General features: G+C 40.6%; 3 protein-coding genes and 1 non-coding gene across 11 annotated transcripts; 2 read left to right on the top strand and 2 right to left on the bottom strand.

Moving 5' to 3' along the window:
* Nucleotides 1–14,080: 14,080 nt before the first annotated feature.
* cmpk2 (cytidine monophosphate (UMP-CMP) kinase 2, mitochondrial) lies at nt 14,081–36,289 on the bottom strand. The gene is made up of 5 exons (XM_043678418.2): nt 35,534–36,289; nt 27,842–27,956; nt 26,173–26,374; nt 21,899–22,132; nt 14,081–20,006 (listed from the first exon to the last, which is right to left on the bottom strand). Exons 1-5 carry the CDS (start codon nt 36,149–36,151, stop codon nt 19,877–19,879), a joined length of 1,299 nt encoding a protein of 432 aa, XP_043534353.1. The 5' UTR covers nt 36,152–36,289; the 3' UTR covers nt 14,081–19,876.
* Nucleotides 36,290–36,309: 20 nt separating this feature from the next.
* Nucleotides 36,310–58,597, top strand: rsad2 (radical S-adenosyl methionine domain containing 2). Its single transcript, XM_043678432.2, has 7 exons — nt 36,310–36,548; nt 46,387–46,727; nt 48,132–48,293; nt 49,317–49,546; nt 50,993–51,142; nt 53,958–53,990; nt 56,290–58,597. The coding sequence occupies exons 2-7, from the start codon at nt 46,424–46,426 to the stop codon at nt 56,452–56,454; spliced, it is 1,044 nt and encodes a 347-aa protein (XP_043534367.1). The 5' UTR covers nt 36,310–36,548; nt 46,387–46,423; the 3' UTR covers nt 56,455–58,597.
* Nucleotides 58,598–63,570: 4,973 nt separating this feature from the next.
* Nucleotides 63,571–137,923, top strand: LOC122541537 (putative E3 ubiquitin-protein ligase RNF144A-A). Of its 8 annotated transcripts, none has more exons than XM_087977919.1 (11): nt 63,573–63,923; nt 71,637–71,743; nt 78,807–78,934; nt 102,740–102,816; nt 105,619–105,765; nt 115,015–115,119; nt 115,422–115,482; nt 117,013–117,220; nt 119,414–119,564; nt 126,593–126,682; nt 131,114–137,923. In XM_087977919.1, the coding sequence occupies exons 5-11, from the start codon at nt 105,631–105,633 to the stop codon at nt 131,243–131,245; spliced, it is 882 nt and encodes a 293-aa protein (XP_087834045.1). In that variant the 5' UTR covers nt 63,573–63,923; nt 71,637–71,743; nt 78,807–78,934; nt 102,740–102,816; nt 105,619–105,630; the 3' UTR covers nt 131,246–137,923. The 8 variants fall into 8 exon arrangements, with proteins under 8 accessions (XP_043534334.1, XP_043534342.1, XP_087834045.1 ...); XM_087977915.1 differs by having other exon boundaries at nt 78,804–78,934; XM_043678376.2 differs by lacking the exon at nt 71,637–71,743.
* A 4,241-nt stretch (nt 137,924–142,164) lies between these two features.
* On the bottom strand, nt 142,165–142,273 carry LOC122548709 (U6 spliceosomal RNA). Its single transcript, XR_006311320.1, has one exon. It is a non-coding gene; the product is annotated as a U6 spliceosomal RNA (small nuclear RNA).
* Nucleotides 142,274–144,179: the final 1,906 nt, after the last annotated feature.

Below are 144,179 nucleotides of genomic sequence, written 5' to 3'. Positions count from 1 at the left end.
TCCTCCTTGATTGGTGCTCCATGAGCTAGTGAGGAAGGCCCTCTCTCGTGGCAATGGCCATCCTTGGAGCAATGATGCTACCAATGCACTGTGTCTCTTAACTCCATGCTCCCATATCACTGGGGCCTGCCCACTTTCAGCTTCCCTCAACCAATCTCCTCCTCTCCTTGAGGTCACATACCTTCCCGGAGCCTGCAACCTCAGCAATGGATACCACTGACTATGGCGCTGCTGAGTTGCCAATTGGTGCCATCCCCAACTGTGGCCTTTTAATTATGCCATTACCCTCCTCTGGGTTCTATTGCCTACCTTCTGTTACTGTTCGTTTTCAAAATAAGATTCAAAAACATTTAATGCAAACAATGGATAGTTCATAATTGCAAATTATGTTAATCAACATTCTATTATTTATTTTGTAACTAATTTATTAAGAAGTGTATATGGCTTTATGGTACTTTTATGCTCTAATACATATGCAGATAAAGGAAATTTGAAATAAAAACAGAATGTAATGGAAATACTCAGTGTGTCAGCACCATAGGGAATACAGAGGAACCTCAATTATCCAGCATTTGATTATCAAAATTTCGGATTATCTGGGCGAGATCGCAAGATCCCAGTGCTTGGCTAACTGTGTCATACAGCATTCAAGTATCCGAACATTGGATTATCTGAACAAAATATCCCCGCCCAAGGTGTTCAGATAATCAAAGTTCCTCTGTAATCGCAGAGAGTCAATTATTTAAAACTCATTTAAGACAAAACTGAGGAGGACTTTCTCCTCTCGGAGGGTAGGGAAGCCTGGGGATCCCTTATTGTAGAGGGCTGTCAAGGCTGCATTGTTAAGTGTATTCAAGGCTGGGACTGACAGAGTTTTGATCAGTAAGAGAATCAAGGGTAATGGGAATAAGGCACGAAAATAAACTGTGGTTCAGATATGCTGCTATTAAATATCAGAGCACATATGATGGGCCAAATGGCCTACATCTGCACTTTCATCTTATGATCTTATGGTCAGACAGAACTTTTGGAAAAAGAAACAGAGCTAACATCCGCGTCACACTGGAAACGTGTGAGATGTAACAAGTGTTGAGTAATTATAGAGGCACAGCAAAGTGGAGAATACCAGAAAAGAACTAAATGGAGGGCCTGTGAAAGGGTGGAAGGCAGGTGAGATAAAACAAAACAAGGTTTAAAGATGCAAGGCACAAGTGGACAGTGACAGGAAGAAAAGATGGGTCCAGAGGTAATGTCAAAGAAGACAATAAAATCATCACAACTTGCTGCCATCCCAAAAAAAGGAGCTGAGTTATGATTTGAAATTTGATCTCAATGTCTGAAAGAGAAGGTGTTGTTCCTTGAGTTTACATCCTAGCTTCATTTGAGACACTGAAGAAGGCCAAGGAAATGCAGCAGTGTATTGAAATAACAGGCAATGAAAGCTCTGAATCACATCTTTACAGAATAGAGATTTTCCGCAAAAGCATACACCCAATATGAATTTGGTCTCCCCACTGCAGAGAGAAGATCATATTGGGAGCAGTGAACATAATGCACAAAATGCAAAGAAGAACATTAATTCATTCCTTCATCTGGTAGAGGTGTTTGGTGCTCTGACAGCTGGAAAAAGTGATCAGCGGGTGTTGTATTTTTTCAGCTTGCAGTGGGAAGGGGTAAGGTATTGGGTTTAATTGGAGAGAGGAACATATTTTCATAAAGCTGAAAAGGGAAGACGGGGAGTGTGTTTATAAATGATACCATGGTGACTGGGGAGGTGGAAGGTGAGAAGAAGGGAAATCTTATCATGATTCTGAGAGCTCTGGGGAGAAATGAGATAGACACAGTCAAAGCTTCTATTAGCCACAGTGAAACAGAATTAAAAGTTGAGGAAATAGGGAGCCTTGAAAGATGCAAAGAAATGGAATCACTGCTTTAAGTATTAAGTTATCCATAGTTACTTTATTTTTGTTTATTTTTAATACATTCAACACTTTATGATTTTTTGTTTATTCCTTAATCTTATTCTTTGCTTGTATGAAATTTACTCATCTCATACTCCTAGTTGAAAAATAAGGTGCAAATGTCATCAACGTTCAAAGGTTAATGCAATATATCATGAAAAGGCTTGTGTTGTGCTGTTTAAAACACAATATTAATTTGCAATGTGATTAGAAGTATGCAGTGGTTAGGCTAAATAGCTACCAGGTACTAAGAAATGAGGCTGGACAAAGTTTTTGGGCTCAGGGTTAGAGAGATGGTAGTGAGGTGGTAATGTTGCTGGACTCGTAAGCCACAGCACAAGCTAATGCTCTGGATATAGGGGTTCAGTTGCCACAGAAGCAGCTAATAAAAAATCTGGAATGTAAAACAGTTCTTTGTAATGATGATAACTAGCATTGATTGATGTGAAGAAAAATCTAATTCGCAAGGAAGAACATCTGCCATCCCTACCTAGTCTAGCCTCCATATGAATCCAGATGTCTGTGGTTAATTCCAATCTGTTGCCTAGAAAACCACTAATTTCATAGGCAACTTTGGAAAACAAATGGAAAAAGAAATCATCTTCAAGCTTCTATGACATTATCTGAAGCAACATATATAGTTTCCCATTGAATAACCATTGAATATTCACCAATAGAATTCTATTTTTAATAATAAAATTGGTTATTCAGTCTGGATTGAACCTACATCAAATGGACAGTTTGGCTATCATTTTCACTGAACCCGTGTGAGGAACATAACATGACACAATTTTCCTAAATTCCACAGACTAGACCATAAAATCCCTTTCAAACTATAATCTCATCCAACAAAATTATCAGAAGGATTACTGTCTTATGATCACTCTTAGCTATCTATTGTTCCTTATATAATCTCAATTACTCCACTAGCAAAAGAATCACCATACTGCCTGATCAGCAAGTCTGAACAATGTTGTCCATTTTGAGTAAATATCTGGCTCTTTGCAATTTTTACAATTCAAGTAATTTATTCTGGATATTATTAGCATGTGCATTATCCAGACGGTCACCAGCATCCCCGCATAACTCTGATAGATGAATAATTTTAAAAACAACTTCTTCCAGTGTTTGGTGGAAATCAAAAGAAAATCCATTCAAAAATTTCTATTTAGCTTTTCAAGAAATCTAATCCATTGGATGTTTCTTTGAAATATATATTCATAACAGATGTCATAAGTACTGGAAGATATGGCAATTATTGCCTTTATAAAATAATTTAAGTACAATACTTGATGTATTTTAAAGTAATAGAGAGATAAAGTTACTATCGATCTTCTGCTTGCAACCATTACAGCACATGACATTTTTTGCAGACTTCCTTTCAGATCACTTCTTTCTTAATTTTTTCTCCTCTGTAATTGCTGGCTTGCAATATTATTGATATCTTATTAAGCTGTCCTAAAATATTACTACATTTAATTTGCAAAAATCTTCCTTATTTTTGGAAAAATTATTGTTGGAGTCATTGAGAGGGTGAAAGCTCAACAACAGTGAGCTTTTCTTAAGAAAATAAACTTAATGATCCTGATTTGAGTTTACAATGAGTAGATTTAACTATCAGGTTCCCTTACTTTATGGTGAGTTTAGAATTAAAGCCTTCCACAGAACTCCTAGAGTGGGATCGAATTCTCTCTGATTGCAACAGTCATGTATGTGCCATTAAATGTGCGTAACTCGCATCTTTTCTTTTTATTTTACAGAGCTATAAAAGAATTTAAATGGTGAACAAAACACGTTTCAATTTTATCAGATGACTCCTAGATATGAACAGGACGTGCTTGATATTGAAGTGGTTTGATGCACCATTACAGTCAACATTTTAGATTTTATCTGTCTAAAAGTCTTCTGTCTCTGCTCACTGTAGAAATCATGTCTGAAATAAACTTGGTTGCAACTCAGTTTGTGGTCGACTTCACGTAGGCATACATAAACTGCAATCAAGTTGACATGTCATCTAAAGGCCAGCATGCCCACTGTAGGACATATAACATTTACAATGGTGCCGTATCAAGTGTTACCCTGAGGTCAAGGATAATGGAACAGTGGAGATGAAGCAAATTTGCATATGGTTTAGACATCAACTCTAAACATTTGCGAACATGAAATTTGGCTTTACAATGAATGACAGAGGGGTGAATAAATTCCTCTCTTATCATTCCTGAAGTTGCTTAAACAATATCTGAATATTTTTAATGATTTGGCTTCTCAATTCATTATTGACCATATGATAAAGAGAAAGGTAGACAGATCTCAAGCTAATCAACATGAATGAAAATTATATTAATCGTCCTCTACAATCTTTGCTGGTTAGTCTGTCAGATCTAGTATCATATTTATACTCGTCGAGTCATGGAGTCATAGAGTATTAGAGTCCTACAGCATGGAGACAGGCCCTTGTGCCCAAATTGGTCCATGCCGACCAAAGCGTTGATCCATGCTAACCTCATTTCACTGCACTTGGATATCCTTCTAAAGTTTTCCTATCCATGTATTTGTCCAAATGCCTTTTAGATGTCATTAATGAACCCTCCAAACCAGGCAACATCCTGGTAAAACATTTTTGTACCCTCTTCAAAATCTCCACATCTTCTGGTCGCGTGACAACCGATGTGGCTGAACTAAAGTTCAACACAGCTGCAATATGACGCTAATTTTTATGCTCTATGCCCTGACGAATGAAGGCAAGCATGCCATATGCCTTCCTGATCACCATATCGACTTAGGTTGTCACTTTCAGGAACTGTGGACTTATAGGTATAGATCCATCTCTATGTTGATGCTACTAAGAGTTCTGCCATTTACTGTATACTTCCCCCTGTATTAGATTAGATTCCCTACAGTGTGGAAACAGGCCACAGACAGTCACCTGAGGCTGGACTCGAACCTGTGATCTGGGTGCTGTGAGTCATCATGCCACCCCATCTGCATTAGATCTTCCAAAACATATCCAGCCTATCTCTATCCTACTGTACCCTCTGGCAGTCCTCCTCATGATCCGCAGATCCCCCAATTTTTGCAAGTTTACTAATCAGGCCATCTACATCCTTCCTCCATATCATTTGTATATATTACAAACAACAGGGGTGCCAGCACTAATGCTTGTGGAACACCACGGGTCACAGATATCCAGTCAGAAAAATGCCCTTTTTCCACTACTCTCTGTCTTCTATGACTAACCCAGTTCTGTATCCATCTTACCAGCTCATCATGGATCTTATGTGACTTCACCTTTTGAATCAGCCTGGCAGGAGGGATCTTGTCAAAGGTCTTGCTAAAGTCCATATGGACAACATCTACCAACCTGCCCTCATCAATCATTTTTTTCACTTCCTTAAAAAAACTCAATCAAGTTTGTGAGATGTGACCTTCTCTACACAAAGGCATGCTGTTTATTGCTAATAAATCCTTCATTTTCCAAATGTCAGTAAATCCTATTCCTAAGAATCTTCTCAAATAATTTCCCAACCACTGACGTACGTTTCAACGGCCTGTGATTTCCTGGATTATCCCCATTGCTATTCTTAAACAAAGGGACAACATTGGCTATTCTCCAGTTCTCTAGGACCACTTTTGTACCGAAAGAGGATACAACGATTTCATACAAGGCTCCAGCAATTTCTTCACCTGCTCCTTCAGCATTCTGGGATAGATCCCCGAAGGGCTTGTCTACCTTTATGCTTTCTGAAACACTGAACGCTTCCTACTTTTTTATATTATCATTTGCTGGAATATCAACATACCCTCCTCTGACTCACCATCACCTTGTCCTTCTCCACCAATGCAAATATTCATTCAGGACCTCACCCATTTCCTCCAGTTCCATGCATAACTTGCATCCTTTGTCCTCAAGTTGACCTCCCCTTTCACCCACTACCCTCTTACTCCTTATGTATGTTTTAAAATGCCTTGATATTTTCTTTAATCCTGTTTGTCAAACACATTTCATGATCCATTTTAGCCCTTATAATTCCTTGTTTGAGTTCTCTTCTGCTATCGTTTTACTCTTTGAGAACTTTATCTGTCTTCTTTTTCCTAAACCTTACATGTGCCTTCTTTTTCTTTTTGATTAAGCTCTCAATTTCTTGTGCTATGCAAAGTTCCTGAATCTTGCCATCCTTATTCTTCACGCTGTTCCCAAAATCTAATCAACTGACCTTTAAAAGATTCCCATATGCCAGATGTGAATTTACCCTCAAACAACCACCCCCTATCTACATTTCCCAATTCCTGCCTAATATTGTGGTTGTTGCATTCACCCACTTTAGTACTTTCAATGAAGAACTGATCTTATCCTTATCTATAAGTTACTTAAAACTTACAGAATTCCCCTGTTGGATTATTTGCATATTGTTTCAAAAGACTGTCGTGGACACACCTAACAAATTCTTTCCCACCCAAGCCCTTGCAACTTAGGGAGTCTCCATCAATACAGGGAAAATTAAAATCACTCACCATAACAGCCCTTTTTCTTTGCATTTTTTCCATAATCTGTCATATATCTGTTCCCCAGTCACCCACTGGCTGTTGGGAGGTCTGGAGTACAATCCCATCAAAGTGACTGCCCGTTTCTATACCTGAGCTCTACCCATCTGATCTTGCTGGATTAGCCCACCAAGGTATCCTCCTTTAGGATAGCTGTGATATTCTCCCTTATTAGTTACCCAACTCTCCCACCTCTTTTAGACCACTCTTTATCTTGCCTGAAATGTTTAAACCTTGGAATGTTAAGCTGCCAGTCTTGTCCCTCTCTCAACCAAGTCTCTGTAATAGCACAACACCATAATTATCTGTCTTAATCCAACCTCTAAATTCATCTGCCTTACCTGTCACACTCCTGTCACCGTGTGCGCGGCACGGTGGCACAGTGGTTAGCACTGCTGCCTCACAGTGCCAGAGACCTGGGTTCAATTCCCGCCTCAGGCAACTGTCTGTGTGGAATTTGCACATTCTCCCTGTGTCTGCGTGGGTTTCCTCCAGGCGCTCCAGTTTCCTCCCACAGTCCAAAGATGTGCAAGTCAGGTGAATTGGCCATGCTAAATTGTCCGTAGTGTTAAGTAAGGGGTAAATGTAGGGGTGTGGGTGGTTTGCGGGTCGGTGTGGACTTGTTGGGCCGAAGGGCCTGTTTCCACACTGTAAATAATCTAATCTAATCCTCACATTAAAACAAGCGCACCTCGGTTGCTGGTCCTGTCATGTTCAGTAACCTCTCCCCGTCTATTTTTCCTCCCAGCCTTACTGACCTTTGTGTCTGACTCCTCCTCAGGCACTTTACTCGCTGAACTACTGCTCTGGCTCCTGCCTCCTGCCCTCTGGCTCCTGCCTCCTCCCCCACCCTGCGCCACCTCCCACATAGCACAAGCAAATCTCCCTGCCAGCATATTGATGCCTCTCCAATTTAGGCATAACCTGTTCCTCCTATCCTGGAAAATATCCCAATGATCCACAAACTCCCTCCTACACCAGCTCTTTAGCTGCACATTTAACTGTACTATCTTCCTATTCCTAGCCTCACTGGCACATAGCACAGAGCATAATCTCAAGAATACAGGTCGACAGTCCTGATTTTCAACTTCCTACTTAACCCCATGAACTCTCTTTGCAAGACCTCATCTCTCTTCCTGCTGATGGGAGCAAGCTATCCTAGATCTGGTCCTGTGTAATGAGACAGGAATAATTAATGGCCTCATAGTTAGGGATCCTCTTGGAAGGAGTGATCACAGTATGGTTGAATTTAGATTACCCATGGAGAGTGTGAAAATAAAATCCAATATCAGGGTCCTGTGCTTAAACAAGGGAGTCTACAATAGAATGAGGGAGGATTTGGCTAAAGTAGTCAGGAAACAAAGATTGTACGGTGGGACAGTTGAGCACTAGATGACTTTCAAAGCAATTTTTCAAAGTGCTCAGCAAAAGTGTATTCCATTGAAAAGGAAGGACTGTAAGAAAAGGGGGAATCTCCCATGGTTGTCTAAGGAAATAGGGAAGGGTATCAAATTGAAAGAGAAAGCATACAAAGTGGCCAAAAACAGCATGAAACGAGAAGATTGGGAAAACTTTAAAGGTGCACAGAAAGCCACAAAAAGAGCTATAAAGAAAAGTAAGAGACTCTATGACATGAGAAAAAAACTAGCACAGAATATAAAGACAGATAGCAAAAGTTTCTATAAATATATAAAATGAAAAAGAGTGGCTAAAGTAAACATTGGACCTTTAGAGGATGAAAAGGGACATTTAGCTATGGGATATGAGGAAATGGCCAATGCATTGAACAGGTATTTTATATTGGCCTTCACAGTGGAGGATACTAATAACACGCCAGTAATTGACAAAAGACAGAGGAAGGTGTCGACCTAGAAACAATCCTTATTATGGAAGACATAATGTTGGGCAAGCTAATGGAGCGAAGAATGGACAAGTCTCCTGGCCCTGATGGAATGCATCCCAGGGTATTAAAAAGGATGACGGGAGAAATAGCAAGTGCACTGGTGATAATTTTCCAAAATTCACTGGACTCTGGGGCAATCCCAGCAAATTGGAAAACAGCAAATGTGATGCCACTGCTTAAAAAGTGAGTTTGACAAAAGATGGGGAAGTATAGACTGGTTAGCTTAACCTCTGTAGTGGGGAAGATGCTTGAGTCTATTATCAAAGAAGAAGTAGCAAGGCATCTCAATAAAGATGATCCTGTTGGACAGATGCAGCATGGATTCATGAAGGGCAGGTCATGCTTAACAAATCTTTTGGAATTCTATGAAGGCATTACAAACAAGGTGAACAATGGGGACCCAGTGGATGTGGTGTACCTAGATTTCCAAAAGACCTTCGACAAGGTGCCACACAAGAGGCTGCTGCACAAGATAACCCGATGCATGGCAAAGTAATAGCATAAATAAGGGATTTTTTTCCTCTCCCGACATCCCCAACAGTATCCTTCCACCGACACTCTCAGTCGTTTGACTGAACTGGTCCTCACCCTTAACAAATTCTCCTTCGTATCCTCTCACTTCCTCCAGACCAGAGGGGTAGCCATGGGCACACGTATGGGCCCCAGTTATGCCTGTCTCTTTGTTGGCTACATAGAACAGTCGATCTTCCGTAATTACGCCGGCACCACTCCCCACCTCTTCCTCCGCTACATTGGCGCCACCTCATGCTCCCGCGAGAAGGTTGAGCAATTCATCAACTTCACCAACACATTTCCACCCTGACCTTAAATTTACCTGGACCATCCCTGACACCTCCCTCCCCTTCCTGGACCTCTCCACCTCCATTAATGATGACCTGCTTGACACTGACATTTTTTCCAAACCCACCGACACCCACAGCTACCTGGATTACACCTCTTCCCACCCTACCTCTTGCAAAAATGCCATCCCGTATTCCCAATTCCTCCGCCTCAGCCGTATCTGCTCCCAGGAGGACCAGTTCCACCACAGAACACACCAGATGGCCTCCTCCTTTAGAGACCGCAATTTCCCTTCCCACGTGGTTAAAGATGCCCTCCAATGCATCTCGTACACATCCCGCACCTCCGCCCTCAAACCCCACCCCTCCAACCGTAACAAGGACAGAACGCCCCTGGTGCTCACCTTCCACCCTACCAACCTTCGCATAAACCAAATCATCCGCCGACATTTCCGCCATCTCCAAAAAGACCCCACCACCAGGGATATATTTCCCTCCCCACCCCTTTCCGCCTTCCGCAAAGACCGTTCCCTCCGTGACTACCTGGTCAGGTCCACGCCCCCTACAACCCACCCTCCCATCCTGGCACCTTCCCCTGCCACCCCAGGAACTGCAAAACCTGCGCCCACACCTCCTCCCTCACCTCCATCCAAGGCCCTAAAGGAGCCTTCCACATCCATCAAAGTTTTACCTGCACATCCACTAATATCATTTATTGCATCCGTTGCTCCCGATGCGGTCTCCTCTACATTGGGGAGACTGGGCGCCTCCTAGCAGAGCGCTTTAGGGAACATCTCCGGGACACCCGCACCAATCAACCACACTGCCCTGTGGCCCCACATTTCAACTCCCCCTCCCACTCTGCCGAGGACATGGAGGTCCTGGGCCTCCTTCACCGCCGCTCCCTCACCACCAGACGCCTGGAGGAAGAACGCCTCATCTTCCGCTCGGAACACTTCAATCCCAGGGCATCAATGTGGACTTCAGTTTCCTCATTTTCCCTTCCCCACCTCACCCTAGATCCAAACTTCCAGCTCAGCACTGACCCCATGACTTGTCCTACCTGCCTATCTTCTTTTCCACCTATCCACTCCACCCTCCTCCCTGACCTATCACCTTCATCCCCTCCCCCACTCACCTATTGTACTCCCTGCTACTTTCTCCCCACCCCCACCCTCCTCTAGCTTATCTCTCCATGCTTCAGGCTCTCTGTCTTTATTCCTGATGAAGGTCTTTTGCCCGAAACGTCGATTTTGCTGCTCCTCGGATGCTGCCTGAACTGCTGTGCTCTTCCAGCACCACTAATCCAAAATCTGGTTTCCAGCATCTGCAGTCATTGTTTTTACCTAGATCAGGGATTGGTTGACTAGCAGGAAGCAAAGAGTGGGGATAAATGAGTGCTATTCTGGCTGGCAATCAGTGACTAGTGGAGTGCCTCAGGGATCAGTGTTGGGACCACAATTATTCACAATTTATACAGATGACTTGGAGTTGGGGACCATGCATAGTGTGTCAAAAGTGCAGATGACACTAAGATGACTGGCAGAGCAAAGTGTGCAGAGGACTGTGAAACTTTGCAGAGGAACATAGATACTTTGAATGAGTGGGCAAAGGTCTGGCAGATGGAATACAATGTTAATAAATGTGAAGTCATCTATTTTGGTAGGAGTAACAGTAAAAAGAATTATTACTTGAATGGTAAAAATTTGCAGCATGCTGCACTGCAGAAGGACCGAGGTGTCATTGTACATGAATCGCAGAGGGTTGGTCTGCAGGTACAAGTAATTTGGAAAGTAAATGGAATTTTGTCCTTCATTGCTCAGGGATTGAGTTAAATGCAGGGAGGTTATGTTGCAGCTGTATAGGGTGTTGGTGAGGCCACACCTGGAATACTGTGTGCAGATTTGAGAAAGGATGTTCTGGCACTGGAGGTGGTGCAAAGGAGGTTCACTAGGTTGATTCCGGAGTTGAGGGGTTTTATTTATGTGGAGAGACTGAGTAGACTGGGATCATTGGAATTCAGAAGAATGAGGGGGATCTTATAGGAATATATAAAACTGTAAAGGGAATAAATAAGAGAGAAGTAGAGAGGATGTTTCTTCTGGCAGGTGAAATTAGGACAAGAGGGCATGGCCTCAAGATTAGAGGGAACAAATTTAGGACTGAATTGAGAAGGAACTTCTTCACCCAGAGGGTTGTGAAGCTATGGAATTCCCTGCCCAGTGAAGTAGTTAACGCTACTTCAGTAAACGCTTTTAAAACTAAGAGATTGTTTTTGAACAATAAAGGAATTAAGGGTTAGAGTGAGAGCGCGGGTAAATGGATCTGAATCCATGAAAAGATCAGCCATGATCTTATTGAATGGCAGAGCAGGCTCGAGGAGCCAGACAGCCTACTCCTGCTCCTAGTTCTTAAGTTCTTATGTTCAAAATAGACCACCACCTCTGGCTTCTCATCCTCCCCTTCAGAATATCCTGCACTCTCTCGGTGAGATACTGGCACCAAGGAGGCAACACGCCATCCTGGAGTCTCACTTGAGGCCACAAAAGCACCCATCTGTGCCCCTGACCAAAGAGGCCCCTATCACTACTGCGTGCCTACACTTAATCCCTCCCCGCTGTCCAACAATGTTAATCATGGTGCCACTGACCTGGCTGCTGCTGCTGTATCCCCTGAGAGGCTATTCCTACTGACAATACACCTGTTTAAGAGGGAATAGCCATAGTTGCCACCCCATGCTCACCATCGTAATATTTAGGACATGTTATTGAAGACTCCAACAATCATGTATTATGACAGACTATTTTGCACAAACATTACAACAGAAACATTGAAGAACATACTCTCCAGTTGAATGTTATGCTCCAAGTGATGCCAGTGTAAGATAGAGAATGAGACCGTCAGGTCACATGTTATGAAACGGTGATGACATCATGAGCGTGTCTCTTGAAGACATACAGACACACTGACTGTGAGACTAAACACAATGGCCACCTTGTCACACAACAGAGGCACCTGTCATTTCACTGAGATCACTGTCAGCCTACAAGCTCACCCCCTCCTTTCTCCTGCTCATCCCCTGGCCTTATTTTGCATATTATGTAGAATGTAGCAGACCACTTCAAAGATCAAGGCCCTTACAGGGGTGTGCTAAAGGATGCCACCTGTCTGGTGCAGGCAACATGTCGAGTACCACTGCAATGTTGCTTCAGTTGGGAATCTTCTACATTATTCAGCCTTGATGAAGGAGGGATTTTATCACCTGGTCAATGCATTGGTTTGCAACTGCCTGTGAGGTATAGTGGAGATCTAATGAGGCACAAACATCTGTGCACACCAATCTAGAGAGTGGCTGTTGTGACCAGGTAACTCATCCTCTGCCTGTAGATCCTGTTCTCCTTCTCCTTTTGTCACCCTCCTGTGAGTCTTGGTGCCAAACTAATTAACTTTTTCTACTTTTAATGATTTATGAATGTTAAATTGTGGATCCTTTGTTCTTCAACCTCTCCTCAGTTGTTATCTCTTCAGGTGTAAGTACTCTCTGAGTCTTTTTGGGCAAAAATCACCACTTCTCATTTCTCTACATTAATTTAAATTAACTTTTACACTATAATTTGCAAGTTTGCAAACCTTATGAGTTTTGAAAAGTTGCTTAAATTATTTAGACAAGTCCAAATTGGTCAAGCTTGGCTAATTCAAAGTCTCAAATTAATCTCTTCCAGCAACAATGTGGACAACTGGCCGTAATGTCCAGGGCCAGCCACGACTGCCAGCAGTTGCTAAACAGCCTCTACATAAAAAGGTCACAGCAGAGGATCTTCTCAACAAGCAGAAGAGGTAAAGGAGACCCAGAATGTATTAACCCCAGGTTATTTTATCATTTCCTCCAAATGAGCAAGGTGTAGTGTTGCCACTGGATGAGGACACAGTTACAGAACTGGGTCATCTGCTGAAGTAGGATCTGCAACCTGAACCTATCCCAGAAGCCATCAAGATGTCACATTTAATTTTTTTTACATGATTGGCTACTTCTCAGGACCTGTGTGGGGTCTCCCAAAAATGTATCAATGGTGTGACCGATGGACAGATGTCTTACAAAGGATGGTTGTTGGAAGACAAGGGCTACCCTCTGCGACCATGATTGATGATTTCATTACGCAACCCCCAAATGAGGCACAGTATAGATACAATGCAGCCCATGTTTCAGTCAATGCCAGTGTGGAGTAGGTGATAGGTTTCCTGATGATGAAGTTCCAATGTTTAGAATAATTTGGCAGGGACTTACAGCACAGTCCAAACCAAATGTGCCACATAATCCTTGCATGCTACAATTGTAACAGGCATTGAGGGGATGTGATGGACACTGAAGAGTTGGCGAGAACAGCAGTGAGGATATTGAGCAGGAGGAACATCATCTCCATCGCAGTTTCAATCACAGTTGATCAGACCAGGTGATAAGTTAAAGTGGCAATATGTTTACAAATGTGATATTCTATTTATTGGTCTTACCGAGGGACCACGTTTGGATCTTTCCCACTCTATGTACTGTGAAGGATTATTCTTGGCTTTTGACCTGGTGAAAGCTGAGCTATAAATATCGTGCCAGTGGCAAAGAACCTGCAAGGACCTGGCAGAATTTCAATTGTTGATGAATGCAAGAAAGCACAAAAGCCGTGCCTTAGAGATATGGTGCATATGTAATGAGGTGAACGGTGCAGAACTGCATGAGATAACTCATTAGAGTTCATGGAAAGAAACCCTCCAGAAATCCATGAAATTGATACTTTGATGATTTTTGAGAAAATTCAGCCCTTTAATTTAGATACTTCACAAATTGAACAGAAGCATACTGTCAGGAAAAACTGAACACTGAATCAATGAACTGCATCAAGCTTTATTACCCATAATAAAGCCAAACAATGCACTTGTCAAATAACTAAAGACTATTTTAGCAACCAACAAAAATACACAAACATTAAACTTATAAGGAAAGCAAGGTAGACTTTAAATTGAATATCCCAAAACCCAGCTCACAGGCGGGAAATGTTTTCCTGGACAAAGCAAAGAATAAAGAAAATTTACAGCCCAGGAACAGGCCCTACGGCATCCAAGCCTGAGCCAATCCAAATCTACTGTCTAAACCTCTTGCCCAATTCCTAAGCATTTGTAACCCTTTGCTCCCCATCTACTCATGGATCTATCCAGATTCTTCTTAAATGAATCTACCATGCCTGCGTCTACCACCTCTGCTGGGAACGTGTTCCAAATGCCCAGCACCCTCTGTGTGAAGTATTTGCCACATGTATCCTCTTTAAACTTTCCACCTTTCACCATGAAAGCATGACCTCTCATTATTGAATCCTTCACCCTTGGAAAAAAGCTTGTCTCTATCCATCCTGTCTATACCCTTCATGATTTTGTAAACCTCAATCAGGTCCCCCCTCAATCTCCTTTTTTCTAATGAAAATAAACCTGACCTACTGAACCCCTCTTAATAGCTAGCACCTTCCATACCAGGCAACATCCTCGTAAACCTTCTCTGCACCCTCTCTAAAGCTTCCACATCCTTTTGGTAATGTGGCAACCAGAACTGTACACAGTATTCCAAATCTGGCCGAACCAATGTCTTGTACAATTTTAACATGTCTTGCCAGCTCTTATACTCAATACCCCATCCAATGAAGGCAAGCATACTATATGCCTTCCTGACCACTCTATCCACCTGTGCAGCAACCTTCAGGGTACAATGGACCTGCACTCCCAGATCTCTCTGCCCATCAACTTTTCCCAAGGCTCTTCCATTCATTGTATAATTCGTTCTAGAATTAGTCTTGCCTAAATGCATCCCCTCACATTTGTCTGGATTGAAATCCATCTGCCACTTTTCCACCCAACTCTCCAGTTTATCTATATCCTACTGTATTCTCTGACAGTCCTTTATGCTTTCTGCTACTCCACCAATCTTCATGTCATTTGCAAACTTGCTGATCATACCAACAGTGCCATCTTCCAGTTCTTTACCCACCTAGCTAGAACACCCTGCACACCATGTGACTTCACTTTTTCCATTAGTCTACCATGGGAAATCTTATCAAACGCCTTACTAAAGTCCATGTATATGACATCAACAGACCTTCCTTCATCTATCAACTGGTCACTTTCTCGAAGAACTCTATTAAGGTGGTAAGGCACGATCTCCCCCGCACAAAACCATGTTGCCGATCACTGATAAGCTCATTCTTTCCGAAGTATAAATAGATCCTATCCCTCAGTACCCTCTCCAGCAACTTCCCCATCACTGACGTCACGCTCACTGGTCTGTAGTTACCCAGAATATCCCTACTACCCTTCTTGTACAGTAAAAACACCTCCAGTTTTCATGTTATCAGTAATCCCTGCTAACTGCCCCCGGAAATTATCCTCATTTTGATCATTTTGAATCCCTGTGAGGCCGTCTCCAATCCGACGGCCATACTGTACCTAGAAAATATGACACTTGAGGCCCTCATTTTATATCTTCTTAGTTACAAGTTGGTGTTGAAATCTATTTTGTTCATAACGTGGTCATCTTCAATTAGATTGTATGTGTCCACGTGCATACATTGTTTTTTTTAACTTGAAGACAATGGAGTGTTTTAGAATGTTCACTTTATCTGAAACCTGAACAACCCTTTATTCATGAGTAGCCCTACTGTTTGAGTCTCAAGGGTAACGCCGTTGATGACACACTGGATGTGTTCTGCAGTCTGTTTTTACAATTTGATAAAAAAAAGTAAATGTAATCAGTAGAAATTAATTTTATAAAGGCAGTCTTTATTGGCTACTGATTACTAATTGCAGATCCTTCAATTACAGCATAATTAAGGTCCTTTTTCGAAACAATTGACTGTTGTTGGTCCTGTTGCTACATATAATTCTAGTTTGTTGGTGTTCCATATTCATTACTATGGCAGCACAAAATTATTTTTTGTTTTGTTAGCTAAGCAGAATGCATATGTTCATTAAAAAAAAATTTTAAATGTCCGAAATCAAGCAAAACAAATATTTAACTTAAAATTCCAAAATCCAAGATTACTTACACAATCTTAAATTTTGTAGCAGCTCTCAGCTGCATGGCCTATATCTCACAATTTGGTGATACCTATAAATTGTGACATTGTTCTTCTCAGTCCAAGTTGGTTTTCTAAAGATGGATAAGATTGGACCTAGACAATCCTTGTGAAACATCTCCTTACCATTTATCTGAGTGACTACCTTTAACCACTGCTCTCTGTTTTCTGGTTTGCACTTAGTTATGTGAAATATCTACTACTTTTCCCCTGACTCAACATTCTCTCGCCTTAGTCACAGTCCTAAAATGCAAAAGGTTGCCAAAGGAAATCAGCTGCCTCATTGCATGAGTTAATTTTGATTTCTAAGTTTTGCACCTCCAAACCGTGGAGTGAGTGTGCTGTTTTCCTGCATGAAATAAGCCAAATTGTATTTAAAGGGCAGTACCACAATGGAAATTGGGCATGTTCAGGAGCCTGATTTAATCATGATATGCTGGAATTACAGCAAGGTGCAGTCCAGGGCAAGAGGACTTAATTTTCTCCAACAATGGAAGAAGAAATCTGCCGTTCTCACTAAGATAGTATAGTTGGAGAAAGCTAAGGAAGGTGAGCAATAAAACAGCATTGTGTCCATGTCATAGATGCAATGTAGAAAGCAGTCTAATGGCTTAAGTAGGTGAGAAAAAAATGGTACACTTGTTGATTCACATAGATCGTATTCTCTAAGCTTGCCTTCCTTTTGGTTTGATTTGCAAAGTGTTCTCCATCACACAAATCTTCACACTCACTTAACTTGAGGAAGCATCCAGCCTTAGTTTTCTGCATGATTCAACACCTCCTCATTCTCCCAGACACCAGTGTCAGGCATCTCATTCCTTATGTAGTGTGATGCATGTACCTCATTGTCATCCTCACTGAATGTAATACATCCATTTAACATATGCTTCACCTTCATTCTGCTTTTTCACCCACTCCTTGTGGAGAGCTGCACAAAATGCACAGCAAGTGAAATGGAATTGTAGGTGGGGTGCCATAAACAAGACAGCTCACAGATGCAGAAGTGGACTCTATGGAAATAAATCACTTATCTGTATCCCTCTCAGTCAGAGTTCGAGAGTGGCAGACCTCCCAATTAAGCGTGTGCTGCCTCCATTTTAAAAATGACTAATCGATGAAAAGATTGAGTATGGTGATAATTAGAGTTGTTGACATTGCTTCAACTTAATCACCTCCCTATAAAGAAAATGAGAAAGGAAGAAATAGGAGACACTACCTCCTGAGTGTTATCCACTATTCAAGAGGATTTCTGCTGATCTTTGACCTCAATGCTATTTTCTCACGAAATTCCCAATGTCTTGTTTCCATTACAGTGTAAAATCTATCTATCTCAGCCTTGAGTACACTCTATATTGAACACTTGGGATAAAGAATTCTTGTTATAACTGAACAGAGCTTCGGTACTAAAACCAGTCTGACTCCAGGGTAAGAGACTGACAGACTCTAAACAAGGCCTCACACCTAAAATACATTGGCTGACCTGTAATGTCACCTCTTTTATATTGATAAAACCTTAAATTATCTCGGGGCAGTGATTTGAAAGAAATTTTAGGATTTACATATTAATGAATTGAAACTTGCATCTCCATTCTAACTGATTAAAGAATTAACAGTAATCCAGGTTTGCTCAATACATTTGCAGCAGTTGTGTGACCCTTTGATCTTTTACTTATAAGTTCTGTCTCCAATGCATCCTCTCTCACTAGCTACCTGAAGAAGGAGTGAGGCTTTGAAAGCTTGTGGTTTCAAATAAACCTGTTGGTCTATAATCCGGTGTCATGTGAATTTTGACATTGTCCACCCCAGTCCAACGTTGGCAATACAGCATTAAATGGTCTACAGCAAGCAGATGAGAATGAGATGGCCATCTTTTTCAGAAAGACTCTGTTGAAAAGGCAAGAAGGCAGTGTGTACTTTTGGAGGGAGGATGGTGTGCTCTGTGTGTATCGCCCACACAAGTTATTTCCTCTCCTTGATTCCCACCAGTCTTGCCTTCAAAAACTCATCCACGATTCCCCTCCCAATGTCCCCAATCTCTGTTGTGCCTGAAAAGGTTGGAATGTCCTTAAATCAATATCCATTGTTCTTTTTCCCAACCTAAAAATAACACCAGTGAGATTAGGCACTGTTTGCCTGTCTCTCGCCTGCTTTCGACTGACCACAGTGAATTATAATTTTAGGACAGCTGTGTTCCACACCACATGATGCAGCATTGAATTTTCCTTCTGGGGTTGGACAAGCAGTATACAGAGTCGAAGAGTGTGGCGCTGGAAAAGCACAGCCGGTCAGGCAGCATCCAAGGAGCAGCAGAACCGACATTTCGGGCATAAGCCCTTCATCAGGAGTGAGGGGATGGCTGATGAAGAACGTATGCTCGAAACGTCGATTCTCCTGCTCCTCGGATGCTGCCTGACCAGCTGTGCTTTTCCAGCACCACAGTCTTTGACTCTGATCTCCAGCATCTGCAGTCCTCACTTCCTCCAAGCAGCATGTAGTCATCCCTCCTGCAAATTTAAGCCCTGGTCTCTTCTAATGTCCTCAGAGAGGTAAGGCAAAGGTAAATCAAATATTGCCTTATCTAAAAGCATGTTTGCCTTGGAATAATATTTAAACTGCAGTTTGTGGATTTCTGTGTAAAATCAAACTCAAAATATCATATTTTTAAGGATGAGAAGAGAAGGCTTTAAAAAAGACATGGGGGCAATTTTATTTTACACAGGGAGTGGTTCAGGTGTGGAATGAACTACAAGAGGAAGTGGTGAACAGTTACGAAATTTGAAAGACATTTAGCTAAATACATGAAACAGAAATGTTTGGAGGGAGAAGGGCCAAGCGCAAGCAGGTGGGACTAGTTCAGTTTGAGGTTATGGTCAGCATGGACTGACTAGACTGATTGGTCTGTTTCTGTGCTGTCTGAATCTGTAACTCTATAACTTAGGTTGGCCAGTGCAAAGACAGCATAAAGCTAATAGCTAAACTTATCAGCTCCACAATAATTGCCCAATCAGTCTGGATGCTCAGCAACATCCACTTTTTTCTCCATTGATTGGAGTGAAATATTTTGCTGATTGTGCTGTGTGGCTGTTCAGATAAATGATTAGAAAAATCATTCTTTTGATTGGAAAGTGTCAAGATGTAATTTTCCATATTACTGTCTGGGCAGTAACTTAGTAGGACAGAGCACTAGCTGTTGTAAAACAGGAATGAATAGATTAGCACACGAGGAAGAAGTTGAAAATGACCCTAGTGTCTCAAGTGCTGAGAATCTACAATTGCGTCAGGGTGCAAAGGAAATAAGTATTAGGGCCCTGCATATCATTTTTTAGCATTTTAAAAATACACCGTTCAATGTTATGAATCATATCAGCTGAACATAACATTCTTTGCTTATTACTTCATTAGAGTGAAAACAGCACATGTCTCATCTACATATGCAAATAAAAAGGCATCGCATGAGCAATATAGTTTCATGAGAGTTTGGTGCCATGTTACAGTGCGCATTAAATAAAGGATTGATTTCTATAATGCATTTCAGCAGTTGGATTTCACCAATGTATGAAGTCAAGTTTGTTCAATGCCACAATATCTCTTAATTACATGAAGAGTATTCTTGAAGACTACTTCCTTCGAAGCACTGGCATCGACCACAACACATGCTGGATTCTCCATTCTTCTGTAAGTTGCTTCCACCCTATTGTGCAAGAGATTATAAATGTGGTAAAAAAGTTTCTTGGTATAAGCCACACAGTTTGTTTCTAGAGCTACATTTCTGTGACAAGTAAATAACCAGAAATGCTAGCCTTTGTTTCTACTTCCGTACTTGGAGTTAGTATCTAAGTGACTACAGCATGTGACACCTACTGAGTCTCAATAAAGATTGTTGGGGCTCTGAAGATCAGAGAGTCATCGAGATGTACAACATGGAAACAGACCTTTCAGTCCAACTCGTCCATGCCAACTAGATACCCCAACTAAATTAATCTCGCCCCTTTGCCAACACTTGGCTCATATCCCTCTAAACCCCTCCTATTCATTTACCCATCCAGATGCTTTTTAAATGCTGTAATTGTACCAGCCTCCACCACTTCCTCTGGCAGCTCAGTTCCATACATGTACCAAACTTTACGTGATAATATTCCCCCTTAGGTCCCTTTTAAATTTTTCCACTCTCACCCTAAACCTATGCCTTCTAATTCTGGACTCCTCCAACCCAGGGGAAAAGACTTTGTCTATTTACCCCATTCATGCACCTCATGATTTTAAAAACCTCTGTAAGGTCACCCCTCAGCCTCCAATGCTCCACGGAAAACAGCCCCAGTCTGTTCAGTCTCTCCCTATAGATCAAACCCTCCAACCCTGGCAACATCCTTGTAAATCTTTTCTCAACTCTTTCAAGTTTCACACCATCCTTCCTGTAGGAGGGACACCAAAATTACGCACTATATTCCAAAAATGGCCTAACCAATGTCCTGTACAGCCGCAATATGACCTCCCAACTCCAATACTCAATGCTCTGACCAATAAAGGAAAACATACCAAAGCTTCTTCACTATCCTATCTACCCGAGACCCTACTCTCAAGGAACTATGAACCTGCACTCCAAGGTGTCTTTAGCCAGCAACGCTCCCCAGGAACTTACCATTACATGTATAAGTCTTCCTGGGTTTAGCCCAGACCAGATATGCAGAGTGCATCTTGCCGAAAGGCATTGTATTTTTAATAAATCATTAGAAACAAAATTATTTGGCATAGGCGCAATGAACTGCTTCCTTCTCTGCTGTATAATTTTATGATTAGCTAGTCCATAGTTTTCAGTGTGAACTGTTCCTTTGTATATGCAATCTCCTATGGCACTGCTCACAGATGCCTGAAATCCAATTTTTCATTTTGTCCAGTAGAATAGATACAGTTTCCCACTGATATCCAGCTCCTACTGTTGGAGTTGAGGGTCCAGCACCAATCCATCATTTCAGGTTTTCCCATGCTGAGTTACTAGTCTACACAGCACTCCCAATTGTACAAACATTTCAATGAGGAAGCAAGCACACCAAAATGGATCTCCTTTCTCTGATCATTATTCTAAAAGGCTTTCTTTATACTAAATTAATATCCTGCTTTTTGGTTGACTGCATTGAGGTTAGTCAATAAATGGAATAGTGCTGTCAATTTAGACAGAAATATCTGTCAAAATATGTGTCAGTATATCTAATCTCTAAAATGTTATAATTATTACAATAAATATTTAACTTAACCTTGTCCTAACACTGTACAAAACTGGAAGATAAACAGGAACTAAAGGAACTGGGGCAGGAGAGAGTCAGAGAAGCAGAAGATGCAAACTTCTGGACAAGAAAATATGAAAGTGTTCAAAAACAAGAACACAAATCATGAAATACTGTAACTTCTTGTTGATCACTGATGAATTAAAACCCAAAGAGCAATTATGTTTCTTAGGGGGAAAAGTGATTAGGGTTTTAGGGAGGGATGTGAACAGCCAGATGAAGAATTTAGCTTTCAAGAAAATAAGTTAGAAGATGCTTCCCTGCCTCCTTATTCCTTATTTTCAAGTGAAAACTATCTTACTTTTGTCGAAATATACTGTTTGCTTCCAGCTCGATTTCTTCCCTTGTTCTCATCTCTCCTCTTTGTTCTAGACGACGGACTCTCTCCTCTGCATCAACTGTGAGCAACAGCACCAAATCCGGTCGAATTAGATCCTGGGGCCACTGGTATAATTCATGATGTGGTGGTGGCAGGTTCTCTAGTTTTCCACTGACTTCTGTTGCAATAGCATAGGCTGCAGTGCTATGCCAGAATCTAGAATATAACAAAATGTATTCAAAACCTTATGAAGACATACAGAATGTATAAACAGTGAATTAGGCTGTGATACCTCATGGAAACAAAACAATAATTTACGAATGTCTAAACATACCAAAACCAGTCTTGTTGCTCAAATCAAAATTCTAAAAGGCTTACTTTACACTAAGTTAAGGTCCAGCTTCCTTGTTGTCTTTCTTGAGGTTAGTCAGTAAAGGGAATAACTGCTGCCAAGTACACACAAAGAACGTAGGTTTCCACAGTAATATAGATTTTGTGGAGTCTGGGTAGCTCAGTTGGCTGCTTGGCTGATTCAGTGCCAACAGCACATGTTTGGTTCTCAATTTGCTTGGGGATAGATTCAGGACCTACCTCATTGAGCAAACTAAAGTCGAGTCTATGACGCTGTGAGTTGGATCCAATATTGGGCAGGGAACCGAAGAAGGATTCTTTAATTTAAGGGTCATTATAATTACAGAGATAATCAGAAGTGTGAGCACAATCCCCTGGGGGAACCAATAGTCACAGTCTGCTAGTTTGAGTCTGTGTACCCACTATTTTATTTTCAATCTCCTACCTATTAATCAATTCATTTACATAGGTCAGCAGGTTGTTTCCAATCCCACTTACTTGCAATTTTGTTAAACCTCTTAAGTGGAACCGTATTGATTTTTTTTCTAAAAGTGAGAATGTGGGCATCTGGGAGGTAGGACAAATGGCTGAAGAAGCTGTACAAAATGGCTTCTGCATTGTTAAACTGCACTGAACCATACAGAAATAAGAAACCACAGACTGATGTAGATCCGATTAATTGCAGAAGTAACGGCTTAACCCTAACCACTCGGCAGGACAAATACAATTTGTTTACAAGAAATCATGGTAGGCTAAAGCAAAAATGCATGAGGGCCTCGTGCAATTTGATTGATTGTTACTATGCGATCATGCTCCATGTCTGACTATGAACGGTGGATATAAACCCAAGCAAACTCTGCAAGTCGTCGCATTCTTTTGGTGGTCCAGGAGTACTCATACTTCTGGGATGATCAGAGGCTACCAACTCAGCCGTATCAAAGAATAAATGATTGCTCATTTGATTGACAAAGAGTCATTTGCAGGTGTACTTATTGACCAATTGCGGGATCGAGAGACCCCGGGGGTCCAGATCTTCAAAACACACATCAGTAACATCCACAAACACTCACTTCACCTCCAAGTTACTTACATCAGAAACTTCCATTCGAATCATTTGAGATGACTGATCATTCATACTGACTTCCTCTGATCAGTTCATGTTTATCTGTCATTCGGTCCTCCTTATAATACACTTCTGAAACTTCCCCACAACAGATGTTAGATTAATGGAATAAAACAGTTACAACAGAGAATGAGGGCATTGGGCCCACCAGGTCCATGCTAACTTGCTGCAAATGAAGTAGGTAATCACTCTTCCCTCACTTTGCCCCATAACCTTGCAATTTTTCTTAACTTTTGTGCACTTGAGCTAACTCCCTTCAGAAAGCAATGATTGAATCTACTCCCACCACCCACCATGCAGTGCAATGAGAATCAACACAACTTGCTGCATAAAACATTCCTCATGTTGCATTTGACTCTTTTGCCTTAAATCACCTTCAATTTTATTTTCTGATTCAAGATTCTTATGCCAATAGACACAGTTTGTCTCCAACTATGCTGTCATAATCCCTTGGTATTTTAAACATTTCTTAATAAAAGACAAGGCAACCATTTATGTTCTTACGTTCCTAAATTATTGAAAAATATTGGCAATTTTCCAAGGCGAGGGCCAAATTCTGGAATGAGAGTTCTGGAAGATCACAAATGGAGATCTTTCAATTTCCTCATTCATTCTTAATATCCTGTAATGGAAGTTATAAAAGCCTTGAGATTTGTCTGTCTTTCATCTCATTGGTTCCTCCATGATCGTGTTTCATATATTAATACAGTGATTTTCTCAGCTTGATTTATTATACTTTTCCTCATATCTCCTTTTATTTTCATCCTCTATTGTGAAGACTCATACAAAGTACTTTGCAATTGTATCCTGTCTTACTTTCAATTAAAGTATTCCCTGTGTGTGTCCTTAAAAGCTCCAGAGAGATCATTTATCGGTTTTCCTATGAAATAGTGTCATGGGAGCTTTCACGTCAGTGTTCCAAACATTTCCCACTGTAACCCTATTTCAAGGCTTGAAAATTGTCACAATCCCTCAGAGTAGTGAGAGGGAGCAGAAGAAGTCATATGAAAGGGAAGGAGGGGGAAATAGGCATTTCTACCTCAGTGCTCATGACTCCAAATGTGGAGTTCCCCACTTTGTGAAACTCTGGCTTATTTCTTTGGTAGGCAGAATATCTTTTCAGATAGATGGGTTTTATACAGTTCCACACAGTATAATATTGGCTTTATCGGAAACCTTTTGTAAATAGAGCAAAGCCATTTGCACACTGCGCAAGCTTGATGCCAAAATAATGTTCAGCCAAGCTATTCCATGTGATAATGGATCCCCAATCAGATCATTGCTTGCTGTGTATTGTGCTCACCACAAATAGTTCTAAGGCATTAATTTTTGAAATTCAAGTTACCCTGAAAAGGTAAAAGGTGTCTCAATAATGTAAGCAGCGGGTGAAGCTAGCCATTTCACACTGCTGCTGGGCAGTAACAACTGAAATGATATTTTACACTAACAAGAACTTACCATCAAGCCAAACAAATGTTCTGCCTACCACACAGAAGAGTAAAGTACAATGTGAATTTTGGTGTTTGTGCAATGTCGGCTACATAGGCTGCATGTCCCAATGAATGGCAAATCATCGTAAATAACGTGTCCTTCAATTCTTCCCAATAGGCAGACTACTGACTGAATTCAAACAGCCTGGACTTACAAAATTCAGAACACAGTATCTAAAATTAGAAGTGGTTCCTTGGTTTATAACTAATTTATGATTATCAGTCAGGTTTGCAATACAGCTCACACTTAGCAGAAGCTACATACATTTGTATATAGAGATCAGTACTCATAAGGAAATGTTCATTGAATTGCTCGAGAATTGCTCTTTTTTTGTAATTAAACAAAAGCATGGTGGAATGATAGTTGCATTCTTCATGGCAATGCTTCATCCAATCAGTTGCTTTACCAAATAAACTCATGCAATATAAATTCTGGCTTCCTGTGAAAATACATCCTTGTGCCTGCCCTGATAGAGCAAGGTGAAAAGTAGCAACAACAGAAACATGTTTCTTTTTCAGCAGTGCTCAAATTCTGTATCACCAAGTAACTACTTCATCACAGCTTGCTGAAGCAAGCACATTTCTTGATTGCAGTAATATATTACAGCAGTGATGTTCTAACAGAATGAGGTGTTTGAGTGGCTGTTCTCTTCTGTGACACAACATTAGGAATTTTGTAACCTTAATTGATGCGCCAGCTAAAATGCCAGGGCTAGTTAGCAAAAACGGAATGGTGAGCCCAAGTGTAGTTGGTCAATATGAAGAGGGGCTGCACTATCCATAACTAAATGTGGGAAATTGTGCAATTAGTTGCTGCCTCAAGGTTTGTTTTTCAATATGAAAGCAGCTTTAGGTTTGTGAATTTTAAGTAAAATCCCTTGGTTCCAGTTTACAGTAATTTATCATCCTCATTGATTTCTTAAAGTTGCAGCATTTGCATTTCTGCACTAACGTTGGAAAAGGGATTTCATTATAAACTGCCTTACTACTTACTACAGCTGTAAAAATATCGGGTCAGTCAATTGTGCTTCAGCACTCAAGGAATTTAATATTGAAAATTGTACATACATTAGTTTTTAATTGGAGAAAATATTATTAGACAGTGTTAGTTTTTCACTGGACACAACTGAAAGTTGCTTACCAGTCGGGCATCCATGTCATAAAAGAAAGTTACTTGCCACTGACCATTTTTGTCTACCAAAGAAAATTATATAACAACAGACCAAGTGAAGAAGCTGTGAATGTTATTCACCAATGACTGCTAACCAAGTACTTCTAAAGGCTACACCTACCGATCCACAATTACCGGAGACTTTTCAGATTCTCTTGCTATGATGGAGCCAGTAATGTAATTGCCCAATGCATAAAAAGCCCGTCGTATAAGAGGTGGCTTTGCATCAAATGTTTTTCTCAAGTGGCTAATGCAGTCTGGTGGGGATTTTAGAAGCGTTGCTTGGAGGGAGTCTCTTAAAGCTTCAGTCAATGTACTTTTACCTATAGATAAATACAAAGGACTAAAAATTATGCCGTAATGCGTTATATAACAGATCCTTTTCATTGCTTAATGTTCATGTAAAGTGTCCAGGATATGGATAACTAAAGTTTCACAGCAATAAGAAAAGGAAATATCCTACTGAACATTCTACTTGCTCTTAATCTAATGATTAAATGTTTTCTAGTTAACTACAATGTATAGGTCAGAGGCCCCAAGTCAGATTGTCAATGTGATGTTATAGTTGGTATATGATAGCTGTCACAACAAGTGGCTACAGAACGAAAACAGGTCAGCCTGGGTCCTCACTCTATCTCCTAATCCCAGAAAGGTCATATTTGCTTATCACCGTGTTACAGATATGCTACAACACATATCTGGAGAGAGTGAGACTTGAATTCAGACCTAGTGGCCCAGCAGTAGGGCTGTTCTCACTATGCCACAAAAGCCGCTAAAGGTAGTGGGTGAGGAGTGAATGACATTCACTTGTGATGCCCTCTACTTCAGGGCAAGGAGACCTGGGTTCAAGTCCCACCTACTCCAGAAATATGCAATAATATCTCTGAACAGATTGATTAGAAATTAAATATAAAAGTGACTCTTGAGTGAGGTTCCCTAAGAAAATTCAGTATATTTTGAAGAACAGACTAGAAACTTTTTCTGCCCTCACCTGTATATTATGAGGAACTGAATGGTCTCAGTGATCTGAAATGAATAACATTTCATCTACAATGTATTAATGATCTAACCTAAACAAAAAACATGATAAGGGCTCTGTTGTCCCTACCCCTGGACTGGGCAAACCCTGGGTTCAAGTCCCACCTGCTCCAATAGTGTGTAATAACATCTCTGAACAGGTTGACTTGAAAATAGATTAAACTTTTAAAAAGAATGATGACTTAATTTACTAATTTGTTATTCTTAAGGAAATTATTTAAATCTATTTTATTGATTTAATCACTCCACAACACTGCTAGGATAGTCAATATCAGTCTGATGAGATTTAAGACTTAAATTTCAGAAGGTTTAGTTACACTACATTAATGGAAGTAGCTCCTTAAATGGTTGACTGCCTGGTCTGCCCATTGGGTGCCTTGGGTGACTGTCTGTGGGGAGTTGGCACATTCTCCCCATGTCTGCGTGGGTTTCCTCCGGGTGCTCTGGTTTCCTCCCACAGTCCAAAGACGTGCAGGTCAAGTGAATTAGCCATGTTAAATTGCCCCATAGTGTTAGGCGCATTATTCGGAGGGAAAGGGGTCTGGGTGGGTTACTCTTCGGAGGGTCGGTATGGACGTGTTGGGCCGAAGGGCCTGTTTCCACACTGTAGGTAATCTAATCTAATAGTTTTAGGGATTTTAAGACAATACTAATTAACAAACTGAATCCACAGCATATATCACAATAAAAATAAATATGTGGTATTCCAGTATTCCAGTTGAGTAGAATATAAAAATCTTGATGTTTCTTACCTGTTGCATCGAGTCCTTCTATCACAATTACTGGATGTAGGCCCTTTCTAGGAGTCCTGTCATATTGATCCGCTAATTGCAGAATTTCCTTGGCTTTAGGAATTGTTTCAACACACTTTGGTGAATGAAAATGCAAACAAAACATTCAACTTAAGAGGAGTTTCAGAATAGTCGATAAATCATTGTTATTTTTCTCAACATTTGGTATCTGAATGTTAATGCCTAACCTCCATTATCATTTTCAATATAATGTTTAGCATAAAAATACGCATTAATCAATCATTTAAAAAATTATGCTTTTACCGAACCCTTTAAAGGAGCCCATTATCTTATGTTGGTGGAGTCCACAGTAAATCCTACTGCATGACACAGGGCTCAGAAAGCTAACTGTGTGACACTCCCCAAACTGCAGAGGTATTGCTAGCCAACAAGCCATCTGACCGTACCCATAGATTGATACTGGAGGCTGCCCTTGACTTACTGTACCGGGACCCTCTGGCTGAAAAATGCTTCCCCAGACTTGACTGTGTTCCCTTAGTCTTTGAAACATGGCCACTTGGTCAAAGCTCATTCACTGCACCTGCCACATATGCAGCAGGCACCTGGAGCAGATGTGAGATTGCAGTAGGATTGCGCCATTCAGTATCATGTCCATCTCTTTAACTGATGACTGCTGACTGGCTTTTTGTCTGCACTAAACTCCAAGGCAAGAGAAAAGTACTTTAAATCTTTAAGGTGCTGCTGACAATTCAAAGTACTAAAACCAAAGACAAGTAAAGGCATTGCACAGCATGGCAAGGGAGGGATGCTGTGAGCATCAAGTTAGCATCCAGGACCCAGGCACTTGTTAGCTCATAGCTCCAACAATTTACTCAGTAGAAATTCTATGGTGATTGTGATAAAAGAACTTCAGATGCTGAAGAATCTCAGCAAGTCTGGCAGTATCTCTGGAGAAAAGATGGAGTTAAGGTTTCGAGTCCAGTGACCTTCCTTCAGAACTCTGTTGACTGTATTTTCCTGAGTGTTTCTGGGATATTGATGGTATGCTCTATATTAAAGACAGATGCAAAATATTTGTTCACAGATCTTCCATTCCTTATTTTACATTACTAATTTTCCATGGTCTTTTCTTTTTAAAATATTTATAAAAATTCCTAATGTTCAGTTCCTATCTGAATTTATATTTCTGTCTAGCTTTTTCATACCTTAATTTTCCCCTCATTAATTTTTTTGTTATGCTTTCTTGTTTGTTATATTCTGTCCAATCTTACCTGCCACCAACCTTTGGAAAATGATATGCATTTCTTTTTAAGTTTAATACTGTTTTTAATATTTCTAGTTAACTGTGGTTGGTGGGTGTGTCCCTCTGAATTTTTCTTACTCTTTGAAATGTTACGATTCTGTATATTCTGAAATATTTCTTTAAGTGTCTGGCACTGCATATCCTTCGGCCTAGTTTGCCAATTCACTTTAGCCAGCTGTTTCCTATCTTAATAACTGCCCTATTTAATTATTTTTTAAAACATAGTCTCGGACCCATTCCTCTCTCCCCCAAAATGAATGTAAAATTCAAACATTTCATGGTTGCTGCTACACAGGAGCACCTTTACCTTCAATTAATTAATCCTATTTCATTGCACAATGCCAGGTGCAGTACAGCTTGCTGCCAGGTTAGCTCCAGAACATGTTGTTCTCAAAAACTAAATATGATGGAAATATTCCATGAACTCCTCATCGAGGCTACCTTTGCCCATTTGACTTTTTTTGATCAATATGTAGATTAAAATCTCTCATGAATTTAGTCATAACTTTCTGACAAACTCTAATGTTTTCTTCCTTTGTGTTCCACCCTCCATCCAGTTGCTGTTAACTGGTCTGTGCACTATTCTCACAAGCAACTTCTTGCCTTTATCAATTAGTATCTCTACCTAAACTGTTTTCTTGTTTTGAGTTCCTGAACTTAAGTCATCCCTCTCTACTGTGCCGGTACCATTATTAAGTAACATAACCACCCTTCCACTTTTTCCTTGCTTCCCTGTCCTTCCTAAATGTCCTGTAGCCTTCAAGTTTCAGATCCCAATCCATTCATTCACAGCTATTCCTCTATAATGGCTATAGGTTCATACTCACTTATTTCTATTTGCATTCTCAATTCATCTGTGCATTCAGAAACAGAGCCATCAGTTTTATCATTTAATTCTTTTCTATAAATTCTAGCTTTACTTGTTGATTTACCATAATAATTGTTTCTATATCCCTTCCTACCATGATCTGTTTATCACTTACCTTAATAATATCTTTCGCTTTGGCCTTGACTCCACTGTTTGATGTACCACATGTTCCCAAACTTGATCCCTTGACTCCCACCCCCATCCCCACCCCCACCCCCACTCACATGTTTTATTTAAAGTCCTCTCTATTTTCCTAGTTATACGGTTGGAGGTGTCGGAGTGGTTCAGGAGTAGGCCAGACTGCCTTGGAGGAAACGATCTTCATGCAGAGCTAACAGTGGAGGATTACAGAAGGTACTTCTGCTGGAGGCACTCTGCTGGAAGTGCCAGAAATGTGGGAGCATGAGGAAAGAATGCAAAGACTGCTAAGTGGAAAGTAAGGACAAGCAAAAACCCGATCATTGTTCTGGGTGGAAGGGGAATGGTTGAGGGTAGAATTGAGGCAGAAATAGGTTGGACTTGGCTGAGGGCCCTGTCAACTAAACTGGAAGGGAATACTCAGTTGATGAAAAAGGAGAACATGTCAGATGCTCCTCTGTGGCAGGTGGTAATATCACAGCAGGAATAGAATTGGAGGAACTAGTAAAATAGAATGTAATTGTTGCAGGAAGCAGGGTGTAAGCTTATTCCCAAAAAATGGAAACAACAAAATTGAGAAAGGAGAGGGAAGGATTAGAGATAAACCAAGTGAAGTTAAGAGAAGGATGGAAATTGAAAGCAAAACTGATTCAATTTCTTAATTTTGGATTACAGCAGGAAGCAGTACAACTGACATCATCAATGTCCAAACATCGACTGGGACTGCCATTGTGTTAAAGTTTTAGATGGAGAGGAATTTCTTAAGTGTGTACAAGACAATTTTCTGATTCAGTATGTGGATGTACCTACTAGATAAGGTGCAAAACTTGACCTACTCTTGGGAAATAAGGCAGGGCAGGTGACTGAGGTGTCAGTGGGGGAGCACTTTGGGACCAGCGACCATAATTCTATTTATTTTAAAATAGTGATGGAAAAGGATAGACCAGATCTAAAAGTTGAAGCTCTAAATTGGAGAAAGGCCAATTTTGATGGTATTAGGCAAGAACTTTCAAAAGCTGATTGGAGGCAGATGTTCGCAGGTAAAGGGACGGCTGGAAAATGGGAAGCCTTCAGAAATGAGATAACAAGAATCCAGAGAAAGTGAAAGGGAAGCCTGGTAGGTATAGGGAATGCTGGATGACTAAAGAAATTGAGGGTTTGGTTAAGAAAAAGAAGGAAGCATATGTCAGGTATGGACAGGATAGATCAAGTGAATTCTTAGAAGAGTATAAAGGAAGTAGGAGTATACTTAAGAGGGAAATCAGGAGGGCAAAAAGGGGACATGAGATAGCTTTGGCAAATAGAATTAAGGAGAATGCAAAGGGGTTTTACAAATATATTAAGGACAAAAGGGTAATTAGGGAGAGAATTGGGCCCCTCAAAGATCAGCAAGGCGGCCTTTGTGTGGAGCCACAGAAAATGGGGGAGATACTAAATGAATATTTTGCGTCATTATTTACTATGGAAAAGGATACGCAAGATTTAGACTGTAGGGAAATAGATGGTGACATCTTGCAAAATGTCCAGATTAAAGAGGAGGAACTGCTGGATGTCTTGAAATGGTTAAAGGTGGATAAATCCCCAGGACCTGATCAGGTGTACCCGAGAACTCTGTGGGAAGCTAGAGAAGTGATTGCTGGGCCTCTTGCTGAGATATTTGCATCATCGATGGTCACAGGTGAGGTGCCGGAAGATTGGAGGTTGGCCAACATGGTGCCACTGTTTAAGAAGGGTGGTAAAGACAAGCCAAGGAACTATAGACCGGTGAGTCTGACCTCGGTGGTGAGCAAGTTGTTGGAGGGAATCCGGAGGGACAGGATGTACATGTATTTGGAAAGGCAATGACTGATTCGGGATAGTCAACATGGCTTTGTGCGTGGGAAATCATGTCTCACAAAATTGATTAATTTTTTTTCAGAAGTGACAAAGAAGATTGATGAGGGCAGAGCAGTAGATGTGATTTCTTTAGTCATCCAGCATTCCCTATCCTACTAGCCTTTCCTTTCACCCTAACAGGAATATACTATCTCTGGACTCTCGTTATCTCATTTCTGAAGGCTTCCCATTTTCCAGCTGTTCCTTTACCTGCGAACATCTGTCCCCAATCAGCTTTTGAAAGTTCTTGCGTAATACCATCAAAATTGGCCTTTCTCCAATTTAAAACTTCAACTGTGTCATCAATCTACAGCTACAGCAATTCAGTATTTTCAAGAGCACATTCATGGACCTATTAAGATAATTAAGTTACCTTTTGATTACAAACGTTTGACCATGACAGTGGTTTATTTCTCTTTTTGTCTTCATATCTGCAAAGACTTGTTTACATGTGTGTTTGTATGTGGGATTAAATGGGATATAATTTTAATTATGGTTCATAGCTTAGATGTTAATGAGTAGCTGCTGTTTACTTTAAGATTAATTTTTGTTCATAATAAATGAATTATTTTGAGTTTGTTAAAGAAACCTGGTGATGTTCCAGTTATCTTTGATAACAGTTATATTAAAAAAAATTAGCTATTTTTATCATTGAGTCCCAAGTATTATGCTCCGGGTGAGACTGATGAGTCTTGGGGCTTGGTGATCAGCACATACTTTCTGTCACATTTCTGGTATTGTCTCTGTCTGTGCACACATGCATGTCTGACTGTGGGCAAGGGCATGTTTGTCTTTGTCCATGCATGCCTGACTCTCTATTGATTTGCCCTTTGCTGTACTTGTGGGTCTATATCTGGGTGCATGCGAGAGTCCTTGTGTGTATGTATGTGTGTTTCTGAGACAATGAGAATGCTTAGGATCAAGTAATGGGCAGAGTGAATTAAAAGCTGATGGGGATTTGCCTTTGCATGGCATTTAGCAGTTTTATCGTCTTTGAGTTTTTATCATTTTATGCGTTTTGTGTATTTATTTTATGGCTTTAGTTGCTTTAATAATTTTATTGCTTTTTTTTCTCACGCACGTACAGGGAAAGATTTTTGCAGTAAATGAAAAGTTAAAAAATTTGGATGTTACTTAAGCAAATAATTTTCTTGTTTTTTTTTAATGCATTGGGTTGCTGAATGTAATCCACATCTGTGAGCATATTCCAAGCCTCCCAGTGTGGTGTGAATGAAAGCAGTGTGGGTGCTTGTTTACAGCAGATGGGCAGTCAATTAATTGGACTTTTAGTGATAATTTTAACAAGCAGTTAGCAGCAGAATGTGCCAACTCAACATCACCACCAATTCTCCCATTTCCCACTTCAGCCCACAAACACCCACTTCCCGCTTCCAGGCAGGATTGTGAGCTGTGTCAGGAAAGCCGCCCTAGAACATAGAACTCATGGGCCAAGGAGGGACTCATCCAATGGGCAGTGAGTGGGCATCCAAATACTTCAATGACACCATCACTGGAGGATTCCCATTATAAATTCCCCAGGTGTTCTTCACTAAGGCACAAGGCAAAGGTTCTCTCTCCCTCTCCTTGCAGCCTTAGCAGCTGTCATTTGTCAGTCTCAATGAAACTGCAGCCCTTGTTTGGCCAGTGGGCCCACCAGTTTGTTCTGGTTTGTTCCACCAGTGCTGGTAAAATTAGTGACACGTTCCAGTGTCCACCTGCAGGGACAGCATGTTGCACATTGGCTGAATGAGGAGGCAATGGATGCAAAGTAGAATCACTCTGCATGAAATGAGTCAGAGACATAAGTTTGGGATTTGACACTGTTGAAAATGTGTTGCTGGAAAAGCGCAGCAGGTCAGGCAGCATCCAGGGAACCGGAGAATCGACGTTTCGGGCATAAGCCCTTCTTTAGGGCTTATGCCCGAAACATCGATTCTCCTGTTCCCTGGATGCTGCCTGACCTGCTGCGCTTTTCCAGCAACACATTTTCAGCTCTGATCTCCAGCATCTGCAGCCCTCACTTTCTCCTCATTTGACACTGTTGCCTGGCTTAATTAGAGTCATAGAGTCATAGAGATGTACAGCATGGAGACAGACCCTTCGGTCCAACTTGTCCATGCCAACCAGATATCCCAACCCAATCTAGTCCCACCTGCCAGCACGCGGCCCATATCCCTCCAAACCCTTCCTATTCATATACCCATCCAAATGCCTCTTAAATGTTGTAATTGTACCAGCCTCCACCACTTCCTCTGGCAGCTTACAATTTAGAAAGTAATGGAACTAATTAATCCCTGCATGCCGAGACTTCATCCTGGAGCCTTAAAGGAAAGTAGCAAACATAAAACCTCTATTCAAGAAGGGAGGTAGCTAGCAAAATAAAAATCTATAGGCAAGTGACCTTGAATTCTCTGATAGGAAAGTGTTAGAATCAATCATTGAGGAGGTTATAACTGGGTACTTGAATAGGTCTTGTAGCACAGCGGTAGTGTTCCTATCTCTGGTCCTGAAGACCTGATTCAAAGTCCCACCTGCTGCAGAGGTGTGTCATAGCACATCTGATTCCAAATATCTAATTGGACACTTGGAAAAACTCAAGGTGTTGTTTAGTGAAAGGAAAATCATGTTTCATCAGTTTATTGGAATTGTTTGAAGAAGTAAATGAAATATGGATAAGGAGGAGCCTTGGATTATCACAAGGCTTTTGACAAGGCTCTACATAAAAGAACTATTGAACGAAGCAGGAGCTTGTGGAGTAGGAGATAACATATTAGCATGAATAGAAGATTTCCTGGCTTACAGAAAACAGATTACATATAAGTAGGTCTTTTTCAGATTGGCCAGATATGACAATTGAGGTCCCATAAGGGTCTGTGCTAGGTCTTTAAAAATGTCGTGGGTGTGATACTGGAAAAGCACAGCAGGTCAGGCAGCATCCAAAGAGCAGGAGAATTGACGTTTTGGGCAAATTCCTTCATCAGGGCAAAAGCCGTTCATCACCCTTTACTGATGAAGGGCTTTTGCCCAAAACATTGATCCTCCTGCATCTCGGATGCTGCCTGACCTGCTGTGCTTTTCCAGCGCCACACTCCTGACTCTAATCTCCAACATCTGCAGTCCCCACTTTCGCCTTTTAAAATATGTATCAATAACTTAGATGAGGGGATTAAGGCATGGCAGTCAAATTTGAAAACTGCATTAAGATAGGTAGGAAAGTACATTGTGAAGGTGACATAACAAAGATGCAGACTGATACATAGGTTCAGTGACTGGGCAAATTCTGGCAAATGGAGCATCAGATGGGAAAATTTGAAGTTGGCAGGAAGAGAAAAAATATATTATCGATTGAGTTAATGAGCTGAATGGCCTACACTGGTCCTAATTTATGTGTTTCTAATGTAACCAATGTACAAGTTGCGTCTTAGTGTTCTCCAATGTATCTTGTTAAATACAGCTCCCCCCTTAAAGAATCATGGTGGGGAGTGGGGGGGGGTGCGGGTCGGCTTACCTCTTTCAAAACGCAGTAAGCATCTTCGTACTTGAAGAATATAACTGAGTTTTTGATGTTCAACACCGAGGGATGGAGCTCTGGTCTTGCGGCCAGAGAGAGACAGTTCCTGGAGATCTCCCTGTCCTGCCCATCAGTGAGGAGCCGGAGTCTCTGCCAGATTCTGCCAGCACCATCCCTGGTGTAGCTGCACAGAGTGGTCTGCCCGCTCTCACGGACCAGACGCTGCAGGAGACGCTCTGTGCCCTCGTGATGGCGATCGTCCTGCACCAGGAATCCCTTGATCAGAGATCCCTGTTTGCCGGGGGAGAACGCCATCAGCTCCATAACGCGGCACCTCGGGGGCAGCGCGGTGAGTTCAGCCCGCAGCCGGGCATAGGACTCGGCGCCTTCAACCCTGTTCTCGGAGGCGACGCAGAGCGAGTAGCTCTCGCCGCGGCTGAGCACCTGGTGCAGACGGGAGCTCTCGTCCCAGGGCCCCTCAGGGGACGGGCTCAGGGCGAAGTAAAGCGGCTCTGAGTTGTTGCAGCACTCGATCGCAAACAGCCTCTTGGCCCATTCCCTGTACAGCGCCGAGCCCAGTGCCTGAGCCATCTGAAAGCTGCAGCGAACATTCATGGTACCGCCCGCTCCCTGAGGGCACTTCTTCGGACCGAAACCGCCGCCTCTGCAGAAGCGAAACGCAGCCCTCAGTAAACAAAACGCCGCGTCGGGAAACTGAAAGCGAAGCCCGATCGGTACATCGCAAGGAAACGAAAACCAGCCCCCTTCGCGGGCTCTTTAGCTACTGCTTTCCAGGAATGGGGCGTGCTGCTTTCCAACTGTAAACAAACACCCCAGCAATCAGCTCAGGGTCATGTTTCTAAATTGTGTTCGTTCTGTTTTGTTTTTCTCCGGGGTCGCAGCAAACGTCACCCCCAAAAGAAAATCTAACGAGGAGCGTAAAGGTAGACAGTAAAAGCTTTCTACTGGGCATGTAACGGGATACAAAAGGATAGACGTGGACGCATGCCAGGTGGGTATGGGAGCCTTTATAGTGGAGATCAGGGAAACAGCAGAGAAACAAACGGTTACTTTGTGTGTGTGTGTGTGTTCACAAAAGATACAGCACATTTCCTGGAAACACCACTTATGGAGTCATAGATATGTATAGCATGGAATTAGACCCTTCGGTCCAACCCGTCCATGCCAACCAGATATCCCAACCCAATCTAGTCCCACCTGCCAGCACCCGGCCCATATCCCTCCAATCCCTTCCTATTCATATACCCATCCAAATGCCTCTTAAATGTTGCAATTGTACCAGCCTCCACCACTTCCTCCGGCAGCTCATTCCATACACGTACCACCCTCTGTGTGAAAAAGTTGCCCCTTAGGTCTCTTTTATATCTTTCCCCTCTCACCCTAAACCTATGCCCTTTAGTTCTGGACTCCCCGACCCCAGGGAAAAGACTTTGTCTATTTATCATATCCATGCCCCTCATAATTTTGTAACTCTCTATAAGGTCACCCCTCAGCCTCCGACGCTCCAGGGAAAACAGTCCGAGCCTGTTCAGCCTCTCCCTATAGCTCAGATCCTCCAACCTTGGCAACATCCTTGTAAATCTTTTCTGAACCCTTTCAAGTTTCACAACATCTTTGAAACTGGGGAACTAAAACAAAATTAGTATCAGTAAAGAATCAGGAGAACTTAGCAAGATTGTGGGTCGATGAATCTCTGGGGCAAGAGTGCTGAAGAAAGTAGCAATAAGAGGTAGTGGGTGATTTGGTGAATATTAACGATTCTGTATGTTCTGGAAAGGTTAGTGACAATTGGAAGGTAGCAAACATAATATTTAGGAAGGGAAGAAGATGATGAAGAAAAAGCAGTGAACGACAAAGCTGTTAGAATTACATCCAAATTTATTAGAATTTATTATAAAGAATGTGATAACCGGACATTGAGAAAAGAATGGCAAAATTGAGCAGAGTCCAGATGGATTTATGAAAAGGAGATCATGTTGGACAAACTTTATTTGATGGTGTTACATGTAGCATAGAAAAGGAGCATTAATAAATGCAGTGGGTTGGCACTTCAGAAGACCCATACTAGATAAGGTCCCACACAAAATGTTAATGAAGAAAATTGAAGCACATAGGATCAAGGTGGACATAATCTTCAGATAACGGACAGGGCATTAAAGACTGAGATTAGGATGGTTAGATGGCATTGAATATTTGGAACTCTCTGCCCCAGAGTGCTGTGGAAGATCAGTCATTGAGAAAGGTTCAAAAGAAAAATTGATAGGTTTCTGGAGACTAATGACATTAAGGGATATTAGATTAGATTACAGTGTGGAAACAGGCCCTTCGGCCCAACAAGTCCACACCGACGCGAAACCCACCCCATACCCCTACATTTACCCCTTACCTAACACTACGGGCAATTTAGTATGGCCAATTCACCTGACCGGCACATCTTTGTGACTGTGGGAGGAAACCGGAGCACCCGGAGGAAACCCACGCAGACACGGGGAGAATGTGCAAACTCCACACAGACAGACACCTGAGGCGGGAATTGAACCCGGGTCTCTGGCGCTGTGAGGCAGCAGTGCTAACCACTGTGGAAGATAGTGTGAGGAAAGGGCATTGAAGAAACAATCAGCCGTATCATCTAGAATGTTGGGGCAGACTTGCCATGCTGAAAAGCCTATTCATGTTTCTATTTTCCTCACAGACACTATGGTGGGGAGAAAATGGGGGAGTGACACTTCAGAGAGGCAGCATAGTTAGAAACAGGAAAGGAGAAGTCACCATGCTGGGAGTTTTCTATAGGCCTCCGAATAGTCCCAGAGATGTAGAGGAAAGGATAGCAAAGATGATTCTCGATAGGAGTGAGAGAGGCAGGGTAGTTGTCATGGGGGACTTCAACTATCCAAATATTGACTGGGATCACTACGAGTACTATAGATGGCTCAGTTTTTGTCCAGTGTTTGCAGGAGGGCTTCCTGACACAGTATGTAGACAGGCCTACAAGGGGTGAAGCCACTTTAGATTTAGTACTGGGTAACGAGCCTGGCCAGGTGTTAGATTTGGAAGTAGGTGAGCACTTTGGAGACAGCGATCATAATTCTGTCAGGTTTACTTTAGAAAGGGGTAGGTGTACTCCACCGAGCAAGAGTAACAGCTGGGGGCAGAGAGGAAGATGTAGAACACGTGAGCCGTGGTTTACTAAGGAAGTGGAATCCCTGGTCAAGAAGAAGAAGGCTTATGTTAGGACAAAATGTGAAAACTCAGTTAGAGCGCTTGAGGGTTACAAGGAAGTCAGGAAAGACCTAAAAAGAGAGCTCAGAAGAGCCAGGAGGAGACATGAGAAGTTGTTGGCGGATAGGATCAGGCGGATAGGATCAGGGTTAACCCTAAGGCTTTCCATAGGTATGTCAGGAATAAAAGAATGATGAGAGTTAAATTAGGGCTGAAAATGTGTTGCTGGAAAAGCGCAGCAGGTCAGGCAGCATCCAGGGAACAGGAGAATCGACATTTCGGGCATAAGCCCTTCTTCAGGAATCATTCCTGAAGAAGGGCTTATGCCCGAAACGTCGATTCTCCTGTTCCCTGGATGCTGCCTGACCTGCGCTTTTCCAGCAACACATTTTCAGCTCTGATCTCCAACATCTGCAGACCTCACTTTCTCCTCAAAGAGTTAAATTAGGGCCAATCAAGGATAATAGTGGGATGTTGTGTGTGGAGTCAGAGGAGATAGGGGAAGCACTAAATAAATATTTTTCGACAGTATTCACTATAGAAAATGAAAATATTGACGAGGAAGATACAGAGATACTTGCATCTAGACTCGAAGAGATTGAGGTTCACAAGAAATACTGCAGAATGTGAAAATAGACAAGTCCCCTGGGCCGGATGGGATCTATCCTAGGATCCTCTGGGAAGCAAGGGAAGAGACTGCCGAGCCTTTGGCATTGATCTTCAAATCATCATTGTCTACTGGAATAGTGCCGGAGGACTGGAGGATAGCAAATGTGGTTCCCTTGTTCAAAAAGGGTAGTAGAGACAATCCTGGTAATTACAGAGCAGTGAGTCTCACTTCAGTTGTTCGTAAAGTGTTGGAAAAGGTTATAAGAGATAGGATTTATAACCATCTAGAAAAGAATATTGTGATCAGGGACAGTCAGCACGGTTTTCTGAAGGGTAGGTCGTGCCTAACGAATCTTATTGAGTTTTTTGACAAAGTTACCAAACAGGTAGATGAGAGTAAACCGGTTGATGTGGTGTATATGGATTTCAGCAAGGTGTTCGATAAGGTTCCCCACAGTAGGCTATTATACAAAATGCGGAGGAATGAGATTGTGGGAGACATCGCAGTTTGGATCAGTAATTGGCTTGCTGAAAGAAAACAGAGGGTTGTAGTTGATGGAACATGTTCATCTTGGTGTCCAGTTACTAGCGGCGTACCGCGAGGATTGGTATTGGGTCTACTGTTGTTCGTCATTTTTATAAATGACCTGGATAAGGGCTCAGAAGGGTGGGTTAGTAAATTTGCGGACAACACTAAGGTCGGTGGAGTTGTGGTTAGTGACGAAGGATGTAGTAGGTTGCAGAGATACATAGATAGGATGCAGAGCTGGGCTGAAAGGAGGCAAATGGAGCTTAATGTGGACAAGTGTGAGGTGATACACTTTGGACAGAGTAATCAGAATGCAAAATACTGGGCTAATGGTAAGATTCTTGGGAGTGCAGATGAGCAGAGAGATCTCGGTGTCCATGTACACAGATCCGTGAAAGTTGCCACCCAGATTGACAGGGTTGTTAAGAAGGCATACAGTGTTTTGGCCTTTATTAATAGAGGGATTGAATTCCGGAACCAGGAGGTTATGCTGCAGCTGTACAAAGCTCTGGTACGGCCACACTTGGAGTATTGTGTACAGTTCTGGTCACCGCATTATAAGAAGGATGTGAAAGCTTTGGAAAGGTGCAGAGGAGATTTACTAGGATGTTGCCTGGTATGGAAGGAATGTCTTCCGAGGAAAGGCTGAGGGCCTTGAGGCTGTTCTCGTTAGAAGAAGGTTGAGAGGTGACTTAACAGAGACATATAAGATAATCAGAGGGTTAGATAGGGTGGACAAGGAGAGCCTTTTTCCAAGTATGGGGACGGCAAACACGAGGGGACACAACTTTAAAGTGAGGGGAGATAGGTATAAGACAGATGTCAGAGGTAGTTTCTTTACTCAGAGAGTAGTAAGGGTATGGAATGCTTTGCCTGCAACAGTAGTAGATTCGCCAAGTTTAAGTTCATTTAAGTCATCATTGGACAGACAAATGGACGTACATGGAATAGATGGGATGGGCTTCAGATTAGTATGACAGGGTGACGGCAACATCGAGGGCCAAAGGGCCTGTACTGCGCTGTAATGTTCTATGTTCTACGTTCTATGTAATATGCTGACTTGCCTCTTCTTTGCTGGAAGCACATTGTGACTTTTTTTAAGTTGACAAGACACTGCATTTATCGGGAAGGTTTATAGGGTTTTGAGGATATAGTAGTAAATTGACAGCTCTGGAGTCAACAGACACATACGCTGAATGGGCTCCTTCTGTACTGCATCAAATCATGATTCTACGGTGGGCTTCATCCAATAGCCAGTGCCCCTACCCCACTCCCAAAACTGAGAGTGGAAATCTGGATGCACAATTAGCCCACACTTGTAATGAAGGCAATGACCCACTGTTTTCAATTATTTCAGCTTCCATCCAACACTAACTGCCAACTGATGGCCTGAAAAGTTCAGCAGAGTTCATTATGATGGGCTGCAATTACAGCAAGCCTGCACAGCTGAAAGTTAGACTGGAGATTGTAGAGATACATTGCAGCTGAGGCATGTTCAAAGTTCAGTGGAAATTGAATCTCACCTGCAAAAGATAGTGGAATGTTACAAATGGAAGAAAGCGAGCTCCAGAGGTTTTGGACTGTGATCAAGGTGTGACAATGTAAACTTCAGAACCTTAATAACTGTTCATTGTTTGAATGAATCAGCAATAATCCTTTCTGAAATAAATTGTTTCCCAAAATAAAAGGAACAAGGATAAACTGTTGTACAGGAATTAAAAACACGTTGATGAACAAAGAGACCTTGGAGTTTCATAGCTCCTTGAAAGTAGAGTCACAGGTAGATAGGATAATGAAAAAGGCATTTGGCATGCTTTCTTTTATTGGTCAGAGTATTGAGTACAGGAGTTGGGAGGTCATGTTGTGGCTGTACAGGACATTGGTTAGGCCACTGTTGGAATATTGCATGCAATTCTGGTCTCCTTCCTATCGGAAAGATGTTGTGAAACTTGAAAGAGTTCAGAAAAGATTTATAAGGATGGTGCCAGGGTTGGAGGATTTGAGCTATAGGGAGAGGCTGACTCGGCTGGGGCTGTTTTCGCTGGAGTGTCGGAGGCTGAGAGGTGACCTTCTAGAGGTTTATAAAATGATGAGGGGTATGGATAGGATAAATAGATAAGGTCTTTTCCCTGACTTGGGGGGAGTCCAGAACTAGAGGGCATAGGTTTAGGGTGAGAGGGGAAAAATTTAAAAGGGACCTAAGAAGGAAAATGTTTCATGCAGACGGTGGTGCATGTATTGAATAAGCTGCCAGAGGAAGTGGTGGAGGCTAGTACAATTACAGCCTTTAAAAGGCATCTGGATGAGTATATGAATAGGAAGGGTTTAGAGGGACATGGGCCAAGTGTTGGTAAATGGGTCTCGATTAGGTTATGATATCTGGTTGGCATGGACTCATTGGACTGAAGGGTCTGTTTCCGTGCTGTACATCTCCATGAGTCTATGACTGTAATTAACTATACCTGGGAAGAAGGAGTCAAAGCAACATGAGCAAGCTTTCCTAGTAGAGAGGGGATAACACTGCTTAATATCAGCACAAACTACTGCATCGTGACAAAGGGGCATTTAAGATTGTCTGCAGAAGGAATGTCCTGAAGTAAAGGGGTTCATTGCAGGACTGGCTATTTCAAATAGAAGCTAACGCTGAATGTAACAAGCTACTTCTAATAACAATATAAGTTTCAGACTTGAGGTCTCCAGAAATGTAATCAATGTTGGGAATAAAAGAATCTAAAGGAACGTTAATAGTGTCACACCACAAACTCGAAAGAGAGAAAATTGTATAAGAATCCAACATCTGAACAACTCAGCAGCAGAACATTAGATTAGATTAGATTAGATTACTTACAGTGTGGAAACAGGCCCTTCGGCCCAACAAGTCCACACCGCCCCGCCAAAGCGCAACCCACCCATACCCCTACATTTACCCCTTACCTAACACTACGGGCAATTTAGCATGGCCAGTTCACCTCACCTGCACATCTTGGGACTGTGGGAGGAAACCCACGCAGACACGGGGAGAACGTGCAAACTCCACACAGTCAGTCGCCTGAGGCGAGAATTGAACCCGGGTCTCTGGCGCTGTGACCGTGCTGCCCACATGGAAAAACAATGCTGCAAAAGGATTGAACCCTGGACACGTATCATGGCAGACACTGTTGGTTGCGATCGTAGCTAAAGTCCATCATTAATGGGGTAGTAGCCAAGTTGCGCCATGAGGCCTAACTTGCTTACCATGAGAGGTCTTATTTTGATTGCTACATGCAATAAAGTTTAAATCATTGCTTCAGTACTTGATTGTGAGATTTCATAAAAAGTAACCTGAATTAAAGGTAACTTTTGATAATTTTCATACAACAAATGGGCTTTGGTACAGGGGATGGAAATGGGGAAAGATATCCTTGTACTCACATGAAGCTCTTCAGAACATGCCCAGAGGTCAGTGAGAGCAGACGGTCAAAGAGGGCAATGTCAGGAGTCAACTTCTAAGGATTTGGATGCATTTCGTCTCCCAATTTTGACATTGCTTCACTTTTTCATGCGCTTGTTGTGCCTGCCTCAATGCCTTTCTATTTTCTATGATCCCTTTTAATGCTGGAGAAAATGTGACACTTGTACTGAAACAGAGCAATTAGAAGGCAAACCAAAAGGAGAACACAAAAATACATAGTAGAACGCCAGCAAACTTACAGGATGAAAATCAGGAGTAGGTCATTGGCCCCTCTAGTCTGCTCTGTTATTCAATAAGATCTTGACGGATCTGACTGTGGCTTCAATTCGTACCTCCCTTCGACAAGAATGCTGGAGAAATCAGGGTTATGCAATCCCATGACAGAGAGGAGCAGAAGTCAAGTGTTTACTTACCTGACCTTCCTTAATATGTCTTACTATAAGCTAAAGTTGCAAACAATCACATGGAGAGGAATCCTGCAGGAGATTTACTATTCTAAAGAGAACCATGGAATGAATGGAAATAAACAGGAATATTAAAGCTGTGAGAGAACATTTTTTCTCACAGATACTGTGACTGACATCAGAATACAATCGACATTCCATTAGGGGTAACACTCACAGGCAAATTTGACAGACAAAACAAATATCAGCCAAACAGGGTCCAAAGGAGGTGGCCTTCACTCAAGACGTCAGTACAAGTATCGTCTCTGGCTAATGAAGTGAGGAATGGGCAAATACATCAATTATTGTGTCCTGCTAATGTGCTTTCAGCTATAGTAAATACCAACAGCATGCACTGGATTTTACGAGACCTTTGGGGATGGGCTGGCTGGTAAGAAGGTCAACAAAATGGGACAAAAACACATTGAGTGTAATGCCAGACACTTTCCTTTTGCAACTTCATTTCGCTGGCAGATGGAAAGATGATGGATAGGCTGGCAACTAAAGTGACCCACTTAAGTGGTAAATTAAAGGCCATTTGCTGCCTACATGGGCATTTTGTCCAAGTCCAGAAAGGCCTACCACTTCATTGTGCAGCCAAACTTAGTGGCCTTTCATAGTCTCTTGGCAGTAATGTGGAGGGACTTTAGTTTGGGAACTGTTTGGCCCATGGAATGCTGCACGGAATCAACTCACAAGTGACAATGATCGCCCCCATAGTAATAGTGCTTTCTGTCTTCAGTGACCCAATTTACCAGCCTTTGACGGCAAACAGCCCTCATTGCAACCTCATTCTCTATTTGCAGATCTGTGGGGCCGCTCTGTCTTATTCTGTGTGTGTGGTGGGGTGGGGGGGGGAACAGTTCTTGGAGAAAAGGTTCTATTCTTAAGCATTGCAGCCAACAAAGTAAGGCCCCTGCAGGTGTGGGTCTTCAGATTGCAGCAACAATCCCACAATTGAAATGTCTAGTGGGGCATTCATTTAAGGTTAGAAGGGGAAGATTCAAAGGAGATGTGAGGAGCAAGTTGTTTTACAAGAGAGTGGTAGTAGTCTGGAATGCACAGCCAGGGATAGTGGTGGAGACAGATACAATAGGGGCATTTAGGGACTTTTAGATAAGTACATGAATATGCAAGGAATGGAGAAATATGAACTAAGGGCAGGGAGAAGGGATTAGCTTAATTTGGTGTCATGTTCAGTACAACATCTTGGGCTGAAGGGCCTGTTCCTATGCTTTACTGTTCTATGTTCTATCAATGATGGAATTTCTGCCAACTCTGCAAAATTCTGGTTGTTGTCTCCAATCCCCTGCCATTTTCAGGCAATTATTAATATTGAAAAGAGAAAGTGCTGGAGAAACTCAGCAGGTCTTGCAGAATCAGTGGAGAGAAAACAGAGTTAAAGGTATGACTTAGAGTCATAGAGATGTACAGCAAAGAAACAGACCCTTCAGTCCAACTTGTCCATGCCAATCAGATATCCCAACCCAATCTAGTCCCACCTGGCAGCACCCGGCCCATATCCCGCCAAACCCTTCCTATTCATACACCCATCCAAATGCCTTTTAAATGTTGCAATTGTACCAGCCTACACCACTTCCTCTGGCAGCTCATTCCATACACGTACAACCCTCTGTGTGTAAAAGTTGCCCCATAGGTCTCTTTTATATCTTTCCCCTCTCACCCCAAACCTATGCCCTCTAGTTCTAGACTCCACCACCCCAGGGAAAAGACTTTGTCTATTTATCCTGTCCATGCCCCTCACGATTTTATAAGGTCACCCCTCAGCCTCCGACACTCTAGGGAAAACAGCCCCAGCCTGTTTAACCTCTCCCTATAGCTCAAATCCTCCAACCCTGGCAACATCCCTGTAAATCTTTTCTGAACCCTTTCAAGTTTCACAACATCTTTCTGATAGGAAGGAGGCCAGAATTGCACGCAATATTCCAACAGTGGCCTAACCAATGTCCTGTACAGCCGCAACATGACCTCCCAACACCCGTACTCAATACTCTGACCAATAAAGGAAAGCATACCAAACACCTTCTTCACTATCCTATCTACCTGCGACTCCACTTTCAAGAAGCTATGAACCTGTACTCCAAGGTCTCTCATGTTGAGTAACACTCCCTAAGAAATCAGGGAAATTCTTGTTGTTTACGTGTCATTGGCAGTTAGAAGTTTCTTTGAATAAACAGGGCCATAGGTTCTACCACACAGTGGATTGCATTTCTGTCTCTGAGCCAGAAGCTGAAGTCTCATCCAAAGACTGAATGGCCACAGAAAGTCAAAATGGGGCCAGACAGATTTACCACTTTGTAAAGACACAATACAATGTGGTAAGAGTGGGGAAGATTCTGGTTCAGCACTTCAGACGCTGAGTGAACTTTAAACAAAAAGGGACGCGTTGACAGGATACTCGAGGAAGCTATGATATGTTTTAGCTTTCGATTTCTCTTCTAATGAAATGAAACTTTGAACGAACCATGGTCTGAGTGATTACTTGTCATTCCGGTTACGTCAGAGACTATACATATATATACACCTAACCATCAACAATCTGTACCATCCTTGTTAGGAACACATTCCAAGTTCGCTGTGGTCAGGAGGAAAAAATGTACGTGGTGGTTATTTGCATTAAACTCCTGCTGCAAGCTTGCATCGACAAAGCGGGCGAAATCTCGCGCTGGTTGATGAGGCTGGTCGCCTTGAGGAAATGTGGGCTCATTGAGTGGAGACTGGGAAGAGTAACAAGCAGCGGTGGGACCCAGGAGCGGAGTGTGGTCCCCACCAGTGTCAATTACCATTTCACTCGCCAATGTAACTACAAGTGCGGCTTCTGTTTCCACACCGCCAAGTCATCATTTGTGTTGCCCCTGGAAGAAGCCAAAAGGGGACTAAAGCTACTAAAGGCAGCCGGTAAGCAAGCAGCGGAATTAGGTTTTGCAAGAGAAAGTTCAATTTCTCTTGGTTCAGAATGATGTTGTGGCTGCTCATTACCCGTTCAAAATTAATTGGGAGAGAATGCTCTTCTACTATAAGGGTTTTTAAAAATGATTTTAAAAATCCTAAATGACCTGCGGATGCTGGAAATCAGAAACAAAAACAGAAATTGCTGGAAAAGCTCAGCAAGTCCAGCAGCATCTGTGGAGAGAAACCAGAGTTAGCGTTTCGGGTCCAGTGACCCTCAAAATTGTTATTTACACCTTTTACAATCCACTTCTCTGGAGATGTTTTGGATACAAGTCACAGTTGTTTCTTTTGCATGATTATAGGGATCTTATTAAAGTCGCTTATTGACATGGAAGCGTGCAACAGGTACAATGGGCAAAAGTACAAAATACCATTGCTAATGACTGATATGCAATAGGGGGAGAAGAGATAGGGTGGAGAGTGTTCGACCAAATAGAGGAAACGATCGGTTGCAGCCAGCCATTGACACACAATGTAATGTTTGGGTCTGTGATATTATTACTACAATGTGGGTAGTGGTGCATTGTGGTAGAGATACCTCTGGACCAGGAGGCCCAAATTCAGGTCCTACCTGCACAAGAACTCTGACATTACAGTCTGAATAGCTTGATTAAAATATTCAGAAGTATTTCAGCTGTAGATGGACCATTGCTTCAAGAAATGTTAGTCTTTGCTCAGTGCTGAAGTTACAGGGAGCATCCACTCACCACACATTTGCAAAGTTTATTTTTCAAGTGTTTTAATATGGAAATGGAGTAATAGCGGTTCCAAACATTGCAGACACGGAATGTTGGGAATTCCATTAACATACAAAAAAGGAAGTGCTGGAGAAGATCAACAGGTCAAGTTGCATCAGTGGAGAGAAGACAGTGTTAGCGTTTGGAGTCCAATAGCCCTTAGGTCAAAACTTTAACTTTGTTTCTCTTTCCATGGATGCTGCCAAACCTGCTGAGTTTCTCCAGCAATTTCTGTTTTTATTTCAGATCTCCAGCAAAACTCAGTTCTTTTTGTTTTATTTTAAATTTCCATTTTGTTTTGTTTAGCTACTGAACTGGGAGGCTCACAAAAATGAATCTTTCCGACTATGTTAAGTATCTCATAGTTATGTAGACCAATTAATAATATTAATAAACCAAGTCAGTGATCTTACCACATTTCCAGAGGCAAATTGACAGAAATTCCTTCAGTGCCCATATACTTTAACCATATTGTTTATGTTCTGAAATCTGATTCCTATTTTCTAAATATGCTGTTCGACAAAAGCTTGGCAAGATTTTGTTAATTATCTATCTGTAACTGTTGGTATCTCATGATTCGATGCAAACCATTCCATTTGTCTTTCTTGCCTAGGTATGGAGAAAATTAATTTTTCGGGAGGAGAACCTTTTCTGGTCAATCGTGGAGAGTTTCTAGGGAAGCTGGTTCAGTACTGTAAGCGGGAGTTGAAACTGGCCAGTGTCAGCGTTGTGAGCAATGGGAGTCGGATCACCGAAAAGTGGTTTAAAAACTATGGTAATATACCAATACCCAGGGTCTGGGAATGGAGTGTGCCTATCCAAACATTCTAATTAATCACTGTTGAGAGGAGTTAAGCTAATATGTATGTATAGATGAAATATTGCGATATCGCACATTTCATAATTATTCGGTTTGATGTGTAATTAAGCCACAGACTAAGAAACTGGATGTAACATTCAATACCTAATATTTTCTTTGTTGAGTATTAAGGGCAACTCACAACAAAACCCAGCAGGATACTAGTTTGTTCAACACTGGAGAAAATGTATTCAGGTCGAATACTTGATAAGGATATGTTAACATAACTAGGGGCAAAATGTCTTTCTTGAATCCTTTCATTCAACAGTTTGAAAACTGAAATGTGTTTGAAAATGAATCCTTAATTTCATTATACTACATTTAGATTAGATTAAATTAGATTAGATTAGATTAGATTACTTAGAATGTGGAAACAGGCCCTTCGGCCCAATAAGTCCACACCGACCCACCGAAGCGCAACCCACCCAGACCCATTCCCCTTACATTTACCCCTTCACCAAAACCTATGGGCAATTTAGCATGGCCAATTCACCTAACCTGCACATTTTTGGACTGTGGGAGGAAACCGGAGCACCCGGAGGAAACCCACACAGACACGGGGAGAATGTGCAAACTCCACACAGTCAGTTACAACCCAATAAAAATATTCATTAATATCAGACCAAGTGCTCTGTTACATATTATACAATGAACTTTGAATCTATCTAAATGATTCCCCACTTAAGGGGGCTCATAGTTTTACTGAGATAGATAAAGAGCTGCCAACTATAGATGAGGAACCTTGTCTAAACTAAATAAAATTCCCAATCAGTTTGATGGCAGTGCAAAAATTGTACAGTCCAGAAGAATCTTTTTTGCAACATAATGCCAGGTAGTTTTTTTCTAAACAGTTATGCTGCACGCAAAATTTACAACTGTTATTAATCAGTTAAACTATAACTGGAGCTCACTATTTAACATAAAACATTAATGTTACAGGTAAGGATCTGGACATTTTGGCTATTTCATGTGACAGTTTTGAAGAGGACACCAATCGTCTCATTGGCCGTGGGCAGGGGACCAAAAATCACATCGAGAACCTCCTCAAAGTCAGAAATTGGTGCAAAGATTACCAAGTGGCTTTTAAAATCAACTCTGTCATCAACAGATTCAATGTTCATGAGGATATGAATGAACAAATCAGGATGATAAATCCAATAAGGTGGAAGGTAATTCAGTTACTTCACCTTCCCTCTTATTCTAAACTATAACCATTTGTAGGAACATGGAGGATAAGGGAAAGAACTCAAATGTGACTGTGCTGGAGAAAATTGCTATTTTGACTGGCCCAAAATCCTAAACTAGCAGACAAAGGCACTGTTTCTGCTCACTTGACATTTGGAAAAACTATTTGTATACATGTCTTGACAGTATATGTCTATCAGCTTTCTAGGGAGTTCTTAGCTGTTTAATCTGGTAGACTAAGTATAGAGCACCACCTGAGAGCAACAATGATCTCATTGCTGCCATCAGAACAATGGCTTACAAAAGTGCTGGAGAAACTCAGCAGGTCAAGCCACACTTTTGGAGAGACAAACTGAGTTAGCATTTCGAATTCTGTACACCTCATTTTCAAAACTGAAATTGTCTTTATTAGTCGCAGTAACAAACATGGCAGTTGGAAAGACCTTTTTTTAAAAATTAGCCTTCTTAAGTATTCATTTTGGTTACAACTGGTTATGATTTCTTCTTGTCTCAGCTGAAGACTGGGTGGAATTTTCAAACTAAATTAATATGCCTTTAATATAGGTAATGTGATTAGCTTAACTTTGGAGAATGGAGCTATTTATATCCATAGTATTCAGCGTGGATGTCTCCATTGTAGGTTTGAATATTAGTGGCTTTGTGAAAAACTAGTTACTTCAAGTCTTAGAATTTGAGCTGTGCTCTGTTTATTTAGTGGTGATCATTCTGGAGGTCTATTTTTGGGTAGTTTCCCCAATCGAGCAATGAGAATGTGTAAATATTTTATTAAAAGTAAAAAAAAACTCATGAAACCAGCAAGGGAAACAAGCTTTCACTTAGAATTAACGTTATTGTGCTTTTATGGAAATCTGCACCATATAATATATACATTTTGAACCAAAATGGCAAGGCATAGGTCATTTCAGAAGATTCTGCAGTCAGCTGTGGCGGGCGGGGCGGGGGGTGATCATGGAAACATCAAATGCTGAATGATAAGTACATCCTAGCCTCAATGTGCTCTGAATGATAATGCTGAATTGTGGTGATAATATTGTGGCGGATGGTTCACTGCATTCTCCTTCTGCTTCTGAGTCTTTTCAAGTCCTGCTGAAAATGATTGAATGCATTTCGGCATTTCTCTTTCTCTGTGGCTGTAAGGATGAAAGTGTGTGAAATTTGTTTTTTGTCAATTTTGGATTAAATCTTGGATTCAAGTGCACAGCGGCATACACTCATAATGTATCACTAACTGACAATATTAAGGTAGTTTTACTCAGTTCAGCCTCATGAAGAGCTGGCATGGGAAGTACGATTAAAAAATACATTATGCATAAATGCATGATCTCTCAGGTAACTGGACAACATGAGTAGGTATGATTGTGATAGCAAGTATAGTATTTTGAGTATTAAAATTATTTTCTTCAAAATAGGTATTCCAATGTTTGTTGATTGAAGGGGAAAATGCTGGAGAAGAAGCTCTGAGACATGCAGAAACATTTGTTATCAGCAGTAAAGACTTTCAGAGATTTTTGGATAGACATAAGGAGATCAAGTGCCTTGTGCCTGAATCTAATGAGAAGGTGAGATATGTGGGAATAGACACTGAATCATGTATATATATTTGTGAGTGGCACAGTGGCTAGCACTGCTGCCTCACAGCGCTAGAGACCCGGGTTCAATTCTTGCCCCAGGCAACTGTCTGTGTGGCGTTTGCACATTCTCCCTGTGTCTGCATGGGTTTCCTCCGGTTTCCTCCCACAGTCCAAAAATGTGCAGGTTAGGTGAATTGGCTGTGCTAAATTGCCCGTACTGTTAGGTGAAGGGGTAAATATAGGGGAATGGGTTTGGGTGGGTTCTGTTCGGAGTGTCTGTGTGGACTTGTTGGGCCGAAGGGCCTGTTTCCACACTGTAAGTAATGTAATCATATCACTTGAGCAGCAGACTTACATGAGGGAAGCTGCTTCGGTTTTCCTTTATGATCAGATTCCATTCTATGTGAAAATTATTCATTTCAACACATCTGCTGTCACAGATTTAGCTTTTGTCTTCACTACTGTCAGTTACCAGTCAGCATGTTGCAGGATGTGACAGCTGCAGTCACATCTGGGACCCAAGTCCATCACTATACTGTCAAGAAAAATGCATCTCTAAGTTTGAAGGTCTGACTGCATACTTCTGTGAATTCAAATAAACACAAAGAAACACATTAAGAACTTGTATCACCCTTAACATGATAAAGCACACCATACAGGTTCACAGCAGCAATGTAAACCATACATAACACAGGCATACAAAGGGTGAGATTGGGACAGATAACCATATACTTAGTCAAATAGATGGGTTTTAAGTGATGCTCCAAGAATGAAAGTAGAGTGACAGAGAAATTTCAGGGGCAAATTCCAGAGCTTAGTGCTTGTGTAGCTAAAGGTACAGTCATCAATGATATATTAAAATCATGGATGCTCAAGAGGTTAGAATTAAAGGTAAGCAGTTATGGTATGAGAGATGTTAGGTAGAGGTGGGTTACATGTTTTCTGCAGCAAACCTATGAATCGAGCTGCATTTCCTGCCCAGTGCTAGGGTTCAGGACATCTGCTTGAGACTGGACAAGAATTTGTAATTGGAGGAGGATCCAGTTGCAGTGCTCCATGTAAGTACCAATGACCTAGGCAGAACAAATAAGGAGTTTCTGCAAAGTCAGTATTAGAAGCTAGGTGCCATATTAAAAAGCAGAAACTCAAAACTCACCATGTCTTGACTATGACCTTAGCATTGTACAATTTAGGTGTTCTTTTAATTTTCTCAGAGGCTTGCGGTTTTATGAAAAAGGCAGTGGAAGCAGAGTCCTGGAAGATTTTTAAGGCACAACTAAATGGACTCCTTTTAAGTAAGGAGGTGAAAAGTTATCAGGACGGGTGACAGTGCAGAGTGGAGGTCAAAATCAGATTAGCCATTTTCTTATTGAATGACAGACCAAGCTTCAGGGGCTAAATTCCTTCTCAGAATTTCTTCTCTCATAAGCTAGTGAATCTTTGGAATTGTTTACTGCTGAAGACTGTCAAGGCTGGTTCAGTAATTATATTCATGGTTGAAATCAGCAGAGTTTTAATCAGTAAGGGAATCAAGGGTTATGGGGAAAAAAAGTACAAAAGTGAAGTGGGTTATCAGATCAGCCGTGATCTCATTGAGTAGTTGAGCTGACTTGATGGGCAGAATGGCCCACTTCTGCTTCTTTGGTCTTATGTGTGTGACAGCTATCCCAGAGTATCGCATGGTTAGAGATAGGAGCATGCTAAGTCATGGAGGAATGGGAAAATAAGAATTTCAAAATCAGACACTGTTTAACTGTGAGTCAGTGTAGGTCAGTGGATGGATTGTATTTTGTGCAAGTTATGAAGCTGACTGCACAGATTTTGATGACTGCTGACTTTCCAAGGCTGGAATATGAGATGCCAGATAATACATTGGAACAGGCAAGCCTGGGCAAAAGCATCAAGGGCTTCAGTAGAAGAAAATATGGGGCAAGGTCGAAGACTGGTGATGGCCCAGTGGTGGACCTGCTAATATAAATGAGGCACGGAAATATTTTGCCCAACTAGTCTATGCCGACACAAAAGCCTCCTCTCATCTGTCCTCTCCTAAATTTATTATCATACCTCCGTACTGGGATCATCCGAGTAAACCTTCTCTGAACTGCCTCCAATGATTCAATATCTTCCTTTAAGGGGACCAAAACTGCTCACTGTACTCCAAATGTGGTCTCACCAGTACCCCATGCAGTTGCAGTAAGACTTCCCAACTCTTATACTCCAACCTCCTTGAAATAAGGGCTAACATTCCATTAGCATTGCTGATTACTTGCTGCGCCTGTGTTCTAGTTTTCTCTGTTCTGTGCACAAGTACTCCAGTCTCTTTCTGTTGCAGCTTTCCAAGATTTTCTCCATTTACATAATATTGTTCATTGTTCTCTCTTCAAAAATGAATAACTTCACATTCTCCCAGATTTGCCAACTCTTTGCCAAATTACATAATCTTTCAATATCTCTCTGTAAACTGTTTGCATTTTTCTCGCAACTTGCTTTACCACCTATTTTTGTGTCATCTGCATACTTATGCTAAAGCTAAGAATTGTTGAAAAAGCTTGTCACTTTTTCTGTTGTTGATTTCTATTGATGGTTGTAGCTAACAACCTGTCCATACTGAGGACATACCCTATTGCTAATAATACTGATTAATATTGCTAATAATCCTGTTAGTTCTTTAGTTCTGTATTTGTTTCATTGGTGTGGTTTTGACTTTTGTACATAATCCTACATAATTTATTTTTAAAAACTGGTAATTCTTATCTTATGAACAACTAAAAGATTGTAATATATGCTTGCGATCTCTCTACAGATGCGAGATTCCTATCTCATCCTTGATGAATATGTAAGTACTGTACTATTAAACCTAATAGAATACAATGCTCTCTTGTTAAGTTTTCCTTGCTATGTATCATAATTTGCATTTTTTAAAATGCTAATATAAGTGGACACATTAATACGACACAAAGACGTTCACCCAACCTATACATTATGAGAAAACTAACTTAAAGTGGGTTCTGGAAGAAAATTCAAAGTAATATTCTGAAGAGAATTGGACATTCACTTAAAACATGACCACTACGTGGAAAGAGCAGAGAAATGGGACTAGCTGGATAGCTGTTTCAAAGAACCAGCACAAAAATTCGGGCAGCATGGGGACACAATGGTTAGCACTGCTGCCTCACAGTGCCAGAGACCCGGGTTCAACTCCTGCCTCAGGCAACTGTCTGTGTGGAGTTTGCATATTCTCCCCATATCTGCATGGATTTGCTCAGGATGTTCCGGTTTCCTCCCACGGTCCAAAAATGTGCAGGTTAGGTGAATTGGCCATGCTAAATTGCCTGTGCTGTTAGGTGAAGGGGTAAATGTAGGGGAATGGGTCTGGGTGGGTTGCTCTTCGGAGGATCGGTGTGGGCTTGTTGGGCCGAAGGGCCTGTTTCCACACTGTAAGTAATCTACTCTCTCTAAACAATTGTGTAGTAAATTATTTCCTTCTGTAATGCATGATTGTGTCGGATAATAGTTTCTAGAAATCTATTTAGAGGAAGAAAAAGGATGATCGCCAATTCCACATGCAAAAGTGTTGCGCGAACATCATTTATTTTAAATAGAGAAGATTACTTAATCCTCTACTGTAACATGTTTAATTTATGATGATTTCTGCATTTGACAAATGTGAGCAAATTAAGTGAGGGGACATGGTAACATTAGTGAAGAGAGAATGATAGGTGAATTGTTCCCAGAACTATATTCATTATTATACACATAACAAATCTATGAAACACAAATATTCACTAATACTTCAAATTCTGTTTGCACTAGAAAAATACTAAAACTGTTGAAATGGCAGAGATAAACTGAAGATCAAAATTGCATTCAGAATTGTAATGTTTGTATTGCCTTCTAAAGTTACATGGACACTGAAAAATTGAAATAGATCGCAGAATCTGTAGTACTGACATTTTATATGCACTACGTTTTGTCATGCAGTTACAGAATTTAGATGTCATTGACTAGGTATTTATTACTGTTCTGTAATTGCCCTTGAGGAAGTGGTAGTGAGGTGCCTGCCTGAACAGTTGTGGTTCATGCGTGCTTCAGCCATGCAATACTGTTTGCTTGACTTGCATTTTGGCTTGGTTAGCTCAATTGGCTGGAAGGCTGATTTGTGACGTAGAGTGACACTAATAGTGTGGCTTCAATTTCTGTACCAGCTGAGTTTACCATGATGCACCCACCTTCGCAAACGTGCTCTCCATCTAAAGTATCATAACCCTCAGGTTAAACCACCACCAGTTGTCTCTCACTCCTCTCTCTTTAGAGGGAGAAGCCATATGATGATGTTACCTTCATGACCCTTGTAGTGAAGTGGTAATGTTCTTATCTGTAGGCTAGGAGGCCAGGGTTCAGGTCCCACATACTCCAAGAGGCGTACAATAATAGTTAGGAAATAACCAGTGCTGTCTTCTAAAATGAATGACTTCACAGTTATCCAGGTCTTGCTGCATTTAGACTGGTTTAGTATCTGAGAACCAGAAGCATTGTAGTCCTAGATTCTTTGTATGCATTTGTGTTGTCACATTGCAATGAAATAATACTATCATGATCCTGTACATATGACATCACAATGAAGCTCAATTACTTTGCTTGTATATCAGTTTCCAGATATGCAAATAAAGACTCAATATTGCAAAATTTTACACCAATGTCCTTGTACAGACCATATCTGACTGGGTTTTCTGCCAACTCTCCAAATATAGAAACGTCTTGAAATTTATTCATATTTTCAGAACACAACAAATTCATTGAGAACCGGGCAAATAATGTATGCACACATACACAATTGAACAAATTGGGGCATCTTAAAATTTGATGTTGTTTCAAAATAAATTGTGAAAACTAATAATTTCACAGTTTTTACTTGTTGGAGGAACAAAAGCAGTGGCACCCATTCACTGGAACCTAGTTCAGCAGTGATATAAAACAGGCAATGTCCGAAATGCCCAGACTATCATCTCTGGAATGAACAATGCATGTACCTCAATGGTGAAGTAACCAACATACCTTAGAGATGATGTGTACTGTATAGTTTATTGAAGAATTTTATGATTCATCATTTTTATCTTCATGTAAATATTTTTCAGATGCGCTTCCTAGATTGTACCCAAGGCAGAAAAGATCCATCAAAATCTATTTTGGATGTAGGTGTCGAGAATGCAATTAAATTTAGTGGGTTTGATGAGAAAATGTTTTTTAAACGTGGAGGTAAATACACATGGAGCAAAGCAGATATGCGTTTGGAATGGTAACTGTTGCTCTATATTCTTGCCTGTCTCAATTATGAAATATTCAAGCAATACACATTTTATGGATTCAGAAAATGACTTTGAACCCTGTCAAAGTATTATTGTCCTCAGCTGTCAGCATTGTAATTCTTTTCTTAAAACAAACAGTGCAGTATTTAGGATGATATTAACAATTGAAAATAATCTGGCATTCAATGCGATGTCCATACAATTCACATACCTGAAAGATTTTTATCGGCTGAATTGTAACGTGAAGCTGCAACGCTAGAGTTTAAGAAAAGATTTGATGCACCCAGAAAATAAACATTGTTGACATGCATTACCGCATGTAAAAATAATTACCAGTTGCATTATGGACAGGTAAATTTTGGGAGGCTGGGTGTATTTTGAATGGTTGGTGTTTTTACTTGATTCAAACAGGTTACAATATGACCGATGAAAATATAACAGTAATGACTCAATTTCTTTGAAAAATGTTCAAAAGTCTCTCATTGACTTCTGCTTTCTGGAAGTTGCTGCTGTGGATGAACCTCAGAGGTTGCACACTGGCAGCAAAAATTAGAGGAACAGAGTTCTCCATTGGTTGAACTCATACTTGGCACAAAGGAATCGTGGTTCCTGGAGGTCAATCATTACAGACCCTGGCAATTGTTGCAGGAGCTCCTCAGTAGGCCCCAAGTACAGTGCACTCTGGTATAATGCATGATGGCTCTGAAGAAACTGTACCCACTTGTGAAATGATCAGGAAGAGAGCACAGATTTAAAATAATTGGCTAAAGAAATAGATATTAGGGAATTTTCTTTGGGGGAGGCGGTACAAACTGTGTGTAGGCAGACAGTATTACTTTAGAACAGCATCATGGTCAGTACAGACATGGTGGGCTAAAGGGCCTGTTCATGTGCTATACTGTTCAATATTCTATTTTTTGACACAAAAGATCAAATATTGATTTTTACTTTACATGATCAACATTGGATTTATGATTAACATGGAAAACTAATTTTTTACTTCACCGTTTTTAAAACGCTTTCATTAATGAATGTTTGAATTGTAATACATACACGACGTACAATACTTCAAAGTATTCATAGTCTGTTATGTCAGTTCGGAGTGAATATTCACTTTAATATTGTTTACTTTTTGAATAGAAATATCTCACTTGTCAGAATTTATCAGAATTTCATCTTCATTTATTTATGTCACAGAAGTTACTGTTTCAACAATGGTTTACATTTTTTGCTTAAGGCACTATACAGCCTCACAATTCCAGTTTCTACAAGATTCTATTTCCATTTCTGTGACATTCTGATAATAGGCAGCAATTGCAGAAAACATTTATGTGTTACAGCAAACACAGAAAACAGTGGTTTATTTCCAATCTTGGCAGTGCAAAATAAGAGGAGCTGATATTTAATTTATTACTAACCAACTTGATACGAAGCAAAATGTTTAACCAAAAAGACAATTAACAGAAGTTTATATCTTTCCTCTTATTTTCTTTTATATTCACCTGCCTTTGTCTCCTGTGGAGTACCATACAACTCCTCTCAAATTATCTCTAACTTTCAATGATGCACTTTCACTGACATTTTTATTTTAGGTTAGAACCAATCACACCCTGAAAGAATAAAACATTACCTTTTGGTCTTAGTTTCACTTACTCATTGGTTTGTTTGTCTTAGCTGTTGCTAATTTTTCTCTTCCTCCTTTTTTTAATGGTCATTTTGCCCCTTACAGTATTTGTTTACCCCTTTTCAATGCTCTCTAATCAAAATAGTTTACTTTGCTTTTCCATCCAACTCTTTCACTCTTTACTAAGCAACTTCTATTAATTTCCCCATCTGCCTCTATAATTATTCATTGTGACCACCTAGCCTTATACTGAAACTTGTCATCTATTTTACTACATTATTAAAACTAATCTCAGTCCAAATAGATTTCCTCACAAACACATGCTAAGCTCTGATGTTTAGTTAAGTGTAAGAGTTCGTAATTTTTAATTGTATATAACTTATGCAACATTCAGTGCAATACCATTTAAGTATATGTTATTTTGTGTAAATAATGCTGGCATCAACTTGCAATGTTTTGTATCAATTAATAACTTAAAAAGTTTGAATAAAGTGAAAAAGTGTGTAATGCCGACATTTGTATTCAATGTTGTTTTGCGTAAATTTATTTTCCAATAAGGCAACACTTGTCTTTTTATTTATTTAATATTAAGTACATTTCCAATGTATTATTGTAACGTGAGTCATAGAACTATACACTGAAAATAGTCTCAATGAAATCATGGCAAAGAAGCAAGAGAACATAAACTTACCTTAGAGCCAAGTGGTTCCAGCATTCTGCTTCCAATTTTAGCGTATGCTTTTATTTTAATGTTTCCTTCACCTTGCTAGATATACTGGGAATCCTAAGTAATCCTTGAGCAAGATAAGCTTGAATTTTCTCCACAGGTGTGCATTAGGCATAACATTAATTTAGAACTTTACAGTGCAATACAGGCCCTTCGGCCCTCGATGTTGCGCGACCTGCAGAATTTATCTGATCCCATCTAACCTGCACCATTCCATTATTAAGAACATGCATTTTGAGGAAACTATGCATCCTTTAATGTGAATTATACTAATGTGATTCAAAATGCATTCGTAGAAACAAAAAGTGCAGTGCAAATCTCAATATGTATTCAAAACTTCAATAAAACACCATAACAATAACTTGGGTTTCCTGCTGCACTTTGAAGACGTCCCCTAAGCAAGTGTAGTGTACTTTGTGAGTGGGACCTATAGAAAAGTGAAGGTTAAGGAGTGATCCTTAGGGTGATGTTGGATCACATGGAGTGTACACATTGGTATCGATGAGTTGAGCCAAATGACTTGTTTTATCAGAGTATTTAATGCTCAGAGTATGGTCAGAGGGATTGAGATTTTGGGGTATATTGTACTGGCACACAAGATCCTTAAGGCTAAATATTTATTTTGAATTCAGATTGCAAACGACTGGGGTGAAAACAGAGAAGTTGAAACTTTATTGCTGGAACAGCACAGCAGGTCAGGCAGCATCCAGGGAACAGGAGATTCGACGTTTCGGGCACAGGCCCTTCTTCAGGAAGGGCCTGTGCCCGAAACGTCGAATCTCCTGTTCCCTGGATGCTGCCTGACCTGCTGTGCTGTTCCAGCAATAAAGTTTCAACTTTGATCTCCAGCATCTGCAGACCTCACTTTCTCCTTGAAAACAGAGAAGAACTTCTAGTCTTTGATTTTTTTCATATCAACTCCTGTTAAGAGTCAACATCAAGACAGTTCCAAAACCACAAAGATCATCAATGTCTATCTGCTGTAGATAGCACTGTACCCTTTGCAATTCTGGAAAGAGCAAGGTTCCAAAGGAGAGTGATTGCCCTTGCCTACACATGTATTTGATTGATTTTGGCATCAAAGAATCCTAACAAATTCGAAGTCAATTTGACTTGAGGAAAACTCTCCACTGGTTGGTGTCATAGATCTCACAGTGATTATAAGTCTCAGTCTCATAAGCATAGATCATAACCCTAGATCATTTATGGACAAAGCAAACTTTTAATTCCAGCATATACCTTTTTAAAAGAGGACTACTACAGTCAAAGGACTACAGTTGTAAATTCAGTGGTTATCTGCAAAGCTCCTGGAATGTCACTCTTGGTCAAGTGTGAAAGCAGCTTCAAAAGAGATGGGAGAAAAGGGAGAAATGCATTACAAACTGAACCATAACATCCTGGAAATTGTCTCAAACTAATAATACCTGTAGACTGGGTGAAAGACATTTCAATTTCTCCCCTTTCAAAAATTAACAAGAACATGTGTGCTAGTGGAAAAAGGTATCCTTGTGGGCTGAGGTACTCTTGTGCAGGAGTCTGGTTTGAATGCTAGTGCACTGTGAAGGTCACATTTGAAAAACCACTCATTAGGCATCCCTCAATTGCAGGTAAGTCATTTTCCCTCTCAGACTCCTAGAAGTCTGTTGATTAACAAGCCAGTCAAAAGGAAACAGGACAAGAAATGGATTGTCTCACGCTAAGTGTAGCCACTATCAAAATGAAACAGGACAAAAGGGTTTCAACTAAACTGCAAAGCCAAGAATCCCAAAATTGACTACTTGACTATTAATGTTCCACGATAAATTCTTCACAAATGACACAGGGACTGATCTTTTAAGTGTCTGTTTTGGACTTACTCATCCATTCGAATCTGTGTGAATGGATGTTGCATTATGATTTTTTCTTGCATCTAGGAGGATCGAATAAACACAGTTTTTCAAATTTATGATTAATCTGGCTCCTTTTCAGTCTGGGAGAAAGGGCAGCCTTTGTAAATCAACCTTGTTACAGTCAACTGAGGAGACAGGTGAATAAAGAAGGGAAGCCAGTACATCACTCCTCACCCAAGAACTTAATAATTTGGGGTATCCCATCTAGAATAATGATAATTTGGGAAATTTCACCCAGGGTCTGATCATAACAAATTAGGGACTCATCTGGGATCTAGTAACAAGGATAGTCTCCCAAGCCCAAAAATCTTCAGCTTCATTAATGATCGTCTCTGCACCAAAAGATCAGAAATGGCAATGTTTGCTGATAATTGCAGAGTATTCAATACAGTTTGAAATTTTCCACATACTGAAACAGTTTGTGTTTCAAAGCAGCAAGACATGGACAACATTCAAATTTGGGCTAATAAACAGCAAGTAACGTTTCCACTGCTTACGTAGCAGGCAATAACCATCTCCAACTACATTTTTACTCCAACTGTTTTTACAAATACATCAAGGACAAAAGGGTAATTAGGGAGAGAATAGGGCCCCTGAAAGTTCAGCAAGGCGGCCTTTGTGTGGAGCCGCAGGAGGTAGGGGAGATACTAAACAAGTATTTTGCATCAGTATTTACTATGGAAAAGGACCTGGAAGATATAGAATGTTGGGAAATAGATGGTGACATCTTGCAAAATATCCATATTGCAGAGGAGGAAATGCTGGATGTCTTGAAACGGTTAAAGGTGGATAAATCCCCATGACCTGATCAGGTGTACCCTAGACCTCTGTTGGGAAGCTAGGGAAGTGATTGCTGGGTCTCTTGCTGAGATATTTGTATCATAGATAGTCACAGGTGAGGTGCTGGAAGACTGGAGGTTGGCTAACGTGGTGCCACTGTTGAAGAAAGGTGGTAAGGACAAGCCAGGGAACTATAGACCAGTGAGCCTGACATTGGTGGTGGGCAAGTTGTTGGAGGGAATCCTGAGGGACAGGATTTACATGTATTTGGAAAGACAAGGACTGATTAGGGATAGTCAACATGGCTTTGTGCGTGGGAAATCATGTTTCACAAACTTGATCGAGTTTTTTGAAGTAACAAAGAGGATTGATGAAGGCAAAGCGATAGACGTGATCTAAATGAACTTCAGTAAGGTGTTCGACAAGGTTCCCCATGGGAGACTGGTTAGCAAGGTTACATCACACGGAATACAGGGAGAAGTAGCTATTTGGATACAGAACTGGCTCAAAGGTAAAAGGCAGAGAGTGGTGGCGGAGAGTTATTTTTCAGACTGGAGGCCTGTGACCAGTGGAGTGCCACAAGGATCGGTGCTGGGTCTACTACATTTCATCATTTATATAAATTATTTGAATGTGAGCATAAGAGGTACAGTTAGTAAGTTTGCAGATGACACCAAATTGGAGGTGTAGTGGGGATGCAGTGGTAATGGAACCCTACAGAGTTGGATGATTTGAGCTAAAGGGCGTGGTGTAATAGGCTAGGGTTGTTTTCCCTGGAGCATTAGAAGCTGAGGGTTGACCTTATAGAGGTTTATAAAATCACGAGGGGCATGGATAGGATAAGTAGACAAAGTCTTTTCCCTGGGGTGGGGGAGTCCAGAACTAGAGGGCATTGGTTTAGGGTGAGGAGGGAAAGATATCAACAAGACCCAAGGGCAACTTTTTCATGCCAACGTTGGAACGTGTATAGAATGAGCTGCCAGAGGAAGTAGTGAAGGTTAGTACAATTGCAACATTTAAAAGGTATCTGGAAGGGTATATGAATAGGAAGGGTTTTGAGGGATATGGCCAGGTGCTGGCAAGTGGGACTAGATTGGGTTGGGATATCTGGTCGGCGTGGACAAGTTGGACCGAAGGGTCTGTTTTCCGTGCGATACCTCTCTATGACTCTGTAACTAGAACCAATCTAAACATCTACCCTCGACACTTAATGGTATTAACAGGGCTGAATCACCCAGTGGCCATAAACGCAAATACTTTGGCTACTTCAGAATTCTAATAATGGCACATGACAGTATTGTGTATATCCCTGCATCATTTGGATAAAGTAAAAGTGGCGGTCCCATAATCCATCTTCATTTCTGAAAGGCAGTTAGAGACGAGCAACGAAACGCTGCCTTTGCCAGAGCCGGTAATGTCCGATGAAAGAATAAAATTAAACTTTCCCTTTCACTCACTGCGTAAAAGAGCCCCAGTGGCGTTTCCTAAATATTGCAATGGATGTGTCCCTCTGTTTTAGTTTTTGCAACCGCATTAAAACCCGCGTGCAGTACTTAACCTCGCGGGGGAAGGGAATCAGTGCCAAGACTCTCATAGGGGTACAGATGGAACCAAGCCCTTCATCCCACCAATGCAACTTCGACAACAAGGCTATAAGGCCAGGTCGAGTCGCTATCACCTCAATACAAGAGGCATACGGCAACAAGGGGCTCGATATACCGGCCGCTGCTGAGCAACGGTTCACCCGGCGTTCCATTACCACTGTATCCCCACTTAGCAACGGTTCACCCGGAAATCCATTACTCCTGTATCCCCACTTAGCAACGGTTCACCTGGCGTTCCATTACCACTGTACCCCCCACTTAGCAACGGTTCACCCGGAGATCCATTACCACTGTATCCCCACTTAGCAACGGTTCACCTGACGTTCCATTACCACTGTACCCCCCACTTAGCAACGGTTCACCCGGCGTTCCATTACCACTGTACCCCCACTTAGCAACGGTTCACCCGGCGTTCCATTGTTACTGTCCCGCTGACCGGTTCACCCGGTCTTCCACTGCCATTGTACACATTGCTTCTCCCCCACCCTCCACACAGACAGACAGACAGATACACGTTCTCCCGATTCGATTGTGGCTGGGGTTTCATTGGCCGCTGGTGCAGCAAGCGCAGCCCAGGAGGTGGGCTGGCTGGCGATGCTGGCAGTGACGCAGCTAGCCGTCCATGGAGTGCAATCTGTGTCGCGTTTCTACTGCCGGGTGCAGCCGGTGCCACCTATGTAGACAATAGAGGAGCGAAGCAAACACACAGTCTCACGCACAAAAATACACAACACTCGAATTTGAGCAGAGTCTCCGGGAGCGGAGAAAGAACAGGGCTTTATTGAACAGCTTCTGTTTCGACAGGTTTTGCAACTGAACCCCCAACTAAAGAGACAAAGGTGGGTCTAGTGTGTGTATGTTTGTGCGCGGAGTGGAATCTGAAATGATCCACAACTCCGGATCCGCTCTCGTTACGGTTTATGCGTTTGCCAACTTTACCTCCGAAATGGTCAGGAATGTGGCAAGCTTTTATTTTGAAACCAGGCGGACAACGAAGGAGGTTCTGCACCCATTGCTTTGTCTCCCTGCACCGGGATCGCATCTCGCCAGTCAAAATCGCACATGTATCACATTAGTACCAATACAGTACATGTACTTAGTTAAGATGACAGTCGGACGGACGTAGGCGAATTTGGCACAAAGGAACTGCTTGCCGTGATTTTTTATTTTCTCTCTGGGTCCTTATTTGTCGCCCGACGTTGGCACTTAACCGTGTTCCCGTTGTAATGTTTGCCAAATCATAAGAGGTGGCGGTGCATCAGTGGTAACCAGATTGCTACTTCGTACATTTCTCTTAAGCCAAAGACTTCCATTTCGTCAGAATGCACAGAGTGCTTATTTACGGAAATGCCTAGACGTTGTAGAATTGATTCCATTTTTAGCTTTAATTTGCAGAGGTACTTAATGATCCAGGATGCCAGCTGCTAAATCCTTGCTAAAATCGGGCATATGTGGTAGATTTCATTCCTGTCTTTCTAAACATTACAGAAAATAGCATTGCTATTTTTGATATCATCCTGATTTTGTCACATGTTTCATTTTATACAAGTGATCAATTCATGGAAAATAACCAGACTTTAACGCCACTTGCTTCTTGTTTAGAGAGGTTCCTATATGGCTTGTGCATCATGATCCATATATGGAGTTGTCAGTATCTATGGGCTATGTTTTGACATGAACAAATGTATTTTCATGAAATGAGTGTACATTTAGATATATAGCTTGTTATGTAAAATCCTCTTCAGGGAGAGGTAATTAATTTTGAACATTGGATAGACTACAGTTAAATCTTTAGCATGAGTTTGAAGTTTAAAATGTATTCACACTGTTGAAAAGCAAACCTCTCTTTAAAAAAAATAAAATTCTCCCCTAAATATTCACAAGGGATGGTACTATCTTCAAGTAGCTTATATTTTATTCTGAAGGTGCAAGTCAGGGCAGGAAGTCAAAAGTGAAATCATGCATTTTTAAATGGATGTAGACAAGGACTCATGGAGGAGAAAGGTTAGAGTGAGTGCTTGGTTGGCGCAAAGAGTCTGTTTCCGTGCTGTATGATTCTATAAGATTTTTAAAGAAAGGGAATTCAATTTAGGAGTTTGTGACTAAGGTTGCTGTCAGTCTTGCCACTGATGTGATTGAAAAAGAGTCTGGAGTAAGAAGACAGAATGGGAAGAGATGTCATACTTCATGAGGCAAGTATAAGGTAAGGATGTGATTATGGGAGAATTTAGAAGATGAAGAGAATTTTATATTTAACACAATGTCAATAGATGACCAGAGTGTGAAGGTTTCAAAAAGGTTTAATTTTTTACAGGGAGAGACCTGATGATTTTCAATCTTGTAAATATTAACATTGTCTTGTTAGTGCTTGCTAGTATAACTACATTAAGTAACACATTCTCAATTTTGCCAGAGAAGGCTTGTGCGCTCCATATATAGACACATGGTCTGACTGATTTGAAAGCTCAAAGTACCACTGTGCATTAACTAATAAACGTGTCTTGCATCATTCATAACAGTGATGTTCTAAATCTTGGGGACAGTCTCTGCATCTCTGATAATGTGCTCATGGGAGTATATCCAGTGATTGTCCCAATATTCACTGTGATACTGAGGCTCAGAATTGTGCTGCTAGGAAAGTGTAAATGGCAGCTTCTATGAGCTTGGTTCGACATGACAGAGTTGAGTTAGACCGAGTTGATCTCAGTGCTCTTAGGTGGTTTACATATGGTGGTTTAATCAAAACACCTTTTAGAGTGTAAATGTTTATGAAAATCCTAATACATCAAGAATCTAATCTGGATTGTAAATAGTTTTTGTTTCTTTCATAAGTGGTGACTCAGGAGAGTGGCAATCAAATGGATCAATTAAGTAGGATGCTGTACTGTTTATGTTAGTTGCTGTTGCTCTTCAAATTAATCTTTGCAAAATTCCATCTTAAACAAAATTCTACTTACTGAAAGCCAATGAAAATGACCATCAAAAAGCAGGGAAAATCTAAGCACCTCCACCTGATATTTGGGGGCATGTTTAGCTCAGTTAGCCTGTTTGCATTGCAGAGTAATACCATCAGCACATGTTCAATTCCCACATTGGCTGAGATTAGAGTGAAGGATTTTTGATCTGAATCTCTATACTGGCCTGAAGTGAAGTGACCTTCAGATTAAATCACCACCAATCATTTATCTAATGTGAGAACAACCTTATGGTCTGGTAGGACTATGGTGATTTTACCTTTAGCCCCTGCCATTAACATCCCAGGTGCCACTCTGTCTTAACAGGAGCAATGACTTAAATATTGTGGCTACTCGAGCATTTCAGAGGTTCGGTGTTCTGAAGCATGACTCATCTCTTGACTCCCCAAAGTCTTCTCGACATCTTTAGGGTTAGAAGTCAGGGATGCTACTGAATGCATCCTATGTACCTAGATGGTACTGTTCCAAAAACATTAGAGGTTAAAAACTATCTAGTACAAAACAGCATCCCATCATGCACCTTAAAGCATTCATTCCCTCCTTCACATGCACAACTCTGATCTGTGTGTACCATCTACAAGACACACTATAGTAGCTCCTTCAACACCAGATCTAAACCCTTGACCCCAACCGCATGAAATACTAAAAATCTCTGCAACAGAAAAAAAACATTTGGCCCTTTGTGTTTGTGTAGCAGGAAAATAGCTATCTGGCCGAATTCCAATTTCTAAATCTTGTTCTGTGGCATTTCAAGTCCATATCCAAGTAAAAGGACAAGGACAGAAGACATCTCCATGTTCCTCTCCAAGTCACACACCATTCTTACTCAGAAATATTCCTTTATTGTGGCTGAATCCAAATTCAGGAACTTGTTGCTTAACTACACTGTAGGATTAACTTCACTGCCTAGACTGCAGCAGCAAATGAAGTTAGCCCACCACCACCTACCTGAGAACAATTACAGATGAACAATAAAAGCTCTCTTGCCAGTGATGTCTGGCACAAATAAATAAACTACAATATATCAAAAGCCTATGCCTTCCCAATGGCTGCAAGAAGGTATGGCAGTACACAACAATGGGATGGATTTTTCTTAAATGAGTGATATTAAGTTAATTTAGGTAGATAGCATTGACCAACATTTCAGTGATGATCTAACTGAGAAGATTCAAGGGCTTGAGCAATCTATTCCCATTCCCAGTGTTGTTCTTCTGTCAATAATATTTAAAAATTGAAAGTACAGGGTTCACCTTTGTAACATTTGCTCTAATATCAGATGTTAAACGAACACCCCACCTGGATACAAACATCCTGTAATTGAAGAACAGGAGAATATCCTTACTATTATTTATCCTTCAAGCAAAATCACAAAACAGATTGTCTGACCATTAACTCATTACTATTTATAGATATGTTGCTGATAGGGAAAATTTGCATATCATATATTACAATCATGACTACCCTTCCAAGTATTTCATTGTAATATTTTGAGGCAATGAAAGGCAATATATAAACAAAAGTCATTTTATTAACCTCATAATTTTTTCTGTCATTTTTTAAGAACATCTCACATTATTGTTAAACAGTATGCTTTCCAACTCGCTGTGAGTGATACCACAGGAGATTGATTAGTGTCATGTTCTACTGTTTTAAATAAAATTCAAGCCTGTGTGTGAACAGGTGGCGAGACAGCCGCGTGTCTAATACATGCATTATAATACAATTTTACGTCATGGCTCAGACATGTCACAGACTAAGGTCAGACTACTAGCAGCACATTCTGAGCCCCAGGAAAAGATGGATCTTTACTGGCATAAGATTTACAGAAGCAAGTAATTTATAATGCGAAGTGCATTTTATGAACAAAATGTGTGCTTCGGAGATGGCACCAGTGGTAGCACTGTAAATGTATTTCTAACTCTTGAATTGCCAACAGCCTGGCCTACGGAAAGCTGAAGCAGGATCTCTGTGGATACTGCAATCCAAACAAAATTCTGAAAGGCACTTCTGTGAGATTTTCTTCAGCACTTGTTTTTCTTTGCTTCTTCTATCTCTCTTTTGATGATCATAATCATAGAGTTATAGTCGGAAGTACAGTGAATTATTATTTCCCTTTTTGCTGAAATGCCAATTAGAAATAGCAGACATTAAGAATAACTTGGTACAACAGCAACCGTGGTGTCCATTGGAAAGTTTTCTTCAGGCATTATGCACAGGGAAAATTCCACTCCATGAACCAAAAATGTGTTGCTTGTCAAACATTAAATGTTTGTGCTTTGGCACTGTTAGAATTTCTGTAAAAATACCTAATTAGGGAATAATAAACGTTATGGTATGTTATTGGAGCTGTACTAAGGGGACTGACAAAGGTAACTGGTTATTTTGACAAAATCCAAAACAGAGTTCTCAGTACTCACAAGTCGCTGCTTGATATGATAGCCTTCATGTAAGCTTGCAATTGAGTTAATTATTGGAAATTGTAGGGTTTAAACATTATCCTTGTACAGTAATTTTAAACAAATACAAGTAACCCTGCAAATTTTCTCACTGACACAATAGCAACTTGTCTGAACTTTAAACTTAAAAGCTTTATTCAGGTCAGAGCTAGTGTACACAACTTGCATTGAAAGGAGGTGCTAGGTACTAAGACTGTCTAACAGAATATATTGAAGATAGTATTTAATGTTTGAGCTAATGTTAAACATGGAAATGGGTCATTTCATTTCTCTTCCAGTCTCTTGTCTTTGCTCTCCTTTTGTTCATTTGTTTAGCTAATTTTCTAGCTGATTTTCATTTCACACTGCTTTACTTGCTATCTCTATGTCTTTCTATTGCAAAGAGGAATTGGGAACTTTTAGTCTGGAACATTAGAAGTAACTCTTCCACTAGCACCAGAATTAAGTGAGTTAGATTGTTGAGTTTTGGATTTTCATGCTAAGACCCTAGCTGTTTGATATTTAAAGTCTATACCTACAGACACTGAAATATGATGAACATAAGATAATTTATTCTAGTTGAACTTTATGTCCATAGTAATGTGTGTACAATACTAAAAGTGTATGTGAAGATTGAGAAGCTATAATAGGTTTTATGCAGACAAAGCTAAAATTAAATTACAAATACACTTCTTGAAAGGAGTCACATAAATGGTATGCCATTTCATTGAAGCCACATACTTTATTATCATACTCCTTGGCACAAGATGTCAAATATGCTAGATCTTTAACTGAGATGCTTGCACACCTTAATCCTTACTCAGTCACATACCCTGATCACCTGTGATATCCTGGACCTACATTTTCTCCCTCACCAAACTTATTGCAACCCCCACACCCCACCTATCCCCAACTTTCAGTAAATTCGATGGCATGCAGTGTAATAGAGTGCTTGCACAAAATTGGTTTTGTTTTGAATACCCAAGAATAAATATTTCAATGAGTCCTTCCCTGAACAAACTAGATGCAAGTACTGCAGTAAAATAATGTGATATGTCGTATTGGTTCATTCTGCTTGAGAGGAATGGAATGGCTTGAAATTTGAGGTAGGCATTTAGAATTACTCTCCGGTTTCACATTAATCTGCATTTTAGGGACATTTCAGTGCCTAATTACAGACGTAACAGGTGTAGCCTTTGACAGACAGAAGTATTATTATGGTGTAACCCAATACTTGTGCTGATTATCATCTGATTATTAACCACTACCCTATTATGATTACCTTTCTCTCTTCATTTCACTGTATGAATGAAAATAGACACAAAGTGTGGACACTAAAATTTATTCTGTTTGCATGGAAGGAGAAATTTATATTTTGTTACAACTTATTGTTTATACGGCACATATTTCTGACCTCTTTCATGCTATCCTTAACAGTTGCATTTAAGTATCAATTTGCTGTTTTCTGTGCATTTTTTTATAACTGCTACTCCTTCCTTGCTGCTTTTTTTTTGTTTACCTTGATTTTACTTCTTGACTTCCTGTTTTGTGCAATCCCAAGGTAATTGCACCACAGTGAACTAATTAAGAGATTTTGTGACCATATACCCAGTCTTTTGTATGTAGTCTGAGAATCTTGAATCAGTTACCCTAGTTTTTTTTCAGAACATTAATTCTGTGTCAGTATTGCTACCAGGAATACAGTAAAGTACAAGGATTTAGATTGGCATGAAATTGTCATTATTTTAAAGGAGATGCTGAATTGGATCAGAACCAAAGATAAAGCCATTCAAGTAAAAACCGAAAAACTGCAAATGCTTTAAATCGGAAACAAAAGCAGAATTTGCTGGAAAAACTCAGCAGGTCTGGCAGCATCTGTGCAGAGAAATCAGAAGTAACGTTTCGGGTAGAGTAGCCCTTTCTTAGAACCATTCAACATGTTAGAAATACAAAATTTCATGTGCATAAATTGAAGTATTAACAGTCTGAATTCAAGGTTTCCAAATCAGGTGTTTCAGACATTTTCTTTCTAAGGGCCCTTTCTTGTTTTGAAAAGTTCCACTAATCTGCTATAGTACAACAGAAGTTTATGTAATGTTTTTTCTACATAAAATTTGGTATGCACATCAAATATGTATTATTTTGTTTTACTTATTAATGTGAAACATGTTGCTGGTGCTGTGTGATAATTCTGACAAGACCTATATTTGTCTTTGTCAAAACATGTTGAATTGTGGAAATCCAGTATTCTTTGAAGTTGCTGTTGATAATCTGAATGTTGAACAAGTCTTTGTGTACCTTCGTCGTGCACCCTACGCCTCATCTGGCAATGCCTGAGACACAATGACAGCCTCTGACCTGAGACCCCTATAAAACTGCACTGGTTGGACAGGTGATATAACCGAGTGGCAACATCAAGATCAAGTTATACAAAGATTATTGATCTGGAAGATGGCAGATTCAGACAACAATTAAAACATGCATTTCTTTGTGTATTTCTTTTAGCACTCCTCTTGAAACTTTCTCACAGGTCCTTACAGGCCATGATGGAGAACATCTATTCAAGATAATCTATTAATATGATCAGTCTGTGTTAAATGCCACTGCTGGAGTGTGGAAAGTAAAGCAACAGTTTTTGGAAAAGTGTGAAAAGAATGACAGGAAAGAGAATGCGCTAACTTAATGCTTTAGGACTGAAGTTTCGAATGTAATGCTAAAAGCATTTGTTTTAATTTTAAATGTGTCAGCGCTCATTACTTAAAAACAAATTGTGTAATTAACATGGAAAATTCTGGAAACAGCAGCAGGTCAAACATTATCTGTGGTTATAGTTTAGAGAGTCAATGTTACAGGTCAATTACCTGATTACAGCCTTGGTTGAAACATGGATACAAAATCTGAGTTCCACAGATGAAGTTAGAGTGACTCCCCTTGACATCAAGATCTTGACAGACTTTAAGTCAATGAGAATTAGTGGGGAATCTCTCCATTGGTTGTGGTCATACTGAAGACTGTGGATGGTAGTAATAGTTGGGGGCCAATCAGGTTAGTCTTAGGAACTCCTGCAGAGATATTCAGGGTAGTGTCCAAGATTCAGATATATCTTTAGCTGCTTCATCAATTGCCTTATCTCTATCATTAGATCAAAGTGAGGATGTTCCCTGAAGATTGCAGTGTTCAGTACCAATCACACCTGATGCAAACTGAAGCAAACCGTGCCTATCTGCAACAAGATCTGGACTACATCAGGCAAGTAGCATTTGTCCAACACAAATGCCAGGCAGTGATCATTTCCAACTGGAGAGAATTGAACTGCCTTTGAATTACCCCTGCCCACCCCCCACCCGACAACATCCCTAGGATATAATTGAGCAGGAACTGAATTGGGCCAGCTTTTTAAATACCTTGACCATAAAATCTTGTCAAAGGCTGGGAGCTCTGTAGGGATACTTTCCCTCCTGACCCTCAAAAGCCTGTCCATCATCAACAAAACACAATTCAATAGTGTGATGAAATGTATTTCATTTCCCTGGATGAGTGAATCTAGAAGCTCAACATAGTCTAGGAAGAAGTTGCCACTTAATTGATCAACTCCCCCTGTACCAATTCACTACCTTCTACTGTCATAGATCCGCCTTTGGTGAGTTGCTTTAGATCATCTTGTAAAAGTTTCATTTGACAGCACCTTCCAAATCCATGACCTATACCATCCAGAAGGATACGTGTAATAAACACACGGGGGCACCATCTGTAAGCTCCAGTCATTCGTATCATCAGAAGAACTATATTGTCATTCCTTCAATGTTAGCGGGTAAAATGTCCTGAAACTCTCTTCCAAATGGCATAATAGGTGAATGTAGACCAGATGAACTCCAAAAGTTCAAGATGTGTCTCACTTCCACCTTCTCAAGGGCAGTTGGGGATCAACATTTAATGCTGGCTTTATTGTTGATGTTCACAACCCATGGAAAGGATTTTTAAAAAAATCATAATTAGATGATTTTCACTTTCTGTGGAGCATCGAGATGGGAAAACAGCAAAAAAGGAATGTCTGTGATGAGATGGAGAGCTGGAGAAATCAACTGAGCAACATTATGATGGTGAAGGGAAAAGTGAGGCTATAACTCACAAAAGATGGGTCCAAAGAAGTTGTAAATTGTTGCAGGAAATATCTTGTATTTTGGGTTTCACTCTGACCCCACAATCAAACAGACCGAAAGTACCTCTTTTTAGGCATTTGCATTAAAGTAATGGATCACGTAGCTCCTACCATTCATGTACTATACTCCAGCATCAGGCATAAATAGTAAGAAAATTGATTACCTTAATACTTTATCATATCTCATTTGCCATCTTGCAGTAACGTTTAGTTTCCCGTTTGTGCCCCTTCAAGTGCAATGTTGTTCAAAAAGTACATTTTATTCCTGATTTGGAGATGCCGATTCAATGTCAGTCAATTGCCTTCTAAAACTATGAATCTTTCTTGATAAAGAGAATTGCTTTACCTGGGGAGTGAAACTGGTCTGAATTAAATGATACAGATTGCAAATTTGCATTGACTTATCCTAAGGGGCTCTTTTATTTTAATTTAAAAAGAGTTTTTCAAGGCTCCATTTTGCCTGTCTTTATCCGCTCTTCTCACACTTGCTGCAAGTCAAGTAAATTAGATGAAGTCCAGAAAATTGTATGTTGTGTATGTTGCCTGTTGAAGCAGAAAGGTTAGTAGGCCAAATGACAGTCTCATGTCTTCTTGAGCGTATTGAAATGCAGTACTTCAGGGTCACTGACACAGAGGGAAATTGTTATAGTTCAGCTGTCTGATCTCAAATGAGCCATTCAAGAAAACCCATTGATGGCTAATGGGAGAGGGAATGTAGGAAGAACAGTTACTGTAAAATATGTTGTAGAAATTCCTTCTTGGTCGTTTGCAGAAGTAAATAAGGTAATTTTCACTGGAATAGTAGGTTAAATAGGAGATTGTGAGGATGCGCAAGTGTATTTAGGTTTTAGTGCAGTTATGAATTTCTGTAAAGTCCCTAATTAGGAAAATTGCTGTGACTGAAAACTGTATGCAAGATTTCAGCCAATGCTGCAGCACTTCAGAATTTGAAAGGGGAGAAAAATCAACCCAGGCACAGGCTTAAGCTGAAGCCTACTGGCAAGTTCTGTATTTCAATAAGGACATTTCAAGATTCGCACATTTTGCAAGTTCAGAAGTGGAATTATGCAATTTCCCCTATTACAGCTACTCTGTTAATGGTGTCTTCATACAAAAGTGCTGGAGCTATCATGTGTGTAACAGAGAGCCTGAAAGATTTAAATTAGTTACATTTGCAAATGGCGTTGGTTTCTAAGAGAGTGAATTCAGCAGTAGGCCGAATTTGACACAATCCTAAATGTTCCTGATGCTAAAGATACTGCAGTTACCTTAAATTTATCCTGAAAGCAACAGTTTTAAAAACTCACTGATATAAATCTGAATTGCTCACCATATTGATCCTGGATGTCTAAAGTACATTTTATTCCTGATTTGGAGATGCCGATTCAATGTCAATCAAATGCCTTCTAAAACTATGAATCTTTCTTGATAAAGAGAATTGCTTTACCTGGGGAGTATTAAAGACAAGGTTCTCTCTACCCTGTAAGAAAAAAATAGAAATTGCCATTTTTTTTAATGTCTGCATTACTGTGAATGGACTGACAAGTCTGTCCTGGATTATCTTGTTTTACATAACTTCAAAAAATAAGCAATTGTTAGAAGCATAGAATCCCTACAGTGCGAAAGCAAGCCATTCAGCCCATCAAGTCCTTCCCAACCCTCTGAAGAGCATCCCATCCAGTCCCACCACATCCCCTACCCTATCCCTTGGATTTCGCACATTTCCTATGGCTACTGCACCTTGCCTGCACACTATGGGCAATTTAGCATTGTCAATCCACCTAACCTGGACATGTTTGCACTGAGGGAGGAGACCTACTTAGACACAGAATGTGTAAACTCCACACAGACAGTCACCCAAGGCTGGCTTTGAATCAGGTTCCCTGGGGCTGTAAGGTAGCAGTGCTTATCATGTAGCCACTGTGCTACCACCTGTCTAGCAGACACTTGACAAATGCAGATTATAATGTAGGGGAATATTTGAGGCTCAGGTGCTGACTGACCTCCAAAAATGCATAATATTTGTGTCATGCAGAGGCGTCCTCTGAAAACCCAAATCAATGTTATCTGAAGATACTCTGAATACTTCATTTAAAGTATTAATTCCAGACAATCAGGCTCCAATTCAAAATCTGTAAACTTCCTTGTTATATAGTGTCACAGTCTAAATGTTACTGTAAGGATAAAGGAGAAGCTAAGAGTGATCATTAGCATGTATACATAAAGTGAAAAACAACTTAATATGATCAGTTAAACATAGAGATCCTGAAGTTGCTGTCTGCGATGCTTCAAGAAATGATCATCTTTCTGTCTGACTTCCTATTCAAATGTATTGAAGAGTGTGAAGTCTGTGTACTAATAGTCAGTAGTCAGTACCTTTGCCTGTCAATTACAGTTCAGTCACATTTTTTAATGACATAATTAGTCTTAATTTGGAGGAGCCAGTGTTGGACTGGGGTGGACAAAGTTAAAAATCACACCACACCAGTGGTTTATTTGGAGACACTAGCTTTCAAAGCGCTGCTTGTACATCAGGTAGACAACCACCAAATAAACCAGTTGGACTATAACCTGGTGTGTAATTAGCCTTAGTTACTGCAAAACAATTAAAACTATTAAAACTGACGCAGAAATAACATGTGGGAATTTAATTTGCTGGAAGTGGATAGTAGGTTAAAATTGACATTAGGAATTTGGAATGAGTATGTTGGGAAGCCACATTTAGTCTGTTGATTTTCACATTGCAATGGAGCATGTAGATGCACCACTCCTTCAGGAGAGGTGGATTGTCAGAGCACCATTTCCATGCACCCCAGTTCAATGTTGGGTCTACAGCAGTTTTTCACATAAGAGTTTGAGGTTGTGCATGGCCAGTTTTTCACTGCACACTACCATTAAATTGTTGAGCCAGGCAGTGCACGCACAATATTTAACCTAAATTAAAGTCTGCATGGTACATTTCCAGCTGCTGTGCAGCCATGCATGCAAGCATCTTAACAATTATGTTTGTCCAAGGGTTTTCCAGACTTCCTGAAATTCTCCAGTGAACACAACATAAAGGCACTGTGGCCAACTAAGCAGCTTGGAATACATGCCAGTAAATTCCTGTGCTTACAGCTCCTTTATTATCTGCTAGTGGAAAAGAGTTTTGTCATATTTCTTTCACAGGGATGGGATATTTTCTGCATGTGGGAGTTTTTTGCAATCAAATTAGAATGATTCTTACATATGGAAGGATATGAAACCAAGGATAAAAATTCTAAAAGTTGTGGTATTGTGCATTCGGGGTCAGCAAAGGTTAGCAAGCGCACGTTTCCTTAAAACAGACCTTGGAAGAGAATCAAGGTGATCAACAGCTTCCTAGAAGGTCACCTAGAAGCTGTCTACCAACTCCACATTAGCAGTGGCTATCAAGGTCACCACTGCCCAAAATTCCAGAATGCTGCCAGAGATGTATTCAAGATTTGTCAGGCACAACACCAGTCAGAATGTGTAGAAAACACACAGTCTCACGGGGTTAGCTGGCTTTCTACAGATATAGGATGTCATTGACTGTACATTAAACTGTTTGAATATTGCCAGAACAACCAAGAATATTTATTGACTGCAGGGGCTTACATTCCATCAGTGTGCACCTCATACGCAACCATCAACAGCTCTTCATGCAGGCGTGTGCTATATTCGTGGGCAGCTGATCTGATGCTATCATACTGTGCAGTTCAAGCTCCATGACCTCCTCAAACCGCAAAACAAATGTGAGGGATGACAAGAGACGGTCGGAAAACTTTCCTCATTCCAACTGTCAGAAAGTACGGCACTAAAATCCAACCTTCAAATGGATGCAGCATATGTGTAATGAGACATGATATGTATAAGAGGAACATTGGACTTTGGATGTCTAACTCTCAAAGGTCTGCTCCATTGTGATCTTTCTAGCGTTATTTATGCGTTTGAAGACTATTTGGGGATTTATTATTGTTATGATATCATGCAACTACTAGGCTGGTTCTTGACCTTTTTTAGTTTGTACACACGTTACTTATGAGTAGTTATATCTTACACTGGATTATGTGAACTAGGAACAGGTTGTTCTTGTAACACTAGTATTCATCATCTTAGTGGCAATATAAATTTTTAAAATGCACATAAGGAATACAGCTGTAATGTATATAACCCCTTAAAGTTAGAATGGGTTTTATTCCAACATAAGTGTGTTAGTAAAACAATGAGACCTATGGATAATGGCAGAAATAGTTGTGTGGAGGAGAGATGGATGATAACAGCACTCTGTTTGGGGCGGCATAGTGGCTCAGTGGCTAGCACTGCAGCCTCACAGCGCCAGGGACTCACATTTGATTCCAGCCTCGGGTGACTGTCTGTGTAGAGTTTGCACGTTCTCCCCAAGTCTGTGTGGGTTTGCTCCGGGTGCTCCGGTTTCCTCCCACAATCCAAAGACGTGCAGGTTGAACTGGACATGCTAAATTGCCCGTAGCGTTAGGTGCATTAGTCAGGGGAAATGTAGAGAAATAAGGGAATGAGTCGGGTGGGTTACTTTTCAGAGGGTCAGTGTGGACTTGCTGGGCTGAAGGGCATGTTTCCACACTGTAGGGATTCTAAGTTCTCTGTCAGGAATGGTGGGTTACCTAGCAATCATAAAGTCATAACGTCCATAATTAGTTGCTGTGTGGGGATGCAAACCAGGAATGTTTGGGATATCAGTTGCTAATTTCTTCATCCATTTCATATTTATTTCGTATCTATCGGTGGATGATAGTGGTCTGTGTGCAGATTTTCCTTCAGCCTGTAATCATCAAAAAAGCTGTTGCCCATAATCTGATTTAAACCAGGTCCCATTCAGCAATCATCCTCCTTCAGCTTGCTAGCCTACATTGACTTCTGATTCAGCAACACTGCAGCTTGTCTTTGGTTTCATTATCCTTCCATGGCCATGACTTTCACTATTACTGTATCCTCCTGAGACTTTGGGATGGTTACTTTTTCCACCAATTCTGGCCTCTTGTGCATCCCTGAGTTCGTCGCTCCACCATTGCTGTCTATTCTTTCAGCTAGCTCGGGCTTGAACTCTGGAATTCCTTCCTGAATTCTCATTGCCTTTTGACCTCTCCCTCAGCCATCAGGGTTTTAAGGGGAGCCTAATTATTTCACCAAACGTAAAGGTCTCTGTCCCAATGTTTCTTAAGTGCTTTTATTTTAAAACTTTGTTTGACACTGCTTCCTATGAAATGGCTTGGGACTTTTTATTCTATTCAAGGCACTGCATAAACAAGTTTTTGAATGTTGACATTAGCAAACAGTAGAACAAAAGGATAAAGTATCTCTTATAGCATGATTCAAGAAGAATAAATTTACTTCGAAATTTGTGAGAACTTCTCAGGAAAGAGGTAACTGATAAATTGAGATGGAATGATGAATCTAAATAAACTTCTGTTAAAACGACTGCTGGATAATTGCTTAGTTTTAGGGTTTACATGCAGAAAAGGTGCAGAAATGATTGAGTAGAAATTCAGTGGAATCCTGCTTTGCATAAGGAAATGCAGTTACAATGTATGTCTGAACAGTTGATTTCTTTGTAAATGATAATCCACATATTTGAGCTATGTTTGAATATCTGATTAGTTCAAGGGACACTCATTCCATAATTGCTTGTGAAACAATTAAATGCTTGTTGCAATAATGTGGCAAAACAAAATATATTCTTAACTTGCAGGAACTCTGCACAATCTTGATGGGTTTTCTATACAGAATAATGGATTTGCAGAGCAATCACACTTTTATACTGTTTAATTAATTTAAAAATTGGAGAAATATTTGGATTAAAGTATTGATAAATGGTCAGAATACTATGGTGATGTAATATTGATGAAATGCAGTGATTCCTGGCATTCACTGTCAATTTAATTCAAAGGTTTGCCAATGGGTTAAAGAATGAAGATTGATAGCCCATTAATATGGCCTCTTTGATGGATTATTTTCGGAGAAATGTTTTTCATGTATTCTTGAAGGAATTTAACTAAGTGGGTTACCTTAGTATTTGGAGATAGTATGTGAGGTCAATGGAAGTATGGGCTTGATGGGCTGAATGGCCCTTCCTTCCCAAGATTTGTTCTTACATACATATTTCTCATGCAGCAGTGATGGAACAGTCCCTTTGATTAACTAAACAGTGCACAAAGGCTGTGTGGAATGGATCAACATCTCAACATCCTACTGTACACCTCTGTCATATATTGGAAAGAAGTTATTCAATAATGGACTAAGAGGTAATACTTCTCTTGGAAGCTATTTTTTTCACTTTTGACTGTGAGCAGTAGTTCCTTTCATTCAATGTAATCCACTTTAGATCCTGAGCCGGTTTAGGGTGTGACAGTATGATGGCTTCTTAAGTTTAAATCTTTTGCATGCATTCCCTTTACAGTTTTCTTGTTGTATACAGCAGTTCTGGTCTACTGAAAATTCAAAAATCTTACCTATATAATCTTTAGTCTCAATTTTCAGAATAGGGAAAAAAGTTAAACCTAACCTGTTTAGTTTGTTGCTGACAATTTTTGTTTTGTTTTCTTGCAAATTATTATTTGCATAAAACTGTTGATGACTTCATTTCTATTGTACACTTACAATTAAACCTTCTGCAATTAACTTCTGGCTATCGTGTACCTGAAAGTTGTAACTACATTATTGAAATTATACATAGATTTCAGTGGACTTTTCAAATGTTCAGTAATTTTAGATCTGATCTTTACAAGTCAATGCAAAATTGCTTTGTGCAGAACTGCTGCCAAAAAATTAGCCACTGGCTGATCAGTGGGCAAAAGTTACTTAAAATTGAGGATTTTTATGGAAAGAGGAGAGAGATATGGTTTAACCTGTTTTAATCTGAACACGAATGGCCATTTGTTTTTATTTTTCTGTTTTTTTAATTATGGATCAAAAACTGCTAAAGAATTCTTTTAAAAACTAAAGATTTCTGGGCAGCCCAATGATGCAGTGGTTAGCACTGCTGCCTCACAGCACCAGGGACTTAGCTCCACTTCCAGCTTTGGGTGACTGTCTGTGTGGTGTTTGCACATTCTCTCTGTGTCTGTGTCTTTCCACCCTGTGCTCTGGTTTCCTATCACAGTCCAAAGATGTGCAGGATGTCCATGCTAAAGTACCCCGCAGTTTCCAAGAATGTGCAGGCTAGCTGTGGTAAATGTGGGGTTATGAGGCTAGGTTGGGGTCTGGGTTTGGGTGGGAAGCTGTTTAGACAGTCTGACAGACTCGATGGGCTAAATTGCCTTTTTCTGCATGGTGGGAATTCTATGAATCCGAAAGATTACTGCAGTTTTTGAAAGCAAATAATCTGCCAGTCATTGTATGTACTGTTTACACAGCTACCAGTTCAAGCATCAGTAAATGGTTTTCCCAAAATGGAGAATCAGTCAGTAAAAAGTAGATAATTTGTCTGTGGACTAGTGACCAGTTATTGACTGGTTCCCAGGTAACTAAGTAGATCAGGGTTGTGAACAAGAGATGGAGAAACCATCAGATCTCCACAAACTCAGAGCAGATCTCCATACTCTACAATAAAAACAACTATGCCTGAGAAAAATCCATTTATTTTTCCTTCTGTTGCTGAAAGCTATGAATTTTAATTGATATATCAGACACTTTTTATATGTGTGAGTCAGTCATAATGTGTCTTCTAAAAACAAGTGAAAACATCTGGAGAAGGAAGATAGAGGAGCTGTGTTCTGATCAGCAAGCTGTGTGGACTAGGAACCACTGAATTGTCTTCCCAGTGTTTACCTCTAGCCATAACACCCATTTTACCCCTTCTGTTTCTTCCTCTGTGTGTGTGTGTAAGGGGGGCAGGGGGGTTTATAAGAGGCTAGAGCTTTATCTAGTCGAGTTATAGAGTCATAGAGATGTACAGCACGGAAACAGACCCTTCGGTCCAACTCTGTGCCAACAGCTCATAATTATTTACCTGTCGAATCTATTTCATAGAATTCCTATAGTCCGGAAGCAGGCCATTCGGCCCATCGGGTCCACACCAACCAAACAGCATCTCACACAGACCCATCCACCTGACCCAACCCTGTAACATTTCCTATGGCTAACCCACCTAGCCTACATATGCCTGGACAGCATGGTCAATCCACCTAACCCGCACATCTTTGACTTTGGGAGGACACCAGAGCACCTGGAAGAAACCTACACAGACATGTGGAGAATGTGCAAACTCCACACAGACAATTGCCCAAGGGTGGAATTGAACCCCGGTCCCTGATGCTGTGAGGCAGCAATGCTAACCATTGAACTACTGTGCCACCTAATTTATTTGCAATAAATAGTAATACTTGTTAAGTATACCAACCTGGTCCATGCTTTCTGTTCACCTGGATCTGAAAGTTAGCTAAATTGCGGAATTCTGCATATTTTAAAAAATCTTTTAACTTTTGTGACAAGCTTGATTTTCAGTGCGCTACCTCAAGTGAGGCATAATAAGACATGGAGGAGTTCTGGTTCTGTGCTGATAAACATAAATGAAAGGATATTAAGAGAAAGCATGTCTATTTATTTATTAACAAAACAAATCCATATGGACACCAGAAAATGCTTAATAGCCAATAGGTGATTTTCGAAGAACAGTCACTGTTGTGTACAAATTGCACTTATTGTGATCCTTTCTTGGTAAGTGAGTGCAAAGTGTTTGTTTCTTGTATTGTATTTCCAAAGGGGAGTGTATTAAGTCAGTATACATCTCCATTTTAATTAGAATATGGTAAGAATTTTGTTAGAAAAAATTACATAATGGAAAATAGAGCTGCTCTCTGCTGGTCAGTCTCTGCTCAGATTTGTGCCCGTTGGATATTCCCAAATAAAAATATAGTTTTGAAGAATAATTTGCCTGATGAGCAGAATGAAATAATGCAATGTGGCATGCTGCTTTAAAACAAAACACTTGTAAAATATGTGTATTTTACAAAATTAACTGTAAACATTTCATTATATTACTAGAGCTCAATATTCTAACATGATGTACAATGATATTAGTTGTTGTGGTTCTGTTCGCCGAGCTGGGAATTTGTGTTGCAGACGATTCATCCCCTGTCTAGGTGTCATCCTCAGTACTTGGGAGCCTCCTGTGAAGCACTTCTGTGATCTTTCCTCCGGCATTTGTAGTGGTTTGAATCTGCCGCTACAAATGCTGGAGGAAAGATCACAGAAGTGCTTCACAGGAGGCTCCCAAGCTCTGAGGATGTCACCTAGACAGGGGATGAAACGTCTGCAACACAAATTCCCAGCTCGGCGAACAGAACCACAACAACGAGCACCCGAGCTACAAATCTTCGCACAAACTTTGAATGATATTAGCATGTTGGAAGTCATGTTTAATACTGACAGCCTTCAGATGTGAGCCAAAATGTTACTTAACATATAACAAATATTGGGAGAAAGCAGAAATGTTGGAAATATCTGCAGAGCCTGTCAATATTTTAAGTTACTGGTATGCAGACCATTGAAGAGGCCATATCATAATGTCACAATTATATACTTTCCTCCTGAAGATCAAAACTATTATGTCACCTTATTAAATCTTCTTTCCCTTCAGGAAATGCTAGGGGACAGAGGCTCAAGCATGAAGGAGGAACTGAAGGAAATGGTATTGGGGAAATTATTGGGATTAAAACTCAGTAAGTCCCCAGGGCCTGGCGCTCTGCATCCCAGTGTACTTAAGGAAATAATTCTAGGAATAGCAGACACATTGGTGATCATTTTCTAGCATTCTGTAGACTCTTGAAGAGTTCCAATGGACTGGAAGGTACCTAATGTAACCCCACTCTTTAAAAGAAGGAGAGAGAAAATGGGGAGTTATAGACCCGTTCACCTAACATCAGTCATGGGGAAAATGCTGGAGTCAATTATTAAGAACGTAATAACTGAGCACTTGGAAAGCGGTGACAAAAGCAGTCCTAGTCAGCATGGATTCACTAAAGAGAAATCATGCTTGACAAATCTTCTGGAATTTTTTTTGAGGATATTTCCAGTAGAGTGAACAGGGATGAATCGGTAGATGTTGTGTACCTGGAGTTTCAAAACATTTTTGGCAAGGTTCCACACAAGAGATTAGTAGGAAAAATTAAAACTCATGGCATCCAAGGTAATGTATTGACATGGATAGAGAACAGTTGCCAGACAGGAAGCAGAGAGTTAGAATAAACAGGCGCTTTTTAGAGTGGAAAGTGGTGATGTGTTGGTTGCTGCAGGGTTCAGTGTGGGATACTAGCTGAACACAATATATATTAATGATTTGGACAAAAGAATTGAATGCAGTATCTCCAAATTTGCAGTTGACACTAAGCTGGGTGACAGTGTAAGCTGTGAGGAGGATGCTAAGAGGCTGCAGGGTGACTTGGGCAGACTGGCAAAGTGGGCAAATACTTGGCAAATGCATATGTGAATCAATATGAGGTTATCCACTTTGGTCGCAAAAACAGGAAGGCAGATTATATGAGTTTAGGAAAATGTGAGGTGCATTGAGACCTGGGTGTCATGGTGGAACAGTTGTGGAAGGTTGGTATGGAAGTGCACCAGGAAAGCTTATGGCATGTTGGCCTTCATAGTGAGAGGATTTGAGTATCAGAGTGAGGATGGCTTGTTGCAGTTTTACAGGGCCTTGATGAGGGTGCATCTTGAGGAAAAGACTTTTCCTGAAGAAGGGCTCATGCCCAAAACGTCGATTTTCCTGCTCCTTGGATGCTGCCTGACCTGCTGCACTTTTTCAGCAACACATTTTCAGCGAGGGTGCATCTTGAGTATTGTATGCAGTTTTGATCTCCTAGTCTGAGGAAGGACATTCTTATTATTGAGGGAGTCCAGTGAAGATTCACCAGACTGACATATGAGGAAAGACTGGATCAATTGGGCTTGTATTCACTGTAATTTAGAAGAATAAGGGGGTATTTCATAGAAACGTGTGAAATCCTGTTGGGACTCGACAGGCTAGAGGTGGGAAGAATTGGCAGCAGAGAGGCCAGGTGAGGGGAAGCAAGCAATAATGAGAGTCGTGGAATATCAGCCATGGCAGGAGGTGGGTTCAGTAGCAGAGCTGGTGAGGTGGCAGAGTGACCTGGCAAAATGGAGAAGGCCATTGACCATCTTGCAAAACTGCTGGGTGTTTCTCTGGACAGTTGAGACTGCGTGGACCCTGGTGTCAACCTTGGACCAGGCTGGCAGTGTCTGGTATTGTGGCCTCCTCTGCCAGTCTTCGGGAAAAGGACTTCCGTCCCCTTACCATCCTATCTACCAGGACCCTCCAGTTCCTGTCTGAAATGTGGCATGTCAATTTGCTCATGTCTGCCATACCACCTACAACTCTACAGGACAGCTCCAGACTTCCAGAGCTTGACTGATGCACGTCTGCCTTTTAACAATGTCACCTGCACCAGGGTCTCAGGATATCTCAGCAATGGCAAGCACATCTTCCTAAGGTGGGTGAGAGAGTCTATCTAGTGTGGGACAAGAGGGATGTCGTGCAGCATGGTAGGTAGTCAGTGAGGCAAGACAATTGCACAAGAAAACCTGCTAGGCCTCATGAAGAGAACCCTCCTGGAACTGGACAAAAATGACAGTTAGTCGGTTTCTGGTAGGGTGAGTTGAAACCCTAAAGGGAATTGTGAGTGAAATTTCAGTCTTATTTTTTCTGAGACCACAATGGCGAAGTCTCCTCATTCTCGGCTTTTATTGGTATTTTCATCCTTAAAAGGGGTGGGCTGGACAGCTGGTTTGCAATGCAGAGGTTGATGCCAATAGTGTGGGTTCAGTTCCTGAAATGGCTAAGGTCATCATGAGGGTCTTCCCTTCTTGACCTCCTCCTTTGCCTGAGGCGGGGAGACCATCAGGTTAGACACACCAACAGTCGTGTCTCTCTCTCTCTTAAATCAGAGAGCAGCCCAATGGTTGTCTGGGACCATGGCAACTTTATCTTTTCGTCTGTACAACATTGTTTCTGTTTCTCCGCAAGTTCACAAGGGGTTTGTACTGAGGCTGTAGTAGTGGAATTTGCTTGTGCACTAGGCTTGGCCTGGCCTGAGCCTCTATACCAAGGATGACTCTGGTTGTAACACTTCAAAGCCTGCCTTTTGATAGATGGAGTTTGTCACAAGGAAATTGTTAGTAACTTTGCATGTTTCCCTGTGTCTGATCCTTTATGGTGGTTTGAGAAGTATTGGAAGTCCTACAGCTGTTGGGTGTAATGTTTGAGGTACCTCGGAAAAACTTCCTTATTTTTCTCCTGACAATTGGATGAGAATGTGACTATTTCCTGTCTTGGTAGTAAGTCAGCATTTTCTGATTTTGTCTTGTTAACAGCTGAAGGAAGTTTGCGAAAAAAGATTTGAAGGTATGAACTTTGTATCTTCTTATAAGATATTTATGAAATGATCATCATAAGTTCATAAGATATAGGAACAGAATTAGGCCATTTGGTCCATTGAGTCTGGTCCACCATTCAGTCGTGGGTTATATACTCCTCACTCCCATTTTCCTGCCTTCTCCCCATAACCCTTCAACCCATTACCATTTAAAAATCTGTCTAAACTCCTCCTTAAATTTACTCACTGGCCCAGCATCCACCATGCTTTGGGATAGCGAATTCCCCAGATTTACAACCCTTTGGGAGAAGTAGTTTCTCCTCAACTCTGTTTTAAACTTGCTACCCCTTATTCTAAGACTGTGACCTCTCGTCCTAGAATGCCCCACAAGAGGAAGCATCCTCTCCGCGTCTATTTTATCCACACCTTTTATCATCTCAAATACCTCAATTTGTTCTCTACTCATTCTTCGATGTATAATTGTAGTCTGTGTCCCTCCTCTCATGTAAGGGGTAAGGGCGAGCGGCGCGCCAGGGCCAGCATGCGACAGCGAGCAGGGCGGGTTGCTGAGCAAGAAGAAAATAAAATTGGGTGGCACGGTGGCTCAGTGGTTAGCACTGCTGCCTCACAGCACCAGGGAGCTGGGTTGAATTCCTGCCTCAGGCGACTGTGCGAACTCCACACAGACATTCTCCCCATGTCTACATGGGTTTCCTCCCACAATCCAAAGGTGTGCAGGTCAGGTGAATTGGCCATGCTAAATTGCACATAGTGTTGGGTGCATTAGTCAGGGGTAAATATAGGGTGGGGAAATGGGTCTGGGTGGTTGCCCTTTGGAGGGTTGGTGTGGACTTGTTGAGCCAAAGGACCTGTTTCCATACTGTAGGGAATCTAATCTGCGCTGTTCGCCGACATCAAAGTAAATTGGACAAAAACAAGCAGGTGTTTAGCTGTGGATTTATCAAGCATTTATATTTTGGAAGATGTTACTGATCACTGGGGCTCTAGAGGAGCAGCTAAATTATATATTGAGTAGCTCTGGAGCTTGGGTTCACTGGATGAAGTTGACTATGTTTCAGAAAAACTAGATACACGAAATACTCTTCAGGCGAGCATGTATCCTTCTACTGTTATTTTAAACTTTGCTTATTCACTGCTGTCTAAAAATGGAACTAAATAAAAAGATTTGTTAACAGTTTCTGTATTATTAGGCTCTGTCTTCAGCTCAGTAAGATGATATAAATTTTATTTTGTAATCCATTTATTTTCATGGCAAGGAAGATCAAGAGCTGACATCAGGCAATTAAAAGGAACTGGCTTTGAGAAATAGGTAGCAGATGATCTCATGGATTGTTGCCAAATTGATTTAAAATGTACACCTAAAATAGTATCTGAACAATAAACAAATTTGATTGCATGGCAAAGCAGCGACTAATACTGTGATTAAAAAGTGAAAGTGAACGAATTAACACATTGTTTTATTTTTGCTGCTGTTTACCGTGTAGTGTAATGATGTTATACAGCTGAAACTTCTGATGCATCGTTTCTGGAAATCAGATCATAGATTCATAGAATTGCTACAGTGTGAAAACAGATCATTTGGCCCAACAAGTCCACACTGACACTCCAAACAGTAACCCACCTAGACCCAAACCCCACTACCCTATACAGAGGAAACTGGATTATCCGAATACCAATTATCCGAAAATCGGATTATCCAAAGGAGATCTCGAGGTCCCAATAGAATCATTACATCAAAGACGTGTTTCCAGCAGTGATCGCGTCTTTTGTTGACAGTGATTAAACAGGCACCGTCTCCAAATGACTGACCTCCCTCTCTTTCTCTCCCCACGCTTTCCCTGGAGTTCTACATAAGGGTGTATCCTAACACCCCGCTTCCCAGGAATAATCTCTCCAGCATTGTCCTGTGCAGGGCAAACGTGGAACGTGTCAAGAATTTGCAGTAAAAAGTTGTGTGTGTGGCTGTGCCTGTGTCTGTGCACTACCCCACAAAGGCAGCAGCAGCAGCAGTCTTGTTGTTGGTGGACAGTCCGGATGTCCCGGAGAGGAGCCAGGGATGGACGGGAGAGGGGCAGGGCTTTGTGGGGATGAGGTTGGACCGGGTGTGGAGCGAGGGGCGGGGTTGGACCGTGTGTGGAGCGAGGGGCGGGGTTGGACCGGGTGGGGAGCAGGCAGCGGGGTTGAAAAGGGTTTAGGGGGTGAAGGGCGGGATTGGACCAGGTTGTGGGGTGGTGTTGGACAGGGTGGGGGCAGATTGAGAGGGGGGGCGGTGTTAGGGGCGGAGTCTCGCACGCAATGGTGCTGCTGCTGCTGCTAGTCTCCTGAACAAGGAACAGACTTTAAAACTCCGAGCCCCAGAGGAAAGGCTTTTAATTGATTTTCCAAATAATCAATTATCCAAATGAAATAGTGCCCGCTCATCACGCTCGGATAATCGAGTTTCTACTGTATTTGCCCCTGACTAATGTACCTAACCTAAACACCCCTGAATAATATGGCAATTTAGCATGTCCCATACATAAATTAGGTAAACTCCCTGATCCTAGTGCCTCTGTGAACGTTGTAATCTCTTTGCAGCCCAGTTTATTTAGCAAATTAAAAACTGGAAAGTCTTTAACAAAGAACAGGAATTGCTGCAGAAACGCAGCAGGTTTCTGTGGAGAAATCAATGAAGAATTAATCTGTGGAGAAAAAACAAGAGTTGAAAACAGATACTGCTGAGTTTCTCCAGAAGTTTCTGTATTGTTTCAGACTTCCAACATCCAAAGTTCTTTGTTTTATGGAAAACCTTTAAATTGCATAATGGTGAGCTACTGCTATCTTCTGTTTTTTTTTAAGAAAGTGCTCTTGCACTGCTTTGTTTACTTATAATAGCTCTAAAGGTAAGCACATAAAATAATCTGTTCCCTTTCTAATGAAGAAAGGGTAAGAAATGGGAGCAAATATTTGCACAGTCAAAAGCCAGACATGTTGTGCATGTGTTGCTCATTTCAGTGCATGATGCATTTATTGTCTTTTGTGCAGCCACATATGAGCCATGTCATAAGGAGGACAACGTTTTTAGCAGCCTGGAGTGTAACTTCTGTGTTGCCACATTGTGTGCTTCTTCTAGGTCATTGGTGTCAATCGCTATATTCAACTGTAGCACAAATGCACTTGTAAATGCTGCATGAAATTAGAACTTATCCTGTGCACCTCCCTAGTCTGATTCCAGCAGAGCTACTGAATTGTGAAATGTAATTTCCTGAGGTTGAATCCCTGGAAGGGTTTGTTCTGTTGCTGTTATTCTTTACACCACTATTATTGTGTGAATGTGTTTCAATGTGGATTAGATTAGATTCCCTACAGTATGTAGAAACAGGCCATTTGGCCCAACAAGTTCACATTGACTCTTCAAAGAGTAACCCACCCAGACCCATTCCCCTATCCTGTATTTACCCCTGACAATATGGACAATTTAGCATGACCAATTCACGTGACCTGTACATCTTTAGATTGTGGGAGGAAACCGGAGCACCCGGAGGAAACCCACGCAGACACAAGGAGAGTGTGCAAACTCCACACAGACAGTCATGCAAGGCTGGAATCGAACGTGGGTCCCTGGCACTGTGAGGTAGCAGTGCTAACCACTGAGCCACCGTGCCCCGTGGAGTTGGATGGGACCTGATATTGTAGCGAATAGAAACACAACTCTAAAAGAGAAGAATCTTACTTTGCTTCATGCAGATTTTTCATTAGTAATGAAGGGTTTTGGAGAGCGAGAAGGAGAGTGGTGTCTGGGCGCAAATGAGATCAGCCGTGATCTTATTAAATGGCAGGGCAGCCTTGAGAGGCTGAATTGCCAACTCCTGTTCTTATTTTTTATGTCCTCAATAATTCGAGCCTTAGTATGGAATCAGTCCGGTATGGAACTGATCCTGTACTTCTGGAGCTTCCTGTTTGGCAACACTATTTGAAAGCCATCAGGTTTCAGTTTCCTGTGTTGTACAAAACAAATTTTTGTGGTAATCTCATGGGATGTTGTTACTCAATGACAGAATTGCAACATGAGATTGATGTAATTGACCCCGTCTTAGTTGTTGCTTTGCCATGCAACCAATTTGTTTATTGTTCAGATACCTTTTTAGGTGCCTGAGATTATCTCATACCCATTTCTCACAGTTAGTGACCTCTAATTCCCTGGTGCCAGGAAATATTTCTGAGAGTCTTTACTGGAATCCTGCCTGATCGACAGGAGCTATCAGCAGCTTCTCCAGCTGCCACACCCACAGGAGTTGGGACCCCAGGCCAAAGGCAAGTTGAGGTGGAGAACAGGGCGGTGATGCAAGTAGGTCAAAGGCATGGGAGACAGAGGGTAGATGTCTGCAGCCACCCCACTGTCTGCTGCCAGGTTCCTTGAGAGTCCTTGACTATACATCTCCTCATCCAACCGCCGCATCCCCTCCCCGAGCTAATCCTTGAAACACCACTGAACTTGTTAATGAGCCTAATTGATACCCTATTGCTGCTGTGGCCTGTAATCTTTCCCCAGTTCAATTGGAAGAAATTTTGCTGGTGCTGGGAAACTGAGAAGAGGCCTCTCCCATAATGACATGCATCTGACTGCCATATTTCCCCATGCAACTGGCTGTCTTAAATCCAAACCCTTTGTTTCTGGGATGGTTAATAGTTTGCCGTGAATCTAAAATGTCAACAGTGGAAGTTGCCCTAGCCCCAAAGGTCAAAAGCCTGCTCTTTCATTAAAGAGAAACAAATGACTTGAGATGAGTTGAACCTGAGGGTTACCATGTCTCAGGTTACAGGTCAATCTTCTTCCCGACCTCTCCGCCCCCACCCCCACTCCGGCCTATCACCTTCACCCTCACCTCCTTCCACCTATCGTATTCCCTCCCCCCTACCTTTTATCTCAGCCCGCTTGGCACACCAGCCTCATTCCTGAAGAAGGGCTTATGCTCGAAACGTCGATTCTCCTGCTCCTCGGATGCTGCCTGGCCTGCTGTGTTTTTCCAGCGCCACATTTTTCAACTCATAACACATTATGAGCATGTTATGAAACTGCATCAGAAAATTTTTCAAATGTATTTTTACCTCAATATTTACATTTGCCAAATTTTCATGGTGATTTGAAAGTGGAAGTGAGCAGAATATTTTCCTTTTCCTGTGCATCTTATATTGGGGGCATGAACATAATTTTCATTTTGTTTTGTATTTTCCATAGATTTTGCATATTTATAAGGTTCATATTTATTTTGGCATTAATAATTATGAAAATTATTTCACTAACCTTCACAGATTGTTCCTAATGTACCTTAAAAGTGAAGTTTAGCCACTTTGTAAACCCCCAAAAAGGGAGAAGCTATGCTTTGAACTTTCTGTGATGTCACCTCCAAATTGTAGTCAATCCTGTTCCATTCCCCTTTTTATCCTGAATGCCAAACCAATGAGTGTAGACACTTGAACCTACTTGAGATTCCTCATGCACTGAGCTTCTGAATTCCAGGCAATCCTAGTAGTTAGGTCAAGCTCCTTGAGTGTCGGTCTTGAAATAAATCTCATTCTCTCAGAAATAGAAGGCGTGTAGTAAATACAGGGGAGATGTAATAACAGCGAAAAACAATTTGAAGTTGGTGGAAGAACCAACATTGTGAACTTTCTGGATAATCTGGATTTCCTATCCATCTTTTCATACTTCAAAATTTGTCTAAAATTGTATGATTGTTTATGCTAATGTCACGGTACACCGTTGTGGTGTCACTGAGGAAGTTGACACTGGCACTGAATTTGCTCCTGGATTTAGTTTTATTTTAATTTTAACCAAAATTGAAGGGATTTCTTTTTCAAAGGCAAATGTATCACTGATGTTGGAGCTTCATTAAACATTATGGCCTTAAGACATAAGCTGAATTGTCTACTTCTGCTCCTATCAGGTCTGCTCTGCCATTCATAGAGATTATGGCTGACCTGATAATCTTCAACTCCACATTCCTGTCTTTTCTGTATAAGACTTGATTCCCTTGCTCATTAAAATCTGTCCATCGTTGCCTTGAACATAATTAATGACCCAGCCTCAACAACCCTCTGTGGTAAAGAATTCCACAGATTCACGCCCCTCTGAGAAAAGAAATTCTCCTCACCTCTGTCTTAAATGTGTGACCCCTTATTCTGAGATTTAAACCCCTGTCCTAGAAAAGTGTCAATTATCTTCCTGCAGCTATCCTGTCAAATCCTCAAGAAATCTTATATGTTCTAATAAGATTGCCTCTCGTTCTCCTATGATCCATCAAGCACAGGCCAAATCTACACAACCTCTCCCCATAGGACAGTACTTCTGTGCATGGTAACAACACAATGAACGTTCTTTTGACTACCTCCATCCAGTAAATCTTTCCTTGGGTAAGGTGCTCAAAACTGTTCACAGTATTCAAGCTCTGGTCCGACTTGTGCCTTGTGTGGTGTTAGCAAAACCTCCCTATTTTTATATTCTATTCCTTTATCGGGAATCTGCATTCTTTGCATTGGAAGTCTTCAGTTCATTAAGCCCAAAACAGTTTCACTTTCTCACTAACAATTCAGTTAGCAATTTGCAAACATTTAATATTAAATAGACCTTTCATTTGCTGGGTATTTATATATTCAATCCATTCCATGTTAAAGATATCAATTGGCTTGCGACACGGTATTTAAATCCACTTTAAATGTCAACATTTGGAAGTGGTACCTGTTAAGCATGTAGGCAGTATCAGCTGTTTATAATGTTAGCAATCCTGTCACTTAACATGAGAAGATATAAAAATAGTTACATTGTGCCATGGTAATTCGAAACAGCAGCACACATCATCCCTCGGTCACGCAGCAGCTCAGCAACAACTTGGGGGCTGTCTTCTCAAGCAGCATTTTTGAGATGGAGTTACTGTTCATTTTAATAACTTATTATGTTATGCTAATACTGACTTTTCCAAGACCTGAAACTGTTATTTCGCAGCCCTGTGGTTTTAGATCCAATATCTGTCCACTTTGTGCCCCCCCCCCACCCCCCAACCCCGTCCCCGCCTCATCCCACGTTTTTTTCTGCTGTCAGGTAAGTCAGTCAGGTGATCTGGCTCTTGGGTACCACTGGTCCCCCCTTTCAGCCGATGTGGTGGTGCAGGGGGGAGCTCGACTCTAATTAGTCTGATTGTTGGCCTCAACGATCCGCTGCTCAGAACACACATGAGAGGACAGATAGAGAAACATATCATGCAACCTGATCCCTCACATCACTCAGGATGCTCACAAATGTAACTTGCAAAATAGATAAAGGATCTCTGACATCCATATACCTCCAGCGAAGAACATAAATTCACATAATCAAGCAGGTACATAACAGTTGATGACCCTCATCCCCCCCCCCCCCCCCCCCCTCCTGGATGAGGGTTTCTAACAACGCAATAAAATACATTGGCACCTGTACCCATACACCCCTAGCATCCTGCCCTAGCCCCCTCCCACCCAACCTCACCACAGCACAACTACAGAACGGCACAGTGGCTCAGTGGTTAGCACTGCTACATCACAGTGCCAGAGACCTAGGTTAGATTCCAGCCTTGGGTGGCTGACTGTGTGGAGTTTGCACATTCTACCAATGTCTGAGCGGGTTTCCTCCGGGTGCTCCAGTTTTCTCCCACAGTCCAAAGAGATGCAGGTTAGGTGGATTGACCATGCTAAGAATTATCCCATACTGTCCAGGATGAGCAGCTTAAGTGGGTTAGCCATGGTGAAAACCCCATCCGGGGTTATGGGGATAGAATCATAGAATCCTTCAGTGTTGAAGTAGGCCATTCGGCCCATCGAGTCGACAACAACCCACCGAAGAGCATCCCACCCAGACCCACCTCTCCACCCTATCTCGATAACCCTGCAAAACCCATTGCTAATGCCCTGGATACTATGGGCAATTTAGCATGGCTAATCCACGTAACCTGCACCTCTTTGGACTGTGGGAAGAAACTAGAGTACTTGGGGGGAACCTACGCAGACATGGGCAGGATGTGCAAACTCCATGCAGACAGCCACCTGAGGGTGGATTCGAACCCGGGTCCCTGGTTCATTCAGCTTCATTGCAACCTGTGAATCTCCTCAAATGATGATACAGTTGGGTTATGGCCTGGCCTTGAAGTTGCAAGAAGCTTGGTACCAGTTATTGAGCTTTATTTTGGAGTTAATATTGCCAGTGACTTGTGCTTTTGCAGACTGTTGCATTAATTGCTAAGCCGAATAGGTTAATAATTAAAGGAGATATCTATAACTCTACAGATTATTATTGAGGTTAACTACAAAAGAAAGCACAGATAAAGGTATAAGATTTAACCAACAAAGAACTTCAGTGACAAGCATAACTGCAGCAAATTCAAGCCCCTGGCTTCACACTGTTGTGCCAATCCCCACACTATTACGAGCTTCAGCCAAAATAGACGAATTTTTATCACTTCCAGAAGTAAAGCGCCAAGGCTGTAACCAACCCACTCATTTGGATATCAAGTCTTTTAATTTATTTTCCCAGTGAAGGACAACAGCAATTACAATTGTAAAACACTGGGCAACTGACGAAATCCTAGAAACCTTCTACCTCCCCACTCCTCTCACATAAATAGTGCCTTCTTGAGCTAGTCCTATCCCGGCAGTATTTGGAATTCTATGGCCTGCAGTGATTGTATATGATAGGTTCAAAGTGTAAATTCTGAGAACATCACAAATCGCAGAGACATTAGGCTGAATTTCTCTCGTCCCATTGAGATAGATTTGGAGGTGGGGGCCGGGGGCAGAATTAGAGAAGCTGGTATCAGGGAGCACCTCAATGCCACCCTGCCTTTGAGCAAATTTGCCGGACGTGGAGTCTGACTGGCATCAGGTCCCCATCTTTCTGCTAATTGGGCTCAATTGTACCCACTCGATGTTGATATTGCCAGGCCCTTCCCAATGGCATATGAGTCCCTTGTTGAGGCCAAAACCCAGCTATGACATGGAGATCGCCTCCTGGTGGCAGGCCATAGAGGCTGACAGGGCTAAACCCTTCCTCCATAATTATAACCTGAAATATGTTCCTGTGTTTATTTTACAAATATTCTTCAGAGAGCCCTTCCACCTTGGAATCGCCCTCATGTTCTACCAGCCAGGCATTGCTGCATCTGGTCCACCCAGCATCTCACATTGGACTTCATAGTCAATCACTCCAGGATGATTCGGTTGATATTCTGCTTTAGCCACTTCCAGGTTCCTGATTCAAAATCAAGGCCAATGTCAAGATCTTGGTCAACTCCAGTCCCTCAAAATATAGGTAAAAGATCACAATAGTCCCAGAGGACCATAGGGCTGTTCGCTCCTTAGAGAGAGACAACTGGTGGTAGTTTAACCTGAGGGTCCTTCTTCAAGGACCGCAATTTCCCCCCCGACGTGGTCGACGGTGCCCTCCACCGACCCAACCTCCACTCCCGGCACCTTCCCTTGCAACCGCAGGAGGTGCAACACTTGCGCACACACCTCCCCCCTCACTTCTCTCCAAGGCCCCAAAGGAAACTTCCATATCCGCCACAGATTCACCTGCACCTCCACCCACATCATCTACTGCATCCGCTGCAGCCGGTGTGGCCTCCTCTATATTGGGGAGACAGGCCGCCTACTTGCGGAGCGATTCAGAGAGCACCTCTGGGCCACCCGGACGAACCAACCTAACCACCCTGTAGCACAGCATTTCAACTCCCCCTCCCACTCCACCGAGGATATGCAGGTCATTGGACTCATCCACCGCCAAACCACAACAACGCGACGGTCGGAGGAGGAGCGTCTTATCTTCCGACTGGGAAACCTCAAACCACAGGGGATGAACTTGGACTTCACCAGTTTCTTCATCCCCCCTCCCCCCACCTTGTCTCAGCCGAATCCCTCCAGCCCGGCACCGCCTTCCTGACCTGCAGTCTTCTTCTTGACCTCTCCGCCTCCATCCTACTCCGACCTATCACCCTCACCTTGACCTCTTTCCACCTATCACATTTCCAACGCCCCTCCTCCAAGTCCCTCCTCCCTATCTTTTATCTTCTCCTGCTGAACACTCTCTGCTCATTCCTGAAGAAGGGCCTGTGCCCGAAACGTCGAATCTCCTGTTCCCTGGATGCTGCCTGACCTGCTGTGCTGTTCCAGCAATAAAGTTTCAACTTTGATCTCCAGCATCTGCAGACCTCACTTTCTCCTCCTAACCTGAGGGTCACTACACCTCAGGCGAGGGGCGAGGTTGAGAAGATGAGACCTTCATGGTAACTTCAGCTGGAGCGTCACAAATCAGCCATCCAACTGACTGAGCTAACCAACTCCCACTCTTGAACTACTGACCAGCAGACTGGACCAAGTGACACATTCCAGTCAAACTATTTGGGTGTGTTTTGTCCTACTCCAGAAATCTGTTGCAACCTACTTGTGTGGCAGATGGAAACAACCAGTACAATTCCTGACACAGCCCCTTCTTTACTGAGATTTCTTACTTCCTAACACCCTCACATCCTCAGCCCCACTTCAGAATCTTCTGCTTCATTGTTCTTTATTTTGAGACTGCTTTCTAGTTTTCTTCTCCCTTGTTCATTTTTATTGAGTTTCCTTCCACTGAACCATTTTCTATCCTTGCATCCCAATCATTCCCCGTATTCAGATTTCTTACTCTATTTCTGCCATTCTCATTCATTTATGAATCAGGGTATGCCTTGGGGTCAAATAAAAACCCCCGGTGCAATATTACTTGCACAAATATGTTTAACTGATTTTGGGCCACTATCTAATACTAAATAAATAGAAAGGTGTTCTGTGATTATATCTTTTGAATTTTGGTTGGGCAATGAAGGAAATTAAAAATGTCTTGTTATAAAAACAAATAAAACCATTTTTTATTTATACTCGCGCTTGGATGTGTTTTTTTTTGCCTGGATCCCTCCCAATGTTAACAGTGCCTATCCAGTAGCGTTGGGTTAAAACTATTGTCCAAGATATTCGCCTTGTGGCAAATTAATGCTATTCCTTTTAAGAACCGGTCAATACTCAGTTGTGTTAAAGTTTTGGCAGTGGTCATAAATATGGTGTTCCTCGTAAGACTGCTATTCACTGTCCATCCTTAATTGTACAAAGAAGAGTCAGCTATGTTGCTATAAGAGATGAGTTTGTGATGCTATCAGAGTATCGTTCAGTTGTCGGATTTCTAGTGACCTGGATGTTGAAGAGGAGCTTGCTCTAGGAAGCAAGAAGAATTATCTGACATCTTCACGTTGCTGTTTTTTCTGACTAAGTGACAATGTATTTAGATTTGTTAGATAACAGTGAAGCAATTTGAGACAAGTGCTGGCCTTCAGAAGAACTGTGCCCTCAATTTGTTTCTAGTGAGGACTGCTAAATGAAGGACTTGGCTTTGTACAGCTAATAGTTGATTTTTTTGCAAGAATGATAGAGATGTACACAAGAAACAAATACTGCTGTATTGTACATCGGTGACAATTGAATTTTGTGCAATTTTGGAAAACTGGGACAATATCTAAATCTAAATAAAAAAGTCTTCTGAATAGATCTGTTGAAATGAGCAAATGAAATGAATAGGCTGTCATTGGCATAAAAGGAGAAATTACAGAAGTTTGACAGTCCGCCAAAGGTATACTAAATGTCTATATCCTCTTTGTCAATGCCAGGCAACAGTATGTTTGAAGATAAGAGTTAGAAGCCAATATGTAGGGAGTTGTCAGTTCTATCTTTTCCCTTTCTGAGTCTCATAATATATCAGTCTGATAATCTCAAGACTGTCTATACTTGATTGTTTTTTAATATACTGGAGCGAATAGTCAGAAACCATTCACTTCAGTTAACAGATTGTGTTTGCAACAGGATGTGCAGCTTGCTTTATGGAACTGTAGAATTCCAAAATCCTTTTGGAGAATAATGTACGAGCTAGGAAGATTTTGCTGATGTTTAAAACTGTGAACTGTTGCCAAAAAACTACACAATTGTCTTGTTATCAATGACATGTTTTACAAACCAGGATTTGTAACAGACAAAAATTAATTTAACTGCACTCCAATAATCTAGCTGTAACAGTGGCCAAAATTTTAAGGCATTTTCTAAACTGCTTCATAAAAACTGAAGGAACTGCGGATGCTGTAAATCAGAAAAAAAAACAGAAGTTACTGGAAATACTCAGTCGGTATGGCAGCACTCGTGAAGAGAAATCAAAGTTAATATTTCGGGTCCAGTGACCATATCTCAGAGCTGTTGGTAGCTAGGAAAATGTTGGTTTATATGCAGAAGGTAAGGTGAGGGGAGGTGTACAGAGTAAATGACAGGTGGGGAAAGAACCCAAAGGGAGAGGTGAACAGTTACACAGATAAAGTGATCTGGCTGAGAGGGTGAGTAGCTGTTAATGGAGACTGTTAGTGGCTAATAATGGTAGTGGTGGCAGACTATGTGATAAAAAGGCATGGTGTGTGTGGTAGGGGGCTAGGATATTCCAAGGACACCTAGGAAGTTCAGGCCCTAAAATTATTGAATTTGATAGTGAGTCTGGAGAGCTGCAGGGTCCCCAAGCAGAAAATGAGGTTTGTTCTTCCAGCTTGCGCTGAGCTTTGCTGGAGCACTGCAGCGAGCCTGAGACAGAGATGTTGGCCATTGAACAGGGTGGTGAGTTACGTGGCAGGCAACTGGAAGCTCAGGGTCTTTTTTTGAGGGCAGCAAATGCCGTAGACTGGATTGTGAGGAGGTGCAGGTAAAGTGCCGCTTCACCTGGAAGGTATGTTTGGGCACTTGGATACTGAGGAAGGAGCAGGTGTTACACCTTTGGTTGCAGGGGAAGGTGCCATTCGGCTGTGGGGTGGGGGATGTTGGGAGTAAAGGAAGAGTGCTCCGGGGTGTCCCAGAGGGAACGGTCCCTGCAAAAGACAGACAAAGGAGAGGGGGCATATATGTCTGGTGGTGGCAACACGCTGGAGGTGGCAGAAATGGCAGCTGACAGTGTTCTGAATGTGAATGCTGGTGGGATAGTAGGTAAGGACAAGGGGAACCCTATCACTGTTGCAGGAGGGAAGAGAGGGGGTGAGAGCGGAAATGCGGGAGATCTATCTGTGACCTGGTTGAGGGCCCTGTCGACAATGGTGCTGTGAAATCCTCGATTGAGGGGGAGGGTGGACATTTCAGAGGCTCCCTTGTCGAATTTGTCCTCATTGGAACATATGAGCCAGAGGAGCAAGGAGAATGGAATGGAGTCTTTACAGGAAACAGGGAGCGAGGATGTATAGTTCAGGTGGCTGTGGGAGTCAGCAGGTTTATAGTCTTAACTGAATTGCTTTATTTTGCCATTTAACCAAGGTCCATTGCATCATTATACATGTTTGTCCGAGACGCTAGACATGTAAAGGTATTAGCTCAATAAGGAGTCTGCTTTGGCAAGTGAGGTGACTTTTAGACTTTAGAGTCATAGAGTCATAGAGATGTACAGCATGGAAACAGATCCTTCGGTCCAACCCGTCCATGCCGACCAGATATCCCAACCCAATCTAGTCCCACCTGCCAGCACCTGGTCCATATCCCTCCAAACCCTTCCTATTCTTATATCCATCCAAATGCCTCTTAAATGTTGCAATTGTACCAGCCTCCATTACATCCTCTGGCAGCTCATTCCATACACATGCCACCCTCTGCGTGAAAAGGTTACCCCTTAGGTCTCTTTTATATCTTTCCCTCTCACCCTAAACCTATGCCCTCTAGGTCTGTACTCCCCGATCCCAGAGAAAAGACTTTGTCTATTTATCCTATCCATGCCCCTCATAATTTTGTAAACTTCTACAAGGTGACCCCTCAGCCTCCAACGCTCCAGGGAGAACAGCCCCAGCCTGTTCAGCCTCTCCCTGTAGCTCAGATCCTCCAACCCTGGCAACACCCTTATAAAGCTTTTCTGAATCCTTTCAAGTTTCACAACATCTTTCCAATAGGAAGGAAACCAGAATTGCACGCAATATTCCAACAGTGGCCTGACCAATATCCTGTACAGCCGCAACATGACCTCCCAACCCCTGTACTCAATACTCTGACTAATAAAGGAAAGCATACCAAACGCCTTCTTCACTATCCTATCTACCTGCGACTCCACTTTCAAGGAACCTGCGCTCCAAGGTCTCTTTGTTCAGCAACACTCTCTAGGACCTTACCATTAAGCGTATAGACTTTGTTTGATTTGACCACCTCAAGTAGCTATGAGAAAAGTCACCACTGTAAGATGATTGGAAAGGAAATGAGAAACCACTCCTCCAATCACAGGGTGACCTCTCCTGTGCATGTTCTTGACTGGTTCATTGTGAACCTGTCAGCAACAAGCATGAAAAAAATAATTCCAAGATTAGACGGGCATGGTGAGTGGCAGCAAGGCTGGAGGAAGTGGGAACGGGATGGGATGGGAAGTGAGGCTACAGGGCAAGGGAATGAGGCCAGTCAGCAAGACTGGAGAGGGACATCAAGAAGTCAAGGTGGGACCTGAGGCAGGGAGTAAGACCAAGAAACTGAGTGCTGAGGGAGAACTGAGAGGAATGGGGAAGGGGGAACCCACAAAGAGGAGTCAAAAAATTCAAACTTTTCAAAAAAGGAAATACTCAGCACCCAACTGGAAAACCAAAATAATGAATTCCTTGCACATCAGTGTAGTGTCTCTATATGAATGCCATAAATGCGAAAAATTCTGCGTCTTATGATCCTGCCCCACTGGTTACCTGATTAAGGAGCAGCAGTCCGAAAGCTATCGCTTCCAAATAAACCTGTTGGACTTGTAACCTGGTATTGCGTGGTTTTTCATTTTGTTTAGATGAATGCTACAGAAGTTCTGGAGCTGCAATGTAAAGAGGAAATGCAACGGATGCTATTGTAATAAACACACCATGAATTGCATAAATTAATATTGAATAATTTTATTTAATAATTTACATTCATGTGTTTTCAAATTTTAAAATGTGTCTTCTGTCAATTGGGTTGCAGTGTCTCTGTGAGAGACAAACATGCCACAGTTTCTCCATGACTGCATTAATCTGCAGAAAATGTATTTTAGGGTGATGGCTTTTAGTCCCTAATGTGTGATCTTTTTAAGAAGAGCATTTGTTGCTATCTTATGCCTGTTACCTTGTGGCAGTTTAAATTTTTTGGTACGTAGGAAATAATGCTTTTCTTTGTTGCCTGGTTTGAGAAGTCTCATTTAGCAGGAGATACTGGATAGGCTGGGATTGCTTCCCTTGGAGCAGAGAAGGCTGAGGAGTGAGCTGAATGGGCTACACCAAATTAGGAGAGGTATAGACAGTGTAGATTGTGAGAGTTTTTTTCCCCATGGCAGGCATATCTAAGTCCAGAGGGAATAAATTTAAGGTGAGGGGCAAGTGGTTTAGAGAAGATCTGGGAAAATTCTTTTTCATCAAGAAGGTGGTAGAAATGTGGAACATTCTGCCCGGGACAGTGATGGAGGCAGGTACTCTCAACATTTAAGAAGCTTCTGAATGAGTACTTAAAATGGCAGGGCATGGTAGGCTATGGACCAATGGAGTTAAATGGGCATAGTGTAGCTTGGTGTTTGTTGGTTGGCATTGTCATCGTGAGCCAAAGGAAAGGGTGTTCGAGGACAACAACATCAGAACCAAACCAAGATCATGGTATACAGAGCCTGCTATATGTCTCTGAGACTTGACAGTCTGCAGCAGATACTTCAAGGCACTGGAACAGTCCCACCAATGCTGACTGCGCAAGATCCTGCAAATCCGCTGGGAAGAAAGATGCACCAACACCAGTGTCCTTGACCAGGCCAACAACCCCATCATCAAGGCACTTTATTCCCCCCCCCCCCCCCACCACGATTGACTGTGTGGCAGGGTGTGTTATCCACATGATCAACATAAAACTCCCCAGGCAGCTGTTCCACTCCCAGCTTTGAAATGGCAGGTCAGTCCCAAGTGGATAGAGGAAGCACGTCAGGGGATACCCTCAAGGCCTCGCTCGCGATGTGCAGCATTCCCACAGACACCTGGGAATCACTGGCCCAAGACCGTCCAAAGTGGGGGAGGAACATCCAGGAAGGTGTCCAACACCTTGAGACTTACCGTCGGGAAAAAGTAGAAGCCAGACGAAAACACTCTACCCATTCCTTCCCATGACCACCACCTGTCCCCAGTGTAACTGAGCCTGTGGTAGCCACATCGGTCTGTGCAGCCACCTACAGATTCACCCCTGCGAGTGGGGGAGAGTCATCCTCATTTGAAAGGGACTGCCCATGATGATGATGGTGGTGAGCCAAAGGGTCTGTTTCTACACTCTATGACAAAATATTATAGGTTTAAGTTTAACACGGTGGTGAGGAATATTGGGAATGGGAAAATTCATCAGTTCTTTCAATACTGCTTCTACATCAATCAAAACTCCCCCTTTATCCACACACGTACAGGAGTTGTTGTTACAAAGGGACATTGTCTCTTCATGAAGGAGTGAATGAAAAAGGAGACCATAAAAAACAAACGAGTAGCCAGCAGCAATCAAACCAACCGAGGCTAGGGCTGGGGAGGGGGATAAGTGTTGAATGAGAAAAATATCAGATTTGAATCATGTATTTCTAAATAATAAAAATTGTATTTGAGCCTACTCTACCAAGCATATTATTAATTTTTATTTTGTTCATTCAAAGTGCAAGAAATGTAATATGATTTTTTTTATTTAATGAAATAAGTGTGAGACAGTTCACTTTTCTTTCTTTTCATTATAAACCATGAAGTTTTCGGTCTTCTGATTATTCCTGACTTTAGAGGGCTTTAGATTGATGAAATGGCCAACCACATGGTATATGAACTTTAATACAGGGAAGTAATACATTTTGGTACAAAGGATTAAAGAGTAATATGTAAATTTATACAATTTAAGGATTGCAGAGACAGAGAAAACTGGCATGTATTTTATAAAAATGTTTGAAGCTGGAAGAACAAGCTGAGAAGGTTTTTTCTCAAACAAAACGTAATGAGGCGTGGTGAGGGAGTGATAGGTGAATACAGGTAGTAGGTACAACCTGATTGGTCAATAGGAGGAATGATTCTGGTTGGTAGCTGGAAGGAAGGGTCAGCTGGAGGGATGGAAGGGACTCCCTTTCCAGGCCCATCTCCTCCCTTCCATTCCCCTTCCATCCAGCTACCAACCAATTTCAAATAACTTCCCTTCCCACCCCCCCAACGCCCTTTCCTTACTCGTCTCCTTGCTTCCATCCCTCCAACTGACCCTTCGCTCCAGCTACCAACCAGTTTCATTTCTCCTATCGACTGACCGGGTATTCATCTGGCACTCCCTCACCACTCCGCCCCTCTCCCCACCCAGAACCCTTCTCCGCCTTCTCTTAATCTGCAGTTCCCCTACCCCCACCTCCATTCCTGAAGAAGGGTTGTACCCGAAATGTCGAATTCTCCACCCCTGATGTTGCCTGGCTTGCTGTGTTCTTCCAGACTCTCACCGATCTACTTTGTATTAATAAAGCAGCCGTTTAAAGGAGTAATATAAGCTCATTCTTTGGAGAAACAAATTGTCCAGAACATTTGGATTTAGATCATCCACAACATGATTATTGTAGTGTGACTCTGAAAGAAATCAAAACGTTTGTTTTTACAACTTTTTACATGTCAATTTCAGGTCAGTTTCATGTTATGTTTAACACCAGCCACCAATGACTTCCGTGTTTACCAGATCGTTTGGAACTTGGTCCATCAGTAAGTAGATTATTGAAGCTGCATTCAAATTATTGCTAAAGGAATTTATGTATGAGTAAAAATAATATGTATAATTATTTACTGGCCAAGGAAAAAGCATTCAACAAATAATCTGAAATGATACTGCAAACACTAAAAGTTGCAAGAAGTAATTATAGCTTGTGGACTCAGGAATTTAAAAGGGTTACATTTTTATTTGTAAACGTTACACTATTATTCAAAAAAGGAGTATACGGATAAATCTACCAGATATAAGTCTGTTTAACCTCAGAGGTAGGAAAGCCATCAGAACGTATAGTCCAGGAAAAAAAATTGTGATCACTTGAACAAAATTGGATTAATTAAAGAAAGCCAATGTAGGTTTATTAATGACAATTGATGTTAGTTATTTCATTAAGCTGTAGGTGAGCTAACAAGGTTGATGAGGACAAGTTGTGTACATGAAAATCTAAAAGACGTGATAACACATGCCACATAACAGACTTGTTAGCAAGTTGAAAGCTATGGAATATAAGGGACAGTGACATCATGGATAAGAACTTGGCAGTGTGACAAGAAACTGAGTTGTGGGAAACAGTTGTATTTAGTTTTGAGGAAGACATTTAGTAAGGTTCATCAGAGGTTGATACTAGGACCAGTGCATTTCCTAATCAATATTAATTTTATTTTAGAAGTGGGCATTCGGGACAAAATGTCAAAATGTGCAGATAACACAAAACTTGAAATATTGTAAACAGTCAGAATAACTTCAAGAATGCTGATGGAATGGTCGGCAGATGAAAATTAATGTGGAACGTCTGAAGTACTACATTTTGGTTGGAATAAACGAGAAAGGCAATGTAAAATAAAGATAGAATCATAGAGGTGGGTGTAGTAGCTGAGGGATATGGGCCTAAAAAAGCAAGGGCATGATGGTGAACCTTTTATATGGATCCACCTCGGATGGAATATTATACCCGATTATGAGCACCACAATTTAGGTAGTATCTGAAACTATCAGAAAAAGTACAGAAAAAAAGTTATTTTATTTATGCTTTTAGGTACTGATTAAATACCTGGTGGTTTTTGTTCTTGCATTACCCTCTCAAAATCCCTAATAATTTTCAATACAGTCTCGTTGTTTAACCTTACCTGAGATAGAGAGGCTAATTGTAATTTCCACTTCTTTCAATGCTCCCAATTTGAACTAAATGAATTGGCCATCAGGGCACAGACTGACAGTGGAAGTATCAAACATAGATTGAATATTAAACAATCCCAAACATGAAATACAGCCATGACTTTAGCTCAGCAATATGACACACCTAGACAGGAGATGAAACGTCTGCAAGTCAGCTATGCCCGAAACGTCGATTCTCTTGTTCCTTGGATGCTGCCGGACCTGCTGCGCTTTTCCAGCAACACATTTTCAGCTCTGATCTCCAGCATCTGCAGTCCTCACTTTCTCCTCGAAGCTTTCCAGCTTGACAAACATACCCACAACCACGACAATATGACACACCATCAACACACCAGTCAGAGAAGGGCAAGGTCTGCCACTGAGACCATGGCTGCATGTAGCAGCAAAGACTGCTGATGAAGGCAGCATTTGTATCATTTTTGGGTTCATTCCCTTTTTTGCTTCTTCAAACCTTTAACAGAAAATGTAGGCAGATTCAGAGAGGTGGGGTGGCGGGGGCCTTTATATTTATAGCCATGATTGTGTTCCTTTTCATTGTATAATCCCTCTGCTGTGTCAGTTTAGTTGCCCAATAGGGTGTGGAGCCCCTCGTTGCACATCCGATTGGTAGCTGAGCACTTGATTTGAGATGTCAGGCTGGGAGGGGAGCGAACCACTCACTTTCCATTCTATCTATTTCACCCAGTTGGGAAAAGCAAGGTCCTATACAGTAGTGAGGATCCTGTGCTAAACCGATAAACAACAGTATCAAGGGTTCAACTGCCCTTTTGTGCCCAATTCTGAGCACGTTAGGTAGAATGTCCAGGCTTTGGAAAAGATGAGAAGATTTATTGAAGTCATTCCAGGGAATGGGATATTTAAGTTCTGTGGTGAAGCTGGAGATGCCGGGCCTTTCTCCTTGGAACAGAGAAGGTGTGGTTAGCGACTTAACAAAGGTATTCAATACTTATGCAGAATTTTAACAGGAGTAAGTAAGGGAAAACTGTTCTCACTAGCATTAGGGCCAGTCAGAGAGGACATAGATTGTGACAATTGACAGAAGAACCACAGATAAGATGGCATAGTTAGTTATTTTGACATAGTTAGTTATTGTGCACATTTTGTCACACTGACAAAAGAAGACTTGGATAAATAATTTAAAGGGAGAAATTTGTAGGGCTATGGGAAAAGAGCAGGCATCATGGAAATAAATGGATCACTCTTTCAAAGAGCTGGCACGTGAATAATTTGCTGAATGAATTCCTTCTGTGGTGCACGATCCCATGGTAGGATTTCAAAAAAGGGAAGTTGCTTGATTCACAGCACCGTGAAATTGTTGCACACTCGCCAATTATTTGAAGTAATCAATTTCTTTTGAAAGTGGGATAATTTAGCTCAAAATGGCATGAAAGCTACAAAATAATAAATACAGCTTTTATCTGCCACATCGCATTATGTAAACTGCACTACAAAAGCATTCAGATAAAACAGCTGTTAATATGATTGATTGCTATCAGACTGTCAGTATCCCATTACTGATCTTGTTAATGTGCTTTCCTTTCCTCTTTGTTTGTTAGTGGAAAGCCATTGTCAATTAAGTTGTCTAAATTGCAGATAATTCACTTTTTTTTTCTGTCTTCCAGATTCGGCTTAGAATGACAACAGCAAGATATAGGCCTACCTGGGACCTGGCACTGGATCCCCTTGTGTCTTGTAAATTGTGCCTTGGGGAATACCCATTGGAGCAAATGACAACGTTATCACAATGTCAATGTGTATTCTGTACCCTGGTTGGTATAATTTTGTTTTCTCGCTTTGGTTTTTGCATAATTTCAATTTAGTTTTAAATTTATGGATAAGGGGAGGTAAGGATAAGGCTGAGAGGTGGTATCGCTAATCTATTAATCTAAAAACCCAAATGATCTTTGCGGAATCTGGGTTTGATTCCCAACATAGCAGATGGTACAATTGGAATTCAATAAAAATCTGGAATTAAGGGTCTCATGATTATCATGAAACCATTGCCAATTGTTGGAAATCTATCTGATTAACTTATGCTGTTTAGGGAAGGAACATGACCTGGCCTTTATCTGACTTCAGACCCACAGCAATATGTTAGACTCTTAACTACCTTCTGGGCAGTTAGGGTTCGGCAATAAATGCTGTCCTAGCTAATAGCACCTATATCAGTCTTTTTTTAAATGTACCTTTTGAATTAGTTGGAATCGACTTGAGGTTTCATTAATGGAGCAGAACTTTTCAAAACATTGTCTTAAATAATCTAGAAGAAGTCAGGATGAATGTTGTTAGTTCCAGCAATCAAATCAAATGTTACTAGGTCAAGCACCGAATTGTATTTTAATTTAAACCATTTTTCCATACCTTTACTCAACTTAGCACAAATTGAAAAATGTCACCTTGAATAATTTTACTTAAGCTTTTTCTGATCCAGTAGGATCAGGAAGCATGTTGTGAAACTTGAAAGGGTTCAGAAAAGATTAACAAAGATGTTGCCAGGGTTGAAGAGTTTGAGCTGAATAGGCTGGGGTTATTATTGTTGGAGCTGAGAGGTGACCGAATAAAAATTTATAAAATCATGAGGGGTGTGGATAGCTTAAATAGGCAAGGCCTTTTCCCTGGGGTGGGGGAGTCCAAAACTAGAGGGTGTAGGTTTAAGGTGAGAGGAGAAAGTTTTAAAAGTGACCTAAGGGGCAAACCTTTCACTCAGAGGGTGATGCTTGTATGGAATGAGCTGCCAGAGGAAGTCGGAGAGGCAGGTACAATTACAACATTTAAAAGGCATCTGGATGGGTATATGAACAGGAAGAGTTTAGAGGGATGTAGGCCAATTTCTGGCAAATGGGAATAGATTTAAATAGGACATCTGATCGGCATGGGTGTGTTGGACCAAAGGGTCTGTTTCCATGCTGTACATCTCTATGACTTCATGACTCAGTGAAGCAGGACTTTGAGAATGTCTTGCTGGTGCACTATTGCTTTAGTTGAAGAGAGTTTAACAATGTGAGATTTCATCTAGTTTTTACGAACTCCTTATCTTTTGACTGGGATGAGTAAGAGCTGTTATATCAATGCTGTTGTTCTTAATCTAACTAGTTCAGTATGAAAAACACTTGATTTCTATTTGTGTTTCTGTGACATTATTGAGTCTGTCAACTCAATGTAAAGGGCTCTCTCTCTCTCTCTCTCTCTCTCTCTCTCTTTATGCAAATCATCACGGGTTTATGGAATTAGTGTTCAGGAATCACAGGTTGTGGACCCTAGGAATAAAACAGGACATTGATGAGGGTGCAAAGAAAATTAAAATGTAACAAGGAAAGAATTAAGGCAACTGTGTACAATGACAATCTTCAATATAATTTATCATTATAGAATAAAACATAATACTGAACAGTATAATGAGATGTAAGGTGAGATGACTGAACATTTGGTCAAAAATATGTATGTTCTATTTGCTCTGGTCAGCTTTTAAAGACTTTGTCTGTAACCTCACAGACCTGTCTGTTTCTGCACCTCCTTTAAAATTATGTAATTTATGAACAGATATTTTCAGTTCAAATACTTGGAATGTTCTCTGCTAAATTGCCAGACTATGTAGAACCCAGTTTTCTCAAAATGGCCTAAGCTTTGTGCATAAAAACAAAAGGTGAGCCCAGAATATTGTTTCAAGACAAGACAAACCAAGATAAATGTAAACTGATGAAAAGTGAATGTAAAACTATCATTACAAGACAAAAGTTTCATTCCAAAGACCTATAAAGATTTGGAATAATCCACCAAGTAGCACTCAAATTCCAAGGCATAACATATTTTTGAAATACAATTGGTGACTGAGGAATGAGGTTTAGTGAGTCAATGTTTTATTGTCCTTCACCTTTTGCTTGCTTCTTCATCACAGTTTTTACTCAGGAATTGAGGTATTGCATGGTCTGTTAGGTATCTGTGGACATTCCAATGAGTTTCTCTGAAATGTGAACAGTGTTTATGTTCTGTATTGCTGGGTAAATGGCAAAAGCTATTGCAGCAAGACTGGAATATCGGAATAGTATGCATGAAGTCAAGTGGGATAGAGGTCAAATATTTCAACTACCTTGATAGCATACTCACATCTGAATCAGTAGGATGTGGGTTTGAATCTCATGCCAGGAAATGAGTGCAACAATCTCAGCTTATACTCCAATGATCTCCAGTTTAGTGCAGTCATAGTGACCTTATCTCTGAGCGAGGAGGCCCAGGTTCAAGTTTCATCTGCTCCAGTGGTGTGGAACAGGTTGATTAGAAAATATTCACACTCAAAGCAGCACAAAGGGAGGGCTGTACTCTGAGCTGCTGTCTTTTAGGTGCAATATCAAACGACAGCCCCAAATGGCATTTCAAGAGGACATAAAATCCCATGGTATTATTTTGAAGAGCAGTGTAAGATTATCCCAGTGTTCTGACCAATATTTATACTTCAGTCAACATTGCAATCAGATTACATGATCACTTTGGCATGGCTATTAATGGAGACTTCAGAGTGACTACACTTCATGAACTTCATTGGCTGCAAAGCAGTTTGGGATGTCAAGTGGACATGAATATAAATACAAGTCTTTCTTTAAATAATTCTATGGACACAGAGATGGAACCAAATATAAGAGACAAAGTCCTTATCATTAATCAATGCCATGAAGAAAAATAATTAAGCTATTTCCTGTTCAAACACACTGAATTATTAAACTTTCAACTGAGAAGATAGTTCTGTTTTCTAAAAATTCCTGAAATTGCCTTGGGATCAATCATTTTAAGTTTGTAAGATATGCTTAAAATTCTTGCTCACTCCTGATTGGGCAAGTAAGAACAGATTGAAACATGATATATAAAGTAAGGACGACATGACTAAATGATGACAACTGCTATATACAGAAAGAAGAATTGAGTGGAATCAATGATTCAAGAGTATGGAGTGTACATTGAACATATATTTGTAGTATTCCACCTTCACCAATGATTCTATTTTGTGCTCCTTCTCATCTATGCTTAAAGATATTTATTGGATCAAAGTTTAACGTTAGATGCATTATGTCCTTTAAGCCAAATTGATGCTCCCAGATTAGTGTAGCAGCAACAAAACTAAAATCTACAAACTGAAGTCTGATTGGATCTGCAATATTATAGCACTTAGAGCAACAAAATTCCCAGACTCCAGCAATAGGAGTCTCGATTGCTAGTATTGTATAAGTCAGTAGATGACATTAGCAGCCTCCTGAATTCGAGTTGTAGCCTGGTGATGTCAACATAGGATATCACAGATAGAAAAATCAAAAGCAAATTAGTTGATGGAATTTGCCATTATCTGCCATTCTGTCCTAGTTGGGTAGGCTGATACTTCAACCTGTCCACATCAGATAATAACATGTGCTCAATGGTGCTATCCTACACAGAACTTCTCCCAACTTCAGCAACAAATGACATAGAGACATTTTGATATTTAGTTTATGACTATTGAGCAGTTATGTGTTACTAAGCTGACCAGACAGCTTTTTTTAATCAACAGAAATTAGCGCACAAACCTTCCGCTGGGTATAATTCAGTAATAAGCAGTGTCATTACACTACATCAAATAGCAGATGTTGTAAGGTGCAAGTGTAAATTTGGTACATTTGTCTCCATATGCTCTGGCTCCACAAGCTGGTATAGCTGGTGTCTCAATTGTCATTGATTACTGAAGCCTAAAATATATGCTGTAAGGGATTACCATTTTCTGAGTCACACGGGGCGGCACGGTGGCACAGTGGTTAGCACTGCTGCCTCACAGCACCTGAGACCTGGGTTCAATTCCTGCCTCAGGCGACTCTCTGTGTGGAGTTTGCACATTTTCCCTGTGTCTGCGTGGGTTTCCTCCGGGTGCTCCGGTTTCCTCCCACAATCCAAAAATGTGCAGGTTAGGTGAATTGGCCATGCTAAATTGCCCGTAGTGTTAGGTGAAGGGGTAAATGTAGGCGAATGGGTCTGGGAGGGTTGCGCTTCGGCGGGTCGGTGTGGACTTGTTGGGCCGAAGGGCCTGTTCCACACTGTAATTAATCTAATCTAAAATAGTTGACCAAGCTTTCATTTTTTCTGGAATTCTCTGAAGGTGAATTGCTCCAACAATTTATACGAATCTGTTGTATTTGGTAGCTACAGCACAACTTTTGTTTCCCTTCAGAGTTTTGTGCTGTCTTTAAAAAACACAGACGTGTTGGAGTCCAGTTCCACTGGTGCTGACAGTACCTCACCAAAAGCAACTGTCCTTAGAAGTGTCAGTGTTAGAATGCTGAATAGGCCTTGGAGTCATCACAGCTGAATCCAACAAATTGTCCTTTATGCAGAAAAGTCTGGATAATGATTAAAAATGGAATCACTGGTGGATTGTCTGTCCTAGCTCAGATGGTAAGGTACTGTTAAAATCCCATTCTTAACAAGGTGAAGCCAGCTAATGTCTGCATGGCTCCACGGTTGAAAGTGTAAAGAGCCACATTTTTGTTGGTAAAGACCATGGGTGCTAACATAAATGAGTGCAAAAATTAAGGATGAAGTATTGGTGAGATAAGAATACACCTTCCCTGCAATAGTCAATCCCAAGAATGTGAGTGAGCATGTGGTCCAGCCAGATTAATCTTTCATCAGCCAAAATCTGTAAAGATTATCAGACTGTATAATTCTCAAACTCAGATCCGTATTTCCTTTAGAAGCTCTTTAACTAGCTTCTTGCCATGTGTAACAGCTGAGCCCGCTCACTCTTATTGATCAGGAACCATGCCCCTTATCCACCCCCTCAAAAAAAAAACATAATGTGTATAATTCCCTGTAAATGGACTAAATATTCATTTGTGGGCCATTTCCCATTTTATGTCCTTATTTAAATCAGAAGACTCCTTTTAGAGAATTTGGCTATTAAACTTTCATTCTTTCTTTGTTACTCCAGAGTTTGTCAATTTTCTCCCACTTATGGGATGTATTACATTATGCTAGTTGCAATCCTGGTATATTGTCCAAGAGGTCCTCTTCATGTAAGAGCAGATAAATGACTGGATTATGTGTGACTTCTGGCTGACTATCAGTTTCTCCAAGTTGCTCAGACCAATTCTTTCACATCTCCCTCTCATTGACTGAGGGATAATACACAAATACAAAAGCAAAAGTTCTGATCTAAGTTCATAGAATTAATATAAACTCCCCATTTTCATTCAGTTTAAAGCTGAGTACTAATTAGGAATCTTATACCATCATCCAAGAAGGTGTAATATTCAATTATTTGTTCACTGTTTGAAATACAGTATACGGAAACCTTTTTCAAAAAAAAAGCTAAACTTTCTACCACAAAAACAGATGGCACTTTCTATCTTCCCAGTTATTTCTTGGAGATTAGGCACTCATTGTGCTAGTCTGGCAGTTAGGGTCATGGAGCCTCTTGTGTGTAGAAGCCTGTGGAACTAGGCAGATTGGATTCTTCTGAGAGTCTATCCATAATTTTGCAGTTTGTCTGTGGTTCTTAACTTTGGTTTCCATTATCTTCCTATTGAATCCACATTTGGTGAAATTACATCCATCACCTTCCATAGGCTTGATCAGTTTTCAGACAATAACCATCTCCACTAGCTGTAGATCTCAGAAATGTGATGATTCTCAGATTAGTTGCATGGATTTCTTGTGCCATTGGTTTTAAGCTTCTTGCCTTCTGGGTTCACCATTTCTATAAATAATGATTCTTTTGAAAGAGAACCAACCAGTGTGGAATTTAGATTGGTTTTACACAGTAAGCTGTCCTAAATCCAAAGATGTGCAGGTTAGATGGATTGGCCATGCTAAGTTGCCCCATAGTGATCAGGGATGTGTAAGTTAGGTGCATCAGTCAGGGTAAATGTAGGGGAATGGGTTTGGGTGGGATACTCTTCCGGGTTGGCGTGGACTTGTTGGACCGAAGGGCCTGTTTCCATACTGTAGGGATCTATCTATCTATCTATCCACCTGTACTTGCCTCCTTTTGATAGTGTATGAGAATTGTTTTCTCTGTAATTTGAATATCTGTACTTTCCTTTCCACTGTGAACACTATTTTAAATATTATCTACTGTACTGCTCAACAATATTGGACCAGAAATTCACCCCTTAATTTGCTTATCAAGTCTTCCCAAATCCTCATTACCTGTTGCAAAACGTTTAACATTGCAGATACTCACCTAGTTCTCTTGGACTAACTCAAGACAGGAATTTATAATGATGTGATACATGAAGTAAACCCTTCCATCTCTTTACCTTTTGGAAGTCAGAAGCTGACTGCTGCATATGAAGTATCCTTCTGTTATTTTTTAAAAGATTTTATTTACAGGAGTACAGGAATACAGTGAAAAGGGAATAATTTCACCACACATGGCACCATCTTAGGTCACCAAGTGCCTAGGTACAAAAAAAGCTTATGTACAATGTAGTAACAGAAACAAGAGTTAATAAGTTAAGCATTACTTCATAGAATAGTAGAAAAATAAAGAAATAGGTTATAGATTATATTGACATATTTTGTCATTTAAACTGGGAAAATAAAGGGATAAATTAAAAGTTCACCAGTCTCTGATGAGTCCTCCGCTTGTCTTGCTCTCCAAGAGACTTCAGCTCTCTGTTCTGGGAGCCATCACCATAGATACCGTCGCTGCTGCTGGAACTGCCACCTCTCCGATTTCCCCTGCTGTCTCTGGAGCATACCCAGGTAGTACTCACTCACACACCAAGCCGAGACACCACCATGAGCCACTGAGAGACCCGCTGACATACCGCCAAGACACCAAGCTGAGACCCTCAAGGAGACCAGGCCACGACACGCCACCAGATCCATAGGACGAAAGAAAGAGAAGGAAACAGAAAAAGCAGAGGAGCTCTTGTTGGAGCATCTTCAGGTGTTGGTGGGAAGCCATTCCATATACATCAAAATGGTCATTTGGTTAAAGTAGCCATTTGTTATCTTGAAATTAGAATATTGAATTATTATTCTTCTAGGATGGTTTGTGATAAAGCAGAAAACCTGGCTTTTAGAATAAAAATCAAAAATGCTGGTAATAGTCTCATCCATGGAGAGAAACCAAGTTAGTGTTTCAAGCAGACGGTCTTTCATTGGATCTGAGAAAAGTTAAAGACGTGACAGGTTTTAAGGGAGTACAGAGGCAAGGAAAGAGATGGAGATGACCAGAAGCTCTGGGTCATGAATGGAGGTGTTATGCAAAATTGTCACCGGTCCATTTGGTCCCCTCAATGCAGTGGAACCTGTATAGTATTTGCTCTGAGTGCACTGAATAAAAGAAGATATATAAGAATCACTGTTTCACCTGAAGGGAGGAGAAGTTTCTCTATATCTGATTAAAATATCCTGGATTTATCCTCTGCTCCTTAATTCGTAGGATGCTGAGACCATTGTTTGTATCGTAGGACTCTGTGTTGAGAACAAGTTAATTTCTCATAAACAAGAGATCAAACCTTGTTTGACTTGAATTGGTTTGGCTCAGTTTCATATCTCTTGAGTTGTTCAGGAGTGAAATATTTCTAATCAAATTTATTTGTCAATGGTGTATCTTTTAGGCCAGTTGTTACCTTCAACTGGGCATGTGGCAGGGCTGTGCCACACATTGAAGATTGGTATAGTTGCTTAGTGTTGAGCGAAATTTCAGAGTTTTCACTCATATTATTGCTAACGAATGTGGTTGTGCCTTTGTTTATGTTAGCTTCTGACTTACAGAGTACGGGAAACTACTTGTGAATTATTTTTGAAGGGAGGTGTGATCAGTTAGGGATTAGGTTTCCACAGTTTACCACCATTGCCTCCTGACTCCAGTCCTAATCTTCAGCTTAGAGTCCAATACCCAAGGTGGTATTTCAGCACCATACTGACATAATCTCCAAAAATGCAGTGTTCTTTCAGATGTGACATTAAGTATCTGTACTTCAGGGTGGATTTGAATGATCCCAGGATATGATTTCAAGGAGCAGGGGAGTTCTCCCTGGTGCCCTGAACAATTTTTATTCCTCAATCTTCATCGGCTAAAACAAATTGTCTAGCCATTTAATCCTTTATTAATAGCAACTTCATGCTATGAACAAATTAGTTGCCATACTTCCTACAGAAAATATTAAAAATCACACAACACCAGGTTATAGTTCAACGGGTTTAATTGGAAGCACTAGCTATCGGAGCGACGCTCCATCATCAGATGGTTGAAGGAGCGGCGCTCCGAAAGCTAGTGCTTTCAATTAAACCTGTTGAACTATAACCTGGGTAAAAACAATGACTGCAGATGCTGGAAATCAGAGTCTAGATTAGAGTGGTGCTGGAAAAGCACAGCAGTTCAGGCAGCATCCGAGGAGCAGTAAAATCGACGTTTCAGGCAAAAGCCCTTCATCAGGAATACAGGCAGAGAGCCTGAAGGGTGGAGAGACCTGGTGTTGTGTGATTTTTAACTTTGTCCACCCCAGTCCAACACCGGCGTCTCCAAATCATGACTACAGAAAATATGGTCAGTCCCTCAGCAGTGAATAGATTGGCTGTGGAGTGTTTTGTGGAAAACACAAGACTTCTGAGTCATTTTAAATCCAGCCCAGACTGTCAGAGTAAAGTTCTCCTAATTTTGTTGATGGAAGAATCTTTGGGCAGTTTTTAATCCAGCAGCAAGAGTGCTCGAGTTTAGCAGAGCACAGTTGATAATTGCCAATCTCGCTTGAAAAACTAGCATAATAGGTCTTGCGTCACTTAAACTAATGTTGCCTTGGTACTATCCATTTTGGACTGATAGTCTCTCAGAGTAAACCTTGACCTGACAATGGGCACAAGGTGTTTTTACTTAAAATTATGAGAAATTTTCCTTCTTTTAAAACTTTGGATTCAGACAGAGTGGGAGGAGGTGTACATAGGCAGTGCAGGGGTGGGCAGAGAGAGAGACAGAGAGAGAGTCATATGTGGGAAGATGTATAAATCCTGGGGCAGAAGAGTTTTGTTACTTTGCTCTGTTTTGCCAACAGTGTCTGAAACAATACGTGGAACTTTTAATTAAAGAGGGCCTGGAATCCTCAATAAGCTGCCCCGATGCTGCTTGCCCAAAGAGAGGTCATCTACAGGAAAATGAGGTAAAAGATGTATCTTTGTAGTGATTAATTGACAACATAACTGCAATTACTGTCTCGTTTACTCTCTGCATGTGTTTGTACACTCAACATTTGTAGCTTTGACTTCCAACTTTTTGTATAACAATAATCCAGTGAGCTTTATCATTTTAAATGTACTTGATGTAAACATGACCTGGAAGTAAAATTAGAACGAAAGATATTTTGAATCATACGCTCATTTGTGCATTATTTCATTGATGATGAGGCTTGAAATATGATCATTTTTGCACTTAACAGTATTTCACTCTTCATCTTTCCAACAGATTGAATGTGTTGTTGCAGCAGAACTTATGCAGAGGTATAAAAGATTGCAGTTTGAAAAAGGCAAGTGAATTATGTTATGCAAACAGACATAGGCCATTCAGCCCTTTTGAGTGTGCTACACCATTCAATAAGATCTTTGCTGATCTGGTGCTGTTTTGAATTCAATCTCATCTATCCTCCCCGACTAACCTTTGATTCTCTTGCTTGACACAAATATATTTACTTTCACTTTAAAAATATTTAATGACTCTATATGCACTACCTTCTGAAACAGTGTTCGAAGATTACATGATCTTCTGAGAGAAAAATTCCCTGACCGAAAAGGGCAATTCTCAATTTTTGAACAGTGGCTCCTGGTTTTTGAGTCTTAGTTTTCCTGCACAGAATGAGGCTTTTCGGCAGATTCTGTCCATGCTGGTCATCAAGCATCTATCTGTTCTAATCCCATTTTCCAGCAATTGGCCCATATCCTTGTATGCTATATCGTATCAAGTGTTCATCTCAATATTTCTTAAACGTTGTGAGGGTTTCCACCTCAGCCACCCTTTTAGACAGTGAGTCCTAGATACTGACCACCACCATCTGGGGGGAAGGTAATTTCCCCAAATCCCCTCTGAACCTCCTGCTCCTTACTTTAAAACTGTGCCCCTAGTTATTTACCCCTCTATAATGAGGAAAGGTTGATTCCCCGTCTACCCTATCTACACCCCTCAACACTTTGAATGCTTCAAATCAAGTCTCCCCCACCACCCCTGCCCCTGCTGCAACCTCAGCCTTCTCTGCTGTAAAGGAAACAGCCCCAGCCTATCTAGTCTCTCCTCACAGATGAATCACTCCAACCCTGCCAAAATCCTTGTGAAGCACCCCTGTATCTTTTTTAGTGTAAGAACATCCTTGTAATAATTTTGTCATAATGAAGGATAGCATTCCATTAGTCGTAATTACTTCCAACTGCATCTTAATTTCTTGTGACTCAGTGTACATAAATCTTTGTGCATCTTGGAATCTGCAGTCATCTTCAACTTAAGTAATACTCTGCTTTCTAATGTTTTCTAGCAAAGAGAGCTACTTCACATTGTCCTGCATTATGCTGCTCCATCTACCAGATTCTTGCCCACTCCCTTCACCATCTATGTGCATTTACATCCTCATCCTTTTCACTACATATTTTATTCTTTATCTTTTGTAATATTTATTCCCTGCATCTAGGTCTTGGATATAAATTGTAAAAAGTTGAAACCCCAGTATAGACTCATGCAGAAAACCACTTGTCACATTCTGCCAATTTGAAAAAGACCCATTTATGTAAACGCTGTTTTCTACCAGCCAGTCAACCTTCTGTCCGTACAAATATGTTACCCCAACGGTGTGTGATCTTATTTTTGTTTTGCAATAATCTTTCATGTGGCACTTAGTAAGTACAGTTGTTTTCTTTGTTTGGATTAAAATGATATTGATTCATCTTAATACAAGATGGCAGAATAGTTTGTAGGTGGGTGCATCAGCTTATTAGAAGCTATCTGTCGTAGGGCATGTATTAGGGTTTCTACCTCCTTTATAAAATTGGTTAGAAAGCTATTTATTTTTCAGAAGTGCTTTTGGATCCATGCCGAACCTGGTGCCCATCCTCCACTTGCCAGTCTGTCTGCCAACTAAAGGAGGAACTACAGAAGCCCCAGTTGGTACAGTGTGCAGCCTGTAACTTGGAGTTTTGCTCCCTTTGCAAAGCGAACTGGCATCCAGGGCAGGCTTGCCAAGAAAACCTGCCTGTTACCTCATTTCTTCCTGGTGAATCAAGGTACTCTTTTTGCTTAATGGCAGCAGGTCCTACCTTTGCTGTTACATAACAGATGAGTGATGTCACACTGTTTATTAAAGATGTTCCTCAGAACTGCAATGGATTATTCCTGGTACCACTCTGAACTTTATAAGAGTAACTGGCAATAAGGTTGCCATTAATTGATGGTCTTCCAAGCAGGCATATATTTGCTAAGTGCAGTGGAACTGTTAGTCAATATTGGGATTAAAAACAGAAAATGCTAAAATATTAAATGTTGTTGGAGAGGGGGAGAGAGATCAAGTTAATGTTTCTGGTCAGTGATCCCCCATTAGAGATGTATTAAGTCTTGAACAAAGGAACAACAGCCTGAATGCCTTTTTCTGGGGTGAAACAATACTTTGTGTTACTGAATGTTAAATGTTCCCACAAGTTCAAACTCTTAATATTAAAACAGGAGCACTAGCACTAGAATAAGGGTTCCACTGCATGAGTAAAGAATGAAGACTTGTATGTGTCCAGTATTGTAATACAGTTTCTGCATGACTCAAATGCTATACAGCCAATAACTTACATCCATAAGCATCCCACAAACAGCAGATGGACTAGTAGTCCAGAGATCTCGGTTAACCTTCTGAAGACATGAGTTCTAATCCTACCATTGAAGATGGGGAAGTTTAAATTTAGAACCTGGAATTATAAGCTAGTCTAACAGCAAATCTATAACCATTGTCAATTGTCCTAAATACTCATCTGACTTACTAATGTCCTTCAGGAAAGGAAATCAGTCCTTACCGAGTCTGGCCTACATGTAATTCCAGAACAGCGGCAATGTGATTGACTCTTAATTTGCTCTCTAGGCCATTGCAAAGGACAGTCAGCTCAAGGTTAGCCAGAGATGGGCAGCACATGCCAACCATGCCAATAACAAGCTAATTTGTCACGTACAATTTTTTAAAACTGAATAAATGCCCAATTAAACAAAACCAGAAATTGCCAGAAAATCACAGCATATATGGGAAGAAAGCAGAATTATTGTTTTGGGGTCCGGTGACTCTCCACTAGAACTGTTAGCAGCCAGAACAAAGTGTGGTGTTTATGCTGAGAGAGATGTGAGAGACAGGTGGAGATAGAGCCCAGAAACATTTGAAAGGGATAGGTAAATCAGGAGATTTTGGCTAGCAGGCCAGGACAGAAGAAAAGCTGACTAATTAGAGTTAAATATAGGAGAACGTGGGTGAGCTACTGAATACAACCCACCTAATGAGATACTGGGTCTAGGAATATGTGAGAATGGGTAACTCTGCTAAAAGCAACCCATGTCATTCGAAGACTGGATGGGAGATGGGTAAAAAACATGGAAGAGTGGAATCAGACTCTGAAGTCATTAACCTCTGTGGAGTTCTAAACCGTTAGTGATGGTGTTGGTTAAGGAAGAAGTGATGTTGGCCAGGACATTGGAGAACACCTCAGTCAGTGTCGTGAGATCTCTTTCCATCTACTTGAGCAAGTAGATGGTTCAAAGTCATGTGAAAAATGGTGATAAGAATTTTAACTCCTTGCCAAGAAAAAATGAAGCAAACAGATGTTCCAATTTTAAAATCTCTTATTTGTCAAACAAATGAGGCACCTGCTCTAGTCAGAATAATGAGAGATATGTGTCAATAGTTTGAACACTTAGATTAGTTGGGTTTTACTTCCCCAAGATATTTGAGATGCCTTCGAAATTAAACATACAATTTAATAGGTTTTTGATGGATGGCTATTGGAATGCAGATGGCAAATGAAGAGGGGGCATGGTGGCTCAGTGGTTAGCACTGCTGCCTCACAGTGCTAGGGACCCGGGTTCATTTCCGACTTAGGCAACTGTCTGCGTGGGTTTCCTCCAGGTGCTCCAGTTTCCTTCCACAGTCCAAAGATGTGCAGGTTAGGTGAATTGGCCATGCTAAATTGCCCATAGTGTTATGTGGATTAGTCAGAGGGAAATATAAGGGAATGGGTTGGGTGGATTGCTCTTCAGAGGGTGGGTGTGGACTTGTTCGGCCGAAGCGCCTGTTTCCACTCTGTAGGGAATCTAATCTAATCTAATCATTACTTCAGGAGAAACCTGTTGTGGCTTTTGAGTAATTGTATGTCTGGTATGTTCCTTTGCACTGTTGCTCAAGATATTGGTACCAGATTTTTCTCAAAATGGTTGTTTTGTTCCCCACCCAGCTCATTCTTTGAAAATGATGAGGAGGACGATGTTCCAATCAAACGTTGCCCAAAGTGCAAAGTCTACATTGAAAGAGACGAAGGCTGTGCACAGATGATGTGCAAAAACTGCAAGCACGCCTTTTGCTGGTATTGTCTGGAATCACTTGATGTAAGTGAAATGAAGAAACTCATTTCACCTTATAAAAAAAAAACAAGGAATTGGATGATTGTTCACATTGAAGCATTTCAGATCATATTTACACTTAAGATGGTTCTAGAGGGAGATCATCACAATTTAAAATGCATTTGTATGATTGAACTGCGCTAGTTTTAAATGCAATTATGGCATAGTAAACAATGTAATTAGCAAAAGAGTCACTACAAAAGCAACCCCGTCAACAATGATATATATTAATGTAGCATCCTTCACTAGGAAAACATCCCAGTGACCCTTGAGTCACTCCACTAATTACAGCCAGCCAACTTGAAACTATGACATTTAACTTCACTGCCTGGCTTATATCTATTAACAATCCTCCAATCATGTTAATAATGACAAGCAACCCATTAGGCCCTTAACTTGCATATTGGCCTCATATATGGCGTACTATCAAATGTCCTTTGGAAATCCATGTCTGCTACATCTTCTGGCTCCTGTTTATCGACCCAATTAGCTAAAGCCTCAAAGAACTAGAATAAATGCAGCAAACATGATCTCCTTTTATAAAACCATATTGATTTTGTCTGATTATGCAATGATTTCTAAATGCATTGTTGAAACATCGTTAATAATGATTCCAGCATTTTCTTTGACTGATGTCAGGATAATTGGTCTATTGTTCCATTTCTTTTCCCCTCCCTCTCCAAAGTAGAGATGTTTCTTTTGCTCGCTTCCAATCTGCTTGGATAGCTTTAAAATCTAGGGAGTTTTGGGAACTCATGAATCCACCACTTCTGTAGCTATCTCATCTAGAATCCTAGGATGTGATCAGTTACATCCTCAGGATTTTTCCTCTTTTAGTTCCCTAATTTCCTCCAATATTTTATCACTGTTGATACTAATTACATGAAGTTCCTCACTATTATTAACCCTTTGGTCACACTCCATTTCTGGTACATTTTCAAGTATGAAGAAGACTGAAGGCTGTCAGGAGGAAGCAAGATGATGTGTTCACTCAGAAGCAGCATGGTGGCTCAGTGGTTGGCACTGCTGCCTCACAGCGCCAGGGACCCGGGTTCGGTTCCCACCTCAGGCGACTGTCTGTGTGGAGTTTGCACATTCTCCCTATGTCTGTGTAGGTTTCCTCTGGTTGCTCTGGTTTCCTCCCACAGTCCAAAGATGTGCAGGTTAGGTGAATTGGCCATGTTAAATTGCCCATAGTGTTAGGTGCATTAGTCAGAGATAGATGTAGGGTAGGGAAATGGGTCTGGGTGGGTTATTCTTTAGAGGGTCCGTGTGGACTTGTTGGGCCAAAGGACCTGGTTCCATATTGTAAGGAATCTAATCTAATTTATTCTGGGTGAAGTTACTTGGACTTCATCTTTTGAGCTTGACTTCACCATCATTTGAGGATGAGGATATTTGTCAAGTCTCGTTCTCCAATGAGTTGTTTAGTTGTCCATTCATGATTGGATGTCACAGAACTGCAGAGATGAGATCTGGTACGTCTGTGAGATCACATAGCTCTATTCCATGCTGCTGAAGGTAGCTTCACCAAATTGAACCTTTATTTTTTGGTATACCTGGTGTTACTGTCCTTTCTAGCTATTGTAGAAGATCTTACCTTTAGCTTTATGTCACTTCTCTCATTTTGTTTTTCTTCCCTTTTTATCAATATTTTGGTCAGTTTGCAGATTTCTAAATTTTTCCCAATTCCCATTTCACTGATCAGCTAGTTGGCTGCATATTTATAATAATGTTGCATAGTTAATGGAATCAGCACTGAGCTGGCAAATCCTTTTATTGTTAAAAAGCAGGATGCAATGCTTTATTTATGATGACAGAATTAGATTTGGGAAAATTGATTACAAGTTGACTTTTTAATGAGTCCAGAGATCATAAATAGTACTGTTTCATTTGCAACTATAACTTTTCCAAATTATGCATTTCAAATTGATGTCAGCTTGAGTTTGAGCCACCTACAGAGGCATCTGTACAAACGTTTTGGAGCTGTCACAAGATCCACATCTTCCTGCTCCCCAGTCAGCTGAAATCATAGTCTTTTTTTTCTTTTTTTTTAAATTCACTTTATTACTTCCAATAAAGAAAGACATTGTTATGTCTTTTTATGGTTTTCTGAAAAATAATTCTAAAATAAATGCAATCTAAACATTTGTACTTGAACATCTTCTCCTTACAGCCATGGAGCTCACCCAACATGTGATCTTTACTTATTCATTCTCCGCAGTACTTCCTCTGTTTAGGTATCTGTAAATTGAAGCTGTCATTGGCATTTGTAGGTAGCTGGTAAGAAATACCAGCTGTAATGCAGCAATGTACCATCTTTAGTCACCAAATTATTTACAATTGGCAAATAAAAACCAACACTCTGGAATCATTCTGGAGACTGTTAGACTGTTGATGAGAGAACTAAATGCTTGCATGCTGAGTGAGCTAAAAAAAAATCAAAGGACGACTTAATTTTCCGAGCAGCAGCCTTTCCATATTTAGTACTGTTCTTTGGTCTTTGCAGATTTTGAAATCGGAAAATGTAAAAAGAAAATTTACACACTTATTAATTGGTTGTGCCAAGAGACTTGACTTTATACAGGCCACATGAATATACCAAAATAAATATGCAATGTCATGTACTTCAACGCACTCTGTTAACACGAATGTTTTACTCACAGTTCAAAATTCACTGCATCACAATGGAGTGGAATCTTGCCCATGATTTCACATGTGCTGCTTTGAATGTTGAAAAGTTTAAGTTTAAGATTTGGTCTGCCCAATGCACATTTGCTCCTCTATCTAGTCATTAATTTAAATGATTCACAGTCATAGTTACACAAATAGTTAATGTGTGGAATGCAAACATTGGTTTGGTCACATCAGAAGAGTCTTGAGCATTCCACATTTTTCACTGGGATTGGAAGTTATCTGTGCTGCAATCTAAAATCCACATGTAGCCGTTATAAATAGCTTGCTTTCCAGACAGTGAGGTAATTGTGCATAGAATATTCTAAAGGCAGTTTCTAAATTTGTTTATTAGTTACATGCTGTCATCCACCAAAGGAAGATAATGAAATTATTTCCAGCCTGCAGTTATCTTAATGATATTACCAAGGCAGCATATATCACTCGACAGTGACCTTCTTATTTGTGAAGTACAATTTTTATGAACATTTTAATATGAGCATCTTAGCATTTGTGTTTTGAATATGGAATCAATGTGCAAGGGGAATAGGCAGGAGATTGGCAATAAGTCAAATTCTCTAATGACCTCCTTCTATACTGTAACAATTCTGTAATTCTTTGTTTGTTCTTGTATTCTATTCAACTTGTAAGAGAATGGAACATTTATTTTGATGGCATTACTTTTTGTTAAGTGTTTTGCAGAGATTAGCCTGGAATTGTGGCCAATTACTGGTATTTGAGGTGTGTAGTTTGGAAATGTATGCTGAAATCATGACAAATTTCAGTTCTCTAACACTACATAAATTAGCAACAAACCCCAAAAAGGACTTAGTATTAACACCACTCTCCCACCAAACAAACCTATTCATATTTGAGGTTATGGATATTTAGAAAGTTATACTGTATCAACTATTCTAATTCCACTTAGGTTATACATCATAACTATGTAAAAACAGTCAGATCTTCGTTAGCCTCTCTGTAGACATTTTAAAAGATGTTGCTTTTCACATAGTTATGACATATGCCACATGTTGTCCTGTGAAGCGCATTAGGATGTTTTGCTAAGTTAAGGGCATGATATTCTGTACAGTTGAGTCATATTAGTAGGTGTTACATCATATGACTTTGATAAACTCTGTTCTATTTCATTATCCACTCATTGTATAACACAGTAAATGCGTTGTAATATTAGTATAAAAGCAAGAAGTACCAACTCAGAGGGTTCAAGTTCTGATCAATGTTTCTTATATACTTTTCAAACAATAGCAAATCATCCATAAGCAACCCTTGTTGGGGTACTTTGCCTGGTGTGCTGTGTTCTTCCAGCCTCCTGCTTGTCTCCCTTCGTTTCCAGCATCTGCAGTTTCTTTTTTTGTCTCTAATTGTATTTTAAGAGCTGGCCTTCTAGTTGGTTGGACATTTTTCCAAGTTGTAAGAAATGTCAAGTATTAGAGAAATCTGCCAAATCTTCAAATCTGTTTTGTCTGGAATCTAAAGACCTCCATACATTTCTTTCCCTTCCTTCTTCAGCATTTTCTGCAATTAGAACATAACAGTGCATTTTGTTTGTCAAGCTTCTATACATATTTTAATCCTTTTTCTCATTGCCATTCCAACATTTGCTACTTTTTATTTATAGAGGAGCATTTTTGTAAAATTGTAATTTTCATAGTATGTTAGCATAGTAGAAGAAACAAACAAAAAGCTAATTTCATCCATTTTAAATCAATGTCTCTGGGTAAAAGTCTTGATTGAATAACTTACATCTTTTGTGTATTAAAGTAGGTATTTCAATTAATTTTTGTCATTATTGTCAATCTCATAACTAAATCACTGAACCCAGTAGTACAGTTTATATTATGCAGCAGTATCCCAAGGCTGAATGTGATGAGGTGGAATGTTTCCCCTTGAAAGCAGTTTGGCAAAATTGATTCAAAATGTGCTCAAAATTGATTTGAGTAATGTACAGTCCAAATTTCTTGGAAAAATTCATTTGTATAATCCTAAAATTAAAATTTTCAATAATCCAGAATAATTTTGCAGCATAATAAAAAGTATCATGTGATTTCCCTTTCTCTTCATTGAGTAATATTGCTTAAGCAGATGCAAGAATAATGATTTGCTGAAGTTTTATTAATGAGCTTGAAAATGGGTTATTGGCAAAACTAAGTATTTTCATAAGAACATTCAGTATTCCAGCCAAAAGTAACCTGATTTAAAATTACTGAAAATTATTTTTGAAAGAAAAAAACAGTATAAAACCAGTCACCAGTTTTGTTGGTGTACACTGCTCTTTTTCTTAGTAATTTCTTTTACATGTATTAGAAAATTTTAAAACATGTCATTTTGCATCTGTGCAATATAAGTGCAATTTGAAGAACAAAGCTACTTGGTGGAAATTCAGTTTCACTCTGAGACTCTGATCAGTATTATAAATGCAAGTGATTTTAAGTTTGACTCTCATACATTTAGAATTCCCTGGCATCTTGCAATGGCTCATTGGAATTTGCTCGTAGTTATGCTGATAGCTGCAAGCAGAACTCTATCACAATGTCCACACAGGCCACATCTTCCAGCAAATCGATAGCACTCTAGAGAGTCAGGCCTAGTTTTCTTCTATTCCTGCTGCCAAAAGGATAGAGCAAGGTTGGGGGTGGTGCTGTTACACACCTAGCAAAGAAAATAGGTGCGGGAGTAGACCATTCAGCCCTTCAAGCCTGCAGCTTGATTGTGGCTGATCATGCAATCTCAGTATCCCATTTCCTCTTTCTCTCCACACCCCTTGAACTCTTTAACCAAATAGGCCATGTCCAGCTCTCTTTTGAATATATCTAATGAACTTGCCTCTACAGCATCCTGTGTTAGAGAATTCTACAAGTTCACAACTCTCTGAGGGAAGAAATTCTTCCTCATCTCAGTCTTGAATGGCATACCTCTTATTCCTAGAGTGCTAGTTCTGGACTCTCCCAACATTGGGAGCATTCTTCATGCATCTAGCCTGTCCAGTTGCATCAGGATTTTATATGTTTCTACGATTCTTCTAAATTTCAAAGTTAAAAATCACACAACACCAGGTTATAGTCCAACAGGTTTAATTGGAAGCACACTAGCTTTCGGAGCGACGCTCCTTCATCAGGTGATTGTGATCACAACCACCTGATGAAGGAGCGATGCTCCGAAAGCTAGTGTGCTTCCAATTAAACCTGTTGGACTATAACCAGGTGTTGTGTGATTTTTAACTTTGTACACCCCAGTCCAACACCGGCATCTCCGAATCATGACTTCTAAATTTCAGTTAGTGTAAATCCACTCCAACCACTCTTTCTTCATATGTCAGTCTTGCCATCCTGGGAAAGTTTAGTGAATTCAAATACATGCCAGGAACTTAACAACAGGGTTTCTTGTTGTTTATCCAATATATTTACCTGCTGAACAGTTAAGGGTAATCTACATTAATAAATGATGTGGAGGTGCCAGTGTTGGACTGGGGTGGGCAAAGTTAAAAATCACACAACGCCAGGTGATAGTCCAACAGGTTTATTTGGAAGTACAAACTTTCGGAGCACTGCTCCTGACTACAGGTAGCTAGTGGGACAGGTTCATAGGCCACAGAAGTTACAGTAAAAGATCAAAGCATCATTCAACTGATCAATACATCACATCATTTGTATAACACTTTGATCTTTTATTATAACTTCTGAGGCCTATGATTCTGACCCACTAGCTACCTGAAGAAGGAGCAGCGCTCTGAAAGTTTGTACTTCCAAATAAACCTGCTGACCTATAACCTGGTGTTGTGAGATTTTTACTTTAATCAAGCCACATTTAGCGCCACTCATACCAGGCCCTGTGGGTTACTGGCTTATCATTGAATAGACTGCGATGTGCTCGAGTGAGATGCTGCATAAAAGAAGCTTTCACAGTGGATCCACTTTGCAGCAAAGAGAGGCTGCCTTTATATTATTGACAATCTACGGCAGGCTCTTGGGGAACCTTTTTCCCATTATTTGTCCCTAGTGAATAGTTGTTATGTTTTAGCAAATTCTCAGTGGCAAATGGAAAAAAACAGCCAGTAAATGTCATTATTTTAAAAAGACATTGTGAGGAAATGGTGACTTGGGACTTGTTTTTGTAAATAAAAAACATCTATTGTATTTGCCTACTGAGGTTAAAGTTTCCTTTTCCTTTCTTGGATGGGATAGTGTTTCCTATTTAAATGTTTGAGCAATTAAATTGTACAATGAAAACCTATCTTTTTGACGATCCTTTTGGAACGAAGGTTCAGTGCATTTTGACTGGATTGCAATGTTAATATCTTGAACTTATTCCTTTTAAAACAGGATGACTTTCTATTAATTCATTACGATAAAGGACCTTGCCGTAACAAACTTGGTCACACTCGTGCCTCTGTCATTTGGCACAGAACCCAGGTTAGTAGAAAAATTCTATTTCCATCACAATGCATGAGATAGATTTCCTTATTATCCAATGGTGTCAACTATGTCAATCCTGATCAAAGGGAGAGCAGCTTTTAACTACATGAAAGGTTTCTGTTGATTCTGGACAAATTTCCGTACCAAACTCGCTTCTGATATCTTTATTGCCCAATCTTAATAAACGGTTGGTACGTTTAGTTTGCAAGTTTGGGCTCATAACTGAATCATAGAGGTGTACAGCACGGAAACAGACTCTTCAGTCCAAATCACCCATGTCTACCTGATATCCTAAATTGATCTAGTCCCATTTGCCAGCACTTGGTCTATATCCCTCTAAACTCTTGCTATTCAGATACCCATCCAGATGCCTTTTAAATATTGTAATTGTACCAGCCTGCACCATTTCCTCTGGCAGCTTGTTTCGGACACGCACCACCCTCTGTGTGAAAAAGTTGTCCTTTAGGTCCCTTTTGTATCTTTCCCCTCTCGCTTTCAATCCGTACCCTCTAATTTTGGACTCCCCTACCTGATAAAAAGATGTTGGCTATTCACACTATCCATGCCCCTCATAATTTTATAAACCACTAAAAGGTGACACCTCAGTCTCCGATGCTTCAAGTAAAATAGCCCCAACCTATTCACCTCGCCCTGTAGCTCAAATTCTCCAATCCTGGAAACATCCTTGTAAATCTTTTCTGAATCATTTTCAGTTTCGCATTTCACCAGCATTGAAGCTCATCAATTTACTATTACTCTTTTTTTTCTCCCAGTACCATTTGCAGGAACCACTGGAAAAATACCCAAGAACAGTAGGTGTAAAGGGCAATAATTTCACCATAAATTACTGTCCTCCTATTGCTCCTCCCTTCCCAAAGAAATCAAAATCGAAGAGAATGATAAAGTGACTGTTATCAGATAGAAATACTCAGCATTTTATCCTTGACTTCCTTTTCCCGAGAAATTTGGTATCTTGAGTCCTCTTGAGTGAGCTACAGAGTTACCAGCAATATACAGGAACACTAGTGTTAGACACAGTACTCCTTATTTCTTATCCTACAGTTTTACCAAGAGAAAACAAAAGCTATACACATTGTTTTGATACTGTTGTTTTCTTCAATTTCTCTACCCTCTGATAAGCAGGAAGTATATTGCTTGTATAGGGTTAAATGTAGAACAACACACTAACACTCACCCTAATGGACAATGGCTAGAGAGGGGAGAACAAAATGATGAATCCCATAGTTAGAAACTATTAATACTTCCTATGAGATATAAGGCTTAATTCTTAAATTCAGTTTTCCACATTACTTTAGCAAGATTCTGGAGAAAGGAATTCTGTATAACAAAAATAAATCTTCCTCCACGTTTCCCTAACCTTAGATGTTATTGGGCATTAAAACTTGCATTAAGGTCTGTGTGATTTGTTGAGAAAGTATTCTATTGTACAAAGAGTTTGGCTCATTCTGAAGCAATATATCACTTTTAAGTTTCAGTCTCTATCTTCAATTAGATAATCAATCTGTAAATTCAGCACTATATCATAATCCGTAAACAATGATGCCCCTGTAACCAAGCATATCAGATGCTGTTAAATTCAGTGTCTGCACTTTGTGGCTAATTGAATACAAATAAGGATTTGGCTGTACTTTAGTGCTTTCCACTCTTTGTTACTACTGATAAATAAGTTGGGCTTGAAACTGTAATGCAGTAAATAACAAAACTGTTTCAATGCAGAAGGAGACTATTGAGCCCATTATGTCTCATCATGAGCAGTGTAATGTTATGCCATCTTCCCACTATTTTTCCATAATCCCACACATTGTTTCTATTTAAAATCATTGTCCATTGCTCTCTTCAATATCTCAATTGAACCTGCCTCCAGGTTCAATTGTTCCTTTGTTGCATTTCAGACCCAAATCCCTTGTTATGCGAAATTTCTTTTTTCTCACATCGCATTATCTTCTTTTCAAAATCACTTTAATTCAATGCTATCTCCTTCTGGATCCTTTTATGAGCAGGAACAGTTTCTCCCTGTGTACTCTATCCAAACTTCCCATGATTTTGTAAATTTCTATCAAATCTCCTTTATCCTTCTCCTCTCCATTGAAAACAGTCCCAAATTCCCCAGTATATCTTCATAACTGAGACTCGTCATTCCCTGAAAACATTCTTGTAATGTGTTCTGTGGTCACTTCCTTTCTAAAGTGCGGCACCCTGAACTGTACGCAATCCTCCAGTTGAAGTCTAACCAGTGTCCGGTATCAGGTCAGCATAACCTCTGTGCTTGAGTATTCCGTATCATAGTTATTCCCAAACAGGTTTCTTGATGCAATGGATTTTGTTTCTACTTTTGTACTTACAACAGTATCTTTTATAGAATACAGTGAAGCCGTTCAGATATTTTTGGTCAAAACTTGTTGTGGACAGAATTTGTGTTCGCTGTACTGCCTGTGGTAAAACTGTGTTTTGTGTGTAAAAGGTGTGTCTTTTGTTACCCTCTTAAGTGTGAATCCCAAAGTGGTAGCAAGCATTTGTAAATTTAAAGCAAAGAGTGTTATTTTTCTGACACACTTGTCCTGAATTTAAAACTCACTATCTTGCACACTTGTCTCCACATGCATGCTGACATGCACATACAGTTTGGTTATTGAGAAAAATCCTATAAAATTATGGTTGACACCTGTTTACAATCCTGTTTACAATTTCCAGTGTTCATGTGGCCGACCTAGTTTCTTAAATGATGTTCTTTAAAGATCAAATGAGCATCTTGGGAAGCGAAGGATTCTCAGCAGGCCAAGAGATTTCTTGTAATACGATTTCCAGAAGGTTATTTCTCTGGCTAGCTTGAGGTTTGAAGAGGTTGTCAGACGTCTGTTTCTTGACTGGGATCTCCTTACAAGCCATACTTGTTCATTGTCTTGGCTGCTTGAACTACTTACAGCTAGTTTGTTGGAACTCAGTCTGCAAAGCAGCTTATAGTTATTTTCGGAAAAAAATACAGTCTTAACTTACCCCACTCCTCATATGACACTTACAACTTCAAAATCCTATTCCATATAAAGATGGTATATACTCTGAATACAGCATCTTGCATTGTTATCATTTTTTTAGATTAAAATCTGTCATTTTTACAGTGGAATGATTGAACTGAACAATTGTTTGTTGGGATGGATTTAACAGAAGAGCTTAACAAAGTAGTTGTGACAGTAGTGTTTGTGCTTCTGTTCCTTGAAAGCTAATTAGTATTCATTCCCTTCCGTCTGCCAGAAGTTATGTTTCAATGTGCCCTTTTGTCCAGAATGAAATAGATATACATGCTGGAACTTCTGTAATCTTTTTGTGTTGGCTCATCCAAAAACAAAGAGAGATATGAAATGCTGGTTAGCTCTGAATGTTTATTTAATTATTACTATGCGTAAGATTTAAGATTATCTATACCTCAAATGCTAGAGATCACACAATTGGCAGTAGCCTTTTAAATGATGTGTATCCAGTTTTTGTCATACTAACTGAAAATTCATAATGTATTGTGGCATTGGTCAGCTCAGTTGGCTGGACAGCTGGTTTACAATGCAAAGTCGACCAAGAGTTTGGGTTGAATTCCCACGCTGGCTGAAGTTACCAACAAAGACTCAGCTTCTCAACCTTTCGCTTTGCCTGAGGCATGGTGACCCTCAGCTTAAACCATCGCCAATTGTTTCTCTCGATTGTGAGGGTAGTCTTATGGTTCCATTAGGCTACAGCGACCCTTACTTTTTACTGTGACACTGCACATTACAACACCTGAGATTCTTTATAAAGCTAGATATTTTGTCATCATAACCTGAGCGTACTTTAGTATTTATCCATTCTATTCAAAATGTATTCTACTGCTACAATATATAACTTTAAATCTGACTGTTAAAATTATACACAGAATCAAAAAAAAACCTGCATGGCTGTGATAGAATTTACATGGCGCTCTGATGCAGTTTCAGGGGGGTGGATAAGTTTGAGGTCTGTTGAACAGCAGGTCATTTTTATTTCCATGTGAAAGTATTTTCCACTCAAATCAGAAATGAAGCTTGTCATTCTAAAGTTGGAATAATATGGAAAAGATTTGTGTCAATTACTAAAGTCCTAACTGTACTGATATAATAATTCTCAGTTTTGTAGGAAGATTTCCAACTGATGTTTATCACGTCACCCACAGATTTGTCTGTAAAGTTCCCCATAGTGTCAACACTTGGTAAATGGTCATTTTCAATTGTCTCAATTTTTATTTGTTGTAACTGACAAATCATACATCATTCTGACAATAAAGGAATCTTTGTCTCAATGAAATATTTAAGATTGTGATTGATCCATCACCTTTTGGTGAAAGAAAATATTCTAGTTTTATTACACTGTGTAATAATCATGTTTTTATCTTCTTTCCCCATTTAGGTAGTTGGAATATTTGCAGGCTTTGGTCTTTTGCTGTTAGTAGCGTCACCTTTCCTCCTACTGGCCACACCATTTGTTCTTTGCTGCAAGTGCAAATGTAACAAAGGGGATGATGATCCTTTACCCACATAGACCTGATGCTCGGAAACAGGACAACAATATTTAATGAACATTTTTGTTGTTTTAACTGCAATTTTAAACTGTCTTATTTTAGCCCATCATATATCCCAGTGCCAAAATTTGCTTTCCTGGTTTCCACCATTTAATCACACTCCAGAATCTGAGAGTGCCATAAGTTAAAACACAAAATTTTAAACCCGGTTTCCCAGACAAATTTAGTTATTCAAATTAATGAACAGAAATGTGATACTCTGCACGAAGGCTCTGGAATATGAATGGTAAGCTCAGAAAAGTTCTCATTTAAATGGTTTCAAAAAAGCAATATCCTTAACAAGGTACTGCTCTTCACTTAAGTACAAAACATAGGTTATATGAAGGATGGAAAAAAGTGCAATGTTGTATTAAACAGAAAATGCACAGCAGCTGCTTCAGATTTTGTAAAAGCAAAAGGCACACTAATATTTTAGACCTGATGTCAGATTAGAAGGTTGTAATAAGTCAGGTCATCTATTTATCAAAATAGGTGCATTCTTATATTGCAAAAAACACACATATCGCTGACTCTAAAAGACCAATAGTCTAGTTTACTGTATAAAAGCCATCATAAGACATTTTGTTGATTTGAATGAAACATTTAAATGTTTCTTAATTATTAGGTGATTTACAGCTGCTTTTTACCTGAATCCATCTATAGTATCTCCATCTTTATATGTTTTTATTTTTTAACTTTCTAAATTTGTAAAGGTGTGCGGAATCTTAATAGTTACCTGCAATAAAAGGCTGAAGTTTCCTGGTACTGTAGAGATGTGTTTCATGGCAAATGTCAGGGAAAATGGGGGAAGAACATATTCCCAAGACCTTCCTGCCCTTGGGGTGGGGGAGAGGCGTTTGCAGGAGGGAAATGGGAATAAGATGGGTAGCTCAGCCATTGGGGCAGGCAGCCAATTAAGACTATAATTTCAAGCTATTTTCTCAAGATGCAGGTAGGATTTGGCATCTCTACTGCCAACATATTATGTGTCTTACCATGTGGTCTCAGTTGATATTCTAGATGTTGGACATGTACTTCAGCATCAAGGGTTGCAGCTGTAACTTTTGTTACATTTGTTCTCACTCCCTCTCACTGCCTTAATGGTTTCATCCAATGATTTTGAGCCTGTTTCTCTCCTAATCCAGTCCTTGCAATTTACTAATTTATCTGTGGGGAAGAGTTGGAGGAGTGACTAGTAACTGGGAAAAGAAACTAAAGGGAAAGGGAGTGACGAGGACAAGATTCCCAATGGTTCACCATTAGTTTGATGAACCAAATCTTCCGGCACAGAAGAATTGATAATAAATATGTTACAAAATAAAAATCAAATTGAAGAGCAAAATCGAATCACTAAGTTCGGTGTTATTGTCAATCAGTTATTTGCTATCAATTTTGCTCTATATTAACATCACATTGTGATATGTCTATGCTGTCAATCTCTACCTTACAAGCCATTTTATTATAATGGCCAAAACTAATCTCTATAATGATTTGTGTAAAACTATGAGTTACAATCACCAGCAAGAAAGAAGTCAAAGTCCTTTGTTTTTATTAAGTACCGAAAGTGCAATGGGCTATTCAAACATGTTGTGTTTGTGCCTTTTTCTCAATTCAGTTGAGTCTTAGCATTTTATTTGTTGTCATATGAAAGAATGGGAAGATGTAGACAAGCAGTTAATTTGTGAGGAAGTATAAATTAAGCTCAGCACCAGGTAATGAAGGAGGTGAGGGACAGTTGCAAAGTGGAGTTGAAATATGAAACGGAATGAATGTTTGAAAGTATTCAGGGACATCTGGCTTTCATGTGTTGAAGCTTTAAAACCTGTCTTCACTTGCTGTCAGAACAGTTCTCCAAAAGAATTCTTATTTAGTAATGTTCAATTAACCATCCAGAAGTGTGCACTGAGCAAGGTAGCATTGTGAAGACCATTTGTTACATTTTTTATTTCCCTGAGTCTTTTTTTTGGGGGGGGGGGGGGGTTCTCCACCAGGTGAGCCTTGACTCCAACTGTCACAAAGATAGCCTTCACTTGATCAGATAGTCAGATTGATTAATTACATTCCCAGGGATGGAATGGCATTTCACTTTGTTTCAGCCTATTTATTCCATGATGCAGACCATGTTTTGGCCTTTGATGCCAAATAGTAAAAGACTGTTAAAAATTACAGTGACACAAAATACATATTTCAGTAGTTACTAAATACCTTTTGCAAGCAGAAGACAGTTAATGATCATGCCTGTTGTGTTACGATATATTTTTGTATTTTTTTTTGGTTCTACCCTCGACAGAAACTACCTAGTCTGACTGTTCTATAAAGGGGCTAGATATTACTTGCTTCCGCCAATGAGGAGGGTGCCCCCAGCCTTGCACCTTTCCCGTCATCCGTGAGCTCACCTCACCCCCATACTTATGAAGGTTGGCATATGTCAAAATCAGCAAACCAGCTCCTGTATGTGAATAAATAAGAGTTAAGTTCAGTTGACTCCAATATTATCCTGACCAGATGGTCATGGGGCTGATGTGGCAAGAAGGTGGGAGACAACAGACCATTTTTCTTTAGAGAAGTTTGTCAAATGCAAGGAAGGAAGGATGTATATGTCAAGGGCACCACATTCCTCCCAACCCCCACAGACGATAGTGCCGCTACCTTCCTCCCACATGACCTTGAAAATCCACCCTTCCAATCTCCCAAACTGGTCAAAATCTCTCCCAACCACATCCCCCTGGTTTATCTGGGTAGGGATTACATTGAACTGCCTTTTTAGGATAAGTTGCCACGATCAGAGAGTGGGAGTTTCTCTCCACGAGGGGTAATTCTGCACTAATTTAGCCCATCCACAGTGTGATATGGCTGTGACACCCACACGTTCTCTGCTTCTCAGCTGGCTGCAAATGTTTTGCCCCCAGGATGGATCATCTGCTTCCCCTTGACCAAGACATAGTACAAACCTAATTTGAACCAGCCAAGTTAAGAAAGGCTGATTTAAATTAGCATATTAAAAAGGATCATAATTTGAACCAATCTTGAAGATGTTTGTATTTGTATTTAGTGATCTTATTTCCTTCCGTAGATTCCTGACAAATATTGTAATAATCCTTTAAAAAAAAGACATTTTTAAATCTATTTTTAAATCTCTCTCTCTCTACCAAGGTAGAATTGTATAAGTCAATATCTTGCAAATAAGTTTTTTTTTATATAATTTCTTTGGCCTGAAAGGACTAATGACACTATAACCTCCATTGTTGCCCATGAACCGTCTTTATACAATAAGTGTTATTGTTTATTGTTATACAATGTGATCAAATATTGCAATAACAAGTTGCAACACTTATTTGGAGAATCATAAAATCCCTACAGTGTAGAAGCAGGCTATTTGGCCAATCATGTCCACATCGACCATCCAAAGACCATCCCATCCAAATTCAAACCCTACCCCTGAATTTCCCCATTGCTAACCCACCTAACCAACATATATATCATTACAAAAATGTGAATGCAGAAAAGCAAAAAAGTTATTTATGAAAGGAACAGGATTGTGTAAAGCTAGAGATCACAATGTTTGGAAGAAATTCAGCTTGTTCCAGTTTCTAACGTGGAATGGGTAATGTTATCTGAACCTGTGCCTCAATTTTTAAGAAATTAGAAAGCATTAGAAACCTAATGGAGGCCTTGAGTCTTGCCCTGGTTAAAATATTAATGATGTAGAACAGCTATATGAACCATGCATGGGGAATTTATGCCATGAATTTGAATAAACACACTTGCAATGGGGTCAAATGTTGAGAGCTCAATTTACATATACAAGGCCACAACTACTGTTCATGTGAATGCACTGCCCAACACAGTACTCCAGAACAAGCCTCACTAATGTCTTGTACAACCTCAACCTGACATCCCAGCCCCTATACTCAAAGGAGCATTGAACAAAAGTGTGCTAAACACCTTCTTAACCACCTTATCTACGTGGGACACAAATTTCAAAGAATGATGTACCTGAACCCTTAGGTATCTCTGTTCTACAACACTATCCAGAGTCCTACCATTAATTCTATAGGTCATGTCCTTGTTTGTAATACTGAAATGCAACACCTTTCATTTATCCAAATTAAACTCTAGTCGCCCTCTTATAGAAACAAAATTATTAAACTGGAGACGATTCAAAAGATTTACTAGGATTTTGCTGGGAATGGAAGGTTTGATATGTAGAAACAGACTGGATAGGCTAGGACCTTTGTCACTGCAATGTAGGAAGTTGAGGGCTGACTGTATTAGGTTTATAAAATCATGAGGGGCATAGATAAGGTGAGTGATAAAGGATCTTTCTCCCCAGGGTGGAGATTTTCAAAACTAGGAAGCATATTTTTAAGGTAAGCGGAGAAAGATTTAGAAAGGGCATGAGGGGGGTCCTTATCACACAGAAAGTGGTTCGTGTGTGGAACGAACTGCCAGAGAAAGTGGTAGATGCAGGTACAGTTACAATATTCAAAAGACATTTGGATAAGTCCATGAACAGGAACCATTGGACAGATATGGGCCAAGCGCAGATCGGTGGGGCTAGTTTAGTTTGGAAACATGATCAGTGTGGACTGGTTTGACCAAAGGGTCTGTTCTCCTGATGTGTTTCCTTATATCTCTATAACTGGAAAGCACCTGGGTTCCAGCTTAGCAGCTGCCACACTCCCAAGGAGGATCACTCTCAAAGTTAACAAATCAAGATCCACCCTTCCTGGCTTTATACCTGAATAAGAAACAGGACGTGTTCAACTTCACTCTGTAGAGTCATAAACATGTTGCCCTCCCTCCCTCCCCCCAGAATTGCATCCTCCCAATCTCCTTGGGTTTTATAGTTGCATGCTGTAGGGCTTTGGAGCGACATAAAACTTCAATTTATATTCCCATTAATTTGTATCAATTGGAAGTTGCTAAAACCTAACATATCTTAACTAGGATATCTGCCAGTAAGAAAATCTGCTCAGCACAGCACTTCACCAAACCTCAGATCATAAAACTCAAAACACAAAGAAAAAATCACTGAAGAAAGAAGATGTGTACAAATGGCTGGCTGGGTTTTGACAGCAGCATTGTAAGAATCAGTTCTTTTCCAGTGCTTGGAAAAAATATAGTTTTTTTTCCTGAAAACAAGTAAAAAAGAAATTGAGAAAGTCAACTTTCAAGTAGATGACTTCAGATTGATACAGTTGGAAATCACAGTGAAGTGTTTGAATTCTTGCTTGTCAATATATTGTGAGTCTGAAAATCCACTATTGTGAGAGTGGACATGAAGGAAGTGGGCTTAAGAAATTTCCCAGGCCCCACTTGTTCATTTAGTCATCACTTCAAAATCAGTGTGATGGTCTGGACTCACCTTCATTCAGCACCAAAGAAAATAATCCCTTTTATTTGTAGAAAATATACTGTGGAGTTGCTGCTCAGTTATCACATAAACCAGATGATTCATTCCATCTATCCTGATATGTTTCCCTACTATAATTTTTAAAGCCTTTAGAATTTTGAGAGAATTCTCACCCAAAACAGGAACCTATTGGAAATTCTTCTAATCAGCCTGTTCATTGGTGTTAATACAACCTACGGAGCAGGGAGCTTAAACCCGGGCGTCCTGACTCAGAGGTAGAGACCACTTGATTACCACTCTACAGTGAGAACCAAAGGAACCTATTGGAGGAACTTGTGCAGGATCTCAAAACCTGTGTGCATTTACTCTGGAAATGTCCTATCTTGAAAAGGACATATGATCTCAGAAATTGTGTCCCTATTTCAGACGTACAATTTGCAGAACACAAGCAGACATTCAATTCAACTGTCTATTTCATCTAAGCTTATCAGCAATATTGCCTGTCCCTTTTTCTCTCTCTCTCCAAGTACTTAACTATGCCTTTACTTCAAAATAAAGCCCCTGGCATTACTGAGTTTTCTTTAGTCATTATGCTAAACGTATTTTCTGTACACATAGGTAATAAACAATTTGATTTGTCGTGGATTTTTTTTTTGTTTACAATCGAATATAAATATTACTTTAGGGAAAATAAGTACAAAGGTTGTCTGTGACAAACCACATCATTTAGCCTCAGTACTTTTTAAAAACATTGACGTATCTTACATTGTTGAAATTGCCCATTTTTCATTTATTTAAGTTCTATATAATCAGTGTAGCAGAATAGTAATGCTTGTTTTGAGAATGTTTAATGATTTCTTTGTGGCCTGTCGTTTAGTACTGAGATGTTGCAAAACAATGTTTTTTTTGTGCGCGTCTTAATGTCTTTTTATATTAACGATAAGGAATGTATAACTAATTTCAGCTTATTTTTCCTCCTTTCTGAGATATTTCCACGTGACTTAAACCCGGTCTCTCCTTCCAGTTTTGTAATCTAAGTATGTAATCTAAAGGGGTCAGTTATTAATGCCTTAAAATGTTTCTGTGAACTCCGTTAATGTTAGCAGAGCCTGTAGATAAAACCTAGAATGCTAATGCAGAGTATTTGCCTAATCTCATATGTTTGAAGATCTTGTTATCTCTGTCCTATGTATTGCTAAGCATGGAAGAAACTTGTATGTAAATAACTAAACGTATTCCTGCATTTAAAAAATATATAATTGGTATCTCATTTTCTAAAATAAAAGAATGCAAGTACCCATTATTCCTTTGTGTTGCTAAAATTGAATTTAATTATATACCTTTGCATTTCAAATTTGATCAAGTATTTCTGAGGGGTTTCCACTACATAGAAACAGTGGTACACTCAGTTCTGAAACAAGGTCTTGGTCATTTTCCACTTGTGTTTAGCTGCAGCTGAACAATAATGAAATTCTATTTCAGTGAGTCCCTAGACCTCAATCATACCAAAAGCTGCATACTTTATATTGCTCCTGATTTTATGCAGTAAAGGAAGTGCAACTTTCATTGTTGGTAAGTTTCTTTATTCATTCATGGGATGTGGGCATCACATGTGGGCTGGATGAGCATTTATTGCCCATCTAATTGCCCTCGAAAAGGTGGTGGCAAGCTGCTTTCTTGAACCGCTGCAGTCCACATGCTGTAGATGGACCCACAATATCATAAAGGAGGAAACTGCAGAATTTTGACCAGAACCTGTGCAGGAACGACAATTTATTTCCAAGTCAAGATGGTGCGTGGCTTAAAGGGGAGTTTGCAAGTGGTGGTGTTCCCATTTGCTACCCTCTTAATTCTAAATGGGTAATGATTGTGGGTATGGAAGTATATTCCAAGGATCATTGGTGAATTTTGACAGAGCATCTTTTTGATGGTACACACTACTGGTGCTAAGCATCATTGGTGGAGGGACTGAATGTGGTTGTGATGCCAAGGGTTGTTTTGTCCTGAATGGCATTGAACTTCTAGGCTTGAAACTGCACTCATCCATGCAAATGTGGAGTATTCCATCACACTCCCTGACTTGTGCCTTGTAGGTGGTGGGACAGGTTTTGGGGAGTCAGGAGGTAAGTTACTCGCTGCAGGATTCCTACCCTCTGACCTGCTCTTGTAGCATTGTATTTGTGTGGCTAGTCCAGTTCAGTTTCTGGTCAATAGTAATCCCCAGGATATTGTTAGTGAGGCATTCAGTGATGGTAATGCCATTGAATGTTAGAGGGCAATGGTTGGATGAAAACTTCCAAAAGAACTTGGGACAAGAAGTATGCTATTCAAATACAGCTAACATTTTGAGTCTATAATAAAGCCACAAGGATGAAAATATTATTCAGAAATAATAATTACAATCTGTAGACAACCCATAAACGGTGATTGTTGACATTTTTGTATTGGTCTATTTTATACTTACCTGTAGTGTTTGATTTAACACAGTTGATGAAATAATGAAAATGCTGGAAATACAATCTAAAAACAGAAAAATTGTAACAGTATTCAATAACATGAGGCACAGCTGAGGAAAAGAAAAAATTGGACTTTGTAATGCTACACCAACCAACCCAGATTTTGATCAGGACATGGGCAAGGCTGGTAGGTGTAGGGAATGTTGGATGATGGGAGAAATTGAGGTTTTGGTCAAGAAAAAAAAAGTATATGTCAGGTATAGCAGCAGAGATCAAGTGAATCCCTAGAAGATTATAAAAACAGTAAAAGTATATTTGAGAAAAATCAGGAGGACCAAAAGGGAATATGCGAAAGCTTTGACAAATAAGGCTAAGGAGAATCCAAAGGGATTCTACAAATACATTAAAGACTGAAGAGTAACTAGCGAGATAGATAATAAGGCCCCTTAAAGATCAACAAGGCGGTCTTTGTGTGGAACTGCAGGACAAGGGGCAAGATACTAAATGAGTATCTTGCATCAGTGTTTACTGTGGAGAACAATATGGAAGCTAGAGAACTTGGGGAAATACATAAAGATATCTTGAAAAATGTCTGCATTACAGAGGTGGAGGTGCTGGCTGTCTTAAAATGTATAAACCTGGACAAATCCCTGGGACCTAATCAGGTGTACCCTAGAACTTTGTGGGAAGCTAGGGAAGTGGTTACTGGGCCCCTTGCTGAGATATTTGTATTACCAATAGCCACAGGTTTGGTGCCAGAAGACTGGAGGGTGGCTAACATGGTGATAACAAAAAGCCAGGTGAGCCTGACATCAGTGGTGGGCAAGTTGTTTTAAGGATCCTGAAGGACAGGATTTACATGTATTTGGAAAGGCAAAGGCTAATTAGGGATAGTCAACATGGCTTTGTGCGTGGGAAATCATGTCTCAATAACTTAATTGAGTCTTTGAAGAAATAACATAGAGGATTGATGACGTTAGAGCGGTGAATGTGATCTATATGGACTTCAGTAAGGCATTCAACAAGTTTCCGTATGGTAGACTGGTTAGCAAGGTTAGATCACATGGAATACAGGGTGAATGAGCCATTTGGATACAGAACTGGCTCAAAGGTAGGAGACAGGTGGTGGAGGGTTGCTTTTCAGATTGGAGGCCTGTTACCAGCGGTGTGCTATAAGGATCAGTGCTGGGTCCGCTGCTTTTTGTCATTTATACAAATAATTTCATTATGAACATAAGAGGTATGATTAGTAGGTTTATAGATGACACCAAAATTGGAGGTGTGGTGGACAGCAAAGAGTACAATAGGACCTTGATCAGGTGGGTCATTGGGTCGAAGAGTGCCAGATAGAGTTTAATTTAGATAAATGTGAGGTGCTGCATTTTGGAAAGGCAAATCAGGGTAGGACTTAAACACTTAATGATAAGGTCCTGTGCTGTGCTGCTGAACAAAAAGACCTTGGGGTGCAGGTTCATAGTTCCTTGAAAGTGCAGTCTAAGGTAGATAGGATAGTGAAGAAGACATTTGGCATGCTTTCCTTTATTGGTCAGTGCATTGAATGTAGGAGTTGGGAGGTCATGTCATGGCTGTATAGCACATTGGTTAGACCACTTTTGGAATACTGTGTGCAATTCTGGTCTCCCTGCTGTAGGAAGGAAGTTTGATTAGATTAGATTAGATTAGATTACTTACAGTGTGGAAACAGGCCCTTCGGCCCAACAAGTCCACACCGCCCCGCCGAAGCGCAACCCACCCATACCCCTACATTTACTCCCCTACCTAACACTACGGGAAATTTAGCATGGCCAATTCACCTAACCTGCACATCTTTGGACTGTGGGAGGAAACCGGAGCACCCGGAGGAAACCCACGCAGACACGGGGAGAATGTGCAAACTCCACACAGTCAGTCGCCTGAGGCGAGAATTGAACCCGGGGCTCTGGCGCTGTGAGGCAGCAGCGCTAACCACTGCGCCACCGTGCCACCCTTGTGAAACTTGCAAGGTTTCAGAAAAGATTTATGAGGATTTTGCCAGGGTTGGAGGGTATGAGCTATAGAGAGAGGCTAAATCAGCTGAGACTGTTTTCCTTGAAGTGTCGTAGGCTGAGGGTTGACCTTATAGAGGTTTATAAAATCATGAGGGGCATGGATAGGGTGAATACCCAAGGTCTTTTCCTCAGGGTGGTGGAGTTAAATGTAGGGGGTATAGGTTTAGGGTGAGAGGGGAAAGATTTAAAAAGGACCTGAATGGGAACTTTTTCACACACAATGTGGTGCGTGTATGGAATGAGCTGCCAGAGGAAGTGATGGAGGTTGGTACAATTACACCGTTTGAAATGCAGCTGGATAGGTCTATGAATAGGAAGGGTTTAGAGTGATGATGGGCTAAATGGGACTAGATGAATTTAATATATCTTAGCTCGGCTGTGTAGATGGACACCACTGCTTTTGCCAAATTGTTGGCTTTTTAAAATTCACATGTGGGACTTGGGCATTGCCAGCTGGCCAGCATTTAATGCCTGTCCCGAGTTGCCTTTGAACTGAGTGGCTTACTCCGCCAATTCTGAGGGCAATTAAGAGTCAACCACATTACTGTGGGTCTGGAACCACATGTAGGCCAGACCAAGTAAGGATGGCAGATTTTGTTCCCTGAAGGACATTAGTGAACCAGATGGGGCTTTTTTTTCCTGACAATCATCTCATGGTCGTTAATAGATTCTTAATTTCAGATTATTATTGAATTCAAATTCCGCCATCTGCCGTGGTTAAATTTGAATCCAAGCACACAGAACATTAGTTGAGTTTCGAGATTAATTGACTAGCAATAATGCCCCTAGGCTATCGCATCCCCAAAATAGTTTAAAATTATTAATATTATTAAACATTGCAAAGAAAAAATAGTGGGAAATGAAAAGCTAGTTTTTTGTCATTAAGCCTGAAATTGGAAAATCATTTGTATTTTTGTTTACCCTATTCTTCTAATCAACCTATTCAGAGATATCATTACACACTTCTGGAGCAGCTGGGAGCTGAACCCAGGCCTCCTGGGCCAGGGGTAGGGACACTACCACTGCACCACAAGAGGGACCTAACTGTGGGACACTTCACAAATTTATGAGTCATCCTTGTGGAGGGGCCATGCTAATCTTCTCTGTATCGTTCCAACTTTAGTATTTGTATGTTAACCTATTTCACACAAATCAGCTAATTCCCAATTTAAAATAGCTGCCAGAGGGACTTTGGATATCTAGTGTACTTGAACTCAGTGTATATTGTATTACTTGAAAGTGGGAAGTTTTTCAAGAAAGCATCAATTAGATGCTAGTTATTCTTTAAAATAGGGTAGCAATTTGAATTTAAAAAGACACTTCCACTGCAGCTTAAAGGGTTTCTTTGTGAGTTGTGCTAAGCATCTAACTTTATCTGCTCAACCCTCCCCCACACACACTCCGAAAATTTCTTCTTTACCATTGTTCAATGAAATGTATGACTGATGATGATAGGTCATTGCACTGAATACGGTCCTGTATTAGAAATGCGCATGTGGTATCCAGGCTCAAACTACTTGAGGCCCCTGAGGACATGCTCCTCTCTCCCCTCTTCTTCCATCCTGTAGATGACTATCTCCATTTACCCAACTCAATCCATGCTTCCTGATTCCACCTCAAAATCATTACAAATTTACACCCTCGGTATATGTGTCCTGCAGCTCCTTTTCCAGTGCACTAATTAAAAGATAATAGCTTTTGGGTTGGCATGGTGGCTCAGTGGTCAACACTGCTGCCTCATAATGCCAGGTACCCCAGTTTGATTCCATCCTAGGGGGACTGTCTGTGTGGAGTTTGCACAGTCTCCCTTTGCGTGGGTGTCCTTCATGTGCTGTGGTTTGCTCCCACAGTCCAAAAATGTATAGGTTAAATGGCTTAGCTATGGGAAATGCAGGGTTACAGGGAAAGCATAGGAGGTGGGATAGTCTTTGGGAGGGTGGGCGTGGACTTGATGGGCTGAATGATCTGCTCCCACAGTGTAGAGATTCTAACTGACTCTTCAACTGATTAGAAAAATGTTTCTGTTAATTTAAAAAGCATTGTTTCCAGATAATAGCTGGCACATCTTCACTGCCTGTCAGAAGTTCAGTTCTCTTGCTCATTAGAAATAATCTTTTCTCTTATAGCATGTCAACTGTTAAAATGTAAGCTCGTAAAAGGCTTCGGTTCTGTTCTTGTATCTTAAAAGTCCTTTTTAAATTTTGCACTTCTGGACAGGATACAAAAAGAAAATTGCATTTCTTGTATTGTGAACAATGTGGTTGATTCATAACCATCCTCTGAAATGACCTGTTAATTATAGTAAGATTCAAGTAAATCATGAAGGTACAACTGAATCTGACATCAATGAGAGGGTGGATGCCAATCTAGAATGAGCAGTGAAAGAGAGAGAGGTCTGAGACACTGCACTAGACAGCTGTATTTGATAACCTACCACATAAAGGTATAAATGAAGGTGTATTACAATAGGAGACAAAGTGAGGGAGTCACACTGAAAGGAGTAAAGTTACTGATCAAAATCATAAGGACAAATTGAAATTTAAGCAAGACTTCTTCAAAAAAAACTCTACAAGCCAGGCCAAGCTAAAAATGTAGTTTCACAGAGTGGAATTCACTGAATGAGTCCCTGAATGTCACACCTTATAAGCTGCTGAGGAAACTTCAAAGAGAGGCACCTAGATTTCGAAGGGCAATGATGTAAGGTTATCTAATTACCTTCTCTCAGCAAGAAAACTCTCTCTTAGAGTATTCCTCTCTTAAAGTAATATTCCAGACAAGATATGAATTGAAAGATATGTGCTCTCGCCTTCCAGTAATATACACAAGGGGGGTTAAAGTCAATTGCAACCCCTGGTCTGTATGCATTAGTGGACTGATATACTAATGTATGTTGAAGGACACAGCTTAAAGATGACCATCAGGCATCATTGCACTGCAACTAAAAAGAAAAGATACTTTGTTAACCTGAATGCCAGAAACCAGTCAATAAGCCAGACACTGTCAAATATAAAGAAACAAGACAAAAGAATTTCAGCAAGAATCTCCAAATTGACTG

This window comes from Chiloscyllium plagiosum, unplaced genomic scaffold, assembly GCF_037043375.1.
Source record: "Chiloscyllium plagiosum isolate Xiang-an unplaced genomic scaffold, Cpla_swu_hap1 HiC_scaffold_3, whole genome shotgun sequence".
Classification (NCBI taxonomy): domain Eukaryota; kingdom Metazoa; phylum Chordata; class Chondrichthyes; order Orectolobiformes; family Hemiscylliidae; genus Chiloscyllium; species Chiloscyllium plagiosum.
The sequence above is the reverse complement of the archived record's forward strand: the minus strand, read 5'-3'. Positions and strand labels throughout refer to the sequence as shown.

Bases quoted from the DNA above. Each gene is read 5' to 3' on its own strand.
- rsad2 (XM_043678432.2), top strand. From the start codon at position 46,424: ATGTACGTGGTGGTTATTTGCATTAAACTCCTGCTGCAAGCTTGCATC. The intron at 51,143-53,957 runs GTGAGATATGTG...ATCTCTCTACAG, and splicing joins TGCCTGAATCTAATGAGAAG to ATGCGAGATTCCTATCTCAT. The intron at 53,991-56,289 runs GTAAGTACTGTA...AATATTTTTCAG, and splicing joins ATCTCATCCTTGATGAATAT to ATGCGCTTCCTAGATTGTAC.
- cmpk2 (XM_043678418.2), bottom strand. From the start codon at position 36,151: ATGAATGTTCGCTGCAGCTTTCAGATGGCTCAGGCACTGGGCTCGGCG. The intron at 27,957-35,533 runs GTAAGCCGACCC...CATTCACCAAAG, and splicing joins CTTACTGCGTTTTGAAAGAG to TGTGTTGAAACAATTCCTAA. The intron at 22,133-26,172 runs GTAGGTGTAGCC...GTTATATTCTAG, and splicing joins TCTCCGGTAATTGTGGATCG to ATTCTGGCATAGCACTGCAG.
- LOC122541537 (XM_043678407.2), top strand. From the start codon at position 105,631: ATGACAACAGCAAGATATAGGCCTACCTGGGACCTGGCACTGGATCCC. The intron at 105,766-115,014 runs GTTGGTATAATT...TTTTGCCAACAG, and splicing joins AATGTGTATTCTGTACCCTG to TGTCTGAAACAATACGTGGA. The intron at 126,683-131,113 runs GTTAGTAGAAAA...TTCCCCATTTAG, and splicing joins TCATTTGGCACAGAACCCAG to GTAGTTGGAATATTTGCAGG.